This window comes from Podarcis muralis, chromosome 9 (assembly GCF_964188315.1).
Source record: "Podarcis muralis chromosome 9, rPodMur119.hap1.1, whole genome shotgun sequence".
NCBI lineage: Eukaryota > Metazoa > Chordata > Lepidosauria > Squamata > Lacertidae > Podarcis > Podarcis muralis.
Genome location: NC_135663.1, coordinates 10904739 through 11023470, shown reverse-complemented (window position 1 = coordinate 11023470; position 118732 = coordinate 10904739). Strand labels below are relative to the sequence as shown.

Here is a 118732-nt window from a genome sequence, read left to right as displayed (position 1 = left end):
GGATTCGAACCGCTGACCTTCTGATCGGCAAGTCCTAGGCTCTGGGGTTTAACCCACAGCGCCACCCGAGTCTGTGCTTTATTGTTCTTTAATTTCCTACCTCTGAACGAGCAGCGGAAGGAGCTGCTTGGTGCACCAGACGATGCTGTAGCTCACAATGATCACTGGTAGAGATCTTCGCTGATCTGCTATTCAGCAGCATCGTTTATGGCACAAAACAATGAGAAGCACTGAGATACTTTCACTGGAGCATAGCTGTCAACGTTCAGATTTGAAAATAAGGGATCAGCAGCTTCACCTGTCCCGGGGACAGTCTATGGGATATCTAACAATCCGGGATAGCAGCGGGAAACTGCGCTGGAATAAGGGAATTTCCTGCAAACAAAGGGAAGGTTGACAGCTATGCATTGGAGGTGTCAGAGATTTGAACCCGGGACTGCGTTGCATTGCAATAAAAGTCCTCCTCCCCCAGTTGTGAACCTGGATAGATGGAAGCAATTTCCTCCCATTTCACACACCTGGAAGTCCTGAGAGGTCTCTTCCTTCCCTACCAATGGAGCCATTGAGCTTGGGGAATTCCTGTTTTATTTATTTAAAGCTTTCCCCCCCTGCCCATGAGAGAGAGAGCCAGGTGCCTAGCCCTCTTGAACCTATGTGTGCTTTCTGAAAGCGAAAAGAGCCAACTGAGGTCTTTGCTCGCCCATCCCCGATGGAACCGGTCAGATCCCAGCCTGGTATTGAGATCCTGAAGCTGGCTAGCTCCTAGTTCGCAGAGATGTTGCAGTGGAAAGGTCGCCCTCAGAAGGTGGTAGACTCTCCTTCCTTGATGACCATCTCCTATGGATGCTTTAGCTGAGATTCCTGTATTGTAGGGAGGTTGGTTTGGATAACCATTGGGGGTCCCTTCCAACTCTCTGATCCTGCGATGAACCCAGAAGTTTTCAGAACCTGCATCCCTTTTTTTTTGGTGGTGATGCAGATAAATTCAGCATGTGCTGTATACAATCTTTTTTATGGCACATCTTTGAGCTAAGTGGGGCTTACTCCCAAGGGCATAGGATTGCAGCCTAGGAACTTGAGTAGAGGATTGCCACCAGAGGCTGCAATCCTGTAAGCGGCTGTCTCGGCACTAGCACCCTTCAGCTCAGTGGGACAGGCTTTCGAGTAGACAGATACAGGATTGTGTTCGTCTCTTGTCTCTGCAAGTCCCCATTGTTCTGCGAGTAACACTTAAAATAAGGTTACCAAGATTTTTTTCAATGAATCCGGGGACACTTTTCAACTTCAGTGGCTTTTGTATGGGGACTGATTGGTAAATCAGTGTGGAGAGAGTCTCTTTAAATTCCTGCGAGTTTATATCAGTGAAGACCTTACTTGGAAAATCAATACAACCCAGGTGGTTAAGAAAGCCCAACAGAGACTCCATCTCCTCAGAGTATTGCAAAAGAACGATGTCAATCAACATTTGATGATCTCCTTCTACCGGTCCACAATAGAAAGTGTCCTTTCATACTGCATCACGGTGTGGTACGCTGGTTTGACATCATCTGATAGGAAGTGCCTACAGAGGGTGGTGAATACAGCACAAGATATTATGGGCTGTCCCATGAACCCGCTGGATGAAATAGCGGAAGAAGGTTGCCTCAGGAGAGTGAGGAAAATTCTCAGGAATGATTCACACCCTGGCCGGCACTTTCTTAATCTCCTGCCCTCAGGCAGAAGATATAGAAGCATGATTAGTCGCACCAACAGGGTAAAAGAACAGCTTCTATCCATGGGCTGTTAGGCTGCTGAGTGAAAAGATAACAACAGGGCAGCTGACTTTCGGGTTTGGTGGGTGTGCATCAGTAAACGAGGGGAATTAAGACTAAGAGCTGAGTGGGGGGGGTGCTCGTGTAATCTCACTGTATACAAGTTGTACAAGTGACAAAGTATTTCCAAATTTCAAATCTGGGGACTGCCCCCGGGAAACGGGGATGTCTGGTAACCTTAACTTAAAACTGCCAACTATGCACTCCCAGGCCCTGGTGCTTTGAATGTAGTCTCTAGCTCCCTCCTGTGGCCTCAGTCACTCTTGCCTTCCTAATTATTTCAGGCAGAGAAATAAATTTAGCTTTGTAAAAAGGAGGGTGGGGGAGAGAATATGTCAATTCTGCTGGGTTAGCTCAGTTGGTAGAGCATGCGATCCTTCATCGTAGGGTTGTGGGTTCAAGCCCCATGTTGGGGGAAAGTTATGGGGTGTCTCAATTCATTCACAAACTCCTCCTACCTCATCACTATCAGAAGATGGGAGTTATGGCCAGTCGTTTAAGATTCAGCATAGTTGCAGGTAGTAGATTTTTAAATCTGCTATCACAGAATCTTCGGAAGAAATGTATTTGTTCAAAGCCTTCTTAGGCTGTTTTTCAGCTGAGAGATTATCAATTTGTATACCTCTGGATACCAAAGGATGGGAAGAAGCAATTGCTTTCATAGTTGGCGTACGACTTCCCAGAAGGCTTGTTTAATGCTGGTAGATGTTGAAGTGCTGGTTCAGATCAACTTTTGACAATCTGGTGCTCCTCCAGCTCTTTTGGCCACATCCCTGATGGCGTGCTTTAGTCCAAAACAGTCGGAGGGGCAGTTTAGATAGCAATTTTGCTTGGATAGGTCAATGCGGTGATTGCTTTTGCAATCCTGAGACTCTTTTGCCAAGCCCCTTGCAGCTTGGGTGGCCAATTGCTTTCTTTAATGAGGGGCGGTTGAGACGGCTATGTCTGGGATTTGATTTTGCAGTGGTGGTATAGATAAGGAAGCAAAAGATTTGGGGTTGGAGCATGGAACAAACGGCGATGCTTGGAATGACAAGGCTGGGTTTCTTGGCCTGAGCCGGAAGATGGGTTCAGATGCTACACATACAATCTCGCAAGGTTATTGTCAGGGGCAGGTCAGCAATAAATCACACGGAGTAAGTGAAGTTAACTCTTTATTAGAAGAAACAAGGCTGCTTGGTATGACGGGCCTAATGAGCACAGTGACTCTTCCTAGTAGATCTTGCCCCTATGAGATTGAAGGTCTCTGCCTTCCTGTAGCTACTTAAGCCTCCTTTCCTGGGTCCTTCCCAAGTAATCGGAGACTGCAGCCACGCCTGCCTCGGATCCTTCCTCTTCTGGTTCTGGAAGACCAGAGAGGAGGGGAGCCCATTGCAGGAGAGGGAGACACCCGTGCCTCTTCACCAGCCTGCCTCATCTCTGCCTCCGATTCCAGTCTTCTCTGCCAGACTCGCCCCACTCACTAAGCTGTTACCTCTCCGGTTCAGAGTTTTCTCTCTGCCCACTCTTTGTCTTCCCAATCCCCTGGCACTGAGCCGCCTTCCCTTGGGGGTTTCCCAGCTGGTGTCTCCCATTTAACCTAGCATTAAACATGCGCTTAACTCTGCGTCTCAAAGCAGCCACCAAGTGTTAAGCAATCCAGGATTGCCATTGGAAGTCTTAAAAAAGGTAAAAGGTCTTAACAACCACGCTTCAAGTCTTACCTCCACACACAAGAGGAAGCCAGAGCAAACGTGGCTGGAGGATATGTTGGTTGTGGGGTTTGCCCAGAGTGGTCAACCTTCCCTTTTTTGTGTGGTAAATTCCCTTATTTCAGCGCCGTTTCCCACTGCTATCCCAGATTGTTAGATATACCGTAGACTGTCTCCAGGACAGGTGAGGCTGCTGATCCCTTATTTTCAAATCCGAAAGTTGACAGTTATGGGTCTCCCTGTCTGTTCCTTCACTCATTTTTTAACCTGGAGTGGGAACCCTTGTCAGCCTATGGCATGCAGTTGTGAGAGGGCATATTGGGTAGGCTTAGTGCAAGGGTAGGCAAACTAAGGCCTGGGGGGGCCAGATCCGGCCCAATCGTCTTCTCAGTCTGGGCCACGGACGGTCTAGGAATCAGTGTGTTTTTACATGAGTAGAATGTGTCCTTTTATTTAAAATGCATCTCTGGGTTATTTGTGGGGCGTAGGAATCCGTTCATCCCCCCCCCCATATAATCCGGGCCCCCCACAAGGTCTGAGGGACAGTGGACCGGCCCCCTGCAGAAAAAGTTTTCTGACCCCTGCACTAAGCTCTTACCTCTCTGGCTTCGAGTTTTCTGTCTGCCCACTCGTCGTCTTCCCAGTCCCCTGGCCCTGAGCTTTCTTCCCTTGGGGCTTCCCCAGCTTGTGCCTCCCACTGCTCCTTTGCATCTAGCCCATCCATGACAGTTGTCTACCATATTAAATGATCCCTGAACAACTGCCCCCCCCCGGCACTCGCTCTCTTTTTTTGAAGCACCACCAACTCAAATTAGAACTGCAGCCTTGCTGTCTTGCAATTGCTAGCCTTTCCCCCCAAAAATTATCTTAGGCCTAATAGACGGGAGCACGAGAAGCTATTTGCACGTCAGCAAAATTAGCACAGGCAAAAAATAGCTCGCTGTATCGTCTGGGGCCCTTTTGTGGGTGGTGGTGTGTGGATATCTGTAAGACAGCTGCATCTCCCAATTCACCTAAAGAAAGCTAATGCATAGAATAACTCAGCTGCAGGAGACCCGTCGTATATATTATCTCGCATAACAACTACCCAGCGTGAGAAAACACTGCTTTTTTGCAGTGAAAAAGGCAAGGGGGATGAGGGGAACCTCACTAAAGTTTGAAACAATAGTTTAACCTAGCATTAAACATGCACTGAACTCTGCGTCTCAAAGCAGCGACCAAGTGTTAAGAAATCCAGGATTGCCATTGGAAGTCTTAAAAAAGGTAAAAAGGTCTTATCCACGCATCAAGTCTTACCTCCACGCACAAGAGGAAGCCAGATGTGGCCGGAGGATATGTTGGTTGTGGGGTTTGCCTGCCTGTGGCTTCACTCATTTTGTAACCAAGAGTGGGAACCCATGTCAGCCCATGGGTTGAGAGGGCATTTTGGGTAGGCTTAGTGCTTGCTTGCCACACCTGTTTGCACGCTCAGTTCCTCATCCAGCTTCCACATGAAGTACTTTTGGTTTCTGCAAGACGGTCTGTGGTGGTTGCCGACGTCTCACCTGCAAGTCATCGCTTGGCAGAGATGGGAAAACTCATCTCTAGTGGGGCTGGGTGTATTCCCTGGTCTGTGGGCACCTTCCCAGGCTCCCCTCTCACCAATCCCGCTTTCCATCACCCTCAAAGGTTCATGCCCATCAGGAAAGTGTCCTTGCACTCTGACAACAGCTTCTGCTTGCCCGGGTGTGTGTGGATCTGTGTAGAAACTATCCTGTATACAGCTAAAATCTGCATTTCTTGTTGCACCCACTGTTGCCTCTGTGCTCTGCCCACCACAGTCATTGGAGGGAACATGACCCCCAGTCCGAACAATCCCCCCCCCCTTGACTCGGCAGGACAAGCCTTGAGCATGTTAGGTGTGAGATCTTTGCAGAGAGCCAGTGTGGTGTAGTGGTTAAGAGCAGTAGACTCGTAATCTGGTGAACCGGATTCGCTTCCCCGCTCCTCCACATGCAGCTGCTGGGTGACCTTGGGCCAGTCACACTTCTCTGAAGTCTCTCAGCCTCACTCACCTCACAGAGTGTTTGTTGTGAGGGAGGAAGGGAAAGGAGAATGTTAGCTGCTTTGAGACTCCTTAAGGGGAGTGAAAGGCGGGATATCAAATCCAAACTCTTCTCTTAAGTCAGAACACAAGAAAGGATTCAAGGAGGGCAAACCCAGCCATTCTCCTTCAATAAGCAAGCCTGCCTTTCGCTAAGCACGGCTTTTGTTATCAGGCATTCAAAATGCCCCTGTGGATAGCACTCTCCTTTACTGCAGCGGAAACACAGTTCATAGCACAACCACCAGAGACCTTTCCATGGCTGGAAGAGGGGATGGTGTTTTGTCTCGCAGTGAGATCTTGGTTTCATTGGAGCAAGACTTCGTGCCATTCCAGTTGTGTCCGTGCTTCTGTATAAACGACGGCTGAACGCAGAGACAAACACGGAGACCGCTCCATCACAAGTTTGCAAGGCCAGTTTGTGTTTTATTTGCATACGACGGGCACAAAAAAAACTTGCACAAACTTAATAGATCAGTTTAGGAATCCTTGAACAATGGCATGGGCACTGCTGAGCCCCTAAATTCTGTTTTTAAGAGAAGGCTCAAAAGGTAGCTGTGTCAACTCGTGCTCCAGAGAGAGAGAAGGGGGTTTGGGGCCGGTTCACACATTGCAGAGAGGACTCTGGGTTTAATAGCAGGTGTACACTGTGCAGGGAGCTGCAGTCAATCATAGCTCCCCAACAAATGCACGTGTAGGATGGAATGGTATTTGCATTAAAGGTAAAGGACCTCTGACAGTTAAGTCCAGTCACAAACGACTGGGGTTGCGGTGCTCATCTCGCTTTACTGGCCGAGGGAGCTGACATTTGTCTGCAGACAGTTTTTCTGGGTCATGTGGACAGCATGACTGAGCCACTTCTGGCGAAACCAGAGCAGCGCACGGAAACAATGTTTACCTTCCTGCCAGAGTGGTACCTATTTATCTACTTGCACTTTTTTGGTGTGCTTTCAAACTGCTAGGTTGGCAGGAGCTGGGACCGAGCAACGGGAGCTCACCCCGTCGCAAGGATTTGAACCGCTGACCTTCTGATCGGCAAGCCCTAGGCTCTGTGGTTTAACCCACAGCGCCACCCGCGTCCCTGGTATTTGCATGTGTGTCCCTAAAAATGTAATGTGTGAACTGGTCCACGGAGAGGGCACTACAGTTGCAGGAACATGGCAGTGTGTTTTATATATTAAGTTAGGCAACGATTTGAGATAAGTTGATCACTATAGGGGGTGGGGGAATGTACATCTTCCCAGACGAAGGAACTCCTCTAACACAAACAAGAAGCAGATCACACTTAACAGACCCACTAAAACCACGCTAATACATCATCGTTCCATGCTTACCTTGCTAGCAAGATTTTTGGCACGTTCTGGGCTTCGTTCCAGTCACTTTTACAGTTAGTTTGTTTTTGCATATGTTCCATACAGAGGCTATAATAAGCTATTAAGCAAAAAAGAAAGACATGGAAGGGATAGGAGGCTTCGTCCCCACAAAGTAAAAAGGAGGGTAGGAAGTACTTTTCCAATGGCAATGCAAAATATCAGAGTTTGCACATAGAACCCAGCTTCCTGCAGGACTACTTGGGAAACATGGGCAGATGTGGACACGTGGTGCTTGTTTTTTTAAAAAAAGACTTGTACCAAAGGTTTCTTTTTTTAAGAGGATTGTTACCCAAGATGTTTGTAAAATACGAACAACGAACAGGAACAACTTGTGTCTACAGATATGTGCATCACAAACACTTAGCTGTTTAGGATATCGGGATTGGCTGTGTTTTCAGCTTCCCTACGGATATTTACAGTGGCAAACTCCTTTGCCACAGGCTGACGTGTGAAAGGGGCATCTCAGAATGAGATCGAAACGAACGGTGGAGGTTGGCAAGGAATCTCGGTGAATGCAACATTTTGCTAAAGGTAAAGGACCCCTGACAGTTAAGTCCAGTCGCAGACCACTCTGGGGTTGCGGCGCTCATCTCACTTTACAGGCCGAGGGAGCTGCCGTTTGTCCGCAGTATTTTTCCGGGTCATGTGGCCAGCATGACTAAGCCACTTCTGGTGAAACCAGAGCAGTGCACACAAACGCTGTTTATCTTCCCACTGAAGTGGTACCTATTTATCTACTTGCACTGGCCTGCTTTCAAACTGCTAGGTTGGCAGGAGCTGGGCTGAGCAATGGAAGCTCACTCTGTCGCAAGGATTTGAACGGCTACCTTCCCAAAAACCCAGGACCTACCTTTTAACACACCCCCCCCCGTTAAAATGCAGCATTTCAAAGTGTGAGATCAAAGGGGCTGTTCTTGCAATGGAGCAGGTGATGGTGCTGTTTTGGTGGGTGGGGGAGTTGAAACCCACTGTGGAACTCGGGAAGGTGCCTTAAACAGATCATGAGTCCATGTAGCTCCATACTGTCTACACTGGCTGGCAGAAGCACTCCAGGGTTTCAGGCAGGGACTCTGCCAGCAAGACAGTCTATTGCTGAGCTATCTACCCCTTAGCCCCATAAAGAGTTGCTCATGTGCTTCTCTGGATTATACCCTAGATGTAGCTTGATAAATGTTTGTGCCGAGGGCATCTCTACATTGGGACTGGCACAAGGAACAGAAACTCTGCTTTTTGTGCATATAGCCCAGTGTAGTCATGCAGTGGTTCTCTGGGGTCTAAAGGAAGAAAAGTTACACGCCCACCCCCTACACACACCTGATTCCTGGTTATTTTAACTGGAGATTTGAGCCTGGGATGTTCTGAAGGCCCTGACTTTGTTCTGCCAAGTTCTTCCCCTGACTTTACACTTCCCCAAGTCGCAACAGTGACATAATCTGCAAGGAATCCTTACAAACTTGGCAGGGGGGTTTTTTGGGGTGGGGATTTTGGGCTGTGGTTAATCTTACATTTCTACACAGCTGCCTCACCAAAATAGCACCCAAGACAGTTTATAATGTTCAGATGTCTCTTGAAAGATGGACGTTCCTCAGCTTGATGTTTCCACTGGACACTGTAATTAAAGGACTTAAGCCCCAACAAAACCAATGAGATTAAAAGGTTTAACGGACTCTGGCTGTGCTCATACATCATGTAAAACAATGGTTTAGCACTACCTGCACGAGCATGGGAGAAGTGTTTACTTAAGTTGACCTGGAACTCAGCTTCCCATTGTGTGAACCGAGGGTTGTGTTTCGTATAACTTACTCAGTTTCAAAGCAAGCCAACTTCAAACCATGGTTTATCAAGTTGGTTCATTTAAACTAACCATAGTTAATGTAAATCACTGCCACTGGTTCCCATGCAAGAAGCAAAGTTTAAAGGAAAGGCATCAGTGCCAAACTCTTCCTTAGCATGTGGCTAGAAACCCGCATTTGCTTAAGGTAGTTTTTCTCATGCATGTCACACTAAACAATGGTTTGGCATAATGTTCAGACGTGGTTTTTTCTGCCCCGTTGTTTTTAATTATAGGGCAGTCACCTGATAATCTCAGCTCAGTAACCATGCAAGTTTTAGTTGATTATAAATGTTGCTGATCATACCCAACTCGCTTCCTCTGTAACATCTGAACTGGGAGTAGCTGTGCAATTCCCGGCTTGCAGTGGTGGGCTGGATGTTGGCCAAAGAACTGAGTCTGAATCCTGACAAGACAGGGGGTGCTATAGTGGTTCCCATCCATTACCTGTTGTAGGCACTGCAGCTCTCCCTCTGAAGGTGCAGGTACACAGTCTGGGGGTACTCCAGGATCCATCTTCCGTCCATTGAGGTCCAGGTGTCCTTAGTGGCTACGGCTGCCGTTTACCAGATTCCACTGGCAAGACAGCTTCAGCTCTTCCTGGACAGGGCTAGCCCGACCACAGTTGCGCCTGCCTTGTTAATTCTGGAGACCAGACTACTGCAATGCACTCTTTGTGGGGCGGCCCTTAAGGTGGCCTGGAAGTTGAGGCTAGTGAAAAATGTGGCAGCTAGTTTGCTAACTGGCCTTCTCAGGGTGACATGCTACCTGGTCAAGTTTAAGGTTTTGGTGTTGGTATATAATACCTTCCTGGAGGGACAACCCCAGCAGTGCCGCCTGTCAGTTGTACAAAGCAGAAGAACAGTCTCGTATATTGTTTCTGTATGTTGCCATCACCTTACACGTTTTGATTTTGTGAGACTTTTTGCTGCATGCCACTGAACCTTCTCAAACATGACTCAGGGACAAAGTGCCCACTCAACAAGGGGGCACGTTTTTAATTGCTACACCCCGCTGGAATTGATTTATCTACTGAATGTTGAAGCTCTAATTCAGGGTTTCCTAATCTTAGGTCTCCATCTGTTTTTGAGGTCTCCATCACCTCTGAGCACTGGTCCTGCTAGCTAGGGATGATGGGAGTTGTAGTTTCAAAACAGATGGAGACCCAAGATTGGGAAACCCTACTCTAATCTACATGCGACTTAAGCAGAGCTTTGTGTACTGTGGACTTCAATACGGGCTGCACTGCAGAAATCAAAACTCTTGCGATTGGTGCAAGTTACCTTATTCCCCCTCTGCTAGTCACTGGGAAGTGCAAACTCTCCTTAACACCCCTCTGTCTTTTGAGATTTTACATATGCTTTCAACCCTAACCTAGTTGCAACCATGAGAACAAGAAACCTGTTTAATTTCTTCTTTTTCCAAAGTGCCCCAGGCTGCTGAATTTTGCACCTAAAACCGAAGCCAGTGTGCTCATGCCCTTGGTCTCATGTGGCTTTGGTGGTGATCTGAGGACAGTGCCCAGAGATTCATCCCATCCCATTCCAGTTCAGCAACAGCCTTCACAGAGCAGACCATGAGACTCAATGGAAGTTCAGGGCTCCTCTGAGATGTTGAGACCTACAAGTGTCTAGGCTGCTGGTCTCTTGAACCAGGACAATTGTCTTCGTTTCTTAAGTGTGGGCCAGTTTGAAAACCCAAGAAATCAGCCCTTACACCCCAGATGAGGGAAAGAAAGAAAGGGAAAAAAAGGGATTTTTTCTTTTCAGACCACTTTCACCCATTGCATTCTAAGTATATTCTTGAGAAATAATAATCAAGCATACACCTGAGAATACAATGTGTGAACGAGATAAATATGAGCATCACACGCAAAAAGAGTTGGGATCGGTGACTGCATCCTGCCAAGTGTACCTGCAGGGCCAAGCCTGAGTTTCTGTGGGACAACCTACACAAATGAAACCTGATTAAAAGCAGGTTGCAATCCGAAACATGGATGGCTCCTTCCTTAAGTTCGGATATGTCCAAACCGGTGTTGTTGTCGTTGTCGTTACTTCCCCCACCCTCAATTTAGCGAGTGTTATGAAGACAAATACTGGGAAGCCTTGAGAGTTCATATGGCTTTTAGAGCAACCATTTTTTTGCGGTTTCTCTTGGAGAGAATTAAATTTAGTGCTAGAGCTGCGTAGGGTTTTAACGCTTGAGCAACCATCTCTGGCTTTTACACACACACACCTTTCTCTCTTTCACGCAAACACACACACACACACACACTTTTGCAGTCCACAATTTCCTTGTTCTCATGTTGAGCGGCAGGTGCCCGTTGTATCAAAAGGAAAGGAAGAAGAAAATTCCCAGTGCAATGTCTTGGGTCCCACCCAAGTTTTCTCGGCCACCTTTTGTGTCTCTCAGTCTGGGCAGTGTGAAAAGTCAAGATCGGTCGCCAGCGGCGAGTGGACGGACAACTCGGGAAAGAAGACGCACACATACGCACATACACACACACACACACCGCGGTGAGTCACAGTTTTCGAAAAAGACAGAAAGGCAGAGGTGGTGGAAGAATGAGGTAACTTGTCTCCCAATGGGCGTGTCTGGCAATACGCCATGCTGGCTCCTCTAATGCGCTACTGTCCATTAGGAGAGAGGGAAGTGGACCTTGGCAAGGTGACTGACAGCTACATAAAGAAGAAGCTACGGAAAAGAGAGAGAGAGAGAGAGAGAAAGAAAAGGTTCAGAATCCAAAAGGGAAGCAAAAAGTAAAAGCGAAAAGGAAAATAAAAAAACCCAACAACAGCTGTTTGTTAAAAAAAAGGAAACTGTGAGGGGAAAGTGAGAAGGAAGGTTAGGGTGGGATTCATATAGTCAGGGCTGGCAGGCATCTTCCCAAAAGAAGCCCAATTTGGCAATCTGAATCAATCTAACGATGCTTATTCTGCCTGATTTGTAAATATTTTGTTCTGTTCCACATGGTGGGGAGAGAGAGGGGCAAATCTCGACCCTCAAGGGGGGCTTCCAACATTAGGGCAAGGATTTCTTTGCTTCTCCCTGCCCCAAATCTGCTCCAGAAGGTTCAAGAAGTACTCCAAACAAATTTAAGAGGTGCACGGGGAGAGGGAAAGGAGGAGCTGTTCTGCTGCACAGTCAAAATCTGTGCAACTCTGCAAAATACCGTAGATTCCGGCGTATAAGATGACTTTTTAACCCCGGAAAATCCTCTAAAAAGGCGGGGGTTGTTTTATACGCCGGGTATGGGTTCGCTGGGCAGGGGCAGTGGGCGACGGGCTCCGCGCCGGGAGGAAGCCGCCTGGCGAAGCTGCCCAGCGATGCTAAGCCGGCTTCGCTGGACGGCTTCCTCCCGGCGCGGAGCGGAGCCCGCCGCCCACTGCTGCTGCCCACGATTTGGGGGGGCGTCTTATACGCCCAGGGATGCGGGTGGCACTGTGGGTTAAACCACAGAGCCTAGGACTTGCCGATCAGAAGGTTGGCAGTTCAAATCCCCGCGATGGGGTGAGCTCCCGTTGCTCGGTCCCTGCTCCTGCCAACCTAGCAGTTCGAAAGCACGTCAAAGTGCAAGTAGATAAATAGGTATCGCTCCGGTGGGAAGGTAAACAGCGTTTCTGTGCGCTGCTCTGGTTCGCCAGAAATGACTTAGTCATGCTGGCCACATGACCCGGAAGCTGTACGCCGGCTCCCTCGGCCAATAAAGCGAGACGAGCACCGCAACCCCAGAGTCGGCCACAACTGGACCTAATGGTCAGGGGTCCTTATACGCCCAGTCGCCTAATACGCCGGAATCTACGGTACTGCAGTGGATGCTGCCCTGCAGTCCCACCCCAGCCAGAGTCAAGACCCCAGCTGCCAAAATTTTGCAAGCCACCTGCCCTCCCCCCGTGCCACCGAATGCCCTACAGCTGCTACACTTATCCCTTTCTAAACTGAAGCAAAGGATTCTGAGGGTTGAGTCCGTGCCAGATACTGCCAGTCCTCCTGCCCTTTTGCAAATGAATGCAGGAATGCCAAAAACAGACCCGAGTATAAAGGGGCTGGAACATGCGAGAATGAAGCACAAAGATGTCTGGACCTTGCCAAGATGCTGTGAGGGGGAACAAGAGAGCACAGAATGGACAATTTAAAATGGCAGTGACTGTGCCCAATGATCTGTGACCGAAAAGGGGAGAGCAAAAGAAAAAAGGGGATGGAGTGTGTGTACAAATGATAGAAGAGACCCCCTAAAGGCTGCAAACCAGCTGGGCTCTATGGCTCCCAATTCTTCCCTCCCCATGAATCCCAGAAATTTTAAGTGGCAAACCAAAATATTTTTAAAACGAAGGCCGCAAAAAAAGAAAAAGAAAAGAATAATCCATGTTTTGCTTTTTTAAAATGTATTTTCTCCTTCCCGCTTTTGTGTGTTCGGACTCTTCAGGAGTGAACATCCAAGAACATATACAAAACCAAAAGAAAACCCCAAACCCCGTGTGTCTGTCAAATGCACAAAGATACCGATTGTTGGTGTGCTTGGAAAAACCATTTTTTGACATTGAAAAGTGTTAACAAAAGTCTAATGGACGGATACATAACATATATATATAGCGCTATATTAACACTGTAAGTCGGTTACAAAGTCATTCTGGTAAAAACATAGGATACTTTCAAAATAGGAAATGAATAGAAGAAACTACACCTAAAAAGTTTTAAGGCAGTCAGCAAACTCCCCCCCCCTTAAAAAACAACAACACAAAATCCCACAAAACAGAAGTATACAAACGACATATTCCTACGGCTGTTCACAGTTCAATATCGATAAAATTGGGGAAAAGGAGGAGATAAAACAGAACCCTTCATATATGTTTCAAGGCTATACTGCCAGGCTCCAGCTACACAGATGTAAGGACTACTTTACCGTAAATGCAACCGTGGCTTTTCACCCCCTTTCGGTGCAAAGATATGGCAAGATTACAGGTTGGCGTTCATGAATGGCAAGTCAGAAAGATACAAACCTCTTAAGGTATAATAAATGTTCACAACACGCGTCTCAGTTGGTCACATAGCAAAACAAGACATTTGTAAGCATCAGCCCTAGTAAAACAAATAGGGCAGCTCTTGAAGCGGGGAGCCCCATGTTCATGCTGCATAGAAAACCCATGATTTGGTGCGAATGGGATTAAATGGCTTCAATCTGCAAACTCTGGCTGTGTTTGTGAGTGTTGGCTGCCTATTAAATGGGGCTCATTTTTGAAAACAAAAATCGTGTATGCATCTACCTGGTAACAATGCAAGCACTCTAGGCAGCAGAAAGAGCTTGTTGGGAGTTTTGACGGTGCAGTACGCAGATAGTGAAGAGTCTATGTTAAGGTTAAAGTGCAAACCAGTGTGGTTGCAGCTGTCCCAAATAACAACGACTATCACCTTTAACACTGGCATTCTTGCTTGACACTGTGACTTCTGGTATAGCTTGCCCCAAGTGTTTATTTGCTCATTTTGATATCACAGAAGTGGCTGGATTTCACCCATCTTGGGTGTTCATGGGGTCCCATTCATATGTTAATGTCTAGGAGTTCATAGCTCCTGTTACTGGCTCACCAGCTGCCACTAACATCACATTCAACGTCAGCACTAAACGCACAATATATATTTTTTAGAATTTTGGTGCTCCGTCAAGACTTTGTTCTTTGTTCTCTTATGTTTGGAGTCTAGCCTTTCTCCATTTGTTATTATTTTTAAGAGCCCTCCTTTCCCTCAATTGGACCCTCTATAGTTCCAATTGGGAAGACGGGAGACAGAGTGCGTAATGGAAGTGACCTGGACACATATTCGATGACCAAGAAGCGAATGCCTCCAGTGTGTGGGCAAGCCACTTCTGCCACACTCAGAAAGGTGATGTGATTTTGGGGGGTTGCCCTCATTGGATAGCTCACTGTTTGGTGATTAGCATTTGACATTTTAGCACCCAGGGGCGGGGCGGGGGCCGAGATGGCACATTAATGCCCTTTTAGACAGGGATTTTGGAGGAAGGCTGCACGTTGGCAGAGCTTCAAGCAACCAAGGCCATCACTTGCTTATAATCATTCTTAATATGGGAATCATTGGGCGGTTTCGGATTGCAAGTCATCAACCACGTGTGGCAAACACTTATAATCTCACTGTCAAATAGGAAACCAGTTGTCTGTTGTGACCAGGCCCATCTTACCCATAGAGACTAGTGGCACGGGGCGCCAGGGCACCAAGTTCTGGAGGGCGCCAGGGGAGAGTCTGGGGAACACCGAATGAGTGCACTGAGAGCTCGGTTTTTTTCCCTTTTAGCCTGCAGGTGCCGAATTCTGCGGGGCGCCTGCAGGCTAAAAGGGGAAGAACCGAGCCGACGCCTGGTGGGAGTGGCGCATGTGCCCTTGCTCAGCGCAGGCCCGCTCGCTCAGCGTGCTGCCTGCCATGGCCACTGTGGCATGAAGCAGCTAGCTGAACCAGGAGGTGCTGCGTCCAGCCTCTGCCTTTTCCCTGCCGGAGGAGCCGCCCTCCAGCCGCTGCCCGCCTCCTCCAGCCCTAAAAAAAGGTTGACAACTCTGGGAAACGGAGGTGGTGCTGGAGGGATCTTTGCTTAAGACGGCCCTGGTTGTGACAGGCAATAGCAAAGCTCTAGCCTTATTGAGTCTCAACTAACCCCATCAACCCTGTGTAGGTATGGGTGGGTGGCGGTGGTGGTTAAAACCAATCAACTCTAGGAAGCAGCCATTGTATGGTGCTTAGGATATGAAATTACCCATGGGAAAGAAGCAAGCAAGTTCAAGTTGCATTGTTGCTATGCTATTCCTGATTCCAGAGCCACTGTTTCTCCCACTGGCATTTCCCTGCCGGCTGCAACAGAAGTGGGCAGGCCAGCACTGAGCGATTTCCAAAATACCACTCTGTGTTAATATCCATCACACCTTCCAGGGATGCAGACCAAGACTGGTCTTAATTTGAAGCAACGTGAAGCCATTGCACCAAACGTTTTTGTAAGAAACAAAACCAACCCTCTCCCACCCCAACACCAGCCCTCCCAGGGCACAGCAAAGGGGTATGGTTTTTATTCAAGTGCAAATATATATACAGCTGCAGCTGTTATAGCCTTTGGCACTTGGAATAAGACACTGTGGACATTTCAACAAAGAAACAACCAAATTAGATAAAAGTTTGGGTCTTGTTTTCCTGCTCCTTTTTATAGCAAGCACTTATTCAAAAAAATAATAATAAGCGAATGGTAAACTTCTCAATCACTTGACCTTCCTGACTAAACACTACTGGAGCTGACCAAATACAAGAGTGAGGATTTACTCAGGAGCAGGTCATCATTTCTCTACTTATTGGTTTAAGTTACAGAATACTAAGCTGGCTCCAGGAAGTTATTGGGGGGGGGGACTTGGCTGTCTCATGGCAGGTATTCATAGAATCACAGAACTGTAGAGTCGGAAGGGACCCCAAGGATCATCTATGCCAACCCCCTGAAATGCAGGAATGGGCAGCTGCCCCATACATTAAAACACATATAAAATAGAAAATAAACACATAAGCATGCATATTTAAAATGGAGCTTGTGTCTCTAAGCTGCGTTTTTTCTAGGGCCACCAGTAAAACCTGGGTATTTAGGGCGGTTAAGCTGGGAGATCACACAAAATGGTGAAGTGGGCTTTTTCCCTAGCACAAAAAATAAAAATGGGAGCACCATGAAAGCGCTGTTGCTTGAAGCAAACAGGGCTGGAATTGCGGGAGGCTCCTGTCAGTGAAGGGCCAGGCAAAAAAATAAAATAAATACAAATTGCATAGCCCTACCTCCAAATCGTGGGGGAGGAGTAACTCCTTCCTGGATAACCACCACTGCTGAAAGTGAACTAAACGTTCACCACTTGGATATTAAGCATTTTTACTTGGCAGTATGTTCCAATGATCTCTCAGTGAAACTTTCTGGATATCAGATCAACAGAACAATCCTAAATGTCTTTACTTAGAAGACCGCCCTGCAATCAATATGTACAGCACAGCACCCTTACTTGGAAGTAACTTCAACTGAACTGAATATAATTTCTGGTTCAACATGCACAGGTTCCAGCAGCAAAGTCCTTTGAACACTATTTGTGACCAAACTGCCACTGATCAAAAGGAAAGCCAAGTTCTACCAACTGTTGCTGGACTGGAGTCGCTGTGCTTGGCCACCTGCTGCTTCGCCCCTTCTGACTGTACTACCGAGTTGCAATTTAGCCGAAGTAATATTGGAACATCTCTGCGCCCCTGCAGATCACGAGCACACCCGTTTGCAAAAAAACAAAAACAAAAACCCCAGCCCTTTCGGGTAGTTCCTAAAGGTGGGCAGAATGGTCTTGTGCAGCTATACTTACATGCAAAGGAGAAAGCACATCCAAAAAGCTTTTGAGGAGAGACATTATTCCGTGCAGAGCCAAGGACTGCTGTGAAGAAAGGCATAGATACAGAAAGGAGAAGCAAGTGCAATATTTAGCAAGCTAAACATGGTCCGGGAGTGGCTAAAGTAGGGCAAGATCCTGGCTCTCTGGCAGTTAATTAGTTCCCAGGGAACCCGTGGCCCTCCAAATGTTGTAGGGCTACAACTGCCATCTTCTTTAAGCACCGGCCATGATGGTTGGGACTGTTGGGAGACCAGCAATATCCAAAAGGCCACAGGTGCTTCACCTTTCTGAGCTAAGGCGACCCATGCAGGTAAGCTAGCTTCCATGCATGCATCTCTCGTTGGATCAGGAGCAGACAAATCTGGTGTGTCTCCAAATATATGCTGGGATCTGCATCTGAGTGTGGCTGCTGCTTATCTGTACTGAACTGATGATGATTATATTATTAATTGAATTTATATGCCGCCCTATACCCAGAGGTGCTTTCGACTGCACACACATAAAATTTCTGGTTATGAGCAACTAACTCACAAGGGGTGGACTGCAGCCCACTCTAAGGTGCCATAAAGACGCCATGTTTCGAAACGTTTAAAAGGTGGGTTTCGAAAAGGGCATTACAAGAGTCAGATTGGAGCATACATCTACAAATAACTTTATGTTATGGGGGTTTCTGAAGGGGAGGGAGATCAGAGCAATCAGGGAAAGAAATCCCCCTCCACCAAGAATGAATTTAATCCTCTGGATTAGTGGAATAGGAAGGAAAGAAAGAAACCCGCGGAGTTTAAAAAAGAAAGGAGGACAAAAGCCAGAATACATTTGGCAAAGGGCTTTGCAACAGGAGATCTGTAGAGACATCTAAACCTAGGCTGCAAATAGCAGAATCTCCAGGGTCTGGGTGCTTGCACTTATATAGTCTGGACCCCCACAATGTCTGAGGGACAGTGGACTGAAAAAGTTTGCTGACCCCAGAGCTATACTATACCGACTGCTGGAAACTGACAAGACAAAATGCTTGCTTTAGCAAGGACGCCTATTGTGGGCTACTCTCTGTCTTCTATCCTAGCACATTAGCCACTTGCCTACTCACCTGTGGTGACTAAGTCCTGCTTCCAGGTGATCAGATAAGGAGGCTTTTGAAAACTGAAAGGGGCCTGCAGAGGGAGGGAACAGGAGGTGGCCTAGGTGCCACAAGGGCTGGCACTGACATGCATGGGCAGGCTGGCTTATCTGCAAGGCTGTCAAGAGCCTGGTAAGTCATGTGCCTCACCAAGCTGGGCAGAGAATCTTATTACCCTCCTGTTCTGATTTCTGGGAAGAAACCTCTGGTCAAGTTCTCTTTACTGCTTGGTAGGTTGGTATAGATGGGAAAAAACACCTTATTTCTCAGAGGGAGTCTCTTAAACTAAGCAGGCGGAACAAATAAATTACTTTAAACAAACTGAGCAGGCACAAAAGCCGGTTAGGAATCAGGACACACACAGACATGGCTGGTGCAAACACGGCACACAAGCATTCAAGCTTCGGGAAACTTGAACATATAGTTGCACAACAAAGCTGCTGCATTGCATGTTTAGGAAACTGGCTCCTTCTGTTCAAGGCCAAGAGAGAAGCAGTTCTTTGGATCGCTGCTTTTCATCCAGCTTGCTTAGCTGGCGAGCCTTTCTTTCGGTCGCCAAGCTTGCACTGAAGCAGCTTTAGCCACCCTGGAGCCCTACAGGTGCTTCGGACTGCAAGTTCTGAAGCATTTGGAGGGCACCAGGTTGGCAAATGCTGCATTACAGTATAGCGCAAAACTGGTCCTATCTTCTGCTGACCTGCCTCCCTTTGGGCAGGTTTTCAGCCATCCTGCTAAGGGTGTTCACACATCATATTCCACAAAGGTTCAACCTGTGAATACAGACAGCCAAGATGGACGCTTGAACAGTTGATGTAATGTTTCAACAAGCGCAGTCCATTTGCGCAACCTGTGGGCTCCACAAATCGGCACATTTACACTCCGCCACACGAAGACTTGTTCACCTGCAGAGGCAGCTTGAACCTGTGTTTAGTGTGATGTGTGAACCAGCCTTCTGGCTTTTGCTAAGAACATAGTTAGATTAAACAGATTAGCCTTTTTGCTGCTTAAGAGCAAGGGAAGAGGAAAAAGGAAAAAGACACCGTGGTGGTTTGGCAGAGAAGCAAGCAAAGTTGAAAAGCGAAGGGAGGGTGGTGACTTTGGTGATGAGCGTAATTTCAAAGAGTGCTTTTTTAAAAAAGGTAAGAAAGAGGAGACTACCTAGCTGGAAGCAGAGGGACAATTGGCTGCACGTCAGCAGTAGAGAAAATGTTGAGGGAAGCGGAAGGTAAACAGGACTCGCCATCTCTTGGAAAGTGTCAGAAAGGGAAATGTTCTGTCCAGCACAGAAAAATACAAACAGTTAAATACTTCAGAGTCAGCTTCACAACAGTTAAAGTGAGAGCGAGGGAAAGCAAAGGGGGAAGAGGAGGTTGGGTACGGGGTGAGATTTCATTCCAATATTTGCCTTGGCTGGCACATACAATTTCAAAGTGGAAACCGTAAAAGTAACCTGGACAGGAGAGGCTTGTCTTCCCTCACAGCTCAACATTGACACTGTGAGTTCAAGCAAGTTTAGAAATTAGTTTGGCTGCCACACGGTTTCACGTTCTGCTCAAGAAACCTGGCAAATGCTGTTTTGAAACAAGGGTGCCGAGAACCCAAAGCTACGTCTTCCACAGTTCCCTGGGAAGTCATGGTGGTTAGACCAGCTTCATAAAGATGTGACGTTAATGAGATAGAAATCGATCTGAAAGTCCCTGGAATTCAAAGGAGCTTTCCTTCTATCCCTGCTTGACTCAACTTCAGATGGACAAGTACATTGGTTGCAGGCAAGGTGTTACTGAAACCTATTTTAAAAATACATGCGGAATATTCGCTCTGCAGAAAGTCAGGGTGCTGTAGCTGTTTCTGCCTCCTGTGGGCCCAGCCTTTGACAAACATGTCTCCCACCTCCGCCAAAATGTCTGGCTACAACTCCCATCAGCCCCCATCATGTTCTGGCTGGGCGCTTATGGGAGAAGTAGTCAAAAACATCTGAAGGCTGCTCTATGCTCTGTACGTTCCAAAACCCTCACATTCCCACAATACTCTTACTCTCTACCTACTTGCCAGTTTTTCTTCTGTAGATCCTGCTAACCATTAACAAGCACACTCATGCACACAATCAACACCCATTCCTGGAACTCTGATGAGCATGATTGTGTTCCCAAACACCAATTTTTCAACACCACAACTTAAAACTTTGGGTGCACGCTCAGAAACGAAGCAAAGGGGATTTGGGTGCACATCTAAACTTGTGCGAATAAGCCCTCGAGCAGGTGCCTATGACTGTAGTCTGGCAATGCCTTGCTCGCTCAGCCTACCTTGTCCTTGCAGCAACAATTCTGAAGTCCTGGCCCAAGCAGAGCTTTGACAACAACCAGCAGCTAACCATGGTTTAACAAATGGCGTGAAGCCTGAGGGATGGTTCTTACGTTGTAGGATAAACATGGTTGTCTCTCTCCCATGGCTGCATCCAGTGCTTTTTCCCTGGGGGAAACACAGGGGTACACATAGCCCTACACATTTTGTGAATCTTTGTACTTTTTGTCCATTTACTGTATTTATTTTCCCCGATGTGAACTATGAAATGGTGATTTTCTTGGGTCAAAATGAAAGTACCCCTAAAAGTTTTTTTTAAAAGAAAAAAAGCACCGGCTGCATCCATACCACACTTCAACAATGTTAAAAACAGGAGAGATCACATGGGAGCACTGTGATGGTAAGACCCGCAGGCTATTTGGAACTGCTATTCACTTCTAAGAACTGAGAAATGAAAGATGAATCTTTTACATTGAGCTCATATACTTACACAAATTTAGGAAGATAGTCCTATTCATTTAAAATCAGATGACAAGAACAACACCCATCACCCATAAGACTGAGCCCTAAGGGAGTAGGTTTAATTTCTTCATTTCAGAATAAAACAGACCACTAATTCTTTCAGTAAATCCTTGATGCTGTAAAGATTATTAACATTCCAAGGATGTTTCCCCTGTCCTATCTGATGCCCTTGTGGCTCCTCTGTGTCCAGGCATTTGTAGTAGGTTATCCTCCATCAATTAATAATAATAATAATGTGCAGCTCTGGTGCTGCGTTTGTTAGTTATCTCATGTTTGCAGCGAGGTTTGGTTAAAAGCAAGATCAAAACTTACTGGGGGGAGCCTGTTAAAAAGGACACGCCAAAAGTGAAAAGCATCGAAGAGGTTACAAAAGGCATCATGCGTGTGCGAAGTCATGCAGTGTCAGTAAGAGACATGTCACAAATCCTGGGCCTGGGGCTTCTTCCGCGGACTTGCAAGCTAGTTCCAGAAGAAATAGCTTAGATGGAGTGGGACCGGTGGGTTTAGAACACTTTTGTGTCAGGATGAAAGAGCCTTAGGACCCATCTGCACTCAACATTTAAAGCAGTATCATACCACTTTAAACAGCCATGGCTCCCCACCCCCTAAATAATTCTGGGAATGGTAGTTTAAAATTGCCCAGAGTTGTTAGGAGATCGCGATTCCCCTCGCAGACCTACAATTCCTAGAGTGATTTAATAATCAATTGTTCTTCCCAGGGAACTCTGGGAATTGTAGTTCTGTGAAGGGAACAGGGGCCTCCTAACAGCCTCGCCACCCTTAACAAACTCCATTTCCCAGGATTCTTTGGGAGGAAGCCATGACTGTTCAAAGTGGAATGTTTTAAATGCATAAGGCAAGCGGGGCCTTACTCTACATCAGCAGTTAGCTTCAGAGGTAGTCCCACAGGACTCCTCAGGCTACTGCTCTAAGACAGTGTTTCAGCTGTTTTTGGACTCCCATCATCTTGTTCAGTCCTGGACTGGCTTTGCTAGTTGTAGAAATGGGTTGTATCTGGGGGGTTGGGGAGGGTTTGTGTGAAAAGCTAACCTCAGTGAGCCAGTTCAGTATAAATGGAATATGCTATACATAGCCAAAATTCCTGAGCATGGCTTATAATCCTCCTTTGCTCCGACAAGTGATGCAGTTTTTCAAAATATCATGGCCCTGGTGCAGATGACCACACAGCAATTTGCACGTGTAGTGGGACTTTAATTCTTTCTTTCTTCTTCTTCTTTTTTAAACCCTAAACAGTATCCCCTTTGTACTAAATCTTCTTCTGAAGGAAAATCAAGGCACGGACCTGAGACTCACAAAAGTCCCATTGATTTCAATGGGAGGGAAATGTAAATGTGTACTTAAACCTTCCATAAAAGAAACCCATGGACTTTAAAGGGTTTTATGGTGGCTGGATGGTGTTCTCGCAAAGAGGTGCTTTGGTGCAGGAGGTGGGAGGGTAGGAGTTTGCCATTCAAAATGGGGAAAAAGAAGCATAAGCCCGTTGTACGAAAACAACCCAAGTTTCAGACACCTCAAGAGGATCTCAAGAGGACCGTGGCCAAAAGGTGGACCCAAGTGCAATGAACAAGACCCAAGTTTAAAATTGTTACAATCTAGTTCCAGCTCCCGTTCCAATCAATTTTACAGTTTCTGTTCTCCAGAGGAAGAAGGAATATCCCCAATAAAGCCCAAGGCCAGGTAGCCCTTGCTCCAACACCCACCCACCACAGTATTATTAATATAGTAAGGATTTGTGTTTAAAAGGGAAGAGAGAAAAAAACAAAAACAAAGATGGCTGAAACTCATTACTGCAAAAGCAGGTGATTGCAGGAACATCCTTTGACTTGGCAGGCTTTATGTGAAGCTTGAACTGCAAATCAAAAAACAAACACGAGAACAGAAATGTTAGAAATAATAGCAACTCAAAAAAGGAGGAAAAATTAAATTGGGGGGGAAAAATCTGTGGGAAATGACAAGAAAGCTGGCGACAGCTTCTTGCTTCATGGCAGAGGGTTCTGCAAAAGGGATTATTATGGAATGGGAAGGAATGAAAACCAACCAACCCTTAACCTTTAAAATCCATGCTAGGTTCTTATTGTGTGGAAGCCTAGTAGCAAAGACATAAAACACAGACCCAAAAGCCACACAGCATTTTTAAATTTAGGGCCATGTGTGACAAAAACAGGATGGTCTGGTCGGTTAATTTATCCATTTCCCCAGTTAATGCTCCGGTTCCGGCGACAGACACAAGCAGCTGCCTCTTGTAAAATTATAGCATTGGAAGGGACTCTGAGAGTCATCTATTCCAACCCCTTGCAATGCAGGATTCTCAACACATGGTCTCCCATCCAACTTGGAACCATACCAGACCCTGCTTATCTTTGCAAGTGTGCCAGCAGTTTTATTGCTGCACCACTAGGAGGCTTCACTGGTCCAACTACCTGTCTGTTCCAGCCTTCCCAAAGCTGGTACTCTCTATATGTTTTGGATGTCCGTTCCTAAGCACTGGCCATGCCAGCTGTGGCTGATGGGAGCTTGGAGCCCAACAACATATGAGCAGTTCCAGCTTGCAGAAGGTTAGTGTCCTTTGAGTAGTTGGGGAAAGGGGCATAGCTCAGCCACAGGATGTGTGCAAGAGGTTCCCAGACTCAGTCCTCTGTGTCTCCAGGTTAGGTGGGGAAAGACTCTTGCCTGAAACCCTGGAGAGCTACTGCCAATCAATGCAGACAGGACTGAGCTAAATGGACCTATAATCCATACAAGGTAGCTTTCTGTGTACCTCCAAGTGCTCAGGCAGAGGCCTTTCCCCAGCTTTGCTACTGGAGAGCCTTTCAACTGGGCATGCCAGGACTTGAACCTGGGTCCCTTCTTCATGCAAGCACACACATTCCCTCCAATGCCCTCCTTAGATGCGCATGGGATGCGCCATTGATTCAGTGCCTCGTGTGCAAAGAAACGCATGTGCAGGTGGGCTCCCTCCACTGGAATGAATGCAAACATTTCTGCAAGCAGTGAGAGCCTGTGCATGCCTTGGGACAGATTGGAACACAGCAATTTAATTGCAGATTTAGAAAGCATATACCAGTTAATTGGCAAATCACTATGTAGCATACTGTACTTTGCACTAAAAAAAACCCACAACCCTTAATTGAGCAAAGGAACAGACACCCACCACAAAACACTGGGCAAAGTAAGTGCCTTGGAAAAGATCTTTAGTAATCTTGATGAAGCAAACAAAGCTGTACATCTCCCAGAATTAACAAGCTAGCATGTTTGAAAATTGTAGCTAAAGGAATGCATGCTGCAAGAGTGCATGTTACCTGCAGGAGTCAGGAGGTACAGAATTTCCTGGACTGCACCCTTCTTGTTTGAATGCTGGGGGAATGGAGGGACTCCCACTAGCAAATTCTCTCCACATCAAAAAAGCAATGCAAGACAAGAGCCTAAGTCAGCACACAATGGCGCTGATAGGAGTTATGGAATCAGATTGAGGAAGGCTGGCAATGGCTGTTTTAGGATGAGGGTTTCCCCCCCCACTCCTGCTTCCTGAAATCATTTAACTGGAGAAGCTGATCTGGAAGTTCTGCTCCAGATTAGCACATTGTCTCCCGGAAGTGTTACAAAAATGCTAGATACTATATATTTTGCCTTGCCACAAACATATGTTGTAAAACCTCAGCTGCCCAGTTCTTGCTCTGGATTAAAAAGGAGCATTCCAATGTGCTGGGTTTCAGAGGGAAGTCATGCTGGCAACAGCGAGCAGGTTGATTTGCCACCAGTCAATGGACTTCAACAATACTGCAGTTGTGCCACTACAGGTTCTGTTACCAAGAAAAGTCCAAACCCTTTCCTAGGCAAAGTGGAGCCCTGAATTCAAGGGCAAGAGAAAACTTAAAAACCTTTAAAAAGCAGAAATCCAGGCTAGGTTGCAACATCTGTGGGTGTGCGTGATAAATATATATGCATATATATTGTAAGAATGATGACATACTCTCACTTTTCCATTTAAAGCATTCAACAGCAAGTGAAAGCACCAAACTGCACATCTGAGCACAAAACGGTTTCTAAAAGTGGAAAACAGCTACCTGCACAGAAAGTGATTCTCTGCAGGAGAGAATCCCAGAATCCTAGAAGTGCAGTTGGAAGGGACGCAGGGGGTCATCCAGACCAACTCTCTGCAGCCCAGGAAAGAGCATGCAGCCCATTGTGAATTGTTAAATGTGGCCATCAGACACAGGCAGCATTTGCATGCAGTGCCAAGTCACGAAGTATCGTTTATTAAAGCACAGTGTGCATGCAGTTCAAGCCTCCCTTCTGCATGCCTCCCTTCTGCATGCAGGTACACAAACTGTGAAAGGTTTATGACTGATGGATTGACTTTACTTATATGCTGCTTTCTCACAACAAGCTGTGCCCAGTGTGCCTTACAGTAAACATTCAAGAAGACATCAGAATACAAATATACCCAATACGGAGCATGTCAGTAAAGCTAAGTGATGCCTGAGGTCATGGTTTGTTCCACCCAGGCAAATCACAATAGCTTAGGTAAAAAACAGGTAACTGTGGTTTGGGCAAAACAAAGGTTTGGATGCAAAGCTAACCAGCTCATCGATTGTTTACCTGCTTGCAGAAAGAAGGGCAAAGTAGGAGCACTTGGGCTGCATTAATAAACCACCCTCTGTAGCTTAGCACATGTGCTCGCATCTTGACAAACCAGTTTGCCAGAGGGCCCCATCTTGAAAGAAGCTACAGTTAGCTTTCTCTCGCCAGATGCAGCCTCCAAGAATATGACCCCATCGGCCTTGAGGGGGGAAAGTGGAAACCCCTCCCCCCCCAGTCCAATTGCTGGCGACTGCATGGAGTTAATGCGCACGTCCGTGTGTGGTCACGGCGCATGAGAGTGTATGTGGCTTCCAAGTGTGCATTGTGCTCACACGGTGTGGCCCCTGGCTTAGCATTCTGTGTCAATGTGCAGGGGTTAATATCTGCAGTGAAACCTTGCCAGCTGTAACTGGGGGGCCTCTCAAACCACCAAGGGCACCCAACCCTATAACGGCAGACAGCATGCAGCATCTGGGTTGGCCGGGTGCGGCCTAACTATCAGGAGGCTGGATCGTGTCCTGCCCACTGCATTTCAGGCTCCAGCACCACAACTCCACTTCTGGCAAATGAGAGTGAGAACCGGGGTTGGGAAATACCTATCACAGGTCATGATTTAGATATGCAGCCCTGTGCATGTGCTACACGCGTGTGTTGCTGCATGTATGAATAGTGCACGTGCGCAGGAAAGCTGAGCCAAACCACAGCTTCCTAGCACATGTATACATGCTGTGAAACAAACATTATAACTGTGAACAGCCAGTCTAAGCCAGCCAGAATCTGGCCCCATGTTTGTAGCAGCAGCAGCAGCCCTTAACAGTATTATCTGCAAACCCAGCGACTGCTCCTCTGGCTTGACAACTGCAGTGACAGTCTGACGCCACGTGGGGGAACTCCAGACACGTAAACAGAAATAACAACCAAATGGATCCGCTACAAAAATAACCTTGAGAATTCCATCTTTCCTCCCCTTCTCTCTCTCTCTCCAAAAGTTAATACTTTAGGCCCGTATCGTTGCAGCAAAAAAAGGCGAAACGAAACAAAACCTGGAATGTGTCCATAGAGCCTGATAAAAAAATATTAAGTTCCTGTAGCCCCCATTCAGCAGGCTCAGCCTTATCTCCTGGAAAGCTTTTTGGGATGCTTCTCAAAAAAGGGTTGGTTTCTGCAGGAATGCCATTTTCAGGCTTCGCCCTTCCGTTAGCTCTAAACATTACACCTCTGAGAAAATGGCACGTCTTAGGCCTTGCCCCCCCTCCCCATCCCTCCTAAATTTCCCTTAATGTAACATCTGCACTTCCCCTAACTGATCACTCTTTATAGTGAGTGAGGGGCAAGGGGTCTGTTTGGGATTGCAAGTTTGAAACCCAGGTCAGATGTTACGGTTTATTTCATTTCTCTTTCTCTCTCTTTTTTTTACAAAATTCACTGCCGCATCTCAGACGCATGCTCAAACAAGGAAGTAAAAATGTCAACCTAATTTATAGTCGAAGATGGATGGCTTTAGTTTTGATAAACAGAAAGGTGCTGCCTCATAAAATATTATTATAGAAGAGATTGTGCTTATATAGACAGCAATGGTCTATGCAGCATCTACAGCTTTCTCTGAGCTAGGGATCAGTACCAGAAACTTCCTATTGCCAGGTTCAGCCCTGGAAGATGTGATATTATAGTAACGTTAGGGAAATCCCTCTCGCATAGAGTGCTTTTCCTTCACCACTGAAGAACCGCAGCCAGCCACACATTATCTGGTGTTGGAGAAGGGTGGAGAAAAATTATCTCTAAGTGAAGCTCATTTCCACCTCCTCCTGTTTTAGAAACTGAGGTTGGGACACTGAACGTGGGACTAAATGAACCAGGCAAGGATAGGGAACCTGAGGCCCTGACCAGCATGGGCAGAGCTCAGGACAATGGGAGCTGTGAGCCAGCCATATCTAGATGGCTACATGCTTCTGGTCTAAACTCGTCCTGAAGTTTGTCTGCAATCAATGGGAGAATACTCCTTCACAGCTCCCCAATCTGGGTTCTGCACAACAGAATGTCTCGTTAACTGCTCTACAATAAAGGTGCATTGTGAACAAGGCCAAAGGGGCACAAGGTGAGGTGAGATAGCCAGCCCATGCTGAAAATGTACAATTTTCCAAAGCCGGAACGCCCTCCTGTAATTTGCAAATTTGACTGAGTCCAGAGACAGACCTCCTTGACTAGGTCAAGCAATCACCATTACAGATGCTTATAAGGTATACAAAAAATAGAGTTTCTTCCATGTAAAGACAGCTTCAAAAATAATTACTCTTTCAAAGAATCCTTCATTTAAAAAAATATAACCTACATATTGATTCCCCACCCCCCACAAGGGAAGTACAGTCAGAAGTCAGAACAGTCAAAATGGACCTCACTCTGTTCATTTTTACAAATTGCAAAATAGGACTTCGGTTATAGCAGAGAGGTAGCCATGTTAGTCTGCCGTAGCAAAAGCAACTAAGAGTCTTGTAGCACCTTAAAGACCAGCGCTCAATTTGTGGCGTGAGCTGTCATGAACATGAGCCCAATTCATCAGATGCAGGAAGTGGCAGGGATATATACTGCACAAAAATTTAACGGATCTACTGAAGTCCTTTGCAACCCATGTCATTTGGCAGTACCGTGTATGGAAATTATTTTGGCCCCTGCGTTACATGATACTTATGTCATGTGACTGTTGCTGATTGTCTAGCCAAATTGGCATCAATCCACGCATAAAAGAAGCGGGAGGAGATCATCTGCAAGATTGAGGGACAGACCCCAAATTTTGCACAAGTTAAAAATAAACCTTCCCTAAGGATCCTAAGGGAGGGAAATTTAAAAGCAGTTCAGTGAGGACAGAGTGTGGTCAATGGCCACAAAATGTTGGGTGGAAGGAAGGATGGAGTAACTAGAAGTTTTGAAGAGCTGCAAAGAGCAACGGTGTGTTGCAGATCTTCTTTTAAGAGGGATCATGTCTTTAAGGTGTCTGTTGTTTTAGCTACTGCAGAAACTAAGCTTAGCCAGTATTTAGGACTAGAGAGAAAGATGGAATGGATACGAAGCTCTTTGGTGGGTCAACTTCTGCTGGCAGAAGTGCAACCAAAAGGAGTTTCCACACCAAAGTTTTTGTGGGTGACCGGCACTCTGAAGCAGAGCACCAGTCACTCACAAACAGACGTGTGCAGGGAAGGGATCAGGTCCCTGCGCTGACTGCCCTTCTCCCAGATGGGACTTGCAGCATCAGCCTGGAAGACAGAACTGGACATGGTGGCTCTAAACTTGCAAAGAAGGTAAGGAAAGACCTTTGGGGTTGCACATCCCTGGTTACATTCTTGTGGAGCGAGATTGCTCCTGTAACCCTCTCCAGTGGTCGCAACGCCTTTAAAGAAAGGTCAACACGAAAAAGGCAAATCTGTATAGCTACATTGCAAGTACATAATCCTGAAGCCAGTAGATGGCTCCATCTTTTGCACTTTGCCCTTTTCAGTACCTTGAGACCTTGTAAGTGACCTGCAGGAGGACTCCAGTGTTACAAAAATGAAACCAGGGAAGTTACGTAAGTGGCAAACGTCACCCAAATCTCCTATGGGTGCCATGCTTGCAGAGCCATATGCACAGGTGCGGAACCAAAAGGAAACCCGCTGCAGCCCTGGCACCCACCAGGACTAGCAGAGAAAGGTCTGGAGAACAACGACAGGGGAAGAGAAAGGTCCTGCTGTAGACCAAACACCTGTTAAGGTTCATGCCTAGTATGCTTCTCTCTTTCTCAAGAGACACTGCAACAATGCTTTGAAATTTCCTGAAAGGTATTTATCAAGAGGAGACATACTGCCTTTGCATGTGCTACTGCTCCTTCAAGAAGCATTTGGGAGACCCATGAGCATAGCTCCAGAGCCCCATCCATGCATGGCACTCCCATTGCTGGAGCAGTTAAGTACCCTCATGTGCCTGCAAAACTTTTCTTCACTTCCACAGCCAAGCTAAAGGTCTGACTGCAAATATGCGGGTCTGACTTGCTCCAACGATGCCAGACTGCTGGTTTTATTTTATTTTTTACTTTTACAATAAGAAGCATTGTACTGCAATCATAGCATACCCAGCACTGTTAATTTGTTTGGCTAGCAGAGGGGCAGAACTGGCACCAGATAGTTTATACTGTAACTACAGTTACTTGCACGCTCTAACAGCCGCTTTTGCAAATAGTCGCTTTTGGCACTAAGCGACTCCGAGCTGAATATACCTCTGGCTGGTTAGGAATGCAATATGAGCCAAGTTGTTGCGTACATTTAAGAGGGTTGGGGCCACAGGATCACATCCTCCCTGCTGCCCGCAAAACCCAGAGGCGAGGCGAGGGAACCTGGCGGCATGATCCTGCAGCCCAACACAATCACTTAACCACGCGGCTAACACTCAGGAAAACTGTCATCTCTACACTGGCCCATCGTGGCAAGGCTTTTACACAGTGAATTAAGCACAGACCTTTTGAAGCATCACTGGGAAAGACAGTGAGAGACGGAGCGCTATGTGTTTTGCTTCGACAACAGAAAATCCAAGACTTATTGCAAAGTCGGTTCAGCCGATCGCTGGGTGGGCTGGCTTTCAGTCTCTGCTCTCCAACTGCTCTCTTGCTTCTTTGAACCAGCTAGTCAAGCTTTTACAAAATATTATTTAGGTACCCTCTGTATAAAAAAATAAAGCCGGTCATATTCCCTCCCCGCTCCTCTTTTAAGGAAAAAGCAAACAAACCTGTATTTTCTTTTATATAAAAAATAATTCAGTCTGGGGGTGGTTTTTTTTGTTTTAAAGTGGGGGCGGGGAGAGAGGGAGGGAAGCCCAGTTTCCAGTCTGATAATGGGAAGAAGCGAATACAGACATGCAACGGAAGACAGCACACTGGAACAGAAGCCCACAGAGCTCGACCTGAGACAATGGCTTACTTTTTCTTGTCTTTGTCTTTCTTGGTTTGTTGAGAGCCAGCCTGCTGCCCTTGTGACTGGAGCAGCTGGGCTGCCGCTTTCTTCTTCTGGAAGTTGCCCAGCTCCTCCTCAAGCTCCTTCTTCTTGTCGTCCACTTTCTTCTTCTCTTCCTGGTGAGTCCGCTTTAGGTGGTCAAACTTCTCGTGAAGCTGCCCAACCGGAAAGAAAGAGGGAGGTCATGGACAGAGAGAGAGAGAGAAAAGAAGCGTTAAGTGCAGGAAAAAATTGTAATAGTCCAAACCTGCTGCACAGGCTCAAAGGATGGAAGGGGCTTGAACAAGTAGACTCATGGCCTATTGCCAGAGATCACAGCATCACAGAATTGTAGACTTGGAAGGTGTAACCAGGGCCATCTAGTCCAACCCTGCAGGAATCTTTCACCCAATGTGGGTCCCTAAGATTAAGGGTCTCCTGCTCTACCAACCGAGCGAGGTCTTAGCACCCTCTTCAAGCAGAGAAGGGAACAGGATGTGTGAAGCATCAGCCCCCTTGATTGGGAATTAGTTTGAAGACTGTGGATTGATCCACTCTGACATAAACACCAGGAGTTGGGCTATGGTTGAGTGGTAGTTGTTAAGTTGTGGGTGAACATATCAGACGACACAGCGATTCTTCAAACAGCTCTTGTTTATTCACAGGCCAGGACAGAACTGAACTGAAGGGTTCAGCCAGCCTACTTATATAGAGCTCCACTTCAACGCAACTGTAACCATTTTCTGTAACTATCCAATCACTGAACGTCACTTTCAATTCCCTATTTGCATATGTGGACCTGAGTGAAAACTATCTACAGTATCCCCCTGCTGGCCCAGGGTGAGAACTTCAGTACATAACAGCAGTGGTGCCTTCTACATGATGAACGTTAAACTCCAGACTGGGAACAGCCCTTTTCTATCTCCCTCTCTAGCCCCACAAGTGACCTAGGTGACTCTGGTAAGGATTGACTATGGGCCCCTCCAGAAATCTTTTTTTTTTAATTGTGCATTCACAAAAACACTGGAGGGGGTTCTGTGTGATCCCACTTTCAATAGGGTTCATGCCTGCAACACTTTCAGGTGGACATACTGCTCTGCTGCTAGTCGGTGCACGCCCCATAGCTCCCTGCAGAAGTCCTTTATTTTTTTAATACCACAAATGTCCTGGTTTTTCTTTTTATGTTCTGCGTTTTATTTGGGGCTTTATTTTTTGTCCTGTTTTTGCTGCACTACGCAGCACAAGAATCCAGTAACGTGGTAACTCTTGAGAAGCATTGCAGAACAACTAATATAGACTAAGTTTTAATTTATATATTTTTAAACTGTTGCTATATCTGTACTGTCCCTGTTATACCTAACTGCAAATTCAAATGTATCCCCATTGTGTTCTATGACTTCCTTGATACTGTATGTGGGCTGGAACTGGTCTGTGACCGAAATAATAAAATTCATTCATTCAGCTAATATAGTGGCAGGATGTCCAGCATAAATCCACCACAAATGCACTATTACTGCGACAATGACTTGTTGCTGAATGCACCCCCCCCACACAAAACACCAGTCTGGAGGGACCCTATACATGATCCAGCCCCAAATAACAATGGTTTGTGTTTTCTGCTTCACACAAGTGCTCCCATATGGACCCCCTGACGATTCCAAGCTGAATCATTCAGAGTCGGGGGTGGGGGGTGGGGATCCTGTATTAAGAGTGAGGGGAGGAGTCCACTTACATCCTTTTCTGCTTCTTTCAACTCGGCTTCTTTTTCCTTTACCCGCATGACGAACATTTGCCTCATTTCCTCCTCCTTTTTCTGGAGCTCACCCAGGAACTCATTCCTCTTGGCTTCATAGGTCTCTTGCAGACTTGTTATGGAAGCACCCCGTTAAAAAAGAGAGAGGACGTGGTGGTCGTGGGCAGATAGAAAGAAAGCCAAACCTCATTAGTATCATGGATGAGTAACATCGAAGGAAGAACAATCAATCAATCAATCAATCAATCAATCAGCAGCTCCTGGTAAATCAGCTAAGGTTGCACATGAGCCTGTGACATACCTTGCAGGGTTATTGAGAGGATAAAAGGTGGTATGAGCATGGGAGGTCGCTTTTACACCAAACCCTTCCATGAGTCCATCTAATGCGTTATTGGAAGAATCAACTCCCCAGGGCTGTGTGAGTGTGTGTGTGTATGTCTTCCCAGGCCTATTTGCAGAGATCTGGGAGATACAATTGGCGATTGAACTTGGAACACACACAGAACCAGGTGGAGGGCCTTCTCGGCAGTGGCACCCTCCCATCAGATGTCCAATATAACCAACTATATGGTTTTCAGAAGACATCTGAAGGCAGCAATGTACAGTGGTACCTCTAGTTACGGATTTAATTTGTTTCGGGGTGCCGTGCGCACCCCAAAAAATCTGTAACTAGAGGCGCCGTTTCTGCACACACGCGTGGGGCGATAAGAGTGCTTCTGCGCACATGCGAGCGGTGAAACCCGGAAGTATACACTTCCGGGTTTGCCGCAGCCATAACCCGAAGATTCTATAACCTGGAGGTTACGCAACACGAGGTACCACTGTATAGGGAAGTTTTCAATGTTTAATGTTTTATTGTTTTATTGTTTTATTGCATTCCTGTACCCGTGAAAATCTACGAAAGCAAATATCTCACCTCTACGGGGAGGAAACCTTCCAGCTGACAAGAACCTACGAGAAACTAGAAATCCGAAGAGCCACCATCTTATGTGATCTCTTGTTCCTACGCAACTGCCGAGACAACAACTTAATTCCCACAAGCTTCCAACTTAAATTCCACTCTAAAACCCCAGCTACCGAAAGGATCCTGAAACGAACTGAACTATCCCTAATCAGAAACGAACTACACAAGAAAAGATACCTACTAAACCAAACCAACAAAGATCTGCTCACTCTTCACCTCAAACTCTGTAACAAAATCCACCCTGCACTCTGGGACAAATGCAAACAACTAGCCGTCTGGAGAGCTGAAACGGAGACCTCACATAAGACAGACACACATACCAACAAACTCCACAAACTAGAGAAACGCCAGAAGCCCAGCCACCCTCCACAACAACCCATGAAACAAACAGTACATAACATATCAGACAGGATCCTCACCTCAACTGAAACCAAAGTACTCTCCAAAGGTTTCAACTTTGCAGTCGCCCCGAGACGCATCCCCACGGAAAACATCATATGCGGAGTCGAAGCTAGCCTAACCAAAATCAACCCAGATGAAGCCAATAAAATCAGACTTGAAGTCACCAACATCCTCTGCTCCAGCAAACCACCCAGAAGCAATTTACACAAAGAAGAACAGAAAGCACTCACCAACCTGAGGAAAGACAACAACATAATCATTCTCCCAGCAGACAAAGGTAATGCCACTGTTGTTATGAACACATCGGACTACCAAGCAAAACTATCAAATCTACTCCAAGACCCTACCTACCAACCTATAAAAACAGATCCCACCACCTACCTGGAAAAAACCACCAAATCCAAAATAAAAGCCTCTCCTATCAGTGAAGAAATCCAGCTAAGAATCATCCCCAGAGAAAAATCATCCAGATGCCCCAAACTCTACGGCCTCCCCAAGATACACAAAGAAGGAACACCACTCAGACCAATAGTCAGCTCCATAGGCTCACCTCTACAAAATCTCGCTAAATTTCTCGCCAAGCAACTCCAGCCCTATGCAGAATCCATCTCTTCACACGTTCCAAACTCCTTCCAGTTCATAGAAACAATAAAGAAGCAAAACCTACATCCCAATGACCTACTTGTGAGCTTCGATGTTGTATCTCTCTTCACACAAGTGCCCATTAATGAAGCCTTGACAGCCATTCAAAACAAATACAATCCCCCCGAATACATCTTGGACCTGACCAACCACTGCCTAACCAACACGTACTTCATCCACAATGGACAAAGATACAAACAGATAGAAGGAGCACCTATGGGATCACCCCTCTCACCGGTCATCGCAAACCTGTACATGGAACACTTTGAAACCAATGCTTTAGACAAGTCAGAACACAAACCCAAACTTTGGCTCAGATATGTTGACGACACCTTTGTAATTTGGCCACACGGGAAGGAAAAACTGGACAGCTTCCTCACACATCTCAACAGCCTACACCCCAAAATACAATTCACTATGGAAATAGAAGCCAACAACCAACTTCCCTTTCTTGACGTCCTAATCTACAAAAAACCTGATGGCTCCCTAGGACACACTATCTACCGGAAAAAAACACACACCAACCGCTACTTACATGCACAATCACACCACCACCCTGCACAAATAAACTCCGTAGCCAAGACTCTCATCTCCAGAACCAAACGCCTGGCTGACAAAGACCACTTGACAACTGAGTTACAGAATCTCTCAAATGTGTTAATTGCCAATGGATACCAGCAAAACAGGGTTACGAAGCTAATCCAAAAAGAAACACCCCCCAAAAACCAAGACACAGAAGAAAACAATGGCATGGCCCTCCTTCCTTATATCAAGGGCACTACAGATAAAATTAGCAAAATCCTCCATAAACACAATATCAAAACAGCCTTTTGCGCCAACCAAAAAATAGCCAATATCCTCAGAAACCCCAAGGATAAAATCCAGTTGGAAAACCAAGGGGTCTATGAAATACCCTGCAAAGTCTGCCCAGCCACGTACATTGGACAAACAAACAGACGAATAAATGCACGTATCGCAGAACACAAGAATGCCGTCAAAAAAGAAGAAAAAACTTCCTCTCTCTTCCAACACATGAAAGAAACAGGACACGAAATTAATTTTGCAGATTCCAAATTGCTCTCTAACATGGAACATCACCACAAGAGAATAATCATGGAAGCCATCGAGATAGAGAAACACCCTCACAACATGAACAAGCGTGACGACACATCCCGCTTGCCAGACATCTGGAAATTAGCCCTCCCCACAAAAACTGACACCAGATCCAGAGGCACACAGAACGCCATCACCAATCAACCACACCAGACCCAAACCCAGACCCTCTCCACAGATAAATTACAGACACCATCCAGTAGCCAAACCATGGTGGCACCTCCGGATGCTGCACCCCCCTGCAATCCCTACACAGATCTGGCTGGCACAGGCCACAAAACCACAGCTCGCCCCTATACACGAAGCCAAGCCAGAGCACAACTAAATGTAGTACACCCATCTTCTCAGAAAAACTCTTCACAAAGTTCAAGAGGTCAAGACACAAAGGCTTTAGCAACTAATCCACACCTAATGACCCACCTAAGTGGTACTCAGGATATCACTCAAGAAATCACTCAAGATATCCCTCAAGCAATTAAGGAACAAAAGAAGAAAAGGCACACTAGCCTGGGAACTTCCTCTCTGCCCAGAACACTGGAGGCCATACACCATACCTCCTCTACAGTATTTATAGGAACTCAAACACTGAGATCCTGCTCTGTTCCAGTAACAAGAAGCCGAAAGCACCAGCCTGAAGATGACGAGTGAGACCTCGTCGAAACGTCGCCTAGACACCCCAACTTTTACACGGGAAGATACCCGAGGACACCAAAACCTGCATATATATATATATATATATATATATATATATATATAGCCAGAAGCTGCCCAGAGTGGCTGGGGCAACCCAGTCAGATGGGTGGCATATAAATAATAAAATTATACCAACCCTTCCACCCCCCCACAAAAAAACAAGCCTTGCCACCTTATACACAGTTCAGAGCTCTTTGAAGGAAGGACAGGACAAAAATGGGATACCCTGAATAAATAACTTTTCATCCCAACAATATTTACTTTCAGCCAGGATTTTTCTGGCATGGAAACATCAAGTCCTCTTCAGTTGAAAAGTGTTTTTGAAAAGAAGCACAAAACTGGATGAAAAGCAAAGAAGGCCTGAGTAACTTCTATATTATTACTCCTCCTCCTCCTCCTCCTCCTCCTCTTACTATTACTACTACAGTCCTAAAAGCCTGAGTGAATTAAAAAATATCTTGGCCTAGTGCCTAAAAACCAACATTGATGGTGCCAGGCATGTTTTCCTGAGGAAAGCATTCCACAAACAGTGAGGGCCACTACTGAAAAGTCCACTCTCTGCACCTCCCTTGGATGAAGCGCCTGGAGAAGGCACCATTACCAATGCTGCTTCTGTGTGGTGCAAAACACTTCTTCCCTTCTTTTGCTTCACCCTCAGCAGAGCAAAACACGGCACTCATGCTGTGCTGTGCGCAGACCCTGCCTCAGCTTCCCCCTTTCTTAGAACGACACCAAAGCATCACTTGCCAAGGAGCTTGATGAAGTTTGCCTGATAACGGGGAAGCATCTCTTTCCTCTCGCCCCTTATGCGCTGGGTCCTTCGTGAAGTAAACGGTTTGTCACCACTTCTTTATCCAGCTTGGTTTCAAGAGTTCCTGGAATGCTTTCTGCTCCCTGTCAGGAAGCAAGGCTGGCTTGCTGAAGAGTCCAGGCTGGTTTGAAAAGATTAAAAGTGCCTGCACTTCACATCTATTCTCCGGCTTGCGCTATGAGACAAGAAGAAAGTACCCTTATCTGTGGTCCTCTATCTCCTCTCTTTCTCCACTTCCTCTTTGCTATCTGAACTTGAAAATAAATAAATTGCTACTCTTGGCTCTGTCCTACCCCTGCAATTATCTCATTGCAACCGCCAAGCGGAAGCCATTTTGGATCCATTTGGCCAGAGGTTTTCAACCTTTTTGAGTCCACGGCTCCCTTGACCAACTACATTCTTTCTGCAGCAGGTGGACTGGCTGGCTGGGCTACCTTGCCTGCTCACTTACTCACTCCGAGGCCACCTCAGCTCCTGGCAACCAGCACCCCCTGGCCAGCCCCAGAGGCATCATTCGCCTGCAGAGCTTATAGCCACGGCTGCTGCAACAAACAGCTGTGCAAGCCTTCGGGAGGCAGAGACACAAGAGGGCGTCAGAGGAGGGAGGGAAGGAAGGAAAGAAGGACAGAGGCCATTATTGCCCACAGCACCCCTGACCATCATTCAAGGCACCCCAGGGTGCCACAACACCCTGGTTACAAAACCACAGCATTTGGCTTTTGCTGCCATTAACAAGACAGCATCTACAGGTCTTGCCAACATTTTTAGGCCTGTGGGCACATTTGGATTTTTGAGAGAGTGGTGTAGGTGATAACTTCTCTGGTCTTGTCTCTCTCCTCCTCTGCCCAGACCAGATCATCCCCCTGCCCCATAAAAGAATGAATGAAATAAATAAAGCGTGCTTCACTTTTCCAATGGATCTGGGCAAGAGTCAGATCCAGCAGAACTAATCTGAGCCATGAAATGCAAATACAGTCATACCTCGGGTTACAGCCGCTTCAGGTTGCGTTTTTTCAGGTTATGGACTGCCAAAACCTGGAAGTACCGGAACGGGTTACTTCCGGGTTCTGGCAGTCGCGCATGCGCAAAAGCACTAAATCACGCTTTGCGCATGTGCAGAAGCGCCGAATCGCAACCCACACGTGCACAGACATGGATTGTGAACGTTGCAGGTTGCGAACGTGCATCTCGCATGGATCACGTTCGCAACCCGAGCGTCCACTGTAGAACAGAAAGTGTAAGAGAAGAAGAGCTTCACTACCTTCTCCTTCTTGTCTATGTATTTTCAAGGGATACAAAGGTAAACACACTTAAGAAGGCTTTGAAGTTATCAATGCATCCGCAAGCACCATGTTGGAGACTGCTGAGCTATAGTGTTGGATTTTGCAACAGGAAGACCTGGATTAAAATCCCTTCTTAGCCGTGATGCTGACAGTGAGTCATAAGAACCTATGAAGAGCTTGACAGATCAGGTCAGTTGTTCATCTACTTCAGCATCCTGTTTCCACAGCACACACATATACTGTGGTACCTCGGTTTCCGAATGTAATCCGTTCCAGAAGAACGCTCCGAGTTCTGAAACGTTTGAAAACCGAGGCGCAAAGTTCGGTCTGCAAATTTAATAGAGAAAATTGAGAAAAATAACATATACACTCAGCAGAAGCTGTTTGACTTCTGAGGCGTGTTCAGAAACGGAAGCATTTACTTCCGGGTTTACGGCGTTCGAAAACCGAAATGTTCGTCAACGGAAACGTTTGAAAACCGAGGTACCACTGTATACACAATTATAGCTACACACCCATCTCTAGCTCCCTGTGCCAGCAAATTACCATTCCCAGGAAACAGTGTGGATGCTCCTGTTTCACCAATTAAATAACATAACCGTGTTCATATACTATTTCTGTATGAAACTGATTTAAGATGCAGACTGATGCAGTGGCAGATAAGCTGGAAGCAGAATCTGGATCCAGACCAGGCAAAAGCTTGGCAGGCTGTGAGGAGAACCTGCTTAGCCACATGGACGGGGAGGAAAACAGGAGAAGGTAGGTGGGGAACGAAAACCCGACATCATCTGCCAGTCGCTAGCGCACAACTCTGGCAGAGGGAGCCAAGCCTGCCTTTGGCAGATTAGACCAAGAAACCATCATGTTCGGGGGGGGGGGGGACGGGACAGTGAACTGGGTGGGAAGATGAGACCCAACGCTTTGCTCCTACGCTTGCGTAATTGAACAGAACGCTTGTTGTTGCTCAGAAATAAACCAGGGCTGCTTTATAAATCTGAACTATTTTATACATTGACAAAAGAGATACCGGCTCAACTAGCCACTCATCCTGTCACCCAGCAAAGAGTAAGGGTTACCCATAAAGGAAAGGGAAGTTTTATCAATTATCTCTTTTAGGCCATGGATGGATTACCAAGGAATGTGTTTACAGGCAAACTAGCCACCTGGTAAGTTCTGTAGACTTCTTCGCCATGCTGACATGCACACATATCACTAATGAAATATATGCAGGGCTTTATGCATTCCTTGCATCTATGGGGATTGCCAAGCAAGGGTAGAATTTGACCTTTGGTACAGAGTCCACCATCTTGCACATCTCAGCCGTCTTTCCCTTTACGGCCAAGGAGATAAAATTTGAAAGCATATGGGGAGGATTATGGTGTGGCTTCGTCTCAGAAGCGACAAGAGGCTGGGAACCGTTATCAGGAAGTTGTTAATCATTATTTAATAGCTATAAAGCCAGCCAGAGGATAGTATCTTTGGTCTGCATAGCAGATCAGTGGAAGGGCTGGTTCTGTGGGTCGACATAGTTACTATTCAACCAGCCAATGAGTCCACAGTTCCCCTTCTACTAGGGGAAAATGGGGCATTACCTCCCCAACTTCAGCCTGTCCACAGTTAGCCTCCTTACCTACGACCAGTTCGGGTGGGGTGCGAGAATTGCTTGCCATCTCCTTGCCTTCTGCCACAATGACCATTAGCCACCACTGTCCCCTTTCCTATGAAAGGAATAACCTGGAACCTGAACTGTTATGACTAACTGCCAGGGAAAGACAGTCTCCCAACTCTCTCTCTCTCTCTCACTCTCTCTCTCTCTCACACACACATGCACAAAAACACACACCTACAAATCCATAATTATATTGAAGCTTGGTGTGGTTTTAATTAAGAGCTGCTATGGGAGCCATTCTTGCCTGAAAAGCAGGTATGAACTAATCATCATCATTGAGCTTTTACGCATTCAAAGTGCTTTGTGTGTTTGTTGTAATCCTCGCAACAGCCCTGGAGGGTAGGTCAATACATTATCCCAAAATTGCAGTTGGTAACTGGCTTGCCTAAAGGGAAGCTTGGGAACACGGCAATGTTCAAAACGAGCTGTGCCACTATGCCCATCACGTCTGAAATTCTTACAGCAGAATGCCTTGGGCAACTGCTCCAGAAATATACTCCGCTTTAGGGTGTTGCAGCTGCCTTACCTGAATGGTTTGCTGTCGGGGTCTGTGTCTTTGAACCCCATCTCTTCCAGCTTGCAGCGGCGATAGAGCTCGTAATGTCGGCTGTGAGTCTGTTCCCTCAAGTCCTCCATGTTCACTCTTATGAGCATTTCACGCAGCTTCACAAAGTCACAGTGGTTTTCATTTTCAACTACAAAACAAAAGGGCTCCTTTAGCAATCTCAAACTTATCAAGGTTCTCCCATCTTCACCCTCCCCTCGCCCCATTTCCTTTTCTACACACAAAAGCCCTGATTTCCCCTGGGAAGATACTAGTCATCAGACCAGTGCCATCACTCCAAAGGATTTTCCTATGAGCTTAAGGCACTTCAAGTGCAATACTTCAGCAATAGTTACAACAACCCTGTAAAGTAGGCCAGCATTCTTTACAGATGGGAAGCGGAGTTGGAGAGCTAATGGCTTGCTCCAGTCCGTTCATGGATGAGTTGAGTTTTCATGAATCAGGCCCTTTAATCATTATGCTACAGCTGCTCTGAAAGGCACCAGCTTATATTTCTTTGCAAGAGACACAAGAAACGGAGTGTATATATTAAACAAGCCATAGCTTTCCAAACAGCAGTTGTTCCCAGCTGTCATTTCTGCTCTTCACTTTTATAGTATTGCCGTCTCCCATGTGTCCCAACCAGAAGGCAGTCTCTAAAGTCTCACTCTGAGCCCCCAGTGAATGCTCCCTTTTGCCAGTTGACTGTTACAGCTTATAGAGAAAGGATTCAGCAATGGGCCTCTTCTGGATACCTATCCATGGTTATAAGGTTGCAAACATTTTAGCGTCTGATAATGTGTAGTACAGTGGTACCTCGGGTTACAAACACCTCAGGTTACAAACACTTTGGGTTACAAACTCCGCTAACCTGGAAGTAGTACCTCGGGTTAAGAACTTTGCTTCAGGATGAGAACAGAAATTGCGTGGCAGCAGGAGGCCCCATTAGCTAAAGTGGTACCTCAGGTTAAGAATGGTTTCAGGTTAAGAACGGACCTCCAGAACGAATTAAGTTCGTAACCAGAGGTACCACTGCACAGTGCACCTGTAAATAGCACAGTGCACAACTTAACCCAGGCAAATGCATGAGTATGGATTTGAACTCGGGCCTTGAAGTCAGAAACTCTAGCTAGATACCCAGTGCAAGAACTCCAGCAGATCCAGAAACTGCAATCTCCAGGCCAAGAACAAGGGCAGCCCCACAGAAAGTGCACTGCAGTAATCTAAATCCTGAAGTTACCGGTGTCTAAAATACTGTGGTTAAAACTCTCCCAGTCCAGGAACATATCAGGTGCAGCGGGTAAAAGATGATCCTGGGGAAAGAGAAGGTTTCTGCATCTGACACAGCTTTTGGGGTCCCAGCTACCATCTTAATATGCTCTTCACATTCTCTCTCTCTCTCTTTTGCTGTTGCGGAAAGAAATTAGGTTTTATAGCTCCACCCTGCATTTCACTAAATTGAAGCTAAGCAAGCAGATCTGCCACCCGACCCCACCTCTGCAGCCAACATACCTTGCACGACTCCCCATGGGTATTGCCTGGCCTTGGCCATCTTATTGCCAATTTTCACTTCTTCGGTGCTGCCAACCACAGCAAACGGGAGGTGGACCTGCAAGGCAAGAGGCAGAGGAAGACCATGGGAGCCTTCAGTTGCTTTGCCAGACATATTTTCCTTAAATGAAAAACAAACAAAAAAAGGGAAGTAAAAGCAGTGGGAAGAAAACACTTCAATAGACAACTGTGCTGGCTTTCACCGATTTAGAAGTTGTCCAAGTGTTTCTGGAACACAGCCTAACTTTTCGAACTACGGGCTTGGTGGGAATCAAGGACAGCAAAGCGGCAGATCAAAACAGTCTCCTAATATCTGAGTGGTATTATAGGCCGAGTGAGCCGGTTTCTTCTTCTTCTTTGGTGGCCTGGTTCTCTGGTTCCCTTTTACTTGTTTGTGTGTTTAGAATAAGGTTACTAGATTTTTTTCAATGAATCTGGGGACACTTTTCAACTTCAATGGATTTTGTATGGGGACTGATTTGTAAATCCGGGGACTGTCCCCGGGAAACAGGGACATCTGGTAACCTTAGTTTAGAATTGCATATTGGTGGGAGATTTTCTGTTGTCTGCTTGTTTTGCTCTTAGGTTTCTTGAGACTAAATGTATAGGGGTCTATGCTCCCAAGTTTTTGGTGTTTCTTTGCGGGCTTCCATTTGAATATAGAAGATCTTAATAAACGGTCTTAACACATGCACACCCAAAGAAACAGTTTCCTTCCCTAGGAATTAAACACAACCTTAGCATTTTCATTGGGCAGTATTTAGATACAGTTCATAACAACAACAACAACAACAGCAACAACAACAAATTATTCGTATCCCGCCCATCTGTCTGGTTTCCCCAGCCACCCTGGGCAGCTCCCAACAGAATATTAAAAACATGATAAACACCAGACATTTAAAACGTCCCTAAATAGGGTTGCCTTCAGATGTCTTCTAAAAGTCAGATAGTTGCTTATTTCCTTGACATCTGATGGGTTGGTGAAGGTTGTGGCCTGGGCATACTTCCAAGGGCCAGATAAGAGAGTCCTGGGAGCCACATTTGGCTCCCTGTCTTGAGGGTCCCCACCTGTATTTTATAACATCTTTTGGATTATGGTCTTCTGCTTTTGGTTGACAGCAAAGAGGAAGTCATGATGCCCTCTGCCGGGGTTTCCTGAGTCACTGACCTCAAACATTTCTCTCTCTTGGCTTGGTATCTATTCTTAAACAGCCGTCTTGATGGGAGTGTGTTTCACAGGAAGCCACCACCAAGAAGGCCCTCTGCCTGGTTCCCTGTAGCTTCGCTTCTCGCAGTGAGGGAACCGCCAGAAGGCCCTCGGAGCTGGACCTCAGTGTCCAGGTGGAACGATGGGGGTGGAGATGCTCCTTCAGGTATACTGGGCCAAGGCCGTTTAGGGCTTTAAAGGTCAGCACCAACACTTTGAATTGTGCTCGGAAACGTATGATTCAGCACTCATCAGTATCCCACATGTTTGACATGGGGAGCAGTAAGCAACTAGGTAGAATACTGAAAGCATGTCCCTAATCACTGGGAACCTTTTTCAGCCTCTCCTCTCGCTTCTGAGGTTTAGTTGGCTGTATGGGCAACACTTTTATGTACATCACTGCTTGTTTTCTAAAAACGGAAGCAGGGATTCTCAGGACGTTGAATCTTGGGACCACTTTCTTCTGTGGTCTTGCAGAATTCTAGCCACGTACGTAGTCTTTCTAAAGAAGAGTGCACCCCTTGGGGCCATCAAACTCAGTGCTGCCCACACTGACTGGCAGCAGCTCTCCAAGGTTTCAGAATGAGAGTCCTTCCCAGCCCCACCTGGAGAGGCCAGGGGATTGAACCTAGAACCTTCTGCATGCAGAACAGATGTCCTACCACTGAGTTATGAAACTCGCCTGAACTTCAGGACATGCAGTTCGACCCATAAATCACTCCTGAAACCCAATGCACGTATGATAAATATTGCCAAAGAGCAGGCGGGTCTGACTTTGGATGAGAGTCACATGCAAGCAGTGTGAGTAAGGCAGAGGGGTCAATCATATCTGATACCTGCCTGCCCCTGCCCCCCAAAAGCAGAAGAAACAACATCTGAAAGGGGCCTGAGTGCTTATACCTTCAAATTAGGATTGATGGAATGTTTTTATTGTCAGTATCAGCTGGCATTATTTTCCCCCTTTCTTTTTCTTTCTTTCTTTCTTTCTTTCTTTCTTTCTTTTATTTTTTTTTAAATTTTATTAGTATTTTCCACACAACACAAAAAATATAGAAAAATAACAATACACAAAACCCAACATACAAAAAAAAAAATGAAATCCGTATCTTACAGGTTAATAATATAAACACTAAAAAGAAAAACAAACATTGACTTCCACCAATGCCACAACACCTCCTTTACCTCTCATTGTGTCTTTCTGTTTTCCTGTTTTCTTTATTATCTCTATCCTAGCATCCAGATATAAATCCCTCTTTCTTATCCTTTCACTTCACAAGGTTATTCCAGACTCAGCCAGATTTCTGTCCTCGAACCTTGACTTTTAAGGTATTCATTTAGACACTCCCATTCCTTTTTCACTTCACTTTTTGGTTTCTGTCTTATTATATCTGCCAATTTGGCTAATTCTAAATATTCTGAAAGCTTACAGAACCATTCTCCCCTAGTGGGTAACTGATTCCCTTTCCAATGCTTAGCCACCCTTTCTTTCTTTTCATCGTATTTGCAAATAATTTTATTTACCCTTTTTTTAAAAAAAAAAATGGATGGGGCCTGAGAATGCACAGCACCTCCCGAAACACGCAGTAGCTGGATGTGCTTTCCAGCAATAAATGGACTTACGGAATCGCAAATTGACTGGGGAAAGGAGTGGTCGAGGGAGAGCATAGTGACTCAGGCATTCACTGTCTGCTTCTTCCCCTTTCTGTTTAGACGCGCTTGTGCAGTTTACATAATGATGGTCCATAGCACAAGCCGGCGCTGACACTTCCTAGGGAGTAGGGAGCAGGGTGAATGGAAGGAAGTCGAGATTCTACCCACCCCATTTTATTAGCTTTCACTAAAGGAGGAAGGAAAAGGGGACTTTAAAAAGGAAGCCTGGCTCTAGCCCAAGACGCCTAAACTAGCCAGCCAGCCAAGGCAGCCTGTGGAAGGAGAATGCGTAGATGCTTGTTTCAAAAGGGTCAGCAATAGTTATGGGAGGCAATGCAGCAGCAAGTGAGGATATTATAAAGCAGTGAAAGTAGCAGCGATTAAAGAATGGTTCTCAACAGATATAATTACAGTATCAGCTACGATAAAAAGAATTTTAAAAGAGTGCTGTGATACAAAAATATCTGGGAGAATATTTCAGGGAAATGTACCAGGAAAATGCACCATTAAAAGTCTGGCGTGGAATTAATAATCACCACTAATGGCACAGTTTTATAACAGATATTTGAAGCCGGGTTCAGGATGCAACAAGATCACTCAGTAAGGCACGTCCAAAGTTTGTTTTGGGGGCCTAATATGACCCCACGGCCAGTTTTATCCAGCCCCTGTGGCAGTTTTTGTATTGGTGTCTAATCCCAAAAAAACAAGTTCATTCCTAAAAAAATCTCAACAACCTTGGGGGGGGGGGAATCGTAAAAAAAGGTCGGCCCTCACGCATGTTCATGTCATCAAATCTGGCCCTCTTTGAAAAAAGTTTGGGCACCCCTGACTTAGTGGTAATGGGATAAGTATGCATACACTTACATTCCTACCAACCAAGGTGGGAGACAGACACCAGTGTTCTTCTCCATCTCAATGGTAAACAGACTAAGAACATAAGAAGAGTTCTTCCAGCCTAGCATCCTGCTCCCAGTATACCAGAAGGAGCGTCTCCACCCCCATCGTTCTGCCCGGACACTGAGGTCCAGCGCCGAGAGCCTTCTGGCGGTTCCCTCGCTGCAAGAAGCAAAGCTACAGGGAACCAGGCAGAAGGCCTTCTTGGTAGTGGCACCCGCCCTGTGGAATGCCCTCCCACCAGATGTCCAAGAGATAAACAACTACCTAACATTTAGAAGACATCTGAAGGCTGCCCTGTTCAGGGAAGTTTTTAATGTGTGACATTTTAATGTATTTTTAATCTTTGTTGGAAGCCACCTAGAGTGGCTGGGGAGACCCAGCCAGATAGGCGGGGTGCAAATGAATTATTATTATTATTATTATTATTATTATTATTATTATTATTATTATTATTGCAGTAGCCAACCAGATGCCTATTGGAAGCCTACAAGCAAAACCTCCATGCAATAGCATTGTGCGGTTGGGCACAATGCATTGGGGGGTTTTGTACAGACGAAATTGTTTTACCTATGTTTTTATTGTTAACTCCCTTCCGAGATATTTCACAGGAAGCACTTCATGAATGAATCGATGTATTGACTGGACAAGCCACAGCTGAATTGTATCTCTGCCTCGAGAGGAAAGTGGGCCACAGAAAACAGGATTGTGTCCCCTCATGTGGTTGGAAGGGTCCAACCATTGCCTGGCTTCTAAACTGTGGCTGGAGAAAACATGGTTTGGGGTTTCCTTTCCAATGAGCCACCCCACATTGCATGGCCTGCTATCATGTCCCAGTGTTATATAGTAGTAATAATAATAATAATAATAATAATAATAATAATAATAATAATATGTATAGCACGCCCACCCACTCTGGGTGGCTTCCAGCAAAATATTAAAATATCGTAATACATTAAAAGCTTCCCTAAACAGGGCTGCCTTCAGATGTCTTCTAAAAGTCTGGTAGTTGTTCTTCTCTTTGACATCTGGTGGGAGGGTGTTCCATAGGGTGGGTGCCACTACTGAGAAGGCCCTCTGCCTGGTTGCCTGTAACTTGGCTTCTCGCAGTGAGGGAACTGCCAGAAGGCCCTCAGCGCTGGACCTCAGTGTCTGGGCAGAACGATGGGGGTGGAGACGCTCCTTCAGGTATACTGGACCGAGGCTGTTTAGGGCTTTAAAGGTCAGCACCAACACTTTAAATTGTGCTCAGAAACGTACTGTTTTACTGCTCATCCACCCACCCTACCCACTTTCTGTCTCTGGAGTCAGAAGGGTTGAAAGTGCAATGCATTTGGCCTATGGACCACTACTTACTGAGCACTTCTGCATATGGTCAACTCTTCACTGAGCTTCTAACCATGCAATTCATTAAGACAGACAAGACACACGGCCCCCTGGCCTGGCCAGGACGGCGCACTTCATTTCCTCCTGCATTTCCTAAGCTCCAAACCAAAAAACCTCAAAACCACACTGGAGCTCTTGGAATCCGCCAGTAAACAGCAGCTGAGCTTGTGCCGAAAAAAGACGCGCCTAGCCCAGCCCGCTTAGCCATAAAAGATGCACTTGGGATTCTTCCCCGTCCAGGATATTGTGTGTTTAGAACTGGGAGCCAAAGCCAAGAGGAAGCTGGGTCTGTTTTCGGTCTCTCGGGACTCGTCCAGGTGGTGTTTTCATTACGCTGTGTGCAATTCTGAAGGGCTGGCTTGCATTTTGGGGGAAGGCCAGGGGCCATGCCCAGTCTGGGGCGGGAGAAGAGCCAAGAGCTGGGCAGATGGGTGGAGAAAGGCTCTCGCTTACATGCTGTGCAGGACAGCTGCCGCTTGGACATTTCTGTGGCTGGAATAACTGTCTCTCCTCCCTGCTCCCTGTCGCCTTGTCACAAGCACCCACACTGGGGCAGCTTCTACTCCACACTGCGGCTATGGCCAAGCAGCACCGCCATGGGGCAGCCTCCAGCCCCACCTACTTCTCCTCATGCATTTGAGCTCTTCTGTCTCTCTCAGTATAGCTGAAGAGCCAGGAAAAGAAGTGTTCCCCATTTACTTGCATTACCTACTTCTCATGCATTTGAGCTCTTCTGTCTCTCTCAGTATAGCTGAGAAGTGTTCCCCATTTACTTGCATTGCAATGGCAAAATGAGGAGTCTAACTCATGCAGGAGAAGGCTCTCCGTAGCTACGAGCCACAATGGTTCTGCTCCACCTCCATTGTCAGAGGCAGAGTGCCTCTGCATGCCAGTTGCCGGGAGCTGCCAATGTCACACTCAGGTCCTGCTTGTGGGCATCCCAGAAACATCTGGTGTGGGATATTTAAAATGCAGTCAAACCAACAATTCCTGTTTTGCTAGATAGGTCCAGCGCCGAGGGCCTTCTGGCGGTTCCCTCGCTGCGAGAAGCCAAGTTACAGGGAACCAGGCAGAGGGCCTTCTTGGTAGTGGCACCTGCCCTGTGGAACGCCCTCCCACCAGACGTCAAAGAGAAAAACAACTACCAGACTTTTAGAAGACATCTGAAGGCAGCCCTGTTTAGGGAAGCTTTTAATCATTAATAGGTTGTTGTATTTTAACACTTTGTTGGAAGCCGCCCAGAGTGGGTGGGGAAACCCAGCCAGATGGGCGGGGTATAAATAATAAATTATTATTATTACTATTATTATTATTATTACAGTTCTATTTCGGTTCTCAAACGTCTCCGCTGACAAACGTTTCGAAACCCGAATACTGAAAAGCCAGCAGTAAATGCTTCCATTTTTAAAATCGCCTTGTAAGTTGAACAGCTTCCACTGCATGTTTTTCAATTTTCTCAGTTGAATTTGCTGACAACCCTTTGCGCCTCAGTTTTGGAACATTTTGGAACTCGAACAGTCTTCCGGAATGGATTACATTTGAGAACTGAGGTACCACTGTATTATTATTATTATTATTATTATTATTATTATTATTATTATCCTTTTGCTTCGCTCTTTCCAGGTAGAGACCAGCGCTTTAATGCCTCATGCCAAAGTGGTTTTGGGTGTTTTTATTGGCTCTGAGCTTTCGTAGTGGAAACCACTCTTTAAAGCTGAATTGGAACAAATGCCAACTGGGTGATGTTTGCACCTATTGAGCTTTAAGGAGCAGTTTTTGCGGAGAAAGCACTGGAACAATAAAAAGGGGTGGGTGGGTGGTGGGATGAGGCTTGGACACAGAGTTTTAAATTGTGGGCCATTCCTGGAAAGAGTGGAGGAAAGGTTAAGTGTGGATAAGCTCTAGGCTGCATCCAAGGTGTAGTTGGCTTAGAAAGCCAAAGAGTGACACGACACGGCCTGGACATAGCCCAGAGGTTAGAGCATCTGCTTTGAATGCAGAAGGTTCTAGGTTCAATCCCCAGCATCTCCAGGTCGGTCTGAGAGAGAGACCTTGATGTGAAACCCTGGAGAAATGTTGCCAGTCAGTGTAGACCGTACTGAGTTAGATGGGCCACTGGCTTGATTCTGTATAAGGCAACTTCCTATATTCCCATGTCTTTCAAGAGCAGGGATGGAGGACCCAAGGAAAACAAGGCTTACACTCATTGTGGCGTTAATCTCGGCCACTGTCTCTTCGTCCGTGGGGAACTGGTAGATCTGGACTCCGTTGCTGACCAGCTCGCTCATGATTTTGCTCTTGAATTTATGCAGCTCGTTTTTCGCAATGGTGTCAGCTTTGGCGATTATGGGGATGATGTTCACCTGCAATGCAAACAGAGAGCAATCAGTCATACTGATGGTGATGCGGGGACTCTCCAATGGCAAGCAGGAGGAGAAGAATGGCAGCAAATCAAAATGATGCCCAACCCTTTTGTACGAAACCAAACTCATACACAGCTTTCCTTTTTCTTTTTCTTTTGCCTGGACAATATTAACCCTTATTATGTGCTGGACCATAAAGAAGGCTGATTGCCGAAGAATTGATGCTTTTGAATTATGGTGCTGGAGGAGACTCTTGAGAGTCCCATGGACTGCAAGAAGATCAAACCTCTCCATTCTTAAGGAAATCAGCCCTGAGTGCTCACTGGAAGGACAGATCGTGAAGCTGAGGCTCCGATACTTTGGCCACCTCATGAGAAGAGAAGACTCCCTGGAAAAGACCCTGATGTTGGGAAAGATGGAGGGCACAAGGAGAAGGGGACGACAGAGGACGAGATGGTTGGACAGTGTTCTCGAAGCTACCAGCATGAGTTTGACCAAACTGCGGGAGGCAGTGGAAGACAGGAGGGCCTGGCGTGCTCTGGTCCATGGGGTCACGAAGAGTCGGACACGACTAAACGACTAAACAACAACAACATGTGCTGGAATATCTCCCACTATAACTGACTGAATATGAAAACAAGTCCAGCTCCACTGAGTTAGAACAGAGAAGCTCCCAGCACAGAGAGGCCCCTAGCATTTGAACCCTGAGCTCTGATTGACAAGGAAGAACTGCAGCTGCTTCCTGCCAATTATGGCAGGGGTGTGGAACTGGCAGGCCAAATCCTTAATTCCCCACACCTTGCAGACCAGGTTTGGCAGAGACCCCTGACTCCAGGCAGCAAGCCCTTTGGAAGCCCATTTGCAGGGGCTGTTTCGATTCCATCCCTGGAAATGAATGGAGCAGGGCTCACTGACAGCAAGCCCTCTCAGCTGCACAAGGGAGTCCCCTATATGGGGAACTTCTCAGTGCAAGTGTGATAGGAATTTTGAGGTCTTAGATATATATTAAATGCTCATAAATGTACCAACCAAGCACGTACATAGATCAGCACAGGAAGACCGACCTGAAACCATTTTTGATTCCCAAACTGACCAAATGTTTTCTCTGCAAGGTCAAAGGAAAATGGAAAGGCCTCCCCATTGTCTTTTCCTTCACAAATCCTGTCTTAAGGGCACATTTAAGATATGAATAGGGTGTGAGCCTGTGACCTGGCTCAGGAACTAAGTATTTATCATTACAAAAGACTGGCCAGGCTCCCCAGGCAATCCAATCAAGTGACCATTAAACAGGTAACCTGGCAGACAGGAGGTAAACAAAGCACTCAGATTTCTGCTGTAGACCGCCTTTTCTGTGATGTAGGTATGATGTATCTGGGGGGTGGTCTTAGGTTACACCCCTTCTGTGATGTATGTATGATGTATGGAGGGGTGGTCTTGAGCTCCAGGGCAGGGAATTTAAAATGTCTATATAAGGCCTTGCACACCATTGTTCTGGGTTCCTCCTCCTCTCCTGCGGGTGAGGGGAGCACCCTGTTGCAACAGATCAATAAAGATCAGGCTTATTAGCTGCTTTGCTTCTCAATATTCTCTGGTTGGCCTCTGTTATTTTCTCCTACCAATAGGGAACCTACGTAAGGACTCTATATGGGCTCTTGGATACCCCATAAGGGAAAAAAGGGCAGATTTTTGTTTACAACACAAGCAATTCCAGGGGGGCTTGCTGTCAGCACCAATCAGCTGATCGGCACCATCAGGGAGCCCTGCTTGCAAAGGAACTATCATCCCACTAGGCCAATTGCCACTGCCCTCAATGGTGGCTTTAGCATTTAAACCTGCCCCAAGCTATTCTCTTCACACAGCTATCACCCATAAAAATGCCAGGCTGGCACATCTAACTACGCTCAGTGGCGTAGCGTGGGGGGTGCAGGGGGTGCCGGCCGCACCGGGCGCAACATCTGGGGTTAGGGCAAATCCACAGGTTAGGGGGCGCAAATCCATGGGTTAGGGGGCGCAAATCCACGGGTTAGGGGGCGCAAATTACTTGCCTTGCCCCGGGTGCTGACAACCCACGCTACGCCACTGACTACGCTTCTTTCATTTCACGTGTACAGTCTATTTTGTTCAATGCAAAGCCAAGCCAAGCTTTCCAGGTGATGGAATTCAGGTTATGAAGTTGTGGTGCATGAAGACCTTATCAAATACCCTTGAATGTGAATTGCAAACCTTTGTGCAGCCTATCTTCTCATTTCCTTCTTTTTCTTTTCTTAATTAGCTACACCGGCAGTGAAACAGATAAGATCCACCAATTTGCATTTCAGAGCAAAGGAGTTGGCCGTAAATAGAAGTCACACACAAGTAGCTGTTTCCTCTCTGCTTTCTACAGAGGTGGTGAACAGGAAATGCTGTGTGTCACCAATTTGAATTCTAAGAGCCTCTGTGCACACACATGAATATTCTGAATGTGAGCTGGAAAGAAGATAGTTTGGCTGCATAGGGAAACCTGTTTGAAATCTGCCAGAGGCTCAGTGGTCTGGTTCTGAGAGAATTTAAGTGAATAAACCTGTGCACACCTCAAGCTCTTGCTGTCCCCGTCCACAGACACAACTGCAAGGAGAGCAGAAGTTTGCATTTCATTCATTTTTTATTAGCTTTATCATTACATCGTAATGATCATTACCATTGTCATTATCACAACAACGGTTTGTTGAAACAATCCTACTCCGGTAAAGCAAAGTTTGAAGTTGGCACACTTCAGTAAGCCACAGTTAAGGCAAACCACAGTTTCTTCTGCGTTCAGGCATGATGCTAAAATGAGAACAGCTAAAAATGGAAGAGAAAGGCGCTGGAAGAAGGGAGGGGAAAGTCCAAGGCTTGCACAGGCTCGTTTGCATCACAACAAACCACAGTTTACCATGACAGTCAAGCAAGACCACTAAACAGTCTTAGGAAATATCACTTGTTTTTCAGATTAGTTTCCTATGCATAAAGGGGGAACAATAGTCACAGGGTTGCTGGGAAACCGAAGAGACCAGGGCTGCGGCTGCAACACCTACTTACTTAGAAGAAAGTCCTTACTGGGTCCGATGAGACTTTCTTCTATATACCGTATTTTTTGCTCTATAAGACTCACTTTTTCCCTCCTAAAAAGTAAGGGGAAATGTGTGTGCGTCTTATGGAGCGAATGCAGGCTGCGCAGCTATCCCAGAAGCCAGAACAGCAAGAGGGATTGCTGCTTTCACTGCACAGCGATCCCTCTTGCTGTTCTGGCTTCTGAGATTCAGAATTTTTCTTCTTCTTGTTTTCCTCCTCCAAAAACTAGGTGCGTCTTGTGGTCTGGTGCGTCTTATAGAGCGAAAAATACGGTAAATACACAGGGTTGTGCAAAGCATCTTGAGGACTTTCCTTGGTGCTATGTAAGTGATTCACAATACGCTGCCAGGGCCACAAACTGGGCTTCTCTTTTGCTTTATGAGGTCAATCATTTGTAAGGGAAAAGAAGGAACCACACGTAAGCAACAAGGTTAAGGACTGCTTAGGTGCAATTTCCTTCCATAAAACCAGAGGATTTATTTATTTATTTTAAAAAAAACAGCAACCCTGGTAGAGATGATGTTAATATTGACCCAGAAATCAAGAGCTTTTTAACTACAGACAGTGCTTGACAATCCTCTTACATTATATAAACTCACTTCCTGTGGGGCCTGCTAATCCCTATTTGGAAGAAAAGCGAAAAAACCCCAAACCCAACAAACTTGTGCCAAAATTAAAGGCCTTATTTTCAGCAAATGTCTATTCTGGCGGGGGGCGGAATCCATTTTTAAAATTACTTTTTAAAGGAGCATTTCAGTTGATTAACTGTAGGTTTCAAGTAAATCTGCCTGAATTTGAATAAGCACAATTTTGGGGGGTGGGGGGAGGAAGCACACTGAGGGCCAAACAACACATTAAGTGGCATCAGCCACAGTTTCAGAATCCTGCCCCTCCATCAAAACGCCACCTCTCGCTCTCAAAGCTTCTTACCATTAAGTGAATTAGCATGGCATTTTAATTTCGCTCCACAATTCTCCGCAACAGAAATCTGCTTCACTGTTATAACTGTGCGACTAAGCAAGGCAAGGTCTCATCAACGTGTGAAGTGGAGTACCTTACTGTCGAGCTTCTTCATGGTGACCAGATCAAGAGATTTCAGCGAGTGGCCGGTAGGTGCGATGAAGTATAAGCAAGCGTGAATCCTGGTGTCGTGGTAGTTAAAGAGGGAGCGCTTGATTTTCAGCTCCTCCTGCAGGTAGGCTTCAAACTGGGCATCTATGTATTCCACAATGGGCTTGTAGCTGAAAACAGAAGAATCACATTTCAAACCCGGATGCAACTGCCATTATAGGGTTTTCGTCAAGGTGACTTCCAGTGCAGTTATAAGACCAGTCTTCCCCTCAAACACACTAAAACCAAAAGCCAAGGTATCAACGGGAGAGGAAGAGGATTAGGTTTCTTTCCAAGTTCTTCAACCACCCCCTGTCCGCCATCTTGTGTAAATCATGGCAAGTACAGGTCAGGATGAGGGACGCGGGTGGCGCTGTGGGTTAAACCACAGAGCCTAGGACTTGCTGATCAGAAGGTCAGCGGTTCAAATCCCTGCAACGGGGTGAGCGCCCGTTGCTCGGTCCCTGCTCCTGCCAACCTAGCAGTTCGAAAGCACATCAAAGTGCAAGTAGATAAATAGGTACCGCTCCAGCGGGAAGGTAAATGGTGTTTCCGTGCACTGCTCTGGTTCGCCAAAAGCAGTTTAGTCATGCTGGCCACATGACCCGGAAACTGTACGCCGGCTCCCTCGGCCAATAAAGCGAGATGAGTCCCACAACCCCAGAGTCAGCCACGACTGGAGCTAATGGTCAGGGGTCCCTTTACCTTTACAGGTCAAGATGGTGGGAAGGCTGGCAAGAGTTTGCTCAAGTTTCACATAGTAGGCTGCTGGCTGGCACCCTACACAGGGCAGGTAGGTATTGCCATGTTTGAAAAATGTGACCCAGCCTGCGCACTTGGACTGCACTCATGCTATATATAACTTTATGAAGCACATTTACCCCTTCAAAGAATTCTGGGCACTGTGGTTTGCTGAAGCTTGCTGGGAATCATAACTCTTTGATGGATAAACTACAGCGCCCAGGATTCTTTGAAGGAAATGATGTACTTCAAAGGTACACTGTGAATACAAGCCTTACCATTTTTGCCCTTTGCTTTCTAGGTCCGCGCTTCAGAGTGCTTCCCTTTTGCCCCACTGCTTTCCCCAGGAAAACCCGGCTGAATCGGAATAAATGGCAATTTGGGTTTTCTGCAAACTGTCGTTGGTTCTGATTATTATTTTATTTGTTGGTTTGTTTTATTATTTATTGACTGTCTGGAGACAAGACAATCACGTCGTGCGCCAATAGCAGCGACCAGAGGAGGAATGACCGCTGGGAGGAGCAGAAAGGGAAGAAACGCCACTGTGCATCGACAGCAGCACAACCAGACACCTTAACCTGCCCCAGCTGCAACAAAACATGTCTCTCCCTGCATTGCAAGGGGTTGGACTAAATGACCCTTGGGGTCCCTTGTTCCCAAGAGTCCCATTCCTCATGATTTTCCCATATCGGTCTCTACAGCCTGCTGCAACCTGCTGACAGTTTGACTTTATCCCCCTAAGGTGCAGTCCTCCATTGATCTAGTAGTAATAGTAGTAGTAGACTGTCCTTCATCCAAAAATCTCAGGGAGGTTCGCAGCATAAAAATACAAGATAATACAATTAAAAATATGATTCTACGGTGTTTTGCAGGGGGGAAAGTGTTCAGACACAGAGCTTTGAAATATGGATCTGTCTCTAGAAATGTGGCACAAAAGGAAGTCTGGGTGAACCCTAATTCATCCACAGCCAAGGGGGTCTCAATTATGTGGCAACGTTGTGTACCCCCCACAACCTTTGAATAGCCTTTTATAGTAGATCAACTTTGGGCAAGGGAACCTGCTTACATGCTGACTGGGTCCTGAATTCTGTGCTTTTACAGAGATACTGCCCACAGCTGGCTGTTCAACTGAAGATGAACCTTCTTTATCAAAACAGTTCGTAATGAGCTGGGAGCTGCTGTGATCGAGTGTCCGGCTATCAGGACATCCCGTTTGTACGCTGGGAGCTAAATTAAAAACCTGCTAATTCCCCCCACAGCTGTTCCCAAGGTCCTGTTCCTCGGTTTTAAAAGGGAGAGGAGGTTTTTATACAAGGAGAACGACAGCCTACAGCAAATCTCAATCTGAAAAAGAGAGATTTAGTGATTAAAAACGGAAAACTTGTGCTACTGGGATTGCCAAAATTTATTTATTTTTGCTAGAGTGTAATGAGAGGCAGTTAGACAACCAAATGCATTCTGGGGAGAAGGCTCTGAGCTGCAGTTTTGTGCCTAAGGCATTGAGTGCAAAAAACATTTGAGGTCAAGTAGGATAACACTGTGGTTGACAAGATTGTATGAACGACCAACCTCAAGCCATTGGCCCCACGTAAGCCAAAGCAAGATATTCTTCAGCTGTAGGGTCAGAGGTCTGGGCTTGTTAATTGCTTGAGGAGATAAACTTTGATGCTGGATTGTTTGAATCCCGGTTTCTTGGTATTTTGATGTTTTGTTTTGATTTATGTATCGTATTGTTGGTTGACAGTTCTTGTATTATATGTAATATTGTTGGTTTTGTGGTGTGCCTTTTAATATATTGCAAGGGAACACCGTGGGAACCTTCGTGTTGAAGGGCAGAACACTAATTTAATAAGTAAGAATAATAGTCGTAGTACATGAGAGAGTGCTCTCCCGCACCAAAGACACTCATGTATGCTGACAGCCCATAATGTGTTAACAGGGCAGAGGGCTATGAACATGTAAAAAGTAGGAGAAAGTGAAGAGGGTTAATGGACGGGGGTTCCCTTCAGATGTTAGCCCCAAGATGGCTTTGATATGCAGTTGTAGGAATTTGACCTTTCCTGCCACATAAACGGAGATTCTCAGGAGGCCAAACTCTGCTCCAGATTCCATACTTCATGCTGGGCAGTTGTGCAGAAGACCCACAGCCAAATTTCTGACAGGGCCTCATAGCATGAGGGCATGATGCAGAGGTCTGCAACGCCTGTGTCTGTGGCCTTTTGCATCGCTGTGGAATGTGAATACTGAGCTAAGGAGAAGCATGGAAGGGGGGAGTGGGAAACTGGGAAAAGAAGGGGGAAGAGCGAAGGAGCAGCTGGTGGCTGGGGGAAGCCGGAGGCAAGCGAAGGGGAGCAAAGCAAAAGGGCTATAAAAAGAGGCAGGCAGAGAAAACGCAAGACTATGTCCGAACACCCACAATGTGGCAGAGAAGGTTGAGGGCCCTCTGCACTTTTAATAACTAAAGATTCTGCGGCCAGGCAATCCAAAGCCTGAATCAAGAAGTGCTGATAATGCAAATGAACCCAACTCATAATGTACCTGCATTTTAAAATATAATTTATGCTGGTTTTGCTGATCATGCAGAGGGGTTAAGGAGCTTCGTGGAGGTATGGCACTCAGGTCCCAACCACCATCACTGGAGATGTTCCTCAGCCACACTTCTGGCTCCTAAGGCATGCATTGCAAATGCATGCACTTTCAAGCCTCTATCTATAGATGTTAGGGACTAGGAACTTGCTCAATGAAGCACATGAAAATAGATTCTCAAGAAAAACTGAAGGACTAGACCATATGAAAAATGAACGTGATATTTTAGCTGCAGTCCATTCGTTTTCAGCTTTGCATTCTCGTTACAGAAAAAGCACGCCTAGACATTCTGTTGCTGCACCCATAACCTGGGTTTAAGGTGCCCTTTAGCTCCTAGCCTTCATATCTCAGTTTCCAACACTGCTGACCAGATGCCTGTGGGAAGCTTGCAAGCTAAACATGAGCGCAACAGCCCTCTGCCCACCTGTGAATCGCAGCAACTGGTATGCTGAAGCCATGATGTCTCAGAAACGCTGTGGTTTGTTCCTCCACTCTCCAGTTCTTTGTCCCTTTGCCTACATGTTCTAGAGATTAACTGTATTGCTTTGGTTCTATGGCATAAAGGCGGCGCTTCAAAGTTCCTGTAGCCACAAGCACAATTGCTCTCCTTGTCTGTGTTCTTACTGCCAGCACCTCAGACTTGAACATAGCCTAGGTTTGCCTGCTGCAACTCTCCTGGGCTTTCCCCCCAGCTCTGAAACCAGATACAGTGATACCTCGGGTTACATACACTTCAGGTTACAGACTCCACTAACCCAGAAATAGTACCTCGGGTTAAGAACTTTGCTTCAGGATGAGAACAGAAATCGTGTGGCGGCAGCGGGAGGCCCCATTAGCTAAAGTGGTACCTCAGGTTAAGAACAGTTTCAGGTTAAGAACGGACCTCCAGAATGAATTAAGTTCTTAACCCGAGGTACCACTGTATCCTTTCCAGAGGGAGCCAGCATGGTGCAGTCATTGCAGCAAGGGGGGGGGAGAGCTTTTTCGGAACAAGTGACACATTCCCTTCTGGGTGACTTTGCCCATGGAGGGGCCAGAGGCATAAATGGGTGGAGCAATGAATATCTATCTATCTATATCTCGGGTTACAGACGCTTCAGGTTACAGACTCCGCTAACCCAGAAATAGTACCTCGGGTTAAGAACTTTGCTTCAGGATATCAACAGAAATCGCATGGTGGCAGCGGGAGGCCCCATTAGCTAAAGTGGTACCTCAGGTTAAGAACAGTTTCAGGTTAAGAACAGACCTCCAGAACGAATTAAGTTCATAACCGAGGTACCACTGTATCTATATCTACACACACACACACACACACACACACACACACACACACTTTGTCTAGTGTTTTGCCAGGTGTTGGCAACCGAAGGCCCATGGGCCACAAGCTAAACCGGCGTGGAGTGGAGAGGGACCGCCTTCTGCAATGCTGGGTGGCTTTCCATTGGCTGCAGGAAGCTCCTGCAGCCAATGGGAAGCTGCGCACACCTCCTCCGTGCTGGAAGGAGCGCCAGATGTAGCGTTTGTGCATGTGCACGCGTTCCGGCCCACCACGGTGTCTGCGGGACCGTGAATTGGCCCAAGCCGCAAAAACTTTGCCGACCCCTGTTTTATGCGCACACACTCTGTTCTGCATCCCGGGAAGCAAGGAGCATCTTTGGGAGTTGAAGGATGCAGTTAAACCAGGCAGAAAAACCCAGGCAGGGTACAGTGCAGGCCTGGGGAGGGTTTTGGACTGAGACGAGTCTTGAAGGCCAGATACAGAGTCCTGGAGAGTCACATTTGGGCCTGAGGTTCCTCAGAGATTACGAGTGGGGTGAGTTGCGTGACCTCTGGGCCAGCCACTGCCTTTTCAGCCTAACCAACCTCACAGGACGGTTGTGAGGATAAGGTCAATTCTGTGTCCAGGGCAGCTGTTTATCAGCTCCATCTGGTATGCAGGCTGAGACCCTACCTGCCTGCAGACTGTCTCGCCAGAGTGGTGCATGCTCTAGTTATTTCTCGCTTGGACTACTGCAATGCGCTCTACATGGGGCTACCTACGTGAGGACCTGGAAACTACAACTAATCCAGAATGCGACAGCTAGACTGGGAGCAGCCTCCGAGACCATATAACACCGGTCTTGAAAGACCTACACTGGTTCCCAGTACGTTTCCCAGCACAATTCAAAGTGTTGGTGCTGACCTTTAAAGCCCTAAATGGCCTCGGTCCAGTATATCTGAAGGAGCATCTCTACCCCCATCGTTCTGCCCGGACACTGAGGTCCAGCGCCGAGAGCCTTCTGGCGGTTCCCTCACTGCAAGAAGCCAAGTTACAGGGAACCAGGCAGAGGGCCTTCTCGGTGGTGGCACCCGCCCGGTGGAACACCCTCCCACCAGATGTCAAAGAGAACAACAACTACCAGACTTTTAGAAGACATCTGAAGGCAGCCCTGTTTAGGGAAGCTTTTAATATTTAATAGGTTATTGTATTTTAGTGTTTTGTTGGAAGCCGCCCAGAGTGGCTGGGGAAACCCAGCCAGATGGGTGGGGTATAAATAATAAATTATTATTATTATTGGGTGAATAGAGGCCTCAATATGCAACCATGGCAATGGTGCCAGGGACTGCGCTATACCCTTCTCTCCTTCCATGTGCTGTGGCAGCTGTGGTATCTCACCCGCCTTTATGGAAGCCAAGATGCCTCACTTTCAGAATGGGTTAAAAAGCAGGCATCCTTGAAATTCTTCCTCAGAAGCCACACATTCCAAGAATTCCTCGCTAAAGCTTATTTCCTATTTAGGAAAGTTTAGATGAAGTCATTAAAATAGCTTTGCCGCCAGATAAAGCGCAGTCAGCAAACTGAAGGCTTTTAAAGTTCAGCTACAACATGCGTTCCCAAAACTAGTTTAAAACGAACTTAAGCATTCTTGGGTTTCCTGTGTGGAAATAGCTAAACTGCCAGCTAAACTGGTTTTTAAAAGGAGATAATAAGAGACATAGCCATTCAAACAACATATTCCGGGTTTCAGGTAACATGCAAACACAGAAATGAATTGTTTCAAGAAATATTTTGGCGTGAGAGTGGCTCACTCATTTCACTTATGACTACTGTGCAACTGAAAATCCCCTTGCTCGTTTACTTGATTATGGTTTTAAAATGTATATATTGATTTCGTAGAAGGTAAGGCTGCGCATCATAAATAACAAACACCAGGAGAGAAATCCCCAGAATTGTAAAAATGAACAAAAGACAAAACAAAAGTCAGTGTTTAGTCTGATTATTTTGCCTTTCTTCATAGGTTCCATATACTTGATCATGTATTGGTCACATATTAGGAGGCCAGTAGCGCTGCATTATGATCTATGCAGGTGAAGAAAGCTTGTTATGCATAGATTCCCCTCAGCACCTTACATTTCAAGCACTCTCCAACTGGGATACAAATCCTCTAAAAGAGAGCTTTCCAAACTGTGTGTCACGACCCATTAAGTGTGTTGGCTGCAGTGTGTAGGTGTGTCACGCAAATTCTTCCCACGCTCCTCCCGGGGGCTGGAAAGGAGTTAGCTTAAAATAATAATATTTATACCCCACCCATTGGGATGGGTTTCCCCAGGCACTCTGGGCAGCTCCCAACATAATAATAATAATAATAATAATAATAATAATAATAATAATAAGCGATAAAAAAATCAAACACGTTTCCTTTCCCATGCCATTCAAATCTATTATCATGGCCTTCTAAGTCCAATGCTTCTTCCTTTTCCAGTTTTATCCAGTCCCTGATCCATACCAAACATGCAGCCTCAGATAGTTGTTTATTTCCTTGACATCTGAAGGGAGGGCGTTCCACAGGGCGGACGCCACCACCGAGAAGGCCCTCTGTCTGGTTCCCTGTAACCTCACTTCTCGCAGGGAGGGAACTGCCAGAAGGCCCTCAGAGCTGGACCTCAGTGTATAGGCTGAACAATGGGTGGGGTATACTGGGCCGAGGCCGTTTAGGGCTTTAAAGGTCCAATTTGCTAGTAAAACTTAATGACTGTGTCGCAAAATGATGCATGTCTAAAAAGCGTGTCACCAGTTTGGAAAGCTCCGCTCTAAAATATTGCTAGCCCTGACAAAGCTGGTGAGAATGTCTTGTGCTGCCTGAAAGAGAAACCCATCGATGGCTGACCTTGTGACAAACACGGGTACCGAACGCAGCCCTGGGTAATCAAGCTGCATGGCCACAGAAGACCCACCAGCATGCATAAAACTGGAAAAGACAAAGGAAAGTCTTGAAACGAGCTGCATCTTGTGATCTTGATCTTTTCCTCCCAGACCTGCCTTCTTCAGAAACCGGAGACAACGCATATGCTCCACAAGTGGTCTCCGTCAACAGTGCGCATTGTAAGCAATCAGCGTTGACGTCTTAGAGATCTTCCTGCTCTGGGCTTAGAGAGAAGAACCCCCTTGTAAATCACTAAAACGAGCCAGGCCAGGGCAGGAGACTAATTGCAGCCGCGATGCTTAGCTTGCGATCGTTTGGGACAAGCGCCCGATTGTGACAAGGCGCAGAGGAGGTAACGGCTCTCCCATTCACGCCGTGGGTCATAGCGTGAGCCCTGCTCTACACCCTTGAACAAAGGAGGTCTTGACAGATGAGGGGAGACAATGCTTCTGGTTCTGGCTGAATTAAATCAGATGCAAAACGGTTCAGGAGACAAAGTGGCAACACATTTCCATATGGAACACCTGCTCCTGGGAGGGTGGGCAGGCTTTTCATTTTAAAAGTCCTTTCCCCCTTGGTTTGCGCACATATGTGCCACTTCAAAAAATAAGAGCTGTTTCAGTGCGTCTGTATACACACACACACACACACACACACACACACACACACACACACACACACACATATCCAGGCTTGATGAAGGGAGAGGAGAGTTCAGCAAGGAGGGCTGAGATTCCCAGCAAGGTTTGAAACCCAAGGCCCCATCTGCACATTTAAAGCAGTATCATACCACTTTAAGCAGACATGGCTTCCTCCCAAAGAATCCTGGGAACTGTGGTTTGCTAAAAATGCAAGAGAGTTGTTAGGGGACCCTTATTCTCCCTCAGAGAACTACAATTCCCAGAGTTCCCTGGGAAGGAGAGTTGATTTCTAAACTCAGGGCTTTTTTTCCTAGCCAGAACTTAGTTCCAGCACCTCTCAGGTAGACACCATTGCCGTTATAAAAGAACAAGGGAGGAATTCGTGGTGAGTTCCGGCCCCTCTTTTTCTAGAAAATAGCACTGGTTAAACTGCTCTGGGAGTTGTAGTGGGTGAAGAGGGTCTGCTAATAAGTCTCGGCACCCTTCATAAACTAGTAAAGGTAAAGGGACCCCTGACCATTAGGTCCAGTCATGGCCGACTCTGGGGTTGCGGTGCTCATCTTGCTTTATTGGCCGAGGGAGCCGGCGTACAGCTTCCGGGTCATGTGGCCAGCATGACTAAGCCGCTTCTGGCGAACCAGAGCAGCGCACAGAAACGCCGTTTACCTTCCCGCTGGAGCTGTCTTAATAAACTACATATCCCATAATTCTCTGGGGGAAGTCATGCCTGTTTAAAGTCTTTTAAATGTATAGTGTGAATGGGGCACTGATATTACTATATATTTACTGATAGCACAGGACTGAAGTTCCCTTACAGATAAGAACAGCTGAAAACATAGAAAAACCAATAGTCAAAAAACCCAAAATGGATAGAATCGAAATTATATACATATATAAGATCTGTTTTAAAACATACCAATAATTACAATGAAAAGACGGCACCAGCCCTTTTAAGCATAAAGCAGTCAATGGCCAAAAGCCTGCTTGGACGACAAAGGCTTCACCTGCCAGTCCAGCTTCTCCACAAAGGGAGTTGCAAAGTCTAATGTGCAAAGGTAAGACACATCACATCCATTGTTCCACTTAAATCTGAGTCTGCCGCTTCCCCAAATGGATAAGTCGAAGTTGTCTGTGTCATAGTATCTTTCTCACAGAGGGCTTTTCCCAACTCAAAAGGCACTTGGGGAGAAATCTCATGTTTGAAAAGCATACCACATTTCACCCTGCAGATCAAGAGGCAAATGGAACATGTAAACTTTCCACCAAAACCTTCCAGCATGAGGAAAGCTTACACGTGCGATTTCTCTCTACTCTGCAAAGCGCTTGGCCCTTCAAAGAATAGTCTGGAGCAGCCTTGATGCTACCTGTCATCTTTGTTGATCTGGTCTCCAAATCCAACCGTGTCAACGATCGTCAGCTTCAGGCGGACGTTGCTCTCCTGAAGTTCGTAACTCCTTGCTTTCAACCGCACTCCAGGCTCGTTGTGAGTGGCTGGGTCACTTTCAAACTTTGTGTTGAACAGGGTGTCCATGAGCGTCGATTTGCCAATGCCAGTTTCCCCTGAAAAGGACCACATTTAGGTTAGGAGTCTGAGAAGCCCATAGCCACTACCTTTAGCCTCCCAGTGACTTTCTTCCTGGCGTCCAAATCAAGGATATTCTGCTTAAATGAGACATCAGAATTCCAAAGTTACGGGAATAGGGCAAGGAAAGCATTGCTTAGGAATGAGACTCCATGGTTTAAGTAATTTATAGTTCAAATCCTAACTTCGCAAAGAGGTCAAAGCTGGGCAAACTTCAGGCTTGCAGAAGATACTTCCATTTTTTTACCAGGACTCTTAAGTTGACCAACAAGAGTAATGAGCAAAAGTCGTAGGTTTGAGTCCTACTTGGAGCAGACCCAGTGAAATTAATGGACATGAGGCTATTCATGGTTTTTAACTTCACTTGGTCTACTCTGAGTAGGGCTAACACTGAAGGCAGTATGTACTCTCAAAGTTACGGGATTCTGAGCTCAGGAGCTTGTTTCAAATACTAGACCTGGCATTTTGTTGCTGCTACTGTTAAAACAAGTGAGAGTCAGAATTCCTTGGGACTCAGGCTGCTTTAGTTTATAAACCAGCATGTTCAGGTCACACAGTTAAAGTTCATTTGGCACTCCTGTGCAACAAAATGGACTTTCTGCGGTAAGGAAAGTGAGGGGGAAATACCCTGGAAAGTGTGGGATAACAAAAAGTTTGATGTGGTATTATTTCACGCCTTCTCACAGATGAGATAATAAATTATCAATATAAGTTGAATTATGTGTGTGTGTATTTTACAAAGGTTTAAAATATTTACTTAGCTATTTAAAGTGATTTATTACAGGCATGTATGTATCTACTTGCCTCTCATCAGCTGATTTTATTTTCATTTTCGAAACTACCCTTAACCATCTTGCAACTGAAATCATAAGACATTCATTCATTTTTAAATATGGCAGGAGAATCTTTCTGCACCTGCACCAGATATGCTGTATTATTATTTTTTAATGTTAACTTGTGGGACTTACTTTTGCCTGGCTAACGATAACTGGGAAGAGGTTTGTTATTGCCTGGACAGACACAATTGTTTCTTTTTTAAAGAGAGGTTGCTATTTGTGAGCTATACACAGGTTTGCATTGCTTCAAAAATCTGCAAGACCTATTTCATCAGTTCTCAATTAAAATTGCAGCCAAAAGTTATATCAGATCAGAAGTCTACAACTGCTAGAAGCTAGTCCTGGACCAGCACCGACACACACACGCGCACACACACACACACACACACACACACACACAGAGAGAGAGAGAGAGAGAGAGAGAGAGATCTATTAAGAACAATATGCCAACATTATTTTTTAAGCACTTATAAAACTCAGCACATTAAAAAGGATCTAGGGTCTTAGCAGAACACACTCTTAACATGAATCAACAGTGTGATGTAGCACCCCCCCCCAAAAGGTAGTGCAATTATAGGCTGTAGCAAAAGAAGTATTGTGTCCAGATCAAGGGAAGCAATAGTACTGCTCTGTTCAGCCTTCCTCAGACTGAACCTGGAGTCCTGTGTCCAGTTCTGGGCACCACAATTTAAGAAAGCTATTAACAAGCAGGAACCTGTGCAGAGGAAGAGAACCAAGATGACTGAGGTCTGGAAACCAAGCCATATGAGGAGTTAGGTATGCTTAGCCTGGAGAAGAGAAGACTGAGAAGAGATAGGATAGCCATCTTCAAATACCTGAAGCGCTGGCACATGGAGCAGGTTTGTTTTCTGCTGTTCCAGAGGCTAGGACCCAAACCAGTAGATTCAAATTACAAGAAAGCTGACTCCGTGTAAACATTAGGAAGAACTTTCTGACCGCAAGAGCTGTTCAACAGTGGAATGGACTCCCTTGGAAGGTGGTAGATTCACCTTCTTTAGCGGTTTTTAAGCAGAGGTTGGATGGTCATCTGCCAAGGATTCTTTCTTTCCATCCTAATTTCTGGTGCAGAAAGCGGCAGCTAGCTTCCAACTATATTCCTTTAGTTACTACCTTGATTTCACTTTCTTACCACAGGTTTTTCTCCCATGCCTGCTTTTAGCTGACAACTTTCCCTTTGGCCACAGGAAAGAAGCAAAGAGCAGCGTAAAATCCCAGTTTGTTGTTGTTGTTGTTCTTTCAATCATGGGTGCAAACCTTCTCCATTAATAACTGAATTATGAAACCAGTAGGATACAACTCTCCCTTTGGCCAGAGCAAAGAAGCAAAGAGCAGCGTAAAATCCTAGGTGGTTGTTGTTCTTTCAATCATGGGTGCAAACCTTCTCCATTAACAGAACTACGAAACCAGTAGGATGCGTTGCTGGGGCCATGATAACTGTTATTATATTGAGAACACAGCCTGCAATGCACCCTGGGGGTCCCACCACCAAGCCCTGAAACAAGGAAGGAGAAACTATGGCCCTCCAGATGTTTTGGACTCCATCAGCTGCAGCCAGCATTGGTGATTGGCAGGAGCGATGGGAACTGTAGTCCAATAACATCTGGAGGACTACAAGTTGCTCTCACTTGCCCTGCCCTGAAGCGCTCTTTGATAGGGAACTGCTAAGTCATCCCAGGCCACTGTACTCTGCAGTGCTCCAGAAATGTCTGATGCAGCCCACACTGTTGAAATTTGTCTTTCCGTTAAGAGATACACATTGTTGGACAAAGGAATCAATTAGCATGCTATTTCTTATTTTCCTTTAGCAGGAAAAAAATATATATGTGCCAATTAGCACTGGGTTTCAACCTTAGTCGGTTTAGCTGGAAATGGGTGGGAGGGCCCAGAATTTAATAGAGAAAGGCTAAATTTATATTGGCGGGGCTGGGAGTTTATGAGCACGTTTATTCATATATTTTTTGAGGTCGTTTTGGTTTGGGTATGTTACTGTAACAGGAAGCAAAGAGAAGCAACACAACTGGAGTTGGCCTTTCCTTTTTGTGGCAAGTGGGACCTTCCACTGGTTAAATTATTAACTGCCGGATATTTCCTGCAAAAAAGGCATCGGCACAGAGGTTTTGGCAAGGGCACAAAAAGTTCAACTGCGTAAGACCATACATCTCATAGAGGAGAAGGCTGCCAGTGCTACCAGCCTTCATGGCCAAGCATATACTATCTCCAGGGCTTTTGACTGCCAATTGCTGGTATTGAGGAGAGCTTCTCATAATGTCGAAATCAACTTCGTGACATGATATATTAAAAAGTAGCTTTTCAGCTGATCACCAAGCCCAGTATGTACAAAATACAAATCCAATTTTGTCAGTGTCGTAGTACATTCTTTTCTAATTTCTTCATCTTCTCTTGTATTCTTCTGTCTGATGTATTCCACTTGTGGAGGGCTGTCCCATTCAGGTGCTGCTTGAGATATTCCCATAAGGCACCTGGTCGTCCACTGTGACAGAAGGATGCTGGCCTGACGCAGCAGGCTTTCCTTATGTTCTTAAACCAGCTGTGGATGCAAGTCACGTTCCTTTTCTTTTTTTAAAAAAAACAACAACGGTGCAATAAAACCCCAGTCAATATTTTCTCTTTTAAAAGGAACAGCGAAGCTGCCTGCTAAAGTTTCATTGTAAAAACAAAACCGGATTTCATATAAACAGGCAGCAACGGGAATAGTTCAGCCCTGCCAAGCGAAGTGCAGAGATCAATGGTTTCGTTTTGCAGACGCACAGAAATGCCTTTCAGGGGATGCAAATAGGAAAGGTCTCGGGGAAACAACATCGCTCCAGCCTCTAGAAGCTCAAACCACTTTGTTCAACAGCTTGCTGCGGTTTTGACGACATCTCTTTTCGCCGTTGTTTTAATTTGATGGATATAAAAACACTAATCCTCATGGGAGAGCAAAGAAGAGGCAGCGGCCTTTTGCATTCCACGGATAAAATTTGACTCTGGATGACTTTGGCCGCAACCTTGAGGACAGTTCACCCTGTACGCAGCCTCAGAGGAGAGGCTATGTGTGGATGCCACAATTCCCACTAGATCGCGGAGAAAGCAAAGCAATGCGATGCGAAGGGATGCAAACTTCAGCTATCAGCCTGATGAGCTTCCTTCTTGTTAACAAAACAAGAGGAAAAGAAACTCAAGTTTCTGGTCCTCATGTTTACAAAGAGATGGGAGTGCGAGGGAATTCCCTGCTGAAATCTCAGGAGCCAGAGGGGCGCCTGAGTGAGGCTTCCAGTCTTTGGGGACATTTGCTTGAGAGTTTCTCTAGGGCCGCAATTTGGTGCTACGTAAGTTTGTAAGTTGGTGACAGCAGTCACGAAATTAAAAGACGCCTGCTCCTTGGGAGAAAGGCAATGGCAAACCTAGACAGCATCTTAAAAAGCAGAGACATCACCTTGCCAACAAAGCTCCATATAGTAAAAGCTATGGTTTTCCCAGTAGTGATGTATGGAAGTGAGAGCTGGACCATAAAGAAGGCTGATCGCCGAAGAATTGATGCTTTTGAGTTATGGTGCTGGAGGAGACTCATGAGAGTCCCATGGGCTGCAAGAAGATCAAACCTATCCATTCTTAAGGAAATCAGCCCTGAGTGCTCACTGGAAGGACAGATCGTGAAGCTGAGGCTCCAATACTTTGGCCACCTCATGAGAAGAGAAGACTCCCTGGAAAAGACCCTGATGTTGGGAAAGATGGAGGGCACAAGGATAAGGGGACGACAGAGGAGGAGATGGTTGGACAGTGTTCTCGAAGCTACGAACATGAGTCTGACCAAACTGCGGGAGGCAGTGGAAGACAGGAGTGCCTGGCGTGCTCTGGTCCATGGGGTCATGAAGAGTCGGACATGACTAAACGACTAAACAACAACAAAGTTTGTGAGGAATTCACTGGGGTGAGGAAGAGGCACAATTTGACATATGTATATTTCCAGTTCTATCAACTTGCCTTGCAGCATTGGCTTGTTTATTTTTCTTACAAAATTTATAGACCACCTAATAATGAAATAAATAAATAAATCTCTAAGCCATTTACCTAAGGTACTAGAAAATACTATTTATTTTTTAAAAATTTCTGCACTTTCTTTGCCAATATATGGGCAATGGCGTAATTCAGTGCGAGGAAACGGAAGGATACAGTGGAGTTCCCTTATAAAGTCTGGGCGTTTGAAACGGTTGTGTCAATGCAGAGTATTTTGTACTTCCCACTCGAATTCTCCCCCAGTGCTAGCTACATAATTCTCCATGCTTCAGAAGGTGCATTCGCATTCGTGTCGACAATTGCTTGCTTCTTACAGGGCAGAGTGTGGGAGCTCCTTATTTACACACCTCATGTGGATGGCATGGCCCCATTCCTTAGCCCTGAATGACCAGGGAAAGTGTAGGTCTGTCATGGAGAAGTAGCTCCAAGCCACGATGGCTATGAATTGCCACCACTGTTCCAAGTGTTATGCCTCTGTATACCAGTCACTTGGATTCAGATGTGGGGAGAGAGCTGTTGTACTCAGGTTCTGCTTGCAGAATTCCCAGAGGCACCTGGCAGCCCAACAATTAAGAACAGGACGCTGTTCTTCTTGTGTCCTGACACCAGGTGCTTAAGCAGACACCTAAATGCCAGTACTAGATGTTCTTATGTACAGAGTGCAATGCTCAGTGGCAACTAGGCTATAGCTCCCCAGTGTCTATGCATCCGTGTCATTTTCCCATTGACATCTGGTACATTTGCAATTTTAATTGAGGGAGAACAAACTTTTGCCCAGGTTTCCAAAAATCCAGGAAACATCAGCTAAGCATCCAACATCATTTCCCAGTTTAGTTTCAGTTTTAAACATGCGAGGTTCCAAATGCTTTGCTGGTTTTCTGACTTTTTTTGGTGGGAGGTGTAGAGAAACCTGCACAAAAAGCTGAGCATTTCCATTTAAAAGATTCCCTGTGATGCTTCGTGTCTTACACGCTAGGTACCACCAGGCAGGAGGGATTTTATATTGTTCGCCCTGCATGTTGCATCCGGGAAGGACATGCGGATAATCTCTTTGTTCAGAAGCCCATTATCATCACTTACCAACACAAAGGATGTTGAAGCAGAAACCCTGCGAGGTTGACTTGTTGACCAGCTGATCAGGGAGGCTGTCAAAACCGACATGGCCCGACAGGGACAGGTTTCGGAGATCATCGTTCTGAAATTCCAAAAAAGAAACAAGTCAAGGTTTTTATAGAGTTGGCTTTATCATTCTTATCAGTGAGAACCACCGCTCACCATCATGTCACATCACGTAAATGTATCCTCCATTGAAATAAACATATCTACCTAGCACTGCCTTTCAAATACAGTGGTACCTCGGGTTACATACGCTTCAGGTTACATACGCTTCAGGTTACACACTCTTCTAACCTAGAAATAGTGCTTCAGGTTAAGAACTTTGCTTCAGGATGAGAACAGAAATCGTGCTCCGGTGGCGCAGCAGCAGCAGGAGGCCCCATTAGCTAAAGTGGTGCTTCAGGTTAAGAACAGTTTCAGGTTAAGTACGGACCTCCGGAACGAATTAAGTACTTAACCCGAGGTACCACTGTACATACATTTAGATGCAGAAACTAGAGTGTCAGGGAACTGACATCGGAGCTAGAGGCGGAGGGAAGGCTCTCAAATGATGCTGGAGAAGGGCCCAGCAAGGAGAGAGGAAGCTCAGCAGAGGGGGAAGCAAATCAGCGCAACACCAGGGATAAAGGGGGGCAGATGGGGGAATCGGAGAGAGGGCTCCAGGACTCTTCACTGGACACCAGTGGGGAGAGCGCAGGTCCTCCGCTACCCACACCCTCCCTGCGCAGAAGACTTCTGCGCAGGGAGAGTAGGAGGAGACTGGGCGTCAAACAACTTTTATGTTGGAAAAGGTTTAAGAAACGCCCACTGACAGATTCTGTTAGCAACTGAGGCAGCCACGAAGAGAAGGGCTGTCCAGACAGAAAGGTTTAACAAGGCAATTTAGCCTGGAGAGGCGGCAGCTTACGCACGAGCAACACCATACTCATTACATAGAGTTCTTTGGAGGAAAGATGAGATTTGTCTGCAATAAACAGCAAGAACAGGCAGCTTCTAGGTTCCGAAATACTCAGTTTCATGGAAGGCAATATAAAAGTCTCTCAAATATACCGTATTTTTCGCTTTATAACATGCACACGACCATAACACGCACATAGTTTTTAGAGGAGGAAAATCCGTAGGCATGCCACCCGTAGGCATTCCCTCCATAACACGCACAGACATTTCCCCTTACTTTTTAGGAGGAAAAAAGTGAGCGTTATGGTGCAAAAAATATGGTAAGTAAACCTTTTTTTAAAATCACCTTTTGAAAATACTGATTAGCACCCTGCTTCTCAGGAATAAAAAGATAAAGCTGTACGGGATGAGAAAAAATTTCCTTACACAGAGTCAGACTAGAGATGCCCTGGCCTGTCCAGGGCCCCATCTCCTCTTTTCATTTAAATAACTATCATACTACTTTAAACAGCCATGGCTTACTCCAATGAATTCTGGGAAGTGTAATTTGTTAAAGGTGCTGAGACTTGTTAGGAGACACCTATTCCCCTCACTGAGCTACAATTCCCAGAGTTGCCTGGGAAGAGGGATTGACTGTTAAACTACTCTGGGAATTGGAACTCTGCGAATGGGAGAGGGCTCTCCAAACATCTGGTTTGGCCAAAATTGGCACGTTTAATTTAATTTATTTAGAAAGACGTGCAAGCCGTGTAAATCTCCAATTTTTCCAAGCTGCGTGCATTTATGAAATTATCAGTAAGATACAGGTAAAATTGAAAACACAAATACACATAACGCACAGCTTAAAATCGATCAAACAGAGATAAAAAAATCAATAAAACTTATGCAGAACATGTCACATATGGGGCTTGTAAAAGCTTAAGTTCCAGCACTCTTCACATAATACCAACTTCTTGTGACAAAAGACTGTTGGGGGGCGGGGAGGGATGGCTAATAGCCATTTGGGCAAAACTAGTTGTAATTAGCTGCATCGCACTGTTTAAACCAGATTTTGCCCTGCCCTGGAGCCTGAAGGGAGCTTTAATCCAAAAACATCTGGAGGACAACAGGTTAAACAAGGCTGATCTAAACTATCAGGGGTCTGTACTATCCATTTTGAAATTTGGGCCAGCCCCATTGATAATGAGGCCACACTACAGTCCAAAGTGTGGATTCCTTTCCCATTCACAGTGTGTGTGTCTATATGTTTGTACGAGGGCGGACTTTGGTAATCTTTGATAATATGGTGCTCTGGGGGAGGTGAAAAACTGGCACCCCCAAATGGATCTTCTCTATCATGGATCTTCTCAATTTTGTGGCTCAATGTTATGTTCTTTCAGGTTACATCCCGCGGTGACCCGGAAGTACTGGAAACGGTTACTTCTGGGTTTCGCTGCTCACGCATGCGCAGACGTGCAAAATGTCACGTGCATGCACAGAAGTGGAGAATCGCAACCCGCGCATGTGCAGACACGCTGCTGTGGATTGTGTTCTTTTCATGTTGTGAACAGGCCTCCAGAACGGATCCTGTTCGCAACCAGAGGTACAGGGAAATCCTCCAGGACATCCTAAATCTGGCACTGTGTTTTTTACTTATCTATTATACACACATATATAATTATTATTAATTGGATTTATATACCGCCCTATACCCGGAGGTCTCAGGGCGGTTCACAGAAGAAAATATAGAGAGGAATGAATAGGGCGTGGGGTGGAAATACAACAGAAAGAACGTCATTCCAGGAGAATAAAAGTGAGAGGCCCGGGGAATAAGCATTTCCCTCGCAACCACCCAAAAAGTGCAGAAGGAAAGTTTGCCATGTGACGGGCAGCCACTTCTGGAACTGCCATCTCCACTGTGGGCTGCTATTTATAAACCAAGCAGGGCTCTGCTAACCGGAGCTAATAAAATTGAAGCGCCGCAACTGTGCCCTAAGTCATCCGCTGTCCTTCAGCAGGCCTTGGAGGAGGAGAGACCAGAATTCTTCTGGCTCAAAGAGAAAAGAGGATTTTCCTCCCCCCCCCCCCTTCCCACACAGCCCCAAGGCTCAGATCCAAACCGTGGCAGGGAAGCAACATAGAAGTCTATTTCCAAGTCTCAGGAAAAAGTAAAGGGGGAAAACCCATTAGCTTGACTCACACTTTTCTCTCTGGAGAGATACATTTATTCGGAGCAACTGTGCAAACTCTAGTCTTGTTAATGACCGCCATAAATGTTAACGCTGTCCTTCATGTCTAACATTTAGAATTTAGAAAGAAATAATGAAATGAAATGAAATATTTTATGGATGAGTTGATTGCCTGGGGCTCCTTGGGTTGTACTGAAATCAAATCAAATAAACAAATAAAATTCTGGCCTCAGCTCCACTTAAGTCAATCTTAAAGGTCACGATGGAGCCTTAAGAGGACATTATTGGTCTGCCTTCCAAATAGGTCTACACAAGCTACCAACTCAGAAACCGTTTTTTCCCTTTCTTTTTTACTATTTACACGTAAGTCATTTGTGGAGTAACCAAACAGTTTGAAACCAAAGAATCATGTGCCTTCCAATTTACACAACCAGCCCCTGACTACTCCCCTGGAGGAAATTCCAGCTCATCACAGATGACTAGGCAAGTGGCTATTTACAAGCAAGTACAAGTGGGTACTTGTACAAATGGGACGCGGGTGGCGCTGTGGGTTAAACCACAGAGCCTAGGACTTGCTGATCAGAAGGTCGGCTGTTCGAATCCCCGCAACAGGGTGAGCTCCCGCTGTTCGGTCCCAGCTCCTGCCAACCTAGCAGTTCGAAAGCATGTCAAAGTGCAAGTAGATAAATAGATAAATACCTTCCAGTGGGAAGGTAAACGGTGTTTCTGTGTGCTGCTCTGGTTCGCCAGAAGCAGCTTAGTCATGCCGGCCACATGACCCAGAAGCTGTACGCCGGCTCCCTCGGCCAGTAAAGCGAGATGAGCGCCGCAACCCCAGAGTCAGTCACGACTGGACCTAATGGTCAGGGGTCCCCTTTACCTTTACAAGTGCTTGCAGATGGGTGCTCCTATCAACTGCCCCTCCCTTGGAAAAATACCATTCTCCTGTGGACTAGTCAAAGCCAGAGCCTGCATTATCTTCCAGAATCGAAATGAGATTTTATTTCTTATTCGAACGATTGCAGCAGACCGTTTTATCACTGGCAGCATTTCAAACAGGATGAAATAATACATCAATCTTGGATGTGTTTGAGGATACTGGGTTCACAGCCAAGAAGCTCAGGGGATTTCCCAATCCCAGGCTTTCATCAAACAGGAAACAGTACTGCAAGAGAATTTGCTTCTGCTCAAGGTGGGAAGCATTTCGAGGCTTTAACAGAAGAACAAGCCTTGCTGAGGAAGGTTTGGCATGGCTTCTGTACAGGGAAGCCTTGCCTCCTCAGTAACAGCCTTCTTCAGGAATTCCTTGCTCCACTGAGGCTCAGCGAGACAGTTGTGGCTACTAGTGGCTACTACCCACAATGGTTATGTTTTACTTCATCTGTCGGAGGCAGTGGACTCTTGAAGGCAGGGGAGAGGGCAGCTGCAACACTCAAATCTTGCTTTCAGGCTTCCCACTGGGGCATCGGCATGGCCACTGCGAGAATAGGATGCTGAACTTGATAGGCCATTGGCCTGATCCTGCAAGCTCCTCTTACGTTCTTATGGCAGATGTGCTGGTCAGTTTTCAAGGCTCTTTTTCCACCCCGAAAGACCTCCACGCTGGGTTTGTCCGCTTGTCAAGCAACGCTGCTTTTCCTGGATCCCTCTCTGGCTTGTACTAATTTTAAAAGACGCCACATAGACAAAGTTTACCAAGCCAGCCAGGGAGCACAATAAGGAACAACCAAAACGGCATGCTCACGATTTGATTTAAGTTCTCCTCTCCAAGGAACCCTTTCTCTCCCTCCAAAGCTTCCCCCCCTGCCAAACAAATCTTGAAAGCGGTAGGCTTATTCTTCTCCTTTTAAGACATGCAGCTTGAAGAAAACCTGCTAGAACAATTTACTCGCTTATGGCAAATGTCGTGAGCCAATTGCGTTGGCGGGAAGCGAACTGGGGCTCCTACAGTGCATGGATGTCCTCCCATCTGTAACTGATAGAACCACTCTTGCATCTGAATTCGGAGAGGTGTGCTTGCTTTTGAAAAACATTTCAGCAAAGCGGCTGTGCTTTCACTAGGGAGGCTGTTGTGGACTAGTAAATTCAGAATACAGTGGTACCTCGGGTTACATACGCTTCAGGTTACATACTCCGCTAACCCAGAAACAGTGCTTCAGGTTAAGAACTTTGCTTCAGGATAAGAACAGAAATCGGGCTCTGGCGGTGCGGCGGCAGCGGGAGGCCCCATTAGCTAAAGTGGTGCTTCAGGTTAAGAACAGTTTCAGGTTAAGAACAGACCTCTGGAACAAATTAAGTACTTAACCCGAGGTACCACTGTAAGTGTTTATGAGTATCGTCGTCAGACAACGCTGCTCCCCCAACAGAGGAGGCTTACGTTGTGTAAGCTGTGCATGAGGAACATCTTAGACTAGATATGCAATTGTTTGTATAGATGAGTGTGCTTTTATATGGGGGGCATGATGCACAGGTAAGCTTGTTATTTGAACGAAATGTGCCCCAGTGACTCACACCTGTGCCGTTGTCAGTGATCTTGAAAGGGAAACAAGAGGTGCCATACTGGTCGCATGCAATGCAGAAAATTTTTTGGGGTGGGGAAACCATATGTCTGCTTTTTTTTTCCAAATCAGTGCCTTGAACACATAACACCAGTTTGTGGGGAGGCAGAAAGGACTGCAACAGCAGGCAGGACTGAGCCTGAAAATACGGCAAAAGGGAAACAGAGGATTGTGCCTAATTAAGTCCAGCTCAGCATGAAACCCATGTAAAACAAATGGACCTATGTTAAGAAAAGGTAAAGGGACCCCTGACCATTAGGTCCAGTCGTGGCCGACTCTGGGGTTGCGGCGCTCATCTCGCTTTATTGGCCAAGGGAGCCGGCATACACCTTCCGGGTCATGTGGCCAGCATGATTAAGCCACTTTTGGCGAACCAGAGCAGCGCACGGAAACGCCGTTTACCTTCCCACCAGAGCGGTACCCATTTATCTACTTGCACTTTGACGTGCTTTCGAACTGCTAGGTTGGCAGGAGCAGGGACCGAGTAATGGGAGCTCACCCCGTTGCGGGGATTCGAACCGCCGACCTTCTGATCAGCAAGCCCTAGGCTCTGTGGTTTAACCCACAGCGCCACCCGCGTCCCGCTCAGCATGAAACCCATTAAGTCCAGCTCAGCCTGAAACCCATTAAGTCCAGCTCAGCATGAAACCCATGTAAAACAAATGGACCTATGTTAAAGGTAAAGGTAAAGGTACCCCTGCCCGTACAGGCCAGTCTTGACAGACTCTGGGGTTGTGCGGCCATCTCACTCAAGAGGCCGGGGGCCAGTGCTGTCCGGAGACACTTCCGGGTCACGTGGCCAGCGTGACATCGCTGCTCTGGCGAGCCAGAGCCGCACACGGAAACGCCGTTTACCTTCCTGCTAGTAAGCGGTCCCTATTTATCTACTTGCACCCGGGGGTGCTTTCGAACTGCTAGGTTGGCAGGCGCTGGGACCGAGCAACGGGAGCGCACCCCGCCGCGGGGATTCGAACCGGTGACCTTTCGATCGGCAAGCCCTAGGCACTGAGGCTTTTACCCACAGCACCACCCGCGTCCTGGACCTATGTTAGTCATGCCCATAAATTTCGATGGGTCTACTCTGAGTAGAGATAACATCAGCTACAATCCAATGTTAACAACCCCCGGTTCAAAATATGCTTCTTTAACTCGCTGGAATTGCATTCAGATAAGCAAGCATTTTGATCTCCAAATACAGCGGGAAAGGAGGTATTTAGTCTATCTGAAGAAGTGTGCATGCACACAAAAGCTCATACCAATAACAAACTTAGTTGGTCTTTAAGGTGCTACTGGAAGGAATTTATTTTATTTTATTTTGTAGTCTACCAGAACACCCTTGGTGAGCTTCAGAAGGAAGCCACGTGTTTAAATTCCCTTCTCCTACTTAAGGATCCTACAGAGGAGATTCCACTTTAGCATTTAGTGCCTGGAGCTTTGGGGATGTGTTCCCCGCCCCCTGCCCCCATATCTTCATTTTTTCGAAAGAGCCCACAAACATGACAATCCGACCTCGCTCACTGCAGGGAGAGCAAACTCTGATCTCCAAGGCAGAACTGTTTGGCTAGAAAGGTCAGTTCAAACTCCAAGCAGTAACAGCACCACTTCTGCCAAGAAACGACATAAAAGGCCATTTCCCTTCCTTAGGGTTTTTCCTCCAAACCGCTAAGATTTCTATTTGGAGTAGAAGTGACTAATGCATCTACCAGTTCTCATGTCACAAATTACTAACCAGCAGAAAAAGCTGAAGGGTTTTTTTTTTCTTCCTTCTTTCCCCTTTCCTGGTGGGGTTGGGGGGGGGGAGATAAGAACCATGTGTGCACATTCCTGCAAGTCTTGTGAAGCGGGGAGGAAAGGGAAAGGGGGAAAGAAACACACACACACACACACACACACACACACACACACACACAGAGCACCATGTGACAAACAAATATGAAGAATTTCCAACGACAAAGTCCAATCAAAAACAGATGCTCTTCCCTCCCGCTTCTCCACATGCCTAGTCTTGAACTGCCAATCTGAACTGCTGCATTTAAGCCAATAAGGGCAGAGTGTATATTGGTCGTTTCCCAAGACTTTTAGGTAGAAACGCCACATTACTGCCATAACTACACAGCTAAGAAAGGAGAGCAAGATTGAGGGTAAATGCAATGGGCTGCATCCAACTAGGTTCTGCTCGGTGCAGAACCACAGACGTGCATGCCCATCAACTTCAATGGGTCTACTCTTGAGTAGGGCTGGTACTGGCGACAACCCAATGTGGCTTTCCCAAAGGAAACCAGAGGAAGCCCAGAGCACAATCTCTTGAGTCACAACTGGATGAGTTCCTCTTGGCCTGTGGGCCAGCTCACTTCCTGCTCTCTACACCAGTGTTTCCCAACCGGTGTTCCGCGGCACACTGGTGTGCCGTGAGACCTTGCCTGGTGTGCCGTGGGAGGGAGGCGGGAGAGGCGGGGCGGCGGCGGCATCTCCTGCTGGATGCAAATCCAAACATGGCGGGCGCCTCCCTCGCTCCTTTGTAGGCGGACCATCAAGAGAGAAAGAAAAGGAGGCGAAAGAGCGAGAGAAGGCGCCTGCGCGGAAAGAGGAGCGAGCAGTGCGCCTGCGCGCCGCGGCGCCCGAGATCGCTTCTCCCCACCGCCCCTTGCTTCAAAAGAGGTCCGGGGACAGCGGGAAGCGCTTCGCGCTGCCCCCGGACCTCTTTTGAAGCAAGGCTTTGCGGGGAGAAGCGATCTCCCCGCAGCCCCTTGCTTCAAAAGAGGTCCGGGGGCAGCGGGAAGCGCAGCGCTTCTTCCCCGCTGCCCCCGGACCTCTTTTGAAGCAAGGGGCTGCGGGGAGATCGCTTCTCCCGGTGCTCCGAAGCGGGGCGGGGGGCGGGAACACCTGCCCCAGCCGCCCCGCTTCTCCCGGTGCTCCGAAGCGGGGCGGGGGGCGGGAACACCTGCCCCAGCCGCCCCGCTTCGGAACGCTGCTCCGAAGCGGGGCAGGGGGGCGGGAACACCTGCCCCAGCCGCCCCGCTTCGGAACGCTGCTCCGAAGCGGGGCGGGGGGTGGGAACACCTGCCCCAGCCGCCCCGCTTCGGAATGCTGCTCCGAAGCGGGGCGGGGGGGCGGGAACACCTGCCCCAGCTGCCCCGCTTCGGAGCGCTGCTCCGAAGCGGGGCGGTGGGGCGGGAACCTCGCACCCCGCCGCCGGGCATCGGAACGATGCCCCGATGCCGGGCGGTGGGGCGGGAACCTCTCCCCCCGCCGCCGGGCATCGGAACGATGCCCCGATGCTGGGCGGTGGGGCGGGAACCTCGCACCCCACCGCCGGGCATCGGAACGAGGTCCTGGACCTCTTCTGAAGGCAGGCGGGGGCAAAAGTCTTTGCTCCCCCCGCCTGCCTTCCCGGGACAGCGGAGACTTCTCCGCTGCCCCGGGTGATCTTAAAATGCTGGCGGGCGGGAGCGAAGCATTCGCTGCTGACCCCCAGCATTTTAAAATCTCCTCGGGGCAGCGGAGACTTCGCTCCCGCCCGCCAGCATTTTAAAATCGCCCCGGGACAGCAGGGGCTTTTAAAATGCTGGCGGTCGGCAGCAAAGCCCTCCTGTCCCCGGAGCTTGCGGGGCGGGAGGTGGGAAGAAGGGCTTTTCTTCCCACCGCCAGCCTTCAGAACAGCCTTCTGAAGGCTGGCAGTGGGAAGAAAAGCCCTTGTCCCCCCCCCCCCCAGCCTTCAGAAGAGGTCGGGGGACAGACTGTCCCCGGACCTGGTCTGAAGGCGGTTTCCCTAGGAACGCATTAATTGATTTTCAATGCATTCCTATGGGAAACCGTGCATCGCAAGACGAAAAACTCGCAAGACGAAGAGACTTGCGGAACGAATTAATTTCGTCTTGCGAGGCACCACTGTACTTTTTATATAGTCAATATAGGCACAGAGTTAAATTTTTTAACATTTTCTAATGGTGGTGTGCCTCGAGATTTTTTTCATGAAAGAAGTGTGCCTTTGCCCAAAAAAGGTTGGGAAACACTGCTCTACACCCCCTTTGGAATAAGGAAATTAAAGCCAAGTTTTTTTCCAGGGCAAAGGATGCCTTGATTTGTATGTGTATTGAGACGGCTTGAATTGTAAAGCTATTTAGAAGCCCATTTTAATAACAATAACAATAACAATAACAATAAATTTTATTTATACTCCACCCTACCCGGGCGGCTAACACCCATAAAATTACAGTAAAAACATAATAGGGGGGAAAACCCAATTTAAAATACAGGTTAAAATTCAATTTAAAATGCAGCCTCATTTTAAAAGTAGCCCATAGATCAAAACCATGAGCGGAGAGAAACGTAAGGGTCAGACCGAGTCCAAACCAAAGGCCAGATGGAACAGCTCTGTCTTGCAGGCCCTGCGGAAGGATGTCAAGTCCCGCAGGGCCCTAGTCTCTTGTGACAGAGCGTTCCACCAAGTTGGGGCCAATACTGAAAAGGCCCTGGCCCTAGTTGAGACCAATGTAACCACCTTGCGACTTGGGACCTCCAAAATGTTGTCATTTGACTGTTACAACTTTCCCCTTTAAAACAAAAACAAAAACCTTCGAGAACTGCACCTACATATAAAACCTACTCCATTTTATCACATTGACAGCCAGTGTGGCACAGTGATTAGAGTGTCGGACTAGGACCTGGGAGACCAGGTTTGAATCCTCACTCAGCCACAAAGGTCAGTGGGTGACCTTGGGCTACTCACCACCTCCCAGCCTAACCTACCTCACAGGGTTGTTGTGAGGGTTAAATGTGAAAGGGTGCCAAGCCATGTACCTTGAGCTTCTCTGGGATAGGGTGGGACGTGAATGCAACAAACAAATAATAAATATCATGCGAAGGCTCCAAAGTGGCTTACAGGTTGAAGGAGACAATTAAAAAAAAAAGAAATCACATCCATGCAGCGATCCTAGTAAAACAAAACAAGAAAAGAAGACAGCAGAAACCCACTCCTTCACCTTCTCAGCAGCACAGTAAAGGTAAAGGTACCCCTGCCCGTACGGGCCAGTCTTGACAGACTCTAGGGTTGTGCGCCCATCTCACTCAAGAGGCCGGGGGCCAGCGCTGTCCGGAGACACTTCCGGGTCACGTGGCCAGCGTGACATCGCTGCTCTGGCGAGCCAGAGCCGCACACGGAACGCCGTTTACCTTCCCGCTAGTAAGCGGTCCCTATTTATCTACTTGCACTTTGACGTGCTTTTGAACTGCTAGGTTGGCAGGCGCTGGGACCGAACAACGGGAGCGCACCCCGCCGCGGGGATTCGAACCGGTGACCTTTCGATCGGCAAGCCCTAGGCGCTGAGGCTTTTACCCACAGCGCCACCCGCGTCCCCCCTACTCAGCAGCACAAGTAAGCAGCAATTGCCCATACTGTATTTTCCACTCCATAAGACGCACCTGACTATAAGACACACCTAGTTTTTATGAGGAGGAAAACAATATATATATATATTCTGAACGAAACAGTGGATGTATGAATTTTGTGGTTCATGCTGTGGCCACAGACATGTGATTTGACGGTGAGTTTGGGGTAGCCCAATGCAAAAAATCTGAGGATCCATGTGGATCTGTGCTTTGTAACCACGTTTTTGTGCCCCACGGAACAGTTGATGCGTGGTTTTTTTGGTGCAGGCTGTAGCCATGGACATGCTATGTGGTCTGGTGGTGAATTTGGGGTGACCCAATGTAAAAATCCTGAGGATCCATGGGCTTTTACCTCCCCCTTCCCAGGCAACCTCCTTTATCACTAGCGCCCCTTATCTCGCTCCCGATCGCTTGCCGATCAGCGGCTTTGTTTCAACACCCACTTCCCTCTCAAAAAAAAGAGAGAGCTTTTTGCCCCTGGGCAATTCGGCTCCAGGGACCACACATTCACTCCATAAGACGCACAGACATTTCTCCTTACTTTTTTAGGAAGCAAAAGGTGCGTCTTATGGAGTGAAAAATAAGGTAAAAGCCAGGTCCCATAACCAGTCTCCTATGGGTTTGGCCTTGCTAGCTAGGGGTGATGGGAGTTGTAGTTCAACGACATCTGGGGACCCACAGGTTGAGAAAGGCTGCCGGATAAGACTCTTGTGTTATTTCAGTGACTTGGGAGACACACACACACAAAATAACTCCAGCCGTCTTCCAGCTTACAAAGGAAGCTTGATCGCCTGCAGGCGTTTCATATTCATCCTGGGCGAGTGGCTATTTTAAAAACTCCTGCCATAATCACAGTGACATCTTATGTATGTCTGTACGTACAGTATATGCAAAATGCTATTATGTGCTGGAGCAATCTGTCAGCCTTAGCTAAAATCTTTGATTGGGCACCAAATTGTGCTTAAGGTTTTGAAGCCAAAACGCTCAGCTTTTTTTGCTTTTTTTGCAGACAGAGGGAGAAAAATATATTAGCTGTGCCTCAGAGAGTTCTCCCAGCTGTGGATCTCACTCATGTGTGATGCAGAGTCATAATAAATACTTAAGCAGTGGTGGCGAGGGGACGACTCCTCCCCTCTCCCCCTTGCCGCTGCATTAATGTAAGTCTACGTAGAAAAAACCCACACCAAATAACATAAAACCCAAACATTCTTTACATAGGCGAACAGAGAAAGGAATGTTCTCACAGTTCCTTCGCATTCTGTGCCCACAGGGGACTAGAACATGCATGCATGCATCTGATTATTCTACTCTTAAGTACCACATCAATATTTTAGGTCATAAACAACTTTCCAAAATCAGCTGTATAGAAGCTCATGAGACACCCCAGAGTGTTAAGAGGCTCATAAAGGAATTATAATGAGGCTGATAATTAAACATCTACAGCAGAGGCAAAATTGAATCCTTTGGCCTTATCAACACACGCCACAGAAACAAGGTGGTAGAATTAGCTGCACAGACAGCAAGGCAGGGTGGAGAGGATGGAAAAATCAGATTTTAATGCTCCTCTACATTTTTTTTAAGAGACCCTGGATGGAGAAAATGAGCACCTCAGGGAATGGGCTGTTCCTGAATCTTACCCCCTGACATGCTAGTTTTCTTCTTGCATGGAGTTTTTCTTTTAATGGGGGGGGGGAGTCCAATAATAGCATATTTGTCTGTGGGTTTTACAGACTTCCTCCACTTCTCCCCAACATTGTCTTCACCCCCCACCTCTTCTCATTTCTACTTACAAGTGGCTTCAAATTTCACTGCTCCCAAGTAACAAGGCAATTTGTACATCTAAGCTACTTAGGCCTTTTAAAAACGTATACATGTATTTTTTTTTTTAAAAAAAACCTACATTAACAATTTCTGCATTTGAAAAGCACTGGGACTTTTCATGCCAAAGTCAATAAACGCTTGCCTTGTAAAGATTTGACGTTTTCATCCCCAAAAAGTTTTTGATTTGAGTTTCTACTGATACGAGGCTGCATTTTAATCTTGTTTTAAAGTTGTATTTTAATCAATTGTTTTTATACTTGGTGTTAGCTGCCCTGAGCCCGGTCTTTGCTGGAGAGGGTGGGGTATAAATACAAATTATTATTATTATTATTATTAAAGACAAAAGGGGGGATCCAAAGATATTTCTACCCTTCATTATCATACATTTGTACATCCCAATTCTCTCTCTCTCTCTCTCTCTCTCTCTCTCTCTCTCTCTCTCTCTCTCTCTCACACACACACACACACACACACACACACACACACACACACGAAAGCCAAACATAAGGAAATGTGAGCATTCCTATCTCGTTTCCATGCAGAGGTAGTAAATTCATGGCTAATGTGGAGTTTAAACTCTGGTTTAAGTCCAGAATTCAATCATGCAGACCTCATGTGGGGAGGTCGGGAGTATGGAAAACACAGGTGAGTTAAAGCGGGCGGGGGGGGGGTTGAAGGAATGGGACTTGTGGGGTGGGGTAGAAATTTGGTCTGTGTATAGTTGGAAGAGAGCTGAGAGTGGAGGGGATTAGCTGGGTGGGAATGGTTTAGATGGGGATTACTAGTTCTAATCCTATTCATCTCAGACTTCAGTTTGCTGTGAATTTGTTTTCATTGCTCCTCAAATAAACAAACACTCTGCTCTCAAACCTGGGTAACTAACTGTGAAATCCACGCTTCATGGATCTTGGAACACCTGCCCCACACCTACATCAGTGAGGTGGGGCAGAATATTTTCCTTTGGGGGAGTGGGTGGGGAGAAGATCCTTGTGCTTTGTGTTTTCCGTGGAAAATTGCCTGTTTCTAAATATTTGTTGTTTGACCCAGTTCATTGGGAGCAATGAACAAATGCCAATACAAGATTTAAAAGTTGTGATTACTTGGTCCTGCGTCCTTCAGTAACAATCAAAGAGTGGTTCACACAACGAATGAGCGAAATACGACGACGACCAAACGATTTAAAGCGGATCCATTAAAGCCCAAACAATGCAATCTGCGGTCAATATAGCAGTTAGTGGATATACATTTGGTATACGCCACGGGCTGCTCACCCGAAAAGTTCACACAGGAGGTTCCGAACACCCAGGTGAACAGGTGTGTCTTAAGTAAATGACAAAACTGAACTACAGATGAATCCTGACACATTGTAATAGACACTGGGAGCTGCCTCAAAAGGGTGCCACCACAGACAAGGCTCTTTTATCTTGCGTTGCCAACCAATGAACACGACCCACCTGGGCTGGTGCCTTTTGGGATTGTCAGGATGGGAAAAAGAGAGGTCGATGACAAGAGACGCCCCAGAGTTAATGATCTGCAGAGTCAATGACAGGCAAGGCCAGCTAATTGCAATTTAGTCCTCACTTTCCTCCTGAAAACATTACTGAAACCACTAGGCCTGAGCTGTAGTTTGTTTCTTTGAATAAAAATTTAACTTCACTGGCCTCTAGTGATTTACTGCTTTTGCTGCTGAGCTATGCCTGATTCCAGCCTTGATACCTACACAGCAGCCTCTCGTCAGGGACCTCTGACCATTAGGTCCAGTTGTGGCCGACTCTGGGGTTGCGGCGCTCATCTCGCTTTATTGGCTGAGGGAGCCGGCGTACAGCTTCCAGATCTAAGCCGCTTCTGGCGAACCAAAGCAGCGCATGGAAATGCTGTTTACCTTCCCGCTGGCGCGGTACCTATTTATCTACTTGCACTTTGATGTGCTTTCGAACTGCTAGGTTGGCAGGAGCAGAGACCGAGCAACGGGAGCTCACCCTGTAGCGGGGATTCGAACCGCCGACCTTCTGATCGGCAAGCCCTAGGCTCTGTGGTTTAACCCACAGCGCCACCCTGAATTTAACGGGAGCAATCTGGAATGAATGGCTTTAAAGATAGTAGGCTTGAGACTTTAAAACACACACAGTAATCCCAAAACACCCACTCCCCCTGGAACTGTTGTCCTAAAAGGCGTTTGTTGACGCAAAGCACTATGCTTTAAATGGTTACACAACGAAGCACTGATGGAGGCTACCTTACAGATGCCCTCAAGTGACATGAATACGAGAGGCCTCGAAACAGCTGCTCACTGAACTGCCTTGCAAATGTCAGAAAGCTAGCAGAGGCTTTTGCCTGACAGCTATGCAATTAATGTGGTATTGTACAGGGCAACAAAAAGCCCAAACTACTATTGTTTGCAATGTTTATTCTTTCAATATATTGCAGAGAAAGCCAAGTGCTATGTATTCTGCATCCTGCACGTAATGTACTACCCTTGTGTTGTGAAAAGCCCCAGTAGCTAAGTATCAGCAAAAAATAGCAGGCTTCAGATATATTGGGGGGGCGCGAGTAAAAGAAAACAAAGGCCCCAAAAGCTAAGAGGCAGAGATGAAGATGTTGCCTGACACATCTAAGAGTTTTTTCACATCTGGCAAGGTGAGGGCTGGGCATCTGCATCACTGGGCAATCACCCAGTGGGCCAAAGAATTGGGACCCCATCATGCACAAGACAGCAGGATTTCTCCCCTGCTGGGAAAAATCTATCCATGCATTCAGAGGGTTGATCCTAGGACTGCAGCCACACTTAACAAATTAGAGCCAGGTGTGCCCCTACAGATAAGACAGTGTGATTGGGTTTTATTTTTAAATGCACACACACACACAGCCTGCATACAATGAAATGTAGCAAAACAGAATCATACCTCGGTTATAGCTTAACCTCAAAGTATGCAAAAATCCAATCAACGTGAAATCACGCGGTTAAGGGGGCTCATATCACAAGTTCATGGAATGAATATCCAAATGTAATCTGGAGAACGATGTCAAGCGGGTGGGTTGGAATCTTAGTGAAGGTATATCCCAGGATCCATTCAGTCAGTCGAACTGGATCAAGAGGAAGTGCATTCAAATTGCAGATTTCTCATCCCGCATGTTAAGTTCCTTGGAGGGACAAGGGTTCCTTCCCCAAATCTAAGGTTCTAAGATTCTGTGACTGAACCTCCAGCACCTCAGGCTGCAGGGAAACAGAAAGGGAAGTGGGGCCTGCTGTTGTCAACATCCCACGTTTGTGCCCTGTACAACCCCAAGGAAGCAGCTCTAAGCCTTGGTGAAAGCACTGCTGTTAAGTTTGGCAGCCTTGATCACTGTGGGGGAGAGGCCAGACTTTGTAATGCTGATTAACTAGCTAATAGACAGAAAGGACAAGCTGATAGTGGGGGCTAATGGTTTTAGGGGATGTTTCTCCCCTTAACAGAGCAATCTACCTGCAGGGGGTAGGGACTGAAGCCAGTGCTATACAAAGGGTGGGGGGCTGGGAAGGCAGAAAAAGATGGCCATTTGCGCTTTAAATTGGAAGAACTTTGAATTACAAGTTATGAGCAGGGCTATCCCAAGACTTTTTGCTGCCCAAAGCAAATAAGCACTCCCCCAAATCCACCTACAGAAATTGACTGGGCTGGAAGTTGCATCTCCCATCAGCAATAGCAGTGGGATAGTCTCCTCCACTGCACTCTAGTTTAGAATGTGTGTCACACGTGGCCCTGATCTCCAGCAGAGGGGAATGGGCAGAGGATTCCTAGTGCTGTCCCTCCACCCAGGATCTGCCAGCCCCCACTCTGCCTACTGATAGGGCTGGCTGAGCTTTAGGCAACCCAATGAGATGCAAAATAAAAAAATTCCTTCCAGTAGCACCTTAGAGACCAGCTAAGTTTGTTATTGGCATGAGCTTTCGTGTGCATGCACGCTTCTTCAGATACACTGAAACATAGCTGTCAACTTTTCCCTTTTTTTAAGGGAAATCCTATTCGGAATAAGGGAATTTCCCTTAAAAAGAGAGGAAAGTTGACAGCTATGCACTGAAATATAATATATATAGTGAGAGGGTGGGGAGGGGCATTACTCAGAAGGGTGGTGGGAATGGGTGATTGGCTAATAGGTGTGGTAAACCTGTTGACGACTGTACAGCAATTGGTCTTACAGCAAAAAGCAAGGGTGAGATAGCTAAAAATAGCTATATCATGTATAATGAGATAAGAATCCAATGTCTCTATTCAGACCAGGTCTCTCCATGGTTTTAAGTTTGATAATAAGTTGCAATTCAGCAACCTCTCTTTCCAGCCTATTTCTGAAATTCTTTTCTAATAAGACAGCTACTTTGAGATCTTGTATAGAATGTCCTGGGAGATTGAAGTGTTCTTCTACTGGTTTCTCTGTCTTGTGATTCCTGATATCAGATTTATGTCCATTTATCCTTTGGCGTAGGAACGCGGGTGGCGCTGTGGGTTAAACCACAGAGCCTAGGACTTGCCGATCAGAAGGTCGGCGGTTCGAATCCCCTCGACGGGATGAGCTCCCATTGCTCGGTCCCAGCTCCTGCCAACCTAGCAGTTCAAAAGCATGTCAAAGTGCAAGTAGATAAATAGGTAAGGTAAGGTAAGTGGCATTTGTTCTGGTTCGCCAGAAGCGGCTTAGTTATGCTGGCGACATGACCCGGAAGCTGTACGCCAGCTCCCTCAGCCAATAAAGCGAGATGAGCACTGCAACCCCAGAGTCGGCCACGACTGGACCTAATGGTCAGGGGTCCCTTTACCTTTACTATCCTTTGGCGTAGGGTTTGGCCTATTTGTCCAATATGAGATGCGTTAGCACAGCGGTGCCCAAACTTTTTCCGAAGAGGGCCAGATCTGATGAAGGATTTAACCCCAAAGCTGCTGAGCTTTTTTCAGGATTGAAGTTGCTCAGCTTTTTTTAGGATTTTACCCCAGGACATATGCTGCCACAGGCCCCCAAAACAGACTTTGGACATGCCTGGATTAGCAGCTGTGTATTTTTGCCGCCAGTGTGTTCTGCTTGTGTATTTGGAAACAACACAAATATGAGAGAAGCACTGGGGTCCACCCAGCAGAACCCACCCTGGAATGCCTCATTGCTTGGGACCATGGGGAATATTTCACAGAAGGCTTTGCTAGTCCTACTAATTTATTTGTGAAGTTAGCAGTTTGCTGGATTAAAAAAAAATCATATGCTGAGGGTTTACAGACCGCGGGTATTCGTGGCATTATCAAACAGCAACTTTCCAGCATCAAATCATTCCCGCCCACCCAAGTCTGCTGCAGCCTCCACCACCAGCTGCCAACAGCCTACTGCTACACAGCGCAGGTTAAATTATAGCCCTCATCCATGCAAGTGACTGCTATTCCCTGCTTTGATTTGGCCTGCCTATGTGGTATTTGAAATGGAGAGTCAAAAGCAGGTTTGTAACACTAAACGAGTTAACTTTAAAACACACCTCACCTATGCCAAAAACACACTACACTGCACCATTATTGATAGCAAAAATTATGCCAAAAAAATCACCTTGGATCTGCTGGAGAGTAAATATGCAATCTGGGTTGGGGGGGGAAGTCCCAACTTTGTGTTGAAAGCAGTGGAATGGGCCTTAAGTCACAACCAACCTGTCCTTCTCATTTCACTAGAAAATACCCGTAAATTAGTAATTCTTCCTCAATTAGAAATGCTGTTAACTGTCTCTGTTGAGGTCAGATGCACACGACATATTAAATTGGCCCTAGCCTAGTACAAAGAATACAAAGAGAAGGGGACGACAGAGGACGAGATGGTTGGACAGTGTTCTCGAAGCTCCCAGCATGAGTTTGACCAAACTGCGGGAGGCAGTGGAAGACAGGAGTGCCTGGCGTGCTCTGGTCCATGGGGTCATGAAGAGTCGGACACGACTAAACGACTAAACAACAACAACAACAACAACAACAACAACAACAACAGTACAAAGAATAAGTAGAGCACAGCCAAGACTTAAGGTAAAGGTAAAGGTACCCCTGCCCATACGGGCCAGTCTTGACAGACTCTAGGGTTGTGCGCCCATCTCACTCAAGAGGCCGGGGGCCAGCGCTGTCCGGAGACACTTCTGGGTCACGTGGCCAGCGTGACATCGCTGCTCTGGCGAGCCAGAGCCGCACACGGAAATGCTGTTTACCTTCCCGCCAGTAAGCGGTCCCTATTTATCTACTTGCACCCGGAGGTGCTTTCGAACTGCTAGGTTGGCAGGCGCTGGGACCGAACAACGGGAGCGCACCCCGCCGTGGGGATTCAAACCACCGACCTTTCGATCAGCAAGACCTAGGATCTGAGGCTTTTACCCACAGCGCCACCCGCGTTCCTACAGCCAAGACTTACTGGAAAGCAAATCCTACCGTACTTAACCACCTTACTTTTGAGTAAGAATGTTTGGGCTCAGACTGCAAGACAGCCAGCACTGCCCTTGTTAAAGCTACACCTTCTATTGTGTTTAGTTTCAACTGCAGTCCTACACAATTACCTTGGAGTAAACCCCGTTCAGCCTACTTCTGAGGACTGCATTCTCAGTTCACGGACTATTAAAAAAACCCATGCAGTTTAGGTGCAGCATTCTACTATGATGCAAGGAAAGAGACCTTTTTTTCCTGCGACAAAGAACTATGCACAAGCCAGTGTTTAAAGTGGGAATTAAGTTTAGTCCTCCTGGATTTACCCTTCAAGTTTCTGGCTGACTTGGTCTAGAAGGAAACATGTGGTTTTGCCAGTGCTCAAATAATTGTTATTTTAAATTAGATTAGGAATAAAGTTACATAACACAAAACATAGGCAGGCATGTGAGTGTCATCCCAAAAACGCTCACAATTCGTTTAACGGCAAACCACACAATTCGTTTGGCAGGTTTGACTTCCTCCAAAGAACGCTCCTGTGGTAATTTAAACGAGGCTTTTAGGAATTGTTCCTCCAGTTCAGTCTTCCCCAACCTCGTGCCCCCTACAGATGTTCTGTAGCCTGCGTAGAGCATGGCACCCCCACCTGTCAGACCGCCAATATTTATCCTAAATCTTCCTTTCAATGCTTTGAAATCTGTTGTTCCTACTTGCTTACAGCAGGACAAGAACCAAGGCCAAATCAGAGTTTAATTCTAATTGGCTCAATATAGAACTAAGGTAAAGGCAAAGGGACCCCTGACCATTAGGTCCAGTTGTGACCCACTCTGGGGTTGCGGCGCTCATCTCGCTTTATTGGCCGAGGGAGCCAGCATACAGCTTCTGGGTTGTGTGGGCAGCATGACTACCGTAAGCTGCTTCTAGCGAACCAGAGCAGCGCACGGAAACGCTGTTTACCTTCCCGCTGGAGCGGTACCTATTTATCTACTTGTACTTTGTGCTTTCGAACTGCTAGGTTGGCAGGAGCAGGGACTGAGCAACAGGAGCTCACCCTGTTGCGGGGATTCGAACCGCCGACCTTCTGATCGGCAAGTCCTAGGCTCTGTGGTTTAACCCACAGCGCCACCCGCATCCCTAGTGTTTGCTTATTCCTTAAGCCAGTACAATACAACAAAAGGATAAAGAATGTTGTCTAGTAATACACACACACACACACACAGAGAGAGAGAGAGAGAGAGAGAGAGAGAGAAAGAAATGTTCCCATAATGCATTCTCTCAGTAAGCATTACACAGAGTTACTTCAACTGAGATGAACAGGAGGCTCTAAGGGGAAAACAATATCTGGATTCCTGGAGGTGGGCGGCAGTACCTTTTTTTGGCTGAGGTATGCACGCCCCTCGCTCATCTCCAGCCTGTGTGTGCCAGCAGCATGTGTCCTGGAAGGCATCTGATTATCTGAGGGGAAATGGTTTTATTTCATCCCTCGATCCATGCTTCCTGTTGAATTCAGAACAGCTGTGGTATTGAATCGCTACTGTACACTTGAAGCCAAAGATTCAAGCCTTTACTGGAACAGCCCCAAGGCTCAGCAGGGAAGCAAGCCCAGGATCCACAGTGGTCTTCATCCTTGGGATAGGATCAAACTGAAAAGGTTTATTTGTGTTCTGTATGCAGGGCCCATTTGCAGAACAGGAATCTCTGATTGCGCCTAGATACCAAAACGGCTGCAAAGTTACCGTTAATCATGGCATCCATCTAAGGTAGGGCTGTATGCACATCACAACTGAACTGTGAAATTGGTATTGGCACAGAATTAAAGAGTCAAAGAGCCTGAACATTTTTTCTCTTCAAAAGTAAACAGAAACAAGTTTCTAGACCTTATGACTGGGTTGACAAAAATGTGAAAATACTTGGTAGGATACCTGGTTCCAATCCTTATTGACAGCCACTTTCGGCTCTTCTGAGGGAAGAAGGAATATAAATGTTTTGTAGGCTGAGCATGACTTTCACTCCCTAGCAGAACCAAAACCAATTATGCAATGCACACGCATTTGAACTGATGGCCAGAATGCAGAATCTGGGTTGCTTTGGCACAGAATTTTCAAACCCAGCTCTCATCCAGGGAATAAATCCACTGAATTGCTTCTTACAGTCTTGGATAAGAGTGTAAAGGTAAAGGTACCCCTGCCCGTACGGGCCAGTCTTGACAGACTCTAGGGTTGTGCGCCCATCTCACTCAAGAGGCCGGGGGCCAGTGCTGTCCGGAGACACTTCTGGGTCACGTGGCCAGCGTGACAAGCTGCATCTGGCAAGCCAGCGCAGCACACGGAAACGCCGTTTACCTTCCCGCCAGTAAGCGGTCCCTATTTATCTACTTGCACCCGGGGGTGCTTTCGAACTGCTAGGTTGGCAGGCGCTGGGACCGAGCAGTGGGAGCGCACCCCACCGCGGGGATTCGAACCGCCGACCTTTCGATCGGCAAGCCCTAGGCGCTGAGGCTTTTACCCACAGCGCCACCCGCGTCCCATAGGATAAGAGTGTACACCTGCACAAAAAAAAAAAACCCTGGGGCATCTATGTCTATGTGCAGGGAATATGTTATCTTTCCTAAATAGGAGTGGGGGTTCCAAAGCTACGGTAATTGTCATTACTTAGCATATCAGTTGCTGGGAACCTGCATTTTTCCTACAGCCCAAATGGGTTTATTAACTGTTGCTGGAGAAAAGCAAGTTTCCCAGCAGCTAACATTTCCAACATCTAGTAGGAGTGAGAGAAACCAAGGGACCTGGGACTCACTTTGCAACTGGAGTTTTGTCTGCTCTAGAGCAGTTGCTCTTCGAAGGTGCAGCTCACAAACAGCTCTGTTTTTCAAAGCCACCTCTGATCTGCCTCCACACCATCTGATCTGCCATCTTCTCCCCGCAGTGAGAACAGATGGGAAGGGGTGGAAGAGGTTTGGGGAGGAATGAAGAGTAGCTTTCGAAACCGCAGTTGAAAAGGATATAGAAGGTTACTTAGCAGTTGAGAGGAACAGGGCCCCCAAATCCTTGAACCATGCAAGCAGTTTGGGAAAACATACAAGCCGCATTTGAAAGCTTTAATAATAATAATAATAATAATTTTTATTTATACCCTGCCCTCCCCAGCCAAGGCCAGGCTCAGGGCGGCTAACAACCAAGTATAAAACAATTGATGAAAATACAACTTTAAAACAGGATTAAAATACAACATTAAAATGCAGTCTCAATTCACTAGAAACTCAAATCAAAAACTTTTTGGGGATGAAAACGTCAAATCTTCACTAAGGCCAACTATCCAGACTGGTCCTATGTGGGTCAGAAAAAAGCCAGGGAAGTCCCCAAATAGGAGTTTCATCACAGAAGGAGAAAGGAAAAAGGAAAGAGGGGGAGGGGATCAAGTTGATTCCAAGCCAAAGGCCAGGCGGAACATCTCTGTCTTACAGGCCCTGCGGAAAGAAATCAGATCCTGCAGGGCCCTGGTCTCATGAGACAGTGCGGAGCCAATGTTGAAAAGGCCCTGGCCCTGACTGAGGCTAATCTGACTTCTTTAGGGTCCGGGACCTCTAGGGTGTTGCTATTTATGGACCTTAAGGTCCTCCGCATACTTCGGGAATGACCTAGAATCAAAAGCAGAAGAATTCACCAAAGACCAAGTTCTGAAACACAGCTTGAAGGATGCAAAGTAGGATTCTTATTTTGTTTTTGTTTTTCTATCCACTTGAATGTGCCACTACACTGTATCACAAATTGCTTTTGGAACTGCTCTGCATTTCCGAAGCGTTCTGCTTCAGACATAGGTGGGAGAGAGGACTGCTGCTGTACAAAACTGAAGTCCGGCGCTCCCTTGGAGTCAGTTGTGTATCCCTTGGAATCAGGGACAACAGGCTGAAAAAACATAAAGTACTTTTGCACATGGCGCACAGTTAAAATTATGGGATGTGCTCCCTCAAGATGTTCTGAGGACCACCAATCTGGATGGCTGTAAAAGAGGATAAGACAAATTCAAGAATATGCCGTAAGTCATGGTCTACCTCGACTGCTGGAGGCAGGGGATTTCATCCACGTAACAAAATTACACATCAATCCACATTCGTGTTGAGAGATCTGCTCCACCTGCTGATTTGCTGCTGAGCCAAATTTCAGGTATTACTATTAGCATATAAAGCCCTCAGCAGCATGAGACATACAGGCCTTACCCTGTATGTGGCAACTCATTCATTTTGATCTGCACAACTAGTATTTCCGTGTTACGCACTTAGAAGGAGTCAATCCTTCAGTATGGCAGTACCTGGTCTTTGGAACTCCCTGCCCATTGATATTAAGCATGAGCTGTGCTGTTTTCAGAGACTGCTAAAACATTTTTTGAAGCCTATTCAGACATGCAATTGTATTGTGTATATTGATTTTAGAACTACCGAATTTATTTATTTTTGTTTGATCTATTTTGTTTTTAACGTTTGATTTTACCGGTTATTTTTAAATTGACCGTTTTATATTGCTTTATGTAACCTGCTTGGAGGTTTCTCTTGGTTTAAGCGGTACATATAAATCACGCTAAATAAATAAATATACAGTTACCGTAAATACCAAGTTACCAAGGATACAGTTACTGAAAGTATAAACCATTCCTGCCAGTCCTCAGGCCACCATACAATGAAACCAGTTAATTGTTAAGTGTGCAATTGCTTGTTAAAGTTATGCAGATGTTTACCTGTGCACAACACCTGCTCAAAAAACCAATGGCAACCAATGCAGTGATTCCATGAACACTTAAAACATATTTAGGATCGTGTTGGTTTTCTACATCTTGAGAAACCAGACAATAAAATCTGCATGTATTGTTTGTCCTAATAACCCAGACTCCGATTAAAACAACAGCAACACACAGCTGAAGAAAGGTAAAAGAAAATCAGGCCACTTGCAAGAAAAAATGCCAATTATTTTTATACATGGTGCCTGCTTCCTCCAGAATGACGGGTAATTCTACACCCACAGTTGTCAAGATATTTGCAGAAAACTCCTGCTTTTCATCAACTGCCATATGAAAGTGACATGTATTTAATATTAATGAGGCTGAAGAAGAACAGCAGGGTTCGCCAGCATCTTATCATATACCGTATTTTTTCGTGTATAAGATGCCCCCACGTATAAGATGCCCCCTATTTTGGGGGACTCCAAATTAAGAAAACACCCCCTCAGCACTACCCATGTATAAGACGAGCACCAATTTAAAACCTAATTTTTTGGTTTAAAAAACCCCCTCATCTTATACATGGAAAAATACAGAAAGTCACTCTGTGGCAAAAACACGACATCCTTTAACATGCACAACATGTTGGCAGCCTTCTCTTGGTTTCACATTGCATACAATATTTGGGAAATTATCTTGAAAGTAAACGTAAGCAGAGGAAAGGCTGTGTGAAGAACGCTAAATTTCAAAGACACCATTGTATTTTGGATTGTTAAAGAGTTGGTGTAGGTAGGGAATTTATGGTTCTTAACTCAAGGCATGTGTCAGGGCTGCCTCAGGTCCCAGCTCACAAAGGACCAACGCCAGTTCCTCTTTATATACAGAAGTCTTTATTGAAGTTCATTGTTGGTTTGACAGCCGCGGCGCGCAGCCCTACGTCTGAAACCCTAGACCGTCGAAGCTCCGTCTGAGTCTCCTCCCCCCAGACACCAATTTAAGACCCTAGCCTTGCTCCACCTCTTCCTCTGCTCCCTTTTCCTCTGGGTCCGCCTGTCCGCCGGGGTTTTCCCCTTTCTGGACTCTTCTGACGCTGACTCCCCCGAGTCTTCCCCCTCCCTCCGGCGGGCTTTAGGACCTGGTTCCCAATCTGGGCTTTCTGCTGTCCCGCGCGCCTGTACATTTGAACTTGGCGCGCGCACACGCCCAGCCTGCCACCTTCCTTCTGACCGTTACACTGCTCCTGTCGCTGCTTGCCGGAGGAGACGCTGACTCTGACCTATGAGACTCTTCCCTCCCACTACGCTCCAGTGGGGAAACTGGCCCTGATTTCCAGCTACTGCTCTGGGAGTCTCCGCTGGCCCCCTGCTTCTGGTGTGTCCCCCCTGGGACCCCCCTTGCCCTGGCCATCGGCGCTCCCTTCTGGGAATCTTCTGATTCACTGGAGAGGCTCATGGAATCTCTCGGGTCACTGTCATTCTGCCCTCCGCTGCCCTCAGATTCTTCCCCTTCGCTCTCCATTTCCTCTCTTCCCTGCGCCTCTGCTCCTGAGCCCCTGACAGCATGTTAACAGCCATTTCCAATATTATGTGGCTGAATAGCTTATTTTTCGATTTTGCAAATGAGCATGCCCAAATCCAGACTTAAGAAAGCTCTAGGTATGTCTACAGGGGTTTCCCCCCTTTTTTGCCCTGGCTTTTGAAACTTGCAATGTGTACTTTTAGGACCCACCTTATTTCTGTGATTCTGAGTTGTTTTAAACTGTTTTTAATATTGTTTTAATTGTTGCAACCCACCCTGGGACCTCAGGATAGGATGATAATAACAGTAATACCACCACTGGGGTTGTTTTAAAAAAAGTTGAGTAAGGAAGCCCATAATAAGTGACAACTAAGCTTCTCATCATTGGGCTGGGAAGCAAAGAGATAGGTCAATTGGTAGAGCATGCAACTACCATTTCAGGATCAGGACTAATTTCAGGATCGTGGGTTCAAGCCGCACATTGGGCAGAAAATTCCTGCATTGCAGGGGGTTGGACTAGATGGCCCTTGTGGTCCTTTTCCAACTCTACGATTCTGTAATTCATTTTGCCTGACATACAGATGAACCTCTATTTCAAATACTAAACAAAGGGTGAGAAACACAAAGGCCCCTGTAATGGAAATTGGAGTTGCTCGTGCATAAGTTGCCGCCACTCTTGGCAAGGTTGCCTGGTTAAACCTTTCCCTGGCTGGACAGCCCTGACTCCGCGGCTGTCTCAGTCACTGGCAGAATCCATCAGTGGGCATTTCCTGAACTTCTTCCAGCATAAAAGTTCTTTCACGCCAAGTCTCCGCCTAGCCTCCCTGCGCGGAAGTCTTCTGCGCAGGGTGGGTGTGGGCAGCGGAGGATCCGTGCTCTCCCCGCTGGTCTCTGGTGAAGAGTCCTGGAGCCATTTCTCCGAAGCCCTCCTTTGCCCCCCTTCCTCCCTGGTGTCACGCTGATTTCCTTCCCCGGCCAATGAGTCTCCTCTCTCCCTGCTTGGCCCTTCTCCGGCATCGCTTGGGAGCCTTGCCTCCACTCCTAGCTCCGATGGCAGTTCCCTGACAGCCCCGTTCGCACATAATACCAAACCCTAGTTTAAAAATTAAACTATGACAGAACGCAAACAGTGCTGATGTGCACTGTTCAACATTGCTCCAGTTTCCTCACTCTGACTTTGCTGCACCATGGAGGGAGCAAGCCAGAGTCTGGCTTTGCATTATGCGCAAAGCGGTTAGTTTCCCCCAAAAGAAACCACAAGTGGTAAGCAGAGAACAAACCTTTGCTTCAAATATGAATGGTATTTGAAGAGAAGCAAAAGGGGTTGGTTTGCAAAGCCAGTCTCTGGTTTGTTTTCCTCCCTGGTGCAGCAAAGCCAGGAGTCAGAGACAAGTCGAAATTGGGACTTTTGAGCTGCATGTACTAGCATGCTACTCATTTTAATTAAACCATAGTTATTCTTTAACTATAGTTAAATGTTACAGGCTAGCCAGCCTAAAGTGTTTTGTGGCACGAGACAAACAAGTTTTCTGAGAGCACAAGTCTTCATGGGCTAAAGCCCAGTTCATCAAATGTGTTAAGTGTTACCCATGGATGGTTGGCAAGACTGGTTGGCAGGATGGATGAGGGCAGTGTGGTCAAATAAGAATGAAATGGTGGAGAAATGGATAGCCTGTGAGAGATTAATTAAATGCATTTGTTTTATTTATTTGCCGATTCTATAAACCACCTTTCACTACATTGTAATTCCAGAGTGGCTTCCAAGATGTAACAAAAGCGAACTGCAATACATCAAAACACTAACAGTTTAAAGTAAGTTGATGTAATATAATATCAAACAGAAAACAAGAGCAGATGGAACCTCCAGACTAAAAACCTGACACTGGTTAAAACCAAGACAACTCAACTCATTCAAAGGCCTTGGGGAAGAAGCATTGTGAGCCATCAAAACTGTAGTAATCGCCGATAACACAATTGGTTTTAACACCGTTAAAGTTAATTTATACCTGCAAAGCTACCACATTTCTCAGTAAGTTCTAATTCAGCACTATCATGTGGGAGGCTCCCACTCAATACATGAATACAGCACTCTTGTCTTGTTGGCCAAGCCGTAGCCTGTATGCCAGGGCTAGGAAAGCTTGTTGTTTGACTCCAACTCCCATCATCCCAAGCCAATAGTTGATAGGAGATGTAGTCCAGCTACACGTGAAGAGCCAACGATTCCTCTTCCCTGTTCCTACGCAAACTGGTCAGCAACTGCTGTGTATATATTGGATCCATGTCAAAAAGAGAGACTCAAAGGATCTCAGGACAGCATAGGTTGTTTTCCATTCATCGTGCCCTCACAGCAATCCTGTGAAAGGGCAGGTTGAACTGCTGACTCAAGATTGCCCATCAGTTCTAAGCCAGGGAGGACCTTTCATGCCAAGTTCCATTGGTCAAGTTCAAATAACAACACTGCTCTGAGTCGGGCTGTAGCTCAGTGGTAGAGCATCTGTTCTGCATTCAGAAGGTCACAGGTTCAATCCCTGGAATCTCCAGGTAGATAGATAGGATTTCCCAAACTTGGGTCCCCAGCTGTTGTTGAACTACAACTCCCATCATCCCTAGCTAGAAGGACCAGTGACCAGGGGTGATGGGCTTTGTAGTCAACAAAAGAGGTTTAAAGACTAGCTCAAGGCAAATGTAAAAAAATGTAGTATAAACACTGACAACTGGGAAACATTGGCCTGTGAGTGCTCCAGTTGGAGAAACAGCCTTTACCAAAGGTGTCATGGGCTTTGAAGGACTCAGGACGCAAGGGAGAAACGTGCTAAGAGGAAGGCACACTTGGCAAATCCACACTGTGATCAACTCCTGCCTGGAGACCAATGTCCCCACTGTGGAAGGATGTGGGGATCCAGAATTGGCCTCCACAGTCACTCTCGGACTCATTGTTAAAACCGTGTTTATAGAAGACAATCTTACTCGGCTACTCGGCTTACTCGGAAGAAGTCGTCCAACAACAGCTGGGGATCCAAGTTTGAGACGTGGGACGTACACAATACTGAGCTGGATGTGTCATTGGCCTGACTCAGTATGAGGAAGCTTGTTAGGTGCCTAAAGCAGTCTCGTCTTTACTTTTGCTATCAGCGAGTTGCCCTTGGAGACACACCCCAACCTTTTTTTGGGGGGGTGTAAAGGAGGCAAAGCAAGGAAATCTCTAGGTTAGAGCAACTGACCACTGCAGATCAGCAGAGGATGTGGTTTGCTCATTGCTCAAGAATGAACAACGTCCGTCCACCCCCCCCCCCGGCTTCAAAACTCACACTATTGTTTCTGCTGCAATAACAACGCTTTGCAGCAAGAGAGGGGATGCGGTGTGACCACAGTAGCCCATATTTATAGAGAGAGAGCAGGGAGGATGCTGGGAACCTCCAGGAGCTCAGTTCCTCTACAGCAGCAATGCCCAAATTGTGGGCCAGGGTGAAAGAACTGTTACTATGCCACAAGAAATAAAAGTATTTCAAAAGTCCCCAAGAGCTGAATATATAGAGGGGCGTGGCAAAAGGAAGCTATTTGCAGCATCTGTGCATGAGTGCCTGTTCTGGTCTTTCATTCAGCCTCTGCTGGGGTTAAGTAGGCATTTCTGCCTTAAAATTGTAGACTCGCAGAATCATAGAGTTGGAACGACCCACCAGGGTCATGCAGGAATCTTTTTGCCCAACGTGAGGGGCTCAGACCCATGCTCTACCGACTGAGCTATTCCAGCAATGATTCAAGGGATGATTCCATGGCTTCCAAGGCAGAACTCCCAGTCCTTGGAGAACCTGTGACTCACAATAGACTCACAATAGAAATGCAGTGGGCTGAGCTCTTCTGAAGGTGTGTAATTCTAACACATTTTGAAAATAAAACTCCAATTCTCAATTGGGGGAAGCGGGACAAATATGCACTGGCAACCATGAGTTGGGAGGAACATTGGGCTCCAGTGTAGAGAGACGCCCAGTGCTCTAAAGTCAGGGCATGGCCAAACTTGGCCATCCAGAAGTTTTGGGACTACAATTCCCATCATCCCTGACCATTGGTCCTGTTAGCTAGGGATGATGGGAGTTGTAGTCCCGAAACATCTGCACAGCCAAGTTTGGCCATGCCTGCTCTAAGTGAACACTTTGTAGAGTTCTGGTTGCCTAACCTCCAAAAGGATACTGTAGAGTTGGAGAAGGTTCAGAAAAGGGCAACCAAGGTGACCAAAGGGATGGAGCAATGGCTGCAGCATTTGAGACTTTTTAGTTTAGAGAAAAGGAGATATAATAAAAGTTTATAAAATTACACATGGCATGGATATAGTGGGCAGAGAAAACTTCTTCTCCCTCTCTCATAACACTAGCAGGCATCCAATGAAGCTCAGTCAGTAGAGCATGAGACTCTTAATCTCATGGTCATGGGTTCAAGCTCCTGGTTGGATGAAAGATTCTAGCATTGCATGGGGGTTGGGACTAAATGACCCTCGGGGTCCCTTCTAACTCTTCTATGATTCAGTGAATCAAAGAAGGTATTTTGTTGTTCGTTTAGTCGTGTCCAACTCTTTGTGACCCCATGGACCAGAGCACGCCAGGCACTCCTGTCTTCCACTGCCTCCCGCAGTTTGGTCAAACTCATGCTGGTAGCTTTGAGAACACTGTCCAACCATCTCGTCCTCTGTCGTCCCCTTCTCCTTGTGCCCTCCATCTTTCCCAACATCAGGGAGTCTTCTCTTCTCATGAGGTGGCCAAAGTCTTGGAGCCTCAGCTTCAGGATCTGTCCTTCCAGTGAGCACTCAGGGCTGATGTCCTCTAGAATGGATAGGTTTGATCTTCTTGCAGTCCATGGGACTCTCAAGAGCAGGGGTAGGCAACCTAAGACCTGGGAGCCGGATGCGGCCCAATTGCCTTCTCAATCCGGCCTGCAGACAGTCCGGGAATCAGCATGTTTTTACATGAGTAGAATGTGTCCTTTTATTTAAAATGCATCTCTGGGTTATTAGTGGGGCTTAGAAATTCATTCAGTTTCCCCCCTCAAAATATAGTCTGGCCCCCCACATGGTCTGAGGGACAGTGGACCGGCCTATTGCTGAAAAAGGTTGCTCAAGAGTCTCCTCCAGCACCATAATTCAAAAGCATCAATTCTTCGGTATAACAACCACAAAGCCCACTGGGCCAGTGAGAGGGCAACATGGCATCTTAGAACCATAGAATCATAGAAGTGTAGCGTTGGAAGGGACCCAAGGGTCATCTAGTGCAACCCCCTGCAATGGAGGAATCTCAACTAACGCATCCATGACAGAGTTCAATCTCTGCTTAAAAACCTCCAAGGAAGGAGAGTCCACCACCTCACAAGGGAGACAGTTTCCCTAGTTCAGTTGCTGCTGGACTACAACTCCCATCATCCCTGACCACTGGCCCTGCTGGCTAGGTCTAATGGGAGTTCTAATCCATAACCTCTGGAAGGCACTGCAATAAGCATCCTTGAAATACAGCCTCCTCTCGTTAGAGTAGGTAATAATAATATTGGGAGCATGAGCAGTTCTCTAAACACTTTGAAACCAGGAGGCATCTGAGTCAGGTTCTTCAGTCCAGAACAACCCCCGTTCCTTCTGTCAGTGATCCGCCTAATAAAGCTTTCTTCCCAAACATGGTGTCCTCCCGATTTGTTTGGACTCCAGCTCCCATCAGTCCCAGGCAGCACAGCCAATGGTCCAAGGTGGTGGAACTTGTATCACAACAACATATGGATGATACCAAATGGGGAAACACAGCTCTTCACCCTCCAGCTCTTGAGTAAAGCTTTCTTTCTTTCTTTTTTAAAGCAAACTGAAATGAACTCTTCCATCAAATCAAACATTGCAATTGCCATACTGGATGGGAACAAATTTCTGTCTCCAGTCCAAGGCTTAACAGTGGCCAGCCAGAGGCCTCTAGGAAGGTTATGAGCAAGGCACGGTGGAGACAAGTCTCTGGCTTTCTCCCCAGCCTCTGCTACGCCCAGCCTTTGAACACAGAGGTCCCACTCAGCCTAGCTGACAGCTCCTGAACAGAATTCCCCTCTAACCCACATTTTAAGACAACTGGGTTGCTGGCCCTCACAAATTCCTGTGGCAAACAGTTCCATAAGTTTGATTAATAAAAGTTTGCATGCGGCTAGTCCCAGAATATGAAAACCTACAGAAAAGAAATCGAGACACCTGCCTAAATATTCTGCTAAATAATGCATTCTACTACATGAATGTAATTTAAGATGGTGCAGCAGCAGTTTTGGGATCGTGGCCTGAACCTCTTGGGTTTATTTCATTTTTAAAAACAAGTTCACCAAACGCAGCAAATCTCAGGACAGGCCAACTTCCGCCCAGTTGAAAGATTGCAGTAACTGCTTTAGTGAAAGGTCAATGGTTTGGATCCACTCCCAGCTGAACTCCCTGGTGCTTTTCCCTTCCCACCAGCCCTAAGCAAGCAAGGGACATGAGCGCAGAAAGCAGGATGAGGAGTTAGTGGCTGGCACATACAAAACAATTATACTGGTAAGTTCAGTGGGGTGTTCTGGCACCATCTCAGCAAACTCATACTCAGCATCTGGTCTGCATGCATAAAGTTCCAGGTTCAACTCCTGGTATCTCCAGGCCTGCCTAAATTCCTGGAGAGGAGCTGCCAGTCAGTGCAGACAACACAGAGTTAGATGGCTCAATGTTCTGAATGAGGCAGCTTCCCAAGTTGCTGGTCCATATATAGCCAAAAGAGAATCATCCCATCATCCATTTGGATTTTCAGATAGTGTCTCCCTGTAATAACTCCAACTGCTGGGAACTCCATGGCAATAAACTGTGTGCTCCAAGTGGAACAGCAATAGTAATCACTGCCCCACTTTTTCCAGTAGCTGAATTTTGAACTTTGAATTTCGACCACGGCGTACAGACCAGAAGTTGGCGGGAAGTTTCCAAGCAATCTGATCTGGAGTCTATAAATCTCATCACTGGCCAATATCCATGTACTGCTGGCGAGTGCCTCACGTCACATACCCAGGACTGGGGCCGACCCTACCACTGGGCAGAGTGAGGTGACTGCCTTAGGTGGAATGCTGGGAGACAGTGGCAACAGCCCCCTGACTAATCTTCCTCAGCCCCAAGCCATTTGCCCACTGCTGGCGGATATCGCTGCGTATGCAACACGAATTGTCCTGGACCCCCTAAACAAGGCTGCTGCCTCTGCCATGTGTGCTATCCTGTTGCTAGTATCAAAGTGAGAGTCTACTGCCAGTTTAGTTGGTGCCTTGTGCATGGAATAAGGGGTAAGGATGCATCTTGTTCATTGCCTCAGGCAGCAAAATGTCTTGGTCCAACCTTGCCCAGGACAGAGATCCAGAGAAGCCCTGTGAGTTGCACACCATCTTACAGAGGCCCAGCTAGCCTCAGCTAGATGTCAGGCATTTAGTGCTGCTGGTCCCAAACTGCAGAACACTCTTCCAGCAGAGATTCAGCATGACATCCTTCTCGCTTCCAACTTTCAGGACCCGTTTTTGTGCTGGCAGGCCGATGCAGCTGTTCAAAACTTTCTTGATTATCCAGTCATTTTAATGATGGTTTTGTACTGTGTTGTTGTTTTTAATGGGGCCTTGTTTTATTGAATACACATTGGTGTACGCTCCACTGACAAGTTTAGGAGAGGGCTGTAAAGTGATTGTTTATAAATGAGGAAATAAATAGAAGATCCCTTCTCTTCTGAGCGTTCATGCCCTGCACTGGGCTCACGGGAAGGGAAGGAGAAAAAGCAAAGGAGAACGCACAGCCACAGCACCCCAAGTCTGCAGAACTCGGGAGAGCTAAGTAGCCTGGCTTCTCGCCCTTCCTCTTGGGTGCTTGTTTGCAGGAGTTGAGAGAAGCCAAGACACCCACTGCGCTGCCTGCAAAAGCGCTCTGCGAGGCCAGACAAAAAAATGCCCCTCCATCCCACCTAGCTCTCTGCACATGCCACAGGGCCCAAGAGGCGAGATGTGGACCTGCAGCAATCACAAAGAATGGCTAGCTAGTTAGCAGCCAAGCCAAATATGTGCAGGCACTCCTGCTTCATTCAATTTCCCCTCTTCCCTGTCATCATTTAAACCCATAGCCCGCTATGCAGATCAAGTCACAATGGCCAGAATGATGTGAAAGGGGACCTGCCACAATCACAGTGCAGCAAATGAAGTCCCCAAAATGTCTGCTTTTGTTTTTTTTTAGAGAAAAACATGTTAGGAGAGAGCAGAGGAGAAATAAACCAGCTAGGAGAAATTCTAAGCATTTAGTAAAATGTGTTGGGCAGAGCTTTCAGTGGGTTGAAGGATAAGGATCAACTCAATCTCTATATGAAAGCCTAAGGCAGTGGTCCTCAAACTTTTTTCTCTGAGCCACAGTTTCAGAATAAAAATTTGCTTGCACTGAACCGAAATTTTCATTGACAAGAAATACATCGGGAAACAAATGGAAACAACTCTTAGCAGTGCCTGGTTCATAACACGGAACACAACTACTTTATAGTATGATCATGGGGAACCCAGAAAGTCTAAAACAACGCAGCTACATAAGAACATGACTCATTCCCAAAATATAATTATAAGCGAGCCTCTTACATATGTACCTTAAGTATGCCTACAAACTCAATGAGAGGTGTGAGCTTGCTTTTGCTGGGTAATCTTAGTTATATTAGGTCTGATTTGAGACAAACAAATTCTCATTTCCTCATCAACACAAGACGTTCTCTTTTCTGATTTTTCTTATTTCTCAGAATTGAAAATCCCTGTTGACAACATTATGTGGTGCAGAACTGCAGCCAGTGTTCTTGAAGAGAGGCGAAGATACTGTTTTTCTGGCTGTATATATAAAAATATATTTCGATACTATACTATACTATACTATACTATACTATACTATACTATACTATACTATACTATACTATACTGCACTGAAATGTTTAAACGTTTGATTATCCTTGAATCTTCCTGCCACATCCTTTGAGAACCACTGGCCTCCGTAGCTCAGAGGCGCGAGAGCAGCATTCCTAATAATAATAATAATAATAATCTAGTACTACCAAATTATTTGCAGATTCACAAGAGGCGGTGTAGGGTTCCAGGTTCCCTGTGTGCTCTTTGCCCACCCACTTCTGAAAGAGACCCTCCTGAACCTGCAACTTCTAAAAAGGGAAGGAAAAGAAATTGCAGCGAATGAGGCAAAGAAAAAAAAGAAAACAGGAAAACAAAACCCACCACATTCCTTCAGGTGCAGGCACCGAGCCAGGAAAATCTTGCTCTGGAGAAGAAAAGGTTTACAAACCAAGGAAGAGACTAAATTGCTGTTGAAGTTAAAAGTATGCTTGTTTGCGAAGAGCCAAGCAGCTCAGAAACTCTCAGCATTTAAAGGGTCTTAGTAATTCAGGCTCTCTGGCATTTCCCCCAGCTTGTGCTAAGGAAGATGTTCAAGAACTTCCCACGCTCCTTGACACTCACACAGCTTCTCTGGGGTTAGCAACTGAAAGAAATCAGCAAAGCCACAGGCTTGCTAGAAACCAGATACCAGCCATTTTATTCTAAAAGGGCAGCATACATTGCAAGTCCGGTGCATATTGGGAGAAAGCTGCTACAGAACAAGAGTCTTTTTTTTTTTTTTTTTTTTTTGCAAGTAAGAACAAAGCATATCATATTCCCGATCTGTGCTCTTTGGTAATAGCCACACAAAAAGATACCGTCTGATAGAAGGAGAAGCAGCAACTTGTGTACTCAGGAACCAACTAAAATTCTCCATCTAAAAAAAAACAGGCTGCAAGGTTTGATGGAGAACTGAAAATAACTTTCAACCACTACAACACACGTGTGCATCACCTAAAGACAACAACATGTAAGCTTCTTGCTTCAAAACCATTGTTTTCACCACTATGTGAATTTAAAAATCAATTTTTAAGTTAGTTTTCGTCAACTAACATTTATTTCACCAATTTGCAGCCCTACTGAAAAGTGCTAGTGAATATGCACTATGAGGAACGAAGACCTGTCAGAATAGAAGTCCCCAGTTTTGCTTAGCATCCAGATGATTTTGGGAAGCAAATGAGGAGGGCATGAGGGCAGCTGTTCAACAGTTTTCAACTCCCCCTCCTTTGTTTCTTAGGGCAATACTCACTGTGATTATGACACAGGGCATTCCTTACTTATGGCAATGCTCCCTAGTTTTTGGGGGAGAGGGGACAGAAGGCTGTCCGTCCCCTTCCCCTCATCCTGCACCATTTCACCTAAGACCAGCATGAGCAGCTATTCTGGGGGGAGCAAAATCAGACTGCAAAATCTGCAAGGCAGTGGTTTCAGAATGAGTCCACAAGACCACCACCCCCTAAAAGGTGGTGCAGTTTGGATTCCTACATTGACATTTCTTCTTACAAGCACTGAACTCAAGGCTCTTGGGAATATGGTTATCTGAGTGCACCTATATTGCTGGTTCACGCAGGCATGTCCATCCAGCAATGCTAGCATGTATGAACATGCCCTCAAAAGGCAGAACTTCAGGTCACGTGGAAAGCTTTCCAAGTCAGTCACTTCGCACCTTCAGCACCAAGTAATGCATGTCTGAACCAGCCCATGGAATTGCTCTGAGCAAGGGCAATGGAGACTCTACAGTGGATGCTCGGGTTGCAAATGTGATCCATGCAGGATGCACATTCACAACCCGCAGCATTCGCAACCCACGTCTGCGCATGCGCGGGTTGCAATTTAGCTCTTCTGCGCATGCGCAACCGCTGAAACCCGGAAGTAACCCGTTCCGGTACTTCCGGGTTTCGGCAGTCCGTAACCCAAAAAAACACAGCTGTAACCCGATGTATGATTGTACTAAAATCAGGACCTTCTCTGCATGGAACCAACACTGTTGTCACTGCTAATTTGCCACGAATAGGGCTGCCGACTCTTTCTTTGCCTTTTGACTACAAAAAGGCAGAGTACTATAATAACGGACTCTTACCCAAGGTTCAAGTCCTCACCCAGCCAGAGTGGTCACTGAAGAACCTTAGGCTCTGTCTCAGCCTCACCTACCCCATAAGGTTGTTTTGATGCTGCCATGGGAGAGGGATGCTTGGGCAGAAACTATTTCTTCCCATAACCCCCATTGACATTCAGCATGGTGAGATCCAAAGCAGACCAAAGACCTCCAGTGGTCCGTCCTCCATGCTCTCAGCCCCTTCCCTGGACTCTGATACCTCCTGGATCCCACCAACTTCCCCCATCTCACTTGGGCCTTCTCCAGGGTCGCCAGCTCCAACTTGTTGAGAGCTCCTCCCATTACTACTCAGGATAAGACCATGTATGATGCCACCATGGGACTCGTGGCATCTACAGGGAAAGACTAAAACACTTGTGGTTTTTTTAGTGGATTTCTTTTTAAAGTGGCAGGGACTCAACAGAAGCTTACAGAGTTACTAATGGCCCCTAAGCGGCTTACAAGTACAAAATCAATATGTAACTCAAATACACAACAAAACAATTCCACAAATGGCACACATACACAGAGAGAGAAGCGGTCAGACATTGTTCTCCCTCTCATATAACACTGGAAACCAGCTGTAATCCAAAGAAGGCTGTCGGTTCACAATGAGCAAAAGTGCCATTTTTAACAACCGTTGGGACTCTCTGCCACTGGATTAGAGGGGTCTTAGGAAAGAGCCACCGGAGACAACTAGCAATGACATCTAAATAGAGCAAGCAGGGTCTCCCTCCTCAGCAGAGGGCTGGACTACATGACATCTGAAGTGCCTCCCTATTCTATGGTTCTTTGTTCACAGGTGGTATAACTCTGATGCATACAGCTCAGAGGCCACGGCTCAGCAGCAGAGCACATGGCTTGCATGCTGAAGGGTTGGGAGGTGCTCCCTGCTTGAAACCCTGGAGGGCTGCTGCCAGTCAGTGCAGACAATACTAAGTCAGATGGGCCAAAGGTCTGGTTCAGTATAAGGCAGCTTCTCGTGTGCATAAGTAATTGGAGGGGGTGGGGGGGAGGCACAGCCCTCGTATCCTACTTGTGTGTTTCCTGGAAGCACTTAAGTGCCCACAAGTGACAATAAGATGTGGGATTCCCCCGACTACAAAAGTGTAGAAATCGAGAGATATATAGTTGCTCCAGCAGCATATCTCTTTTTTCTTGTATCCAAAAATGCAAGAAGGGCTTTTACACTTGCCAGAAGCTCGGCTCTGCCTTTGCCGGTCTTGGAAGGATCCTTTTAAAAAGTCCAATATGACCAGAGAATTTGCGTCTGTCCTTTGGGGGATATAGGAAGCCCTGAACACATATTTTTTAGATGAGGCATGTAGAAAGACCATTGACCCCCTGCTGGCGAGGCTTGCTGACCTCCCGGTAAAGCAAAAATTCAATCTTCTCCTGTTAGGCAAAGACCACAAGAAGACCCAGATTGTCACCAGATTCTGCGCACAGATCTGTAGGCGCAGACCATCCCCTGATTCAATCTAGTTTGCTTAAGAAAATTCCCAAACCCGGATCCATGGGCGACTTTGGGTCATTTCTCTAAGGTAGTCTATTTTAAAGTTTTTATGTGTTTATATGCCTATCACACTTTTAAACTTAAAATCCATTGTTGTATATTGTTTTAAATGTTTGTTTTGCTATTGGGATTGTAGTTCCATTTCTCAAGCCGGTCTCTGACCATAATAAATTTCATGTTTAAATTTCATGTGGGATTGGATGGAAGCCTCCCCTCTGATGCACGAGAGCTTTTCTTACAGTCTTATGCTAACAGCTTCTGCAAAGCACCTCACTGCTGAAGCAGCTGCTTTGCATAGCCTATTTTTACATAATTAGCAGCTTGCATGGAACTGGCACACTTTTAAAGGAGGAACTATTGACAACGGGCAAATCAGGTACTAACAACCGGAGTCTGAATAAACAGCAGTGGTAAGCAAGATTCAGATGCCAGTTCCAAATTATTCAAATGATGATGAATTGAACTATAATAAAAATGGGAAGCTCCTCACTTGCCTTCTGGGGACAGCAGTCCTTTCGAACCTATTGCACTCGCATTCCCAAGAAAATTAACAGATACATGAGATCTAGAAACTTGTTTATAACATCGGTGGAAGTTGAAGCTCTCAAGGTCAGTAATGTGAAGCCAAGGAATGCTTAGGAGGGGGGAAAGGAGGGGGGGAAATAAAATTAGGAGAACAGGAATGAAAGAAGCAGATAGCAGGTGTGAGGGAGAAAGATAGACAATATGGCAAAAATATTAACTGGGCGCCCTGTTGCAGGCTAAGATTAAAGGCGGGTCTTGGGTCTGTAAAGGTAGAAGACTAAAGCTTTAATTAAAAATAGTGAAGACTTTTGTCTTCATAGACAGATCCCTGCTGCAGGCTGGAGACTGACAGTAGCTGTTCTGTTACAAATGTGGATATACTTTATACTTTAGATAATGTTACAGTACTCATTAAAGTAGCTAGAGCAAACCACCAAACAGAGTGGTTTGCACGATAACGTTCACCCTTGTTACTTTATGTGCATTATTTTATAATCAGCGCAGTGTCATTTCCCCAGTACATCTCAGTGGGCAAATTCCGTGACTCAATAATGCTATCTTGGTTCTGTTAAATCAAGCCAGACTGATCTTTCTTTCAGTTCCTCTCCCCACATCCTACACACAAGCCAAATGTGCCCTCTCTCTCTCTCCATGCCCAACAGTTTTATTAATTATTAACCCAATTAACCTGCTCATCAGAGCAGTAGTACAATAGGCAGATTCCTGCAAAGATATGGAAAGGAAGTGTTAGGTAATAAGAAACTGGACCCCCAGAGTCTATGCAAGGCCACAGTTGCATAGCTGTCAACGTTTCCCTTTTTTAAAGGGAAATTCCCTTATTCCAAATAGGATTCCTCACAAGAAAAGGGGAAAGTTGACAGCTATGCAGTTTGCTGTCATACTAAAACAAGAGGGGGAGGGGGCCCCTCTGTGCCTAAGACTCCATGCTCTCTAGAGACCATCCATTAAATATGCCACACTTCATGGGAAGAATAGAGGAGCTGCAAGAAAAGGATTTGGGATAGGTTGGCAAGGAGGCAAAGTACGACTTGGGTGTGTGTGCGAGCTAAAAGGAGTTTTAAAAGTCTGACGTGCTTTTTGAATAGTCCCCATTTCCAGAGATGTGATGGTTTGCTGGGATGAGTTAAGGACATTATACTCTGTACATGCTCAGGGATATCTCCCCCTTCTATTCTGCACGCACAAAGGAAAAAAAAACTCAGGAGAGAAGGTAATCATCAATGAAGAGTTTCAGACTCTGGCATCTCCAGGTGGAGCTGGAAAAGGACCCTGTCTGAAACCCTGCAGAGAGCCACTGCCCATCAGTATAGACCAGGGGTTGTCAACCTGGTCCCTACCGTCCACTAGTGGGCGTTTCAGGATTCTAGGTGGGAGGTAAGGGGTTCTACGGCACAAGTCGAATCCTCCTTCGATCGAGCAATAGTGGGTGGTAAGGAAATTTTACCATCACGAAAGATGCATTAGTGGGCGGTAGGTATAAAAAGGTTGACTACCCCTGGTGTAGACCATACTAGACTATATGGACCAATGGCCTGTCTTGGAATAACCCTAGTCATTATACATGACTTACAATGACAGGCAAACTGGGCCATTACAGTGGTACCTCGGCTTAAGTACTTAATTTGTTCTGGAGATCCATTCTTAACCTGAAACTGTTCTTAACCTGAAGCACCACTTTAGCTAATGGGGCCTCCTGCTGCTGCCGCACCGCCGCCACGTTCTCATCCTGAAGCAAAGTTCTTAACCCGAGGTACTATTTCTGGGTTAGCGGAGTCTGTAACCTGAAGCGCCTGTAACCTGAAGCGTCTGTAACCTGAGGTACCACTGTATGGGGAAGATAGTTGAGATTCTTTAAGCCATTGTTTGATGTAGAAGCTGTAATTTTAGTGCTAGAACTCTCATTGCCGTCCACAACACCAGCTTCACAAGCAAGTACACAAATGTTGCTAATGCGTCTGCCCACAAATACATGTCAGTCATATGTGTCACTCTTGTTACCTTGAAAGGAAAGGGAAATCACCATCATTCTCTTCCATCTTACAGAAGCTTACCTGCTCAATTGCCTGGAGACTATTTCAACTCACCATTGGAGAGTGGCTTTTTCACAAAGCTACCCTCAGCTCATATATCTCACTGCCTCATGCTGTGGCCCTGTGAATCAACTACAATACCTTTTATTTGGGCTCCCGTGTGGCTGGACCCATTTTGCCCTGGACCCTTTCAGAAAGCAACAAATCCAAATCCAAACTGAAACATAATTGTTACCAGTCGCGCTGAGGAAATGGTGGGAAGAGTGTAATTTTTGTTCATTTAAAATGATAAATAAAAAAACCCCATTTACATGAACAATGTGCTTTTTTTTAAAAAAAAAAGTGGGGTGGGGCGAGGTATGATGCAATTGCCAAAACACAATGCAGTCCGTTACCCTACTGGAGCCACAAATTGTATTATAAAACGGTAACAGAAACTAAGCAAGGGAGCCAGGTCACATCTTGAATGCAGACACCATTTTTCACATTCTGAAAGTAGCCACACTGAAGTCATTTGCTCACGCGCAACATCTGTTTTACTGGCATGCACTTAAAAAAAAACCAGCGAACAGGAAAAAGTCAATCAAGTCCCCTTCTCCCTCCCTCCCCCCTCCCCCCACCTTCCTCCCCTCCCCACCTCCTCAAGATGTATAAGAGTCCTTTCATATGGCCAGCATTTACTTTCACCAACATCTCCCTAAGTTATAGACATAATAAAAAGGATCTCTGTGTCTCTTTCGGTAAGGATCTCCTTATGTGAAGCTGCCTGGCAAGTCTGTGAAACAAAGTTTCTCAGACGTTACTGGTTTATCAAAAAGGAAAGAAACCCTGCCAAAAAAAAGTAGGGATGAGAGATCTAATTTCATCCCAACATCTCTCCAGAGTATTCTTCCTATTTTTAATGGCTAAGAAGATCCTCAAGCCTGAATCTTCAACCTTGAAAGGATATGTCCCTTAATATTTTGTTAGCCTCCATTTGTATAAATCTTTCATTCACAACCCCAATGCACACCTATAGGTGTATACAAACTGACACCGTCTCTTATCTGCTTCGGGCTTTTGCCACAGGATGTATGAGAAACCCTTAAGGTGCTACAGGCCTTGCAGAGGTTTCTTGTGGCAAACGACTGCGTCCGCCCGAGTTGACATTTCTCAACTCCCCACCTTAACAAAAAACAGAATTGTACAGTGGAGGGGCAGCAGCTGGATGCTTCAGCTTGTGGGAAACTGCTTGAGAAGGCATTAAGAGTCAAACAAATAAACTGAGTCGCCAACATCATTTCTGTGTCTATTCTTTGGGGAACCAGAGAGAGAGAGAGAGGGAGAGAGAGAGAGAGAGAGGGAGAGAGAGAGAGAGGGAGAGAGAGAGAGAGGAGAGAAGACAGAGGGGATGTTAAGAAAATGTTGAGAGGAGAGAAGACAGAGGGGATGTTAAGTTTATACGAATGCCAAACTTCTAGTTGCCTCTATTGCTTTTCCACACAGCTCTGCTTCTGATCCCAGAGAATACTGCAACTCTTCGCCCAAGTGATATTTTTTTTCTGGGGGTGGGGGGAGTTGGGAAAGGAAGGAGAAGGCTGGGTTAAGGCATCTCCATCCAGTACTCCCGTTACCATTGCTGCTGCCTGAACAGAGGATGTTTGAAAACCTCCCAAGAATGCAGTCCTGAAAGACAGACATCCTACTATACGCAGCCCGTTTGAAATGCGGTTAACAGGCCACCAGGATACAATATATACAACCCTATATACCTACAGCTTGTTTCCCTTTCCAATGTTGACTAAAAGATGAAGTTCTCTAAAAAGCACTAAATCGGAAACCACACACGGGTGTTGCAAGCCTGCATTCTTTATAGCACTTTAATTTTCTATTCTTGGGTCATGATCTGCAAGGAAAGTCACACCCCAATCTACTAATATAAATGCTAACAATGTATGCACTTATGGCTTGACTTTTAAAGTGCTTGAGGTGTTCTGCACACTTACAACAACCCTGAAAGGTAGATCACGACCACTGTCCCCTTACAGAAGATGAAACACTAGGAAGCTACCTTAAACTGAGTCAAGGCACTGTTCCATCTAGCTCAGTGTTGTGTACACTGGTTGGCAGCAGCTCTGCAGGGTTTACAGCAGGGGTGTTCATCAGCCCTACTTGGGATCAGCCAGGGGTTGAACCCGGGATCTTCAGCATGCAGATGCACTGAGCTATGGTCCTGCGCCCTTCTGCATGCCCCACAGATGCTCTCGCACACGGCACGCCAAAAGGTTTGCCATGGCAAAGGTGAGATTCCAATTCAGGGCTTGCAACTTCATAGAATCACATGTGTCACTCTCTTTCGTTCTGGGGTGTTGTTGTTGTCCCCAATGAAAGAGGGGGTGGGGGAGAAGATACAAAAGAAGATAAGGCAAAAAGCCAGAAAGATAGAGAAGGAAAAACGCAGGCTTGGGGGGGGGGGGGGAGAAGGATGCCCCATATTTTTTTCTGGTCTTCTGTATGAAAAGATTCAAAGTGACAGCTCTAACACCACCCCGTTCCGCATCATGGAAAAGCAAAGAGAGTCTTAGAATCATAGAACTGTAGAGTTGGAAGAGACCACAAGGGATATTTTGCCCCAAGTGGGGCTCAAACTCAAGACCCTGAGATCAACAGCAGAGCTGCAACCCTACACGGCCACGTCAGAGCAAGTCCCCTGAAAGAGGATTTCCTCCCAAGCAGACATGTATAGAATTGCAATCTTACAAATTTGCATATGCTAGTCTTCGCCTAGATGTGCTGACTTGGGCTGGCGGGAGTTGTTGTCCAGCACATCTGGGGGCGGGCACCACGTTGGCGATAGCTGGTGCATGCTTTCACGTCCTAGATGAATGATGCACTGGCCTAGAGAGATGCGGCACTCCGAGAGGTTGTGGGGTTGCAACCGTATATCACCTGGATGCTCAGCCAGCTAACAAAATCTCACCATGGTTTGGGGAGGCGGCCATCCCGTTATGTTCCCCATGCCTTCCCCACAACACAAGCATGCGCCTCGACCCTAGAGGACAACTTTGCCTCCTTCCCCATCCGCAACCTCAGGCACTTTCCTTTCCTTGATTTCTTTCGCCTGAAGCCACACACCTTCCTTCCATTGACTGACGCTGATCCCGGGCACCTTTTCAGAATCGCCAGGGAGGGCGGCCTATTCGTGCTTCCCTCTCCACTACCCACTCCCTCCGATTTTCGTCTGGTGTGCCCTATTTTTAGATAGGAAGACATCCAGCTCCATATTTTGCTACCACACACACACAAACAAACACACCCCTTTCCCAGCTTTCTTTTCTTTCATTCTCTCCCCCCCCCCCCGCTCTTTTTTTAGAAGCTTGGTGCACGGGAAAAGAAACCGGGGTCCGGGGCCCTCCTCCTGGCACGTAACGTCTGAACGCGTCCCGTCTCCCGCCAACCCGACCCACACTCAGCCTCTCACCCCCCAGGCGCCCACCTCCGGCGATCCCCTTTGCAATGAATGGAGAAGGGGAGAGATGGAAGAAAGGCGGGCGGGCGGGAAGGCGGGGGGAATGCCGCGGACCCCAGGCGGGGTCTCTCTGGCTCGCGTTCCCGGGAAGCAACAAGCGGCCGCCGCCGCCGCCTCGCTCGCTCTCCCGCCTCAGCCGCCGGGAAGGGAGGCTCGGGCGCGCTCTTCCCCATCCCCGTTATCCGAGCCCGGGCGCTGCGCACATGGGCTGCACGCCCGCCCATCCGGGGAGCTCCACACACCCCGCGGGAAGGGCTCCTCTCCCCTCCTCACTCACCGAGGGTCTCCCCACCGCCACGGCCATGCTGCTGCTGAGGGAGGCGAGGGCGACGACGACGAGGCTCCGGCCGCTGCTGCTGCTGCTCGCCTTCTTCCCCGGCGCCTGACGCGGCTGCTGCTGCCGCTGCCCCTCCTCCCGAGCGCCCTCCCCGCTCGCATGAAAAGCAGCCTCTGGCTTCGCCTGCGCTCGCGATTATAAGCGGCAAACATGGCCACCCGCTTGGAAGCGACCATTCGCTGGCGAGAGGGGTGGGTGGAGTGGGGACGTGCGCCTCTGTACAATGGGGACGGGGGCGCGGGCGGCGGGGGTCGCGAGGCGGCCTCCCCCCCACCCCCCAGCTCCCCTCAACCCCGTTTTGGCCCGCCACGCGCGCGCGCGCCCCGAGGCGCCTGCCCCAAAAGGTGCGCGCGAGAAACTGAGGGGGCCGGGAGGCGCCTCGGGGAGAAAGGCGCTTTCCCTCGACGGGGCTGGAGGAGCCATTGGCGCCAGGAAGCCCCTTCGGCGGGGGGCTCGTGCCCGAGTCCGTCCGGGCAGAGCGCGCGAGCGGGGACGGCTCTCTCTCCTCCGGGAGAGCCAGGCGGGCAGGCGCGGGGACGCGGCGGGTGTTGGGGGGCTGAATTTCCCCCCTCAGCCTTCATCCATGTGTGCGCCCCGGGCATGGGAACGGCTAAGGTGGGCAGCGGAAAGGATCTCGCGCTCTCCCCTCGACTGCTGCTGAGTTGGGCAAGGCGGGGCCGTGGCTCAGTGGCAGAAAGCCGCGGGTTCAATCCCAGGCAGGGTCGCTGCCAGCGTGGGAAGACTCCCAAAACCAATTTCTAAGGGTTTTGGCATCCGCTTAATGATTTCCTTCCGATGCTGTGTGTTTTTATTCCATCCTCTAGTACAGGGGTCAGCAAACATTTTCAGCAGGGGGCTGGTCCACTGCCCCTCAGACCTTGTGGGGTACCAGACTATATTGGGGGGGGGGGGGAATTGAACGAATTCCTATGCCCCACAAATAACCCAGAGATGCATTTTAAATAAAAGCACACATTCTACTCATGTAAAAACACACTGATTCCTGGACTGTCCGCAGGCCAGATTTAGAAGGCGATTGGGCCGGATCCAGCCCCCCAGGCCTTAGTTTGCCTACCCATGCTCTAGTCCAGTGTTTCCCAACCGGTGTTCCGCGGCACACTAGTGTGCCGCCAGACGTTGCCTGGTGTGCCGCGAGATGTTGCCTGGAGGGAGTCGGGCGGTGAGAGGCGGGGCGGCGGGCAGCTCGTAGAGGAAGCGCGACGCCCCGGGAGCAGCCATGGCCCCCCGGCCCCGACTGCCACTCTCCGCGCCCTCCGCGCCCCGGGCCAGGCCATAGGAGAGCCGGGCGCCGACGACGGAGGAGGCCGGCCGCGGGAAAGGGGCCACTTCCCCTTTAAATGCCGCTCCGGGCGGGGGAGGGAAGCGGCCCTCCGCCGCTCCGCTCTGCGCCTGCACCACAGGCCCCGGGGAAGAGCGCTTCGCAGGACTCGCGGGCCAGGCGGAGCCACCTCGAGCGCCACCCAAGCGGGCGTCTCTATAGCGACGGACCCGCCCTTTCCGCTGCCCTCCCGCGCTGCTCTGGCTCCGCCTAGCGGCCCGAGGAGGAGCCGCGCAGCCTGTCGCTGCCGCCCCCGCGGAGCCTGAGGCGAAACGCACAGGGGCCGCCGCCGCGCCGAAGCCTCCCTTCCGGGGTCCCCTCAGGGCCATTGGCCGGGGCTGTCGCCTCCTGGACGCCGCAGCCCCGAGCTCGTGGATGTAAACCGAGAGATGGACTTGCTTGGGAGGAAGTTCCGTTGTACCAGCGGGAGTTATTTCCTAGTAAATATGAAACACTTGGGGATATTAGGTTGAGACTGAGGGGAGCGTGGCTGGTAGCCCGAAACATCCGGAGGGCGCAGGGCTGGCGAAGGCTGGGGGAGCACGAGACTTCGACAGTCTTTTCAGTATGTTACAACATAAAACTGCTGGAGCAAGTTAACATATTTTGTTACCTTGTGCATTAAAAGGACCGTATGTAAGAATATAAGTGGGTTTGCTTCGTTCCATAGGATTCACACCTCAGAGTGCAATGGCAGGCAGATCTTAGAGCCAGCTTCTGTCTATGTATCTGAAACCTGTTCTGCCCCCTCCCCCACACTTGGTGCCATTTTCATCTACACATGCAGCAGAGTAAGTTGACCCAGAATAGTACCAATTCAGATGGCAGATGGGAGAATGACAGTGCTGAATGCTTTCCCATGTAGAACAGTCCCTGCAAATAAAAACCTAGCATATTTGGAAGAGGGATGCTAGCCTAACCATTACCTTCTATGCTGTTACTATTTTTTAATTTTTTTTTACATAAGTAAAAAGTGACCTTTCCCCATCTGGCATGGTGGTGTGCCTCGAGATTTTTTTCATGAAACAAGTGTGCCTTTGCCCAAAAAAGGTTGGGAAACACTGCTCTAGTCCAGTTGTTTCCAATCTTTTTTTGGCCATGCACCACCTAAGCATCTCTAAAATCCTGCCGCCCCCCGCCCGGGACCACTGTCAGAGGAAGGGGGTGCGGTCTGCCCTGGGTGTCATCCCTGAGGGGGGTTGACATCGCCTCCCTGCCCCCTTGGGATGCTCACCACGGGCGGCGGCGCCTTCGTGCTCACAGACTCACCCCCCTGGGATGCTTGCCCCATCCCCGGGTGCACAACATGTGCGCCACTGGTGTTGGAGCAAGCAGCTAGCTCCCCCTCTGCCTGTGCCATTTAATTCTTATTATTTAAAAAGTGGCCTCCTATTCATGTGGAGGAAGCCTAAAAGGCCATTAACTGTTAATAACTCATTGTCAAATTGTCCCCCCCTTTAAAATCAAATTGCCCCGCTGTGAGACGTGCACCTCACGTTGGGAATTGCAGCATATAGTCTATTGCAAATGTTGCACAAGAAAGCACAACGTGAGAAGCGAAAGAAGCAGGAAGGTGTCATTCAAAAGCAGGGGGCCTTATACTGAATGCCGGTATCCTGCGGACACCCAGCATGAAGATCACGGACCACTGGCGCGTCATGGACCACAGTCTGGAAACTCCTGGTGTCGGAGGACTTCCTTGCGCCCTTGGCAAAGAGCGGCTGGGGGAATGCACAAGTGGGCAGGCTCCTAGCTAACCTGAGCCAGAGTGGAGAGGTGCAATTTTTGTGCCATTTGGGTTTATGCCCTTGGCTTCCAACTTCTAGGTACGTCCCTGCCTGCTGTAGATAATACTGAACATGGTGGACCAACGGTCTGCCTAGGTGTAAGGCAGATTCATATATTGGGAGCTTCACAGCACGTTCCTAATTTTTTTAAAAAACACATACCATTATTTCTCTTTCATAAAGAATTTTGTTCCAGATTGCACAAAGGGTCCCTCTAGGCCAGCATCCTAGGCAGGCTTTTTTTTAAAAAAAAGAAAAAAAGTGTGCCCCATATTTTTCACGGTTCTTTGCTATGAAAAAATTCAAAGCTCTAACACCACCCCTTCTGCATCATAGAGAGACTTGCAAAACAAACCTTCCCCCCCCCTGCAGCAAATGACACTCGGAGATAGAGTTCCCCTGAACACTGAAGCTCAATTGGACTTGTCATGTTGACAACAGACCTGCAAAGCAGATTCCAGGAATCCAGAGAAGGCTGGCCTCAGCCAAGACACCCTGACTTTCCATGATGACTTGCCAGGTCACAGGGGGTGCCTAAGGCAGGCACACAGAGAAATGCCACAGTGGGCATGTGCATGAATCCAACAGATTTCATGCACACGCCTGCTTGGAATGCAAGGGCAATGCTCAAGAGCACTAAAGGTAAAGGGACCCCTGACCATTAGGTCCAGTCGTGGCCAACTCTGGGGTTGCGGCGCTCATCTCACTTTATTGGCCGAGGGAGCCGGCGTACAGCTTCCGGGTCATGTGGCCAGCATGACTAAGCCGCTTCTGGCAAACCAGAGCAGTGCACAGAAACGCCGTTTACCTTCCCGCCGGAGTGGTACCTATTTATCTACTTGCACTTGGAAGTGCTTTCGAACTGCTAGGTTGGCAGGAGCAGGGACCGAGCAATGGGAGCTTATCTCGTCGCAGGGATTTGAACCGCCGACCTTCTGATTGGCAAGCCCTAGGCTCTGTGGTTTAACCCACAGCGCCACCTGCGTCCACGTCTCAACAGCACTACTGCACTCATAAACGACAACTATTCGTTTCAACTTTCCAAGACAACATCCTGGTGGAATATGCCCACTACGTCCAGAATTTGCCAGACATATCCGGAATACTGCAGTCGTCAGCAGTGTCTGGGCGGAAATCAGTCAAATGTCCAGGAAAATCCAGACGTATGGCAACCCATGTCCTCAGCACTGATGTTGGCAGCAACAACTTTTCTGTCTGGTTTTTCACTGTTTGAAATATGGCAACCCTAAATAATGTGATGGTCCAGTGGTCTGACCTGCCTCATAGCAGAGCCCCCTCTTTGAGTGCAGCTCTTGTACCGAGCACAGGCCTTTCTGACTGCCCACTTCCACTGACACGCCCAAAAATATTGTTGGCTGATGACTTCTTAACTTTTTGATAATGGCCAACCGCAAAGAATTCTCAAAATGTCTTATTACCAGTGCAAGTTGCTTTGATGCAAAGCACCAGGGATGCAAAAATAAAATTAGTGTGGCTGTACCACTTTTTGCCGCCACTCTGCAGTACACTTGGGACGCGGGTGGCGCTGTGCATTAAACCACAGAGCCTAGGACTTGCCGATCAGAAGGTCGGCGGTTCGCATCCCCGCGATGGGGTGAGCTCCCGTTGCTCAGTCCCTGCTCCTGCCAACCTAGCAGTTCGAAAGCACGTCAAA

General features: G+C 46.9%; 1 protein-coding gene across 4 annotated transcripts; it reads right to left on the bottom strand.

The window, feature by feature from the left end:
• Positions 1–9871: 9871 nt before the first annotated feature.
• On the bottom strand, positions 9872–114155 carry SEPTIN11 (septin 11). 4 transcript variants are annotated; one of them, XM_077933761.1, is made up of 10 exons: positions 113872–114155; positions 69493–69607; positions 63321–63516; positions 53749–53935; positions 49443–49604; positions 42066–42225; positions 40536–40704; positions 32412–32544; positions 30668–30855; positions 9872–11483 (listed from the first exon to the last, which is right to left on the bottom strand). In XM_077933761.1, the coding sequence occupies exons 1-10, from the start codon at positions 113896–113898 to the stop codon at positions 11468–11470; spliced, it is 1353 nt and encodes a 450-aa protein (XP_077789887.1). In that variant the 5' UTR covers positions 113899–114155; the 3' UTR covers positions 9872–11467. The 4 variants fall into 4 exon arrangements, with proteins under 4 accessions (XP_077789887.1, XP_077789885.1, XP_077789886.1 ...); XM_077933759.1 differs by lacking the exon at positions 9872–11483 and adding an exon at positions 13158–17227; XM_077933760.1 differs by lacking the exon at positions 9872–11483 and adding an exon at positions 13158–22995 and having other exon boundaries at positions 113872–114154.
• Between the last annotated feature and the right edge of the window lie 4577 nt (positions 114156–118732).

What these genes read in the sequence shown, in the direction of transcription:
- SEPTIN11 (XM_077933759.1), bottom strand. Translation starts at nt 113,898, where the DNA reads ATGGCCGTGGCGGTGGGGAGACCCTCG. An exon ending in CCCGACAGCAAACCATTCAG is followed by an intron (nt 32,545 to 40,535) that starts GTAAGGCAGCTG and finishes TTCCATAACAAG; the next exon opens with TCTGCAAGAGACCTATGAAG. An exon ending in TGAAAGAAGCAGAAAAGGAT is followed by an intron (nt 30,856 to 32,411) that starts GTAAGTGGACTC and finishes CCGGTTGGGCAG; the next exon opens with CTTCACGAGAAGTTTGACCA.